The 138,854-nt window shown below is 37.1% G+C and overlaps 18 protein-coding genes, 2 long non-coding RNA genes and 1 pseudogene across 36 annotated transcripts; 9 read left to right on the forward strand and 12 right to left on the reverse strand.

Moving 5' to 3' along the window:
* Nucleotides 1-1,520: 1,520 nt before the first annotated feature.
* On the reverse strand, nt 1,521-2,779 carry LOC125586107. Its single transcript, XM_048755918.1, has 2 exons — nt 2,150-2,779; nt 1,521-2,060 (listed from the first exon to the last, which is right to left on the reverse strand). The coding sequence occupies exons 1-2, from the start codon at nt 2,777-2,779 to the stop codon at nt 1,521-1,523; spliced, it is 1,170 nt and encodes a 389-aa protein (XP_048611875.1).
* A 616-nt stretch (nt 2,780-3,395) lies between these two features.
* On the reverse strand, nt 3,396-5,261 carry LOC125585542 (ankyrin repeat domain-containing protein EMB506, chloroplastic-like). Its single transcript, XM_048754826.1, has 7 exons — nt 4,721-5,261; nt 4,572-4,651; nt 4,360-4,458; nt 4,176-4,274; nt 3,988-4,086; nt 3,807-3,905; nt 3,396-3,693 (listed from the first exon to the last, which is right to left on the reverse strand). The coding sequence occupies exons 1-7, from the start codon at nt 5,094-5,096 to the stop codon at nt 3,592-3,594; spliced, it is 954 nt and encodes a 317-aa protein (XP_048610783.1). The 5' UTR covers nt 5,097-5,261; the 3' UTR covers nt 3,396-3,591.
* A 3,520-nt stretch (nt 5,262-8,781) lies between these two features.
* Nucleotides 8,782-12,082, reverse strand: LOC106390950 (serine carboxypeptidase-like 13). 12 transcript variants are annotated; one of them, XM_013831510.3, is made up of 14 exons: nt 11,808-12,069; nt 11,585-11,730; nt 11,434-11,510; nt 11,241-11,336; nt 10,672-10,774; nt 10,537-10,574; nt 10,360-10,461; nt 10,172-10,258; nt 10,012-10,080; nt 9,715-9,786; nt 9,500-9,621; nt 9,210-9,323; nt 9,058-9,103; nt 8,782-8,977 (listed from the first exon to the last, which is right to left on the reverse strand). In XM_013831510.3, exons 1-14 carry the CDS (start codon nt 11,936-11,938, stop codon nt 8,897-8,899), a joined length of 1,284 nt encoding a protein of 427 aa, XP_013686964.2. In that variant the 5' UTR covers nt 11,939-12,069; the 3' UTR covers nt 8,782-8,896. The 12 variants fall into 12 exon arrangements, with proteins under 12 accessions (XP_013686964.2, XP_048610776.1, XP_013686963.2 ...); XM_048754819.1 differs by having other exon boundaries at nt 9,715-9,822; nt 11,241-11,363; XM_013831509.3 differs by having other exon boundaries at nt 11,241-11,363; nt 11,434-11,501; nt 11,808-12,068.
* Nucleotides 12,083-17,346: 5,264 nt separating this feature from the next.
* On the forward strand, nt 17,347-20,257 carry LOC106390949 (protease Do-like 9). The gene is made up of 8 exons (XM_013831507.3): nt 17,347-18,034; nt 18,336-18,716; nt 18,798-18,989; nt 19,102-19,334; nt 19,434-19,535; nt 19,625-19,675; nt 19,752-19,856; nt 19,932-20,257. The coding sequence occupies exons 1-8, from the start codon at nt 17,452-17,454 to the stop codon at nt 20,028-20,030; spliced, it is 1,746 nt and encodes a 581-aa protein (XP_013686961.2). The 5' UTR covers nt 17,347-17,451; the 3' UTR covers nt 20,031-20,257.
* Nucleotides 20,258-22,425: 2,168 nt separating this feature from the next.
* Nucleotides 22,426-23,344, forward strand: LOC125585543. The gene is made up of 2 exons (XM_048754827.1): nt 22,426-22,634; nt 22,739-23,344. The coding sequence occupies exon 2, from the start codon at nt 22,764-22,766 to the stop codon at nt 23,121-23,123; it is 360 nt and encodes a 119-aa protein (XP_048610784.1). The 5' UTR covers nt 22,426-22,634; nt 22,739-22,763; the 3' UTR covers nt 23,124-23,344.
* Nucleotides 23,345-30,367: 7,023 nt separating this feature from the next.
* Nucleotides 30,368-32,889, reverse strand: LOC106390951 (WAT1-related protein At5g40210). The gene is made up of 7 exons (XM_013831512.3): nt 32,625-32,889; nt 32,482-32,547; nt 32,061-32,174; nt 31,273-31,465; nt 31,038-31,199; nt 30,770-30,918; nt 30,368-30,665 (listed from the first exon to the last, which is right to left on the reverse strand). The coding sequence occupies exons 1-7, from the start codon at nt 32,816-32,818 to the stop codon at nt 30,533-30,535; spliced, it is 1,011 nt and encodes a 336-aa protein (XP_013686966.1). The 5' UTR covers nt 32,819-32,889; the 3' UTR covers nt 30,368-30,532.
* Nucleotides 32,890-43,668: 10,779 nt separating this feature from the next.
* On the forward strand, nt 43,669-45,076 carry LOC106390953 (transcription factor ICE1; the record flags this gene model as incomplete). The annotated part of the gene is made up of 3 exons (XM_013831513.3): nt 43,669-44,199; nt 44,309-44,539; nt 44,622-45,076. Coding segments are annotated over 2 exons (753 nt in total), but the record flags the coding sequence as incomplete, so codon positions are not given.
* Nucleotides 45,077-55,397: 10,321 nt separating this feature from the next.
* Nucleotides 55,398-57,325, reverse strand: LOC111205380 (WAT1-related protein At5g40230-like). Its single transcript, XM_022701102.2, has 6 exons — nt 56,954-57,325; nt 56,700-56,879; nt 56,362-56,611; nt 56,116-56,274; nt 55,888-56,039; nt 55,398-55,742 (listed from the first exon to the last, which is right to left on the reverse strand). Exons 1-6 carry the CDS (start codon nt 57,154-57,156, stop codon nt 55,586-55,588), a joined length of 1,101 nt encoding a protein of 366 aa, XP_022556823.2. The 5' UTR covers nt 57,157-57,325; the 3' UTR covers nt 55,398-55,585.
* Nucleotides 57,326-59,821: 2,496 nt separating this feature from the next.
* LOC111212431 (transcriptional elongation regulator MINIYO) lies at nt 59,822-64,857 on the reverse strand. The gene is made up of 10 exons (XM_022713971.2): nt 64,606-64,857; nt 64,058-64,523; nt 63,879-63,982; nt 63,612-63,781; nt 63,424-63,529; nt 63,093-63,353; nt 62,828-63,016; nt 60,614-62,713; nt 60,326-60,547; nt 59,822-60,244 (listed from the first exon to the last, which is right to left on the reverse strand). Exons 1-10 carry the CDS (start codon nt 64,765-64,767, stop codon nt 60,050-60,052), a joined length of 3,975 nt encoding a protein of 1,324 aa, XP_022569692.1. The 5' UTR covers nt 64,768-64,857; the 3' UTR covers nt 59,822-60,049.
* A 474-nt stretch (nt 64,858-65,331) lies between these two features.
* LOC111197855 (WAT1-related protein At5g40240) lies at nt 65,332-68,096 on the reverse strand. The gene is made up of 9 exons (XM_022713972.2): nt 67,946-68,096; nt 67,521-67,764; nt 67,382-67,447; nt 67,187-67,300; nt 66,841-67,093; nt 66,605-66,763; nt 66,374-66,525; nt 65,694-66,202; nt 65,332-65,624 (listed from the first exon to the last, which is right to left on the reverse strand). Exons 1-8 carry the CDS (start codon nt 68,010-68,012, stop codon nt 66,049-66,051), a joined length of 1,209 nt encoding a protein of 402 aa, XP_022569693.1. The 5' UTR covers nt 68,013-68,096; the 3' UTR covers nt 65,332-65,624; nt 65,694-66,048.
* A 554-nt stretch (nt 68,097-68,650) lies between these two features.
* Nucleotides 68,651-71,857, reverse strand: LOC106390958 (annotated as a pseudogene).
* Nucleotides 71,858-72,220: 363 nt separating this feature from the next.
* On the forward strand, nt 72,221-73,854 carry LOC106390957 (RING-H2 finger protein ATL46-like). Its single transcript, XM_048754828.1, has 2 exons — nt 72,221-72,449; nt 72,556-73,854. Exon 2 carries the CDS (start codon nt 72,596-72,598, stop codon nt 73,685-73,687), a length of 1,092 nt encoding a protein of 363 aa, XP_048610785.1. The 5' UTR covers nt 72,221-72,449; nt 72,556-72,595; the 3' UTR covers nt 73,688-73,854.
* Nucleotides 73,855-79,551: 5,697 nt separating this feature from the next.
* Nucleotides 79,552-83,100, reverse strand: LOC125585544. The gene is made up of 6 exons (XM_048754829.1): nt 82,261-83,100; nt 81,684-82,007; nt 81,237-81,542; nt 80,688-81,025; nt 80,525-80,618; nt 79,552-80,357 (listed from the first exon to the last, which is right to left on the reverse strand). The coding sequence occupies exons 1-6, from the start codon at nt 83,098-83,100 to the stop codon at nt 79,650-79,652; spliced, it is 2,610 nt and encodes an 869-aa protein (XP_048610786.1). The 3' UTR covers nt 79,552-79,649.
* A 1,738-nt stretch (nt 83,101-84,838) lies between these two features.
* On the reverse strand, nt 84,839-86,202 carry LOC106402761. Of its 2 annotated transcripts, none has more exons than XR_002659050.2 (3): nt 86,041-86,202; nt 85,466-85,920; nt 84,839-85,303 (listed from the first exon to the last, which is right to left on the reverse strand). It is a non-coding gene; the product is annotated as an uncharacterized LOC106402761 (long non-coding RNA). The 2 variants fall into 2 exon arrangements; XR_002659051.2 differs by having other exon boundaries at nt 85,466-85,917; nt 86,041-86,193.
* Nucleotides 86,203-91,252: 5,050 nt separating this feature from the next.
* Nucleotides 91,253-92,095, forward strand: LOC106404374. The gene has a single exon (XM_013845096.1). The coding sequence runs from the start codon at nt 91,253-91,255 to the stop codon at nt 92,093-92,095; it is 843 nt and encodes a 280-aa protein (XP_013700550.1).
* Nucleotides 92,096-95,989: 3,894 nt separating this feature from the next.
* Nucleotides 95,990-97,530, forward strand: LOC106405275 (bidirectional sugar transporter SWEET8). The gene is made up of 6 exons (XM_013845847.3): nt 95,990-96,151; nt 96,451-96,487; nt 96,576-96,798; nt 96,868-97,029; nt 97,108-97,230; nt 97,329-97,530. The coding sequence occupies exons 1-6, from the start codon at nt 96,109-96,111 to the stop codon at nt 97,455-97,457; spliced, it is 717 nt and encodes a 238-aa protein (XP_013701301.1). The 5' UTR covers nt 95,990-96,108; the 3' UTR covers nt 97,458-97,530.
* Nucleotides 97,531-97,995: 465 nt separating this feature from the next.
* Nucleotides 97,996-101,954, reverse strand: LOC106406698 (deoxynucleoside triphosphate triphosphohydrolase SAMHD1 homolog). The gene is made up of 19 exons (XM_013847408.3): nt 101,664-101,954; nt 101,114-101,151; nt 100,995-101,017; nt 100,767-100,873; nt 100,618-100,669; nt 100,464-100,548; nt 100,224-100,314; nt 100,028-100,066; nt 99,870-99,937; nt 99,691-99,753; nt 99,567-99,622; nt 99,415-99,488; nt 99,237-99,329; nt 99,043-99,144; nt 98,891-98,971; nt 98,723-98,814; nt 98,600-98,615; nt 98,415-98,525; nt 97,996-98,311 (listed from the first exon to the last, which is right to left on the reverse strand). Exons 1-19 carry the CDS (start codon nt 101,784-101,786, stop codon nt 98,207-98,209), a joined length of 1,419 nt encoding a protein of 472 aa, XP_013702862.1. The 5' UTR covers nt 101,787-101,954; the 3' UTR covers nt 97,996-98,206.
* A 433-nt stretch (nt 101,955-102,387) lies between these two features.
* LOC106402436 (protein farnesyltransferase subunit beta) lies at nt 102,388-106,028 on the forward strand. The gene is made up of 13 exons (XM_013843170.3): nt 102,388-102,767; nt 102,874-102,960; nt 103,225-103,330; nt 103,438-103,473; nt 103,684-103,766; nt 103,854-103,907; nt 104,098-104,149; nt 104,399-104,463; nt 104,579-104,635; nt 104,797-104,869; nt 104,956-105,042; nt 105,165-105,443; nt 105,570-106,028. Exons 1-13 carry the CDS (start codon nt 102,652-102,654, stop codon nt 105,807-105,809), a joined length of 1,335 nt encoding a protein of 444 aa, XP_013698624.1. The 5' UTR covers nt 102,388-102,651; the 3' UTR covers nt 105,810-106,028.
* A 462-nt stretch (nt 106,029-106,490) lies between these two features.
* Nucleotides 106,491-108,360, forward strand: LOC106404595 (CASP-like protein 4A1). Its single transcript, XM_013845303.3, has 3 exons — nt 106,491-107,097; nt 107,479-107,614; nt 107,958-108,360. The coding sequence occupies exons 1-3, from the start codon at nt 106,598-106,600 to the stop codon at nt 108,156-108,158; spliced, it is 837 nt and encodes a 278-aa protein (XP_013700757.1). The 5' UTR covers nt 106,491-106,597; the 3' UTR covers nt 108,159-108,360.
* Nucleotides 108,361-110,518: 2,158 nt separating this feature from the next.
* Nucleotides 110,519-113,178, reverse strand: LOC106404866. 5 transcript variants are annotated; one of them, XR_001281165.3, is made up of 4 exons: nt 112,265-113,178; nt 111,557-112,150; nt 111,131-111,442; nt 110,519-110,938 (listed from the first exon to the last, which is right to left on the reverse strand). It is a non-coding gene; the product is annotated as an uncharacterized LOC106404866 (long non-coding RNA). The 5 variants fall into 5 exon arrangements; XR_002659265.2 differs by having other exon boundaries at nt 110,519-111,235; nt 111,373-111,442; nt 112,265-113,177; XR_002659262.2 differs by having other exon boundaries at nt 110,519-111,442; nt 111,557-111,675; nt 111,815-112,150; nt 112,265-113,172.
* A 13,274-nt stretch (nt 113,179-126,452) lies between these two features.
* On the forward strand, nt 126,453-128,870 carry LOC106404375 (receptor-like protein 54). Its single transcript, XM_022704206.2, has one exon. It carries the CDS (start codon nt 126,453-126,455, stop codon nt 128,694-128,696), a length of 2,244 nt encoding a protein of 747 aa, XP_022559927.2. The 3' UTR covers nt 128,697-128,870.
* Nucleotides 128,871-138,854: the final 9,984 nt, after the last annotated feature.

A 138,854-nucleotide genomic window follows, 5' to 3' on the forward strand; every position in this document is an offset into this window, starting at 1 on the left:
TCGTTGTTGTTGGTGAGGAAATCCCATAAAAAGACTGCAATGTTATCGTCTTTAGTTGAGGTTCCCATACAATGTCATCTTCATCAATCTCCATACTCTCATTACCAATCAGCTCCATTTCCAACCCATTTATCACAGTCAACACTCTCAGCGACGCATTAGGACAAACATGCTGCCTATTCCACTTCGCGTCACAAGTGTAACAAAGCCCCAACCTTCTCTTTTCCGCAATTTGTGTCTCCGTCAAACGAAGGGCTGGTCTTATATTCCCCGGCTGCTTTGCTGGCTGATTTTTATCTTGTTGAGTCTTCTCTTGCTGGACTTGTTTCTGTTTCCACCCTGAATGAGGATTGAAACTAGAGTAAGACTTTGACACCGATGATGAGCCTCCTGCTTTATCCTTGTTTCGCGTTTGCATCTCCTTCTGCACCACGCTGAAAAGAGAACTCGATTCCATCTGATATGCAGTTGATATCATATCAGGCAAATCCACTGGCTTACACATAGTCATTACTTATCGCATCTCTGGAGACAAACCATTCATGAATATACCCTCCTTCTGAGTATCAGATAAGCTAGAAACTTGAGTAGAAAGATCCTCGAACGTATGTATATACTCCGCCACGTTCCCCGTTTGTTGAACATTGAAGAAATGTTGGCTTGGATCTCTTAACTTCACCCTACTGAACCTCGCAAGCAATCGATTCTTGAAATCCATCCAATTTTCAAACGGTTGTCACAAAATCTCACTGTTGAACCAGCTCAACACGTCGCCACTCAAACTTACGGATACCAAGTCGAGCTTCGTCGCTTCACCGTAACCGCCATTCCTGAAGTATCTTTCTGCCAAAGCAATCCAACCATATGCATCCTCTCCGTTGAACAACGGTAGCTCAATCCGACGAATCAAGCTATCACGATCATCAACCAATCTCGGTCTATCCCTATTCGCATCAGATCTGAGACTACAGCCAGGTTCCAATTCGGAATCGCGTACCTGATTCTGACCGTTCGCCGGACTCCGATGCAAATCCTCCATCAGCGGAGGAGCTTTCGTCAGGAGATTGTAAAGATCGGTAAACTTCTCCTCCAAATTCGTCATCGACGCTCGTAGCTGCACCGTCGATTCCTGTTGTTCCGCGTAGTTCGTCGCCACCGTCTGCGATAACGACTCCAACGTCGTCGCTCACGTCATTGTCACGATCGATCGATCCAGAACGCTCTCACGCACCAATTTGATAAGAACTGAAGTATTTATTGATCACGTACCACCCAACGTCCCACTCTTAGTCTCTACGAACCAGGGAGCTAAGCCTATTCTTGAATCTCACAATCTGAGATCAAGCCTCTTGATTCCTAACAGAATGAATCTATGTAACTAACTAACCGGTCTTTTATATCAAGACTCGTATACAATTTCTATTTATTATTAATTCCCACTGGCCAACTCATCACTTCCTTCACTCTTTTTATTCACGTTATGCTTCTTCCTCTTCGATACGTAAACCCTTAATGGCATATCAAAACCTTGCGTCTCTCTTCACGAATCCGCTACCTTTTTTTGACTGGTCACGTCCATGAGATTTTGGATCAATTAGATCCAGAAGTTCGTCGTCGCTGGCTCTAAATAAGAGCTGAGGCCGCTCAGTGATGATATCGAGCAACTGCTTCTGACATTTATAGTAATGTGGGAGCACAGCTTTGGATCTTGAAACTTCTGTAGCACTCAACTCCTTGAAGCCTTTGAACAGGTTTCCAAGGCACACAAGAGTGGAGCTCTCACCAGAGATATCCACTACAGATTCCAGCGGAACAGCAAGAAAAGTGAAAAGAAGATCAACAAAGTCTTCTTTGCATTCAACATATAAAATCTTCATATCGTGTTTCCTCACGATGGCACTGAAAGTTGTTATTTCTTCTGGTCTAGCTTCTATTTCTTTTTCCATATACGGACTTGGCGTAGTGCATGGCTTCATCACACCTTTTGGGCTTTGCTTGTTGAGGAAAGTGTCCGTCAAGGAAGCATTTGAGGAGAAGATACATTCCAGTAGTGTCATGACCTATTTTAAGATTAAGATATATTGAGAGCAGAGCTTGTTTCTAATAACATAGTACATCTACAAATAACATGGAGTAAAGACTAACATACCTCATCTAAACCAATCTCAACAATCCTTTCCGAAACCTTACGAAGATCACCACAGCCTACAGATTTGAGCTTTCTCAAGACAAGGTCAGTGGACCGAACTGCCACTTTCAAGTCGTCAGTTATGATGAATGAAGACCTGCCTCTAACAAATACTCCATCTTGTATGTTGTAGTCTACAACTTTTGCTCCTGACATCGGGGTCTCTTTGTTCATCAACTTTCCACAACGACATCGAGAAGTGCTAAAACCACTGCACATGTCACAGTTGTAAGAACCGCAAGAGAACCACTTGTATCCCTCAGCAGGGTGTAAGTTGAGCTTAAGCCTTTTGCACTGGACATCTCTCAAACTCCTCGGATAAAGGAGTATCTGCTTACAAGCTTCAGTCTCAAAATCATCAGTGCCCATATCCACAACACTTTTATAGAGATTGCTAAAGCAACCAACAGGCACAGGCTCAGATTTACGATGATTCTCAAGCAATCTGACAATGGTGCCCATAGGCAGTGTCAGAAGACTGAAGAGCACATCAACAAAGTCCCTACAAGCCTCAGCGAAAACAACCTTTTTTCTCTCTTCATCAACGACAAGTTTCAAAGTGAACTTAGTCTCTCCAGAACTTTTGGCCATTCCTCCTCAAATTTAGATGGAGGATAGAAGATAACTTTTCAAGGATAACAGGAAATCACAGAGCCATCCTCAACACTTATAAAGACAAAAAAAAAAAAAAACCGAAACAGCCCTTTCAGTTTCCAAAAACTTTGCCGAAAAACCAAGCGTCATCACAAATACTCTGAACCCATCTCTCATGCTTTCATTTCTATCATTAAATGAACAGTACTGCCAAAACCAAGTTCCAAGATTTTAGACAAGTTTCGATATCATGAACAACAGAGACCAGTTCATACTATCAATTTCCCAAAAGTCAACTCTAGTTTAATTAATTCAAAACCTTGATAAATCACGAATACAAATGAAGATACAACAATAATACTATGATCTTCGTGTGTATGTTCTTCAAAAAACGAGAAGTAGCTAAAAAGTCAAAAGATTAGCAATGTCGATGTCCAAGAAACAAATACAGTTACTTGAACAATAAGATGCTAATCAAAAGATTCTCTAGCAATCAAGTATAGCAAGAACTTGACGTTCTGGAACGTTTACATGTGATAATGATAGCCAAGACTCGAGTGGATACATAATTAATATTCACAGGTAGCAATGCTACAGAACAGTGAATGGAGAGTTTCCAGGGAAAATGTATTTGAGTATACATATTTCTTCAATTGGTTTTTGATTATACAACAAAAAATCTAGTTTAATACAAACAAAACCGGGTTTCTTCTACCACTTTAAGCGGATTAGATTACAAACAAACCAGGTAATTTCAACCCCGGTTTACTAATCTCAACCTCATCATTCAAAAACTCACCAATTGTTTTCTATATATCGTCAGTAGGCATGATCTTCAACAGCTTGACCAGATCATATGACTTGAAATCTCTTCCAAAGCACAGAGCCATGTCCAATGCTACTTTCCCGTCCTGTAAAAAATGGCAAGAAGCATTAAACCACATCGATCGGTGGTTATCGCACAAAAACACAGTATCATATATAGCCTCTCAGCTTTTTCTTGATATAACAAAGCCATTTAAACCTTTGTTCTTCTTGTCTTATCAGCACCATTGGTCAACAAGATTTTTGTGATGTCTCGATTCCTGCTTTGCACAGCGATATGTAAAGGAGTCCATCCTTCCTGTAAACCAAAGAAAGTTTCATCAGATCGTCAAAAAGAGTTGATTTGAAATCTTAAAAAGGCTTGGATCATTGCTACTGACATTATCTGTAACATTGACGTCTACATTGTACTTGATAAGTAGTTTTACAGTCTGCAAGGCTCCAACTTGAACTGCATAGTGAAGCGCAGATGCACCGTCCTACATGTTTGAACAGTCCGGTTATGAAAAGTTTGAACCTTTTTCTCAAATGGGTTTTACGTATATGGAACCAAATAAGTTCTTCTCACCCGATCTTGAACGTGTGGGTTTGCTCCTTTCCTCAAAAGATGAGTAATCACTGCTTCTTTTTTACCAATGACTGCCTTATGAAGAGCGGTTTCGCCGTCCTGTTGATCAAGAGATTCAATCAATGACACTGTAAAGACTAGAAACCATATTTGACGACCAAAATTTTATATTTAAAAGCAAAACCTTGTCAACATCATCAATGTTTAGTCCATTGTCCATGAGATTGTCCATTAACTGAATCTGCATTGACAGAGCAAGAGTCTGAAGTGGCTTCCACTTCTTCTGCAAAGTTTCATATGTTATACAATAAAGTATATAAGATTGATATGAGAATGACTTGTAAATGCAATATTGCATAAAAGAGGTAGTGAGGACAAAATCAATTGAAAACATACAGTTGATATCATTTGAAGATTTGGTTTTTCGTTTTGCTGAAGAATCGCTCTTTCTTCAGGTGCAAGAAGTTGCTCAACCTCTGCAAATACACACACAAAAATTACAGATTTGAAAGCTCTTGCAAGAGTAAATGAAGAGAAAGAAGAACCTCTTGCAAGCTGTTCCTCGTAGTTGTTGTCTGTAGTAACCTTCTGGGCTCTTGAGTCTCCATCTTCCCAATCACTCTCGAAATCTAAATCATTTCCGATACCCTCTTCGTCTTCTCCTTCTTCTTCATCTTCACTGTCGCTACCATCGTCTGGGTCTTCCCAAAATTGACGTTTGGATTGTACGGAAGGTGTTCGACGCTTTGTCTCAGAGAAACAGCGGGTCTTCACAGTCAATTGTCTCTTGATGGGAACTGATAAGCGTAATGGGACGCTCCTTGGAAGACAGTCTATGAGTAGCTTCGATTTAGAGATGGAAACGGGAAATTCTGGAAGGAGACAACTTTGTGGACGAATGGATAAGACCCAAGAGACCATTGTCGGGAAGTTCTCCTTCAATTGTAAGTAGAACACTTTCACTCGTATTCAGAAACTAGAAGATAAGAACTGTAAATAAACTGAGACTCCGATGGTGTAAACGCCGGTGAGAGGCTCCGATTCCCGCTTCGATGGTTTCAGGTGGTTTATTAAAAAAACACAAGATACAAAACAACGAATAAAGACGACATTTCCCTGTCCACTAATGCTTTTTGGGCTTTTATTGTTTACCCTCGGCCCATATGTTTAGTTATTAAAGCCCAATATGTATAGACTTCATTGAGTTGATGATATAACAGCTTTTTTTTGCTAACTTAGCTGCTCTCATTGGTTATAAAACAATTGTCTAAAGGAGAATTTAACTGAAAAAAAACATAGTTGTCAGTTATGAATAGTTAAAGTATAGTATTGTAGCTTCAAGTTGCTGTTCTCGGATACTATTAAATATCATACTGTAATTTTGAAACTCCATCGTATGGTTTTCCAGAGACCAACATAATTGCATTGTCCTAATTAGTGTAAAATATTATATTTTCGTGGTGAGTGTTGTTCTTGAAACTTCCTCATTCCACAATCCATTCAAATCCATGTTGGTGGTATATTGCAATACTTGTAATTCCTTTTTTTTTTCATATCTTCCAATGCTCTTTGAAAAAACACTTCTTCACTGAATTTTTTTTTGGAAAGATGAATTCATTCCAGTTTTTCCCATAAAAAAAAATTATTATGTTTAGGGAAATTTCAGTTCATGTCTATAACAGATAGTCAAATTAAGCATATAACCATAAGATAACTTAGGCTATGATATTTGTATAATAATTGCCATATTTCCCTTGACATACACTTTTTTTATTCTTACAAATATGTTTTCCCGTTCTACTTTTAATTGCTTTTAATTTCTGTTAGAACAATTATTAAACTTTGAATTTAACATAATAAAAACATAGATTTTTTTCTACACATAATATGTTTTTTCCATAAACACAACTTTAAATCTATACTATCATACAAATATATATAGTATAGTCAGATTTTGTTTTCAAATAAGACACAATTTTATTGTGTTCCAAACTATTTAGAAACATAGAATAGATAAATAATATACAATATCATCTCTTGCTCTCTTTTCTTTCTCTCTCTCTCTTCGTCCTTCCTCTCTATATTCAAAGCAACAATTCTTTGTTTCCTCATTTATGTATTGCTTTTATTTTTCTTCGTATTCTCCCTCTTATTTTTAATTTTCTTCGATGTGATATGTTATTGTTGTGATTTTATTGTTCTGTACTATCTATTTACCAAATATAGTATAGCACAATATCATACAATTCATTCAAATAATCACGCGACGAGAAGGAGAGATTGGTCCACTTTGGTACCAAATTCACACTTGTCGATGCATGACTATATTCTTCTTTTTTCTTCCACTATGGTTATCATACAAATTCTCCCTTATGTTTAATCATCTAGCATGTAATTTTGTTGGATACAAGAATATGGCTTAAAAATATATCATCTAGCATGTAGTTTTGTTCAATACAAGAATATGGCTTAATTATATATCTTACTAAATCTATAAGATATATTTTTGCATCTTATATATTAAAACAGAAGTCACAACCTTGATTCATGTGTGAATTTTTAAAAAATGGACCCAATGAACCTATTCATAGAAAATCATGTTACATTTAATCTCTAATCTTATCATTTAAAGTTTTGGGCCTACTAGAAATTTTTATTGAGCTATCAATAATTGAATTTAAACAATAGATGATCTATTGGATTTATAAATAGTATAAATTATATATATAATTTAATGTTGTAATACTATACCTCCATATGTTAAATATTTAAATATTTGTCGATGTTAACTTTTAAAATTATAAATATTTTTTTTAAAATAACAAAAATCATATTATCTAACATTGATTAATCTTTACTACCTTAAACCAACGAAAACAAATTTTAAACTATATAGTTTATTTTAAAAACTAAACAAAACCAAATGTTTAATTAAATGTTTAATTATTTACTCAATAATATAAATCTATGAATCGAAAGTTTAATTTTTTAAATTTTTTTCTAAATTTGTGAAATGTTACAATATCTTTGAATATGAAAATAAAAAAATATTTTACTAATCTTTATATATATAGTTACGATTTTAATAATGAAATAATAATCCAAAAATATATATATAGAAGAAAATACAAATACATGTAAAAGTTTGAAACAATCTATTCAAAAAAAAAATACCGTAAACTTATTATGCTTTAAAAATTGATAGACACATATATATTATAATATATACTAATTTATAATTGAAAACAAAATATTTATATAAAAATAAATGAAAACAAAAATCCGCGCGGTTGCGCGAGAGTCGAGATCTAATCTTATCTATTAAAATAAAAGTCACAACTTCTTTTCATGTGTGATATTTTAAATAAGGACTTCACTAAAAAATAATAAATTAAATAACATTTCATTTATTATACATTATTAACGTCTAAGCATTATCACCCGAGTTTACATAGAAATATCCTTTCTCTTAAACAAACAGACTGTAATTAAATAAATCATTCACCACCTATTAAAATCAAACCAAACGGGTGCACTATATCATAGGAATATATGCCAATGTGGCTCATTTTTCGTACCAACAATAACTAATACTAAATGTTCTAATAATCAAACGCAAATCTACCGAAATAAACATATAAGATAAAAAGCTACAAATATAAGTGTCGGTTTGAGAAAATTATTAGATAACAAACAAGTAAACTAACATTATTGTGAACCTGTGAATACACATTTGAAAACGTTTATATTATAATATATACTAGAGCTTGATCGGTTTATTTTTACTTTTTTTCTTTATTAATTATTTGATGACAGTTTTAAACATCGGGTTATTTGGATATTTTAGGTTCATACAAACCTATTCGAATCCGGAAGGATCGGACTCAAACCCCGTCTAAAAAATATAAATATCTGAATGGAGTTTAAATTTTAAAACCTAAAAACCTCAATATAAAAAAAATCGATTCGTATTCGAGTGAGTACTTGGATGCATATGTCTAACTGATTCTTTAAACAAATAAAAAATTATTTATTAACCGGTTTGAATTTTTTTCACAAATGAAGAAATTTCTTTAAAACAGATAGAATTATTATGGTTAACATTTAAAATAAATGGTTTTGAATTACTATAGTAAATACAATTGATGAAGTTGTTAAGAAGAGTGAAATAAGAAAGATGATAAAACATTTAAAATAGGTAAGTTCTATTTTATACTTTGTAATTAATGTTGTTTAATTAATTAAAATGATAATAATAAAATGGTTAGAATTAGTTTAAAAAAGAGTGAAAATTTGTAAGAAACCACTTAAAATAGAAAAATATTATTTTGTATTTCAATTTTAATAGAATAGATAATTAATGATGTAAAACTAAATATTTTGTACATATAAATAAAAACAAATATCTGCGCGGCTGCGGAGGTCAAGATATAGTTTCTGTTTATTATTCATGACGATCCTTTTTTTGTCAATATTTTATTGGCTTACTAATTTTTTTTTATCTTAGATGAAGTAATTTAAAATATTCAAACATTTTTTTTAATTGATTTATTTATTTATATTATTTTATGGTTGTTTTTAGAACTGCAAGATTTGCACAAAGCGATCACAATACTGGTTCTTTTTTTTTTATCGATCACCAAATGGCTCTTGAAAAAATATGTCCCAAAACATGAAACTGCTTATGTTATACAAATCATTTCAATACCTAAAGGACTCTATTACAAAGGCTGGCTACTGATCCACTTTTTGAACATGATAAATGTCTCATCGGGTTTATAATCTGCCGTGTGTCCACCTCCCTATAATTAAAACAATCAAATATATTAATAAACATTTTGATTGTAAAGTAAACATATTAAGTTGAAGCAAGAAGACTTGCTTTGACAGTAGCAAATGTCATCTTATTGGCATAAGTTCTCGTGTATCTGTCAAGAGAAACGCAATGATGGTTTTACGTGAGTTTTGACAAGCTTGTGATACGATCACCGATGAAAAATAAATGACCAAGAAAAACAACACAATAATGTATACCCAGCGATTTGATCGTTCATCATCCAAGGCCTCCAGTCATCAATGATGGAGTAATTGAGAGATCTTATCCAGGCTTGAGTTGCAAGGAAAGGCACCGTCATATCATGATCACCACTAGTCACCATAAGTTACATACAATTTTATAATCTCATTCTCATTGAGTCCTGAATCTTGTAGGTAGAGTGAGTGGCCAATCCAGTGTACGGTTTAAAATCACTTGTTATCTAGTTAGCTTTTATAGAAACTGACAATAAAAACATTTTCAGTTTGGTTCCGGTATTATTTCTCACCTGAAGATAAGAGATCGGAAACCATTAATGCTGTTATTCTTGTGGTATGGTACACTGCTCTGAATGTCGTATTTATACGAAATACCATCATAATTACATTGCCTCCATTCCCCTATACCCCCCTGTAAAGATAAATCATCCCTTAAAATTTAAAAGTTCTCTTTATATCGTCACTTAGTAATCTATCAATGATCTTAAAATAAACTTGCACACACCTTATTAACATGAAGAGCTTTGTGAACTCTCTCGTTATTGGCCCACTTTTCAAGGAGAAAATATTTATATAGCTGCAAAAGCAACCTTGTAATTATCTTTTTTTTTACCTGAAATATCATGTCTGACTGTATAGTTTAACTGTCAACAGGCAAAGATGGATGTGTATACACAGATCACTGTTACTCTGTTCTGTTCTAAGGTTAACCAAAATTTTGGTTCTTGGAAAGGCAGATAAAGCCTATAAGATCAAATACTTCCTCCAGGGATACTAGATGGACGAAATATGTATTACTTACATGGCAATCAGGAGATGTCTTATCGCAATCCGGTAGTAATATATGGTATTTATTCAATCTGTCGGTACACTGTGTAAATCAACCAAAATATATGAATAACTGATGACCATTACTCCATAGATAGAAATGCTGAATACCAGTTACATTCTAGAGTGTGTACCTTTTGGTAAATTTCAGTGAGTTTCAAGCATTCCGTGTTAAGTGAGTCCAAATTTCCATAACTTCCTTTGCAGATTCTTTTCATTGACTGTAAAATTTATATCATTTGAGGCTTAAGTAATATAAAGTTTGGATTTGGTTCATTAAGGATGAAAATATCAAACTTTCTTGTGAGAGTTAAAAAAAAACCTCATAGAGTTCTTCCGAGATTAATGCCATTCCATAAGCAAATGGAATAAGATAGTTGTGTTCCAATTTAGTATCTGTTACTGGGTTTCCAAGAATATAGCCCTGTTTTTTTAAAGAAAAATATGCATAATAAATACATTCCGTTGATGGAAAATACGAAAAGTATATATCAATGACCTGTAGGTTTATTAGAGGCTTGCAACATATATAATTTCCTGCATCATGGCTTATGTATTGTTAGACAGTTAAAGAAAACTGATTAAACATAAAACCGAATAACCGTATCCAAAGAAAACTGTATGTGGACCGGACCTTCTGAGATTTCTTGAACGACGGGCGGAACAACCATACCAGAGTAAGAATCTCCGGCAACGTAAAATGGGTTGGCATAAAATTTTGGATGCTTGCTTAGCCACTGCACACAGAAAAAATACTCCAGATGTTGGTTCATGCTTGGTTTAGTTATCAGAACGTGTATTAATAACTTGAAAATAAATTAAGACAAGAACGAATTCAGCTAATTAAACCTACATTTTACGAAACTGATCATCGGTCAATAAGTCACACAAAGAGAAATACAGAACACACAAGAGCTTTAGTCCAAGACAAATGCTTATGAAGATAATTACGTTTGTCTAAGTTAACCCAAACATTTTGAGGCTTAAAGCGTGTCAAAGTAATGTGACCCTTGTAGTTATATTTAAAATTACCAATGGTCAAAAGAGTACACAAGAAATGGTTGTGGACTGGCTCAAACCAGAGATAAATAAATCTCTAACATATGGTGCTTAACCATATAAGTTAATTTTATTTTTGAGAAATATGACAAATATTTTATATTTATATTATGTGGCCTAAAACCTATGTCTATTAATCAATACCTTTTGAAGAAACTCATGAATCCTCTTAACTTCACCTGTGTCACTAATTTTATCAACAAGCGGAGTTCTTGAATAGGAGAAGCCAGATCCAACAGGCTGATCCAAAAATATTATGTTCGCCATCTGAGGTAAAGATCTAATTTACAAAATGGACATGAGATCGCCATATATGAGCATACTTTCTGCTACATACCTTTGTCCATGAATATGTAGTGGAGACCAAAGAAGGGATACTTCCATTGTAAACCTCGAACTTCAAAGCTAAAGGCCCTATATTTTTCTTTTCCACTTCAAATATATCACTGAAAATAATACTCTGCTAAATAAATGTATAATAGATTTACCGTTCTCAAAAAGAAGGCCAAAAATAGAAGAACATCCAGGTCCTCCAGTTAACCAAATAAGAAGAGGGTCTTCTCGTGGATTATTCTCAGACTTAATGAAATAGTAGAACATTTGTATTTCCTCTTCCTCACCAAGTCCAATGTACCTTCATTTAGATGAATTACTAATTACTAGCTTTAAACTCACTATGCCAATGTAAATAAGAAGGCACAACTTACAAACCCCGTTTCAAGTTCGAAAGGAAGAGGACCTTCAAAACCAGGAAGGAGCTTTACAACGGAGGCAGAGTCAGCAAAATAACGCAATACAAGTAGAACCGGAATCAGCAACTTTAGTGTCAATCTCATTCTCATTTTCGCTTCCAACAATTGATGTCTTTCAAGGGAGGAAAAAAAAGGGAGAGTGTCTATAATTACCAAAAATGAAAAATGGGTTCTATAATGCTTTACTAATGCACTAGTGCATCCAGTCGAGAAACCATTTCGAGAGTCATGTGGTTGGTTTTGACGCTACCAATTTAGGGCGTCACACTCCTTATCCACAAAATTTCGGTTCACGTCGACACAACACGTTTTTAGTATTGCAAATGTCTCTCTCAATATTATTATTCCACAGAAATCAAGATACCAACACCATGAATGATGTAGGGACGTTGCTTTTGTAGTTTTTTTGGCTTTTTTTTCTAGCTTATCAGTTATCACCATATGTTATGCAGATATCTCTATAACCAAAATGACAAAAATGTGCCCTCAAGATATAACATTCCTAAAAAAAAGAAGAAGATATAACATCCCTTCACTACTGCTACTTACAAAAACGACCAACAAATATGCACAACCAACATCATCATGCAATCATAATCCATTAGACCCAAGAATTCTGAAATGAGATTCCATTTTCTTTGGTAGCCTTAGACCATCTCTAATGGTTCAATTTATTTTTTTCTTTTAAAATAGAATATAATTATACTTCAATAATACTATTTTACAATGAAAAATAAAGTGACGAAACAAAAAATAAATGAACTACTCTATTTATAGAATAAATTCATTTTTCACGCTAGAGTGGAAATAGAGTAATATTAGAATAGTTTTAGGGAAATTGCACCGTATGACGTCCAAATAAAGTATAATTAACTCAGTGACCAATTGCCCTATTATACAAATACATCTTCTGTCTTTTATATAATAATGCATTTTTACCCTTGTATCCAACCGGCGCAACCTGCAAAAAGCAAATAAATATAAATTATTATTTTTATTTACAATAAAAAAGTGAATGTGTCTTTTCTTTTGACACAAATTGTAAATGACAATAATTACGGAAGATGTATTGTGTCTGCCACGAAAATCACCGAATACATTCCCAGCAATGTTTGTGAAGTAGCAGCCCGGTTGTGACGCCTCTGTCGAAGATGGGAGACAAAGGATTCACGGCTTCGGAACTCGAAAGTCGCGGCGATCGTAACGCCTCTATGAATAATTTCCCGTTTCAAGATTCAATAGTGAGTGAAGCCACAATGATTCTTTCATTTCTTTTCCTCCTTCTCGTAAACATTGATTTTCACAATCATGTTTTTGACGCCGTGAATAAACCAAAATTGAAGAAGATGAACATTTTTTGTTAAATTATCTTCTATTCTATGCATATAGAATAGAAATGTAAAGCGATATGTATTATTTTGTTCTATTCATGTTATGCAATGCGATATATTTGTTACATTCCATTTGATGATCAATAAATAGTGTTCTATTTTGTTAAGAAACATAATCTATCATTTTCTTAAGTTCTATATATCATTGTAAAAATCGTACAATATTCTATATTGTATTGTTTAATATTATATAATATAATATAACATAATAATTTGTACTTTTTTAGATTTTGATATTTAGGTTTTGGGTTTATATTTGAGTTTAGGGTTTAGTGATTATGGTTTAGGGTTTAGTATTTAATAAGTGAGGAGGTATGTATATTAACTTATTACATGTAATCCTAAATATTTCACAATTTGTGTCAATATGTACTATACTATGTATTTTGTTACATTTTATTTGGATCTAGAGTTTAATTATATTTGGGTTTATAGTTTATATTTTTGGATTAGAGTTTACTGACAAGGTTTAGGGTTTAGTATTTAGAATTTAGTAACCGTATCAGTTGAACGTTAAATGTTATTCACTCAATTATGTCAAAATCAATATTATTCACTGAATTATAGTTGAAATTTTATTCATTTCGCAAATTATATATAATTAGGGGTTTGGGTATAGCATTTAGCGGTTGTGGGAGAGTTTAATATGTAGGGGTTTGATTTCAGGTTGAAATCCTATACTACTTCGACATATGGAATAGAACAAACAAAAACTTTCTCTAAAATATATAGTAAAAACATTTATAGATTATATTTGGGTTTATGGTTTACTGATTAGGATTTAGAATTACTAATTAGGAGTTTGGGTATAGTATTTAGCGGTTGGGGGAGGGTTTAATATGTAGGGATTAAATGTTGGTTGAAACCCTATAGTACTTCAACGATATGGAATATAACACACACATACTTTATTTCAAAAATATAGTAAAAATATTTATTAATTATATTTGGGTTTATAGTTTACTGATTAGGGTTTATAGTTTACTGATTAGGGTTTTGGGTAGAGTTTTAGCGGCTGTGGAAAAGTTTAATATGTAGGGGTGAAAAATCAGGTTGGGATCCTATCATACTTCTAAATATAGGGTTTAGTGATTGAGATTTAGGGTTTAGTATTTAGAATGTGAAATATATAGTTGGGGCCATCATTAACTTTTTCCATGAAACAATAGACATTTTTATTATTTCACAAATATATACTATGTTATTTATTTTGTTCTAATCTATTTGAGTTTAAGATTTATATTTGGGTTTATGGTTTATATTTGAGTTTATAATTTATTGATTATAGTTTAGAGTTTAGTATTTAGGGGTTGGGGTATGGTTGATATAAGGATGAATATATATGGGTTAAGGTTGGGGTAATGTTTAGTATTAGGGTATGTGGGTGAGATTATAATTTTATAATATTTCGGTGACGTGGAATAGCACACACAATACATATGTGTATGGTCAATAAACGGCTGACGTGAAGGGTTTGTTCTTCTTTCTTCTGAAATAATTTTTAGACACACCTACCATATATTATAGAGATACATAGGTATATATGACACATTTTTACAGGACAATGGCAAAAAATAAGGGTGTAACCGGATGAATTAGGATATAAATGTTAGTTTTTTCATTATGTCAAAATCATAACGATTTACTTAATTATCATTCCAAAATCGGCTGTTTTATTCTAAAATCTATTTCAGAATGAATAATAAAGTATTATTAAAGATGCTCTAAAGACAACCAAATAACCCGATTAGTTTTACATTGACCTATTTGACCCAGAGAAAGTTTTTGACATACGATATGTTGTTTGATTAAACATTACGTTAAAATGATTTTTTGGGGATAAATACTAGAAGAGGGGATAGCATTTAAATTTGAAATGAAAATATTTTTTTTGGCAAATCTGAAAGTTAAATACTTGCTTTTTTGGCAAAACTGAAAGTTCCATTCTTGTTTTTTTTGGCAAATCTGGAACTTAAGACGGGAAGAGGCTTTTGTATACAAAATTAGAAGCACTAAGATGGCCTATGAAAAACATGCTTCAACATTCGACATGTCAGAACTTCGGGACAAATTGCAAGAATTTATTTGCATGCAATGATAAAGAAATCCTAAACTTGACCAAGTTTTACAACATAATTGGAGGCGATATGGATTTTTCAGATATGTTTTCCGGAATTCAAGATATCTCACATCCCAAGAACGCAAAATGAAATTGCTGATTCTTTAGCTAGGTGTACACGGTCTTTCCATAAAGAGCTTTGTTTCAATGCTTGTTCTATTCCGGTCTAGTTATCCATACCATCCCAAGTTTGAGTAATAAAATAGTTGTTTGTCGTAAAGATTTTTTTTAATAACAGATTAGTACTATACTTTAAGGAAATTTTCCCAATAACCAATAATTCTAAACATCTAATTGATTTTTAAGGTAATTCTAGCTTTACTTAAAATTTAATATCACTTTTCAAATTTACCTTAAATGAGAACAATTTTCATAAATACCTTATGTTTATTATGAAAAAGGAAAAAATAACCTTCCTAAATCATTTATAATTGTTTAAGAATGATTTGTAAAAAATTAAAAGGTTTTTGATAAAATGACCTACAATTTGAGGTCAAATGCGAACATAAAACTTTTTTTTGTCAACAATATTTTGCCAAAAAAATTCAGCATAATCCTTAACTATTCCAAATATTTACAAAATCTTATTATTGTTTAATTTATTTTATTTTGAAAAATGTTTAAAACCGATAAACGCCCTAAGTATTTTTTTTACTTATTTACAATAATACCATTATCATAAATTTCTTCGACCACCATGAACAATGAATTTGAAGCTTTAAAATCTCAGATATTGAATTTATGTTTCTTTTTTTTTCCTAGTCTACACCAACAAACCTTCATTTCCTCTCTATTTTCTTCTAAAAAAATTATCAGTATTCATTCTCAAGAAAACAACTTTCATAACCTTCATTTTCAAGAAGACAACATAATCCTTAATTGTTCCAAATAATTACTGTACCATTTTCCAAATGTTCCGACTCAATTTTATAAGGCTATCAGTTTATGGAATATAATGATACTAGATAATAATCCGTACACTACATTTTATTAAATATTTGTTAAAAGTATATTTTTAAATAATAACAAAAGAATAAATTATAATTAATGATAAATATTTAAATTTTATCAGTTCTGATATATATTTCAAAATTTTGAAATTAAAGTATTTTTGAATTTTTTTATACGATGTAGAGTTTAAATTAAGTGATATTAAAATAGATATATAGATATATAGATATATATATATATATATATATTATTAATTTGAATATATTAGATGATACTTTCTACTCATATCGGTTTATGATCATTTGTATCTTTTCATCAAAAAAATTCAACCATTGATCATTGTATATTTAAAGTGAGATTTTAACACTTTTTAGAAATATGTAGTCATTTTTAAAAATTCAAAGTTAGAAAAATCTATTTTTATTATATGATTTACTGATATTATTTAATTTATTTTAATAATATGAAATTAAAAAAAAAATGATAGGTGATACACAAATTGTTATCAAATATTTATTAATAAATATAATTAATTTTCCTATATCTTTTAAATCATATTAGGTAATTGCATAGTTTTATTTAAACAATGCATGAAGAAGATTTTTCGCAGATTACTAACTATGGTTTATTTTATGAGAAATGTAATATATGTTTAGAATCCCAAATACTTAATGACATATATTGTTATTATTCTAGTGAATTAAACATATTTCTCTAAGAAATCTAAGAGTCATTTTTTTAAAATACTTATTAATTAATATATAAGAGATGTAATATTTTATTCCATTAATTTTATAAAATTACTATTTACTTTGAATAAAATTAATGATAATTGCATAAATTCTAAAAAAATATATATTTTTTACCTTAATGTTGATGAGGAATAAATGAAATGATTTAATTCCATTTTTCATATCTTAGTCATCTTATTCCATTCTTCTTAATTTTATAAAAAATCTGAAGAATATTTCACTAATGGGCCGAGGTTCAGGCCCAGATACTTATATTCATAACACGATGGCACAATCCATTGCCGTTTCTTACATCGTAGCCATTACCTAACTCTCCGATTATAAAACCCTAGCTGCCTCGGAACAGAGTTCCTCTTCGAGAACTCAGTTTTCAATCCCCATTTCGAAAAAATGAAACCTTCTCAAAAGAGAGGTCGCAAACACAAACGACAAGATGCTTCATCCGCGGAAAACGGCGGCGGCGAGGTTAAAGACGCTTCCTTGAACGAATCTCCGTTGCCTCTATCCCCTGAGCCTGTTTCAGCCTCCGAGACAAACCCATCTCCGTCGCGACGCAACCGCGGGAGAGGCAAAAAACGCCGGTTGAACAACCAATCCGAACCCACCGGCGGAATTAGCCAGCGATTGTCTCTTCCTCAAAACGGCGATTGCAGCAATGGCCGTATTGTTTCGGGAGCGATGACATCGGAGTCGATTCCCGCTGCTCCGAGCTGGGAGACTGTGGTGAAAGTCGTGCCTTCGATGGACGCTGTGGTGAAAGTCTTTTGCGTCCACACCGAGCCTAACTTCTCGCTGCCGTGGCAAAGGAAGCGGCAGTATAGCTCCGGTAGCAGTGGCTTCATCATCGGAGGGAGAAGGGTTTTGACTAATGCTCATTCTGTTGAGCATCATACGCAAGTGAAACTCAAGAAGCGTGGCTCTGACACTAAGTATTTAGCCACTGTGTTAGCCATTGGAACTGAATGCGACATTGGTATGAATCTTGTTTCTTGTTTATGCATTGCTTCTTGTAATTTTTGAGTTGCAAATTGCAATGGAACAGATTCTCCTTTGTTATTAGTTTATTGCAGATTGTGAAGTAATGGGGTTGATTAAACTTGGATTATTGCAGCTTTGTTGACACTTTCTTGTCGTTTGAGCTGTTTCTTTGTTGGATTATTGCAGCTTTCTTGACAGTTTCTTGTAGCTAGCATTGTTTCTTATAGTTTGAGTTGCAAGGGAACAGTTTCTCCTTTGTTAGTAGTTGAATTGATTTTACTTTTGTATTGTTGCAGCTTTGTTGACAGTTAATGATGATGAGTTTTGGGAAGGAGTGTCCCCTGTGGAGTTTGGAGACTTACCAGCTCTCCAAGATGCTGTGACTGTTGTTGGTTACCCAATTGGTGGAGACACAATCTCTGTCACAAGCGGTGTTGTTTCTCGGATGGAGATACTGTCTTATGTGCACGGCTCAACAGAGCTTTTGGGGTTGCAGATTGATGCGGCTATAAACTCTGGGAACTCTGGTGGTCCTGCGTTTAACGACAAGGGAAGATGTGTTGGCATTGCGTTTCAGTCGTTGAAACACGAAGATGCTGAGAACATTGGTTATGTCATACCTACGCCGGTGATTGGACATTTCATTCAAGATTACGAGAAGCATAATAAGTACACAGGTGCTTAAAGTCTCACCGATGATGACTCTGCTGTTTGGTATAGTACATGTGCTATGTTATCTCATACTTGTACTCTTTTAGGTTTTCCTGTTATTGGGATTGAGTGGCAGAAGATGGAGAATCCAGACTTGCGTAAGAAAATGGGAATGGAATCTCATCAAAAGGGAGTGCGGATAAGGAGAATCGAGCCTACAGCCCCAGAATCACAGGTTCTGAAGCCGTCTGATATCATACTTAGCTTTGACGGAGTTAATATTGCTAATGATGGAACTGGTAATGATTCTTACTTATTATCATTCATGGAACCAATGAGTGAGCTTCTATTTTGTTAAGTCTAGACATCCTTGGCTGTAACATTTTTGTATTCGTGTTTGGATATTTGTAGTTCCATTTAGGCATGGAGAACGAATTGGCTTTAGCTATCTGATATCTCAAAAGTACACTGGAGATTCTGCTCTTGTGAAGATTCTGCGTAACAAAGAGATTCTCGAGTTCAACATAAAACTTGCAATCCACAAGAAGTTAATCCCTGGTCACATAGGTGGCAAACCTCCTTCTTACTTCATCGTTGCTGGCTTTGTGTTTACAACTGTCTCTGTTCCTTATCTTCGCTCTGAGGTTCTCTCTCTCTTTCTCTCTCTCTCTTTCTCTCTCTCTTACACACACTTATCCATTTACAGATCTATATAAACCTTTTCCATTACTTTTGGTTTGCAGTATGGAAAAGAATATGAATTTGATGCACCTGTCAAGCTTTTGGATAAACATCTTCATGCAATGGCTCAGTCCGTGGACGAGCAGCTTGTTGTAGTTTCACAGGTTTGATTTCTTTTGGTAACTCCATATGCGTTTATTATTATTCCTCCTGTTTAATGTCCACAACCTCAACGTCCGTGTATTACTTGCAGGTTCTTGTTTCTGACATCAACATTGGTTATGAGGAGATTGTCAATACCCAGGTTTGTATAAATTGCATAATCATTTGTTACTTTGTTGATGCATTCATCAAGTCTAAATGTTTTAATCTCTGTGTAGGTTCTTGCTTTCAATGGCAAACCTGTGAAAAACTTGAAATGTTTGGCTGAGATGGTGGAGAACTGTGATGATGAATACATGGAGTTCAGTCTTGATTATGATCAGGTACTATTCTCTCTGATGGTTTCACTAACATTATACTTAGCCTTTTAGCTAAAACTATTTGGGGGACTTTCACAGATTGTTGTACTGCAAACCAAGACTGCAAAAGAGGCAACTTTAGATATTCTGACCACACATTGCATACCTTCTGCTATGTCTGATGATCTCAAGAATTGAACAAGAAACTGAAACAGTAGCAGCCATAAACAGACATGGAAGGAGAGAGAGATTTTGCTCCATGGAAGCCACACAAAAGCAAATACAGAGTCATGGAAGACAAAGAGCTTTGAAAGCTCAAACCATATCATTTATCTTCTTTGCTTCTTACTCTGTTACACTTTTGTACTAGGCAAAATATGCACTAGCTGGTTAAAAGACGAAGCATTGAAAAAGGTTTTTACGAAGCGTTGTGTGTTGTGTTTGCTACAATCTCGACATTGGTTCGGTTCCACCACTTGAACTGATTTTGAGAACCTAGAATCAGTAGTGGTTGACCCCCATCACACTGCCCTCAACACATGCATTTATAGTCAGAAAAATTGTGGATCCGTTAGTTGTTAGGTTATGTCATTATAACATTCGTTGAAACCAATGAATCAGTTTACCAACCAAGAACTAAGTTTCTTCCCCTTCTTTAAACTGAAATTCATTGGCTTTTAGTTAGGCGTGGGCATAATATCCAAAATCCAAACCGAACCAAAAAACCTCCAAAATTATATACAATATAATTATATGAAACATGAATATATACTTCAAATATTCAATTTCATATTTATTTTGATATGTTATCAATAATAAGTATTTAAAATTTAAATAACTACCTCAAATATTTAATTATATATAAATAAATAAATATTTCTTATGTTTTACTTTTTAATTTTAGATTTTATTTCGGATATATCCGAACTGATCTGATATAACCCGAAACCGAATGATATATATATGATTACTTTATAGGTTCTATGATGTGATACAAAACCGACCCGAACCCGACCCGACCCGATCCGTACTTGCAAATTTACTAGAATAGACTTAGGAGGTGTTATAAAAAAGAACCGAAATCCGAAAAACCTGACCCGCCAACGGACATCCGAACGCCCAAGCCTACTTTTAGTAGTGTCGATGAACACACTATTTTCAATTCAATAAAGCACTTTAAAGTGCTTGTGAATTGTGAATCCTTTAAATTCAGTTCTTTCTTAAATCCTTTCAATTCAGTTATGCATGTTTCCCGAGAAAACCCCAAATTTAAACCAAAAGAAAAATTGCTTGTAATTGTAGAAGTAGGGGTGGGCACGGGCCAAGTATCCGCTAAATTTTGGATACTTGATACTCGGCTTTACTTTACTTTTTCAAGACTTCAAATAATTAAATTTGCTATTTGTACTTGACTTGTTTAAATTGAGTTCTTGCCATATCAAATATTTTTCGAAATTTTGAATGTTTTCAACTTACGTGACTTGTTCCGTTACTTGATCAAATCTTTTAATTAAATATAAATGATTTGATTACTTAAACTATACGTGAATTTAAAATATTTGAAACTCAAACTACAACATAATTTGGATTGATAATTAGATTATTAGACGTCAATATATTAATAAGGATCTTCTATTTTAAATCACAAATCTCTATTTAGTTTTGCTCATAAAAATGTAAATGTCAACATTTATACTGAGTTTTGTTTATAAAGACATAAATGTTAACAACAAACATTTAATAGATATTAATTATTATATTAAACACGAGTAGCAAGTAACGAGTGAAGTAGTTACAAAAATAAATAATGAAGTACTCCATCCGTTTCACAATGTAAGTAGTTTGGACTAAAAACACTAATATTAAGAAAGTTGGTGCTTTAAAAAAAATAATATTTAATTAATTAGTTCAACCAATAAAAGAAAAGTTGATATTATTTGATTGGTTACACTATATCCAATAAATGTAAAAGTTATCAAGATATTTGAAAACTATTTACATTTTGAAACTAAATAACTTTTTTTAAACTAGTTACAATAAAAAAACAAGGGAGTATAATACTTGATTTGTCTTGCAAGTAGTAAGAATTCGATATTTGTTACTTAACTTGACGATAGAAAATATTTACATTTCATGTCGAATATGGGATTGCAAGCAGTAAAAATTCGATATTTGTTACTTAGCTTGACGATAGAAAATATTTACTTCTCAAGTCAAGTATGGGATAAGCAGTGGGTGTAAGCCGAGTACCGAGTAGTTATGCCAAGCCCAATATATTCTGGAGGACCACGTAGGTTCTTCTAACCAATGCATGCATACATACAACCAGATACACTATACACTAGATACCACTTACTTTCAGAAATGTTAGATATAATTTAAACTTTTCATTACTTTTTTCTTATTGTTTAAAATAATTATTTTTTGTGTTATTTAGTTTTGTCTATTTCGAGAATTGCTTGTTCGTATTTCAGATTTCACTATAAACATATACTTTATTAACAAAGTTATATTAAACATAAATAATTAGTATACTTAAAAAAAAACTACCATGATCTTTTATAAAAGTAGCTATTTTTTTTTAAATAATATCTTTCTAGTCTTAATTTGGAGTTTTTCTATTTTATTCATAATTTTAAAACGGTTAATGTGAGAAATAATTGTCATCTGATCAGAGCTTGGTTTAATTGTATGGAGAGTTGACAAAAAAAAAAGTTGTCGACCAGAGAAACCGTCTGAAGATCTATATCACAGTAGATTTTGACTCAGATTGGAGTAACTAGCTAGCTGAAGAAAGAAGAGGTACCGTAATTTAGATTTTGGTTTCCGAATAGGTTTATAGAAAGATTTAATGAACAATCTAAATGAATTATTGAAGTTACCCTCGTAATGGTTATTATGTTTAGGGAAAAATGAATTATTGAAGAGGAGATGGATATGGAAGCTATTAAGGCTCATGTTCTTGAACTGGGACTCGACTTAGATGCTACGGATGATTTGCTGGAGGCTTATGAGGAGACTGCTGAGGAAGATCTGATGGAACAGGAGGATGGAGGGAACGTTCAAGGAGGGGAGGCGATGAACTCTGGTGCAGAAGAGATGGAAACAGGCGCTGGAGAGTTAGCTAAGAAGACTGGATCTAGAAAGAGATTGTTCAAAGCCCCGACTGGAAATGCTGGAAGTGCCAAGATGCGTCTAGTTAGTGCTCTAGCATCTCCGCGTAAGCGTGGCGCAGCAAAGCCAGGAACTAAGGGTTCTTCAAACCCAAAAAATGGAATCCCTAAACCTTAGTTTATGAAGCTGAATTTAATTGTAGTTCGACCATGTAAGCAGGGTGTTGCTACTGGTCTTGATGGGGGTTTTTTCGTTTATTTAATAAGCTCTATGAGCAGATATAAGTTATTTGGGGCTATGGATTTTGTGGTCTTGGGTTTTCTTTTCAGGTCATGGTTGATGTTTAAGGTTTTGATGTTGGTTCTATGGAATAAAAATGGGAGTTTGGTTTTTGGGTCTTATGGTTTGATTGTGTTGATTACAAGTGTGCACTTGGATAGATGGGTGTTAGTTATATTTATGATTATTTCATGTACTGGCTCTAGCCGGGTGTTTGGTATTTGGTCTCATTGGTGTTTATTGGTTCGATGGGTTATGGTGTTTAAGCAAGGACAAGAGTGGTTTATACTAGTATCAGGAGAGCTACGTATACATTTGGTTTCTTCACACCAAATGTATTCCTTGCTCAAACAAAGAACGGAGGAAAATGCACAATGGAGGGGAAGACTCAATTCGTATATGCACATCTTTATGTTAAGAAGTTGCATTCAAGTGATAAAGGATGATGGATTTTTTTCTATGGATTATGGGTTATACTTTAGAGTTATTCAGAGATTATCAGTGGACAAAGACTCTCATAGCTTTATTATTGGGAAATGCACAGATAAGTATGAATTTAATTTTGGCTTTCGTTTGGTGCTTGGTTGGGATGTTTGGGCTACGGAGTTTTATCTGGACAATGAGTTATGATGGCGGCTGTTGTCTCTACATAAGGTTGATGGGTTGTTCGATACAGGTTTTATATGGGAGATATGGGAGACTGAAGTTACAAAGGTTATTGGGTATCATCAAACCTGTACTTAATGGCTCGACGGAGCATTTCAAATACCATTATATATGAAGATCTTAAGTTGGAATTGCAGAGGAATTGGAAGTCATTGGACAATAAGTTATCTACGGGAAATATGGCACCAACACAAACCAGAATTTCTGTTTTTATCGGAAACAAAACAGGATGTTGATTTTGTTCAACGATTCCAGACACATTTTGGTTATGATAATCTGGTCACGGTGGATCCAAACGGAAGAAGTGGGGGTCTTGCTCTACTTTATAATAATGAGTATCAAGTCAAAATTTTATATTCTAGCAACAGAATGATAGATGTGGAGGCGGTGGTCAAAGGAAAACAAGTCTTCCTTACGTTTGTCTATGGAGAGCCGGTACAAAAACTGAGAGAACAAGTCTGGGAGAGACTAACTCGGTATGGATTATCGAGGTCTGAACCTTGGTTTATTATTCGTGATCTAAATGAGATCACGGGGAACCATGTGAAGGATGGGGGAGCCTTAAGATGTGCAACGTCTTTCATCCCTTTTAACAACATGATCAGGAATAGTGGATTATTGGAATTCCCGGCTTGGGGTAATAAATTTTCATGGCAAGGAAAGAGGGGAAAAGGAAAAGGGGCAGTGACGGTTAGGTGTCGTTTGGACCGGGCCTTGGCTAATGAGGAATGACATACACTTTTCCCATGTTCCTATACAGAATACTTGAGGTTGGTGGGCTCTGATCATCGTCCGGTGGTAGCTTTTCTGGAGGATAGCTTATCAAGAAAGAAGAGGGGACAATTCAGGTTTGATAAGAGATGGATCGGACAGGAAGGCTTTATGGAATCAATTGTGATAGGCTAGACAGAAGACCAGGGAGGCAATACTGAGGATTTTGTTACTAAAATAAATAATTGTCGTCATGAAATTTCTTCATGGCGAAAAGACAATCAACCATATGGGAAGGACAAAACTAAGGATCTACAAAATGCATTTGAGGAAGTTCAATCGGATAACAATAGATCGCAAGAAAAGATTCTTGAGGTATCTAAGAAGTTACAAGAGGCTTATAAGGATGAAGAGGAATATTGGCATCAGAAAAGCCAAAACATGTGGCATTCATCTGGTGATCTTAATACCAAGTTCTATCATGCCCTTACAAAACAACGTCGGGTCCGGAACAAAATAGTAGGGCTTCATGATGAAATGGGTAATTGGATAACAGATGAGAATGGCATTGAAAAGCTGGCGGTTGATTACTTTGAAAGTCTTTTTAGAACTACTACTCTAACGGACTTTGATAATTTTCTGGAAGATATAGCACCGTCTATTTCTCCTCATATGAATCAAGTTTTACTGAGAGTAGCAACGGAGGATGAGGTCCAACGAGCTTTGTTTATGATGTACCCAGAAAAGGCACCAGGTCCGGATGGAATGACAGCGCTTTTCTTTCAACATGCCTGGCATGTTATTAAGAAGGATGTGATTGAGATGGTGAATAATTTTTTAGCTACGGGAGTTTTGGATCCAAAGTTAAATATTACTAATATTTGTATGATTCCGAAAGTAGAGAGGACTACAAGGATGACGGAACTGAGGCCGATAAGCCTATGTAATGTGGGTTATAAGATAATCTCGAAAGTGTTGTGTCAACGCCTAAAGAGTTGTCTACCACGATTGATATTGGAGACGCAGTCGTCTTTTGTGGAAAGCAGGTTAATATTGGATAATATTCTTATAGCGCATGAAATGTTTCATGGACTGAGAACCAATAAATCATGTCAAAATAAATTCATGACAATTAAAACGGATATGAGTAAGGCGTACGATAGGATAGAGTGGAGCTTTATTGAGGCCCTTCTCCAAAAAATGGGGTTTGATCCTCGCTGGATCAATTTAATGTTGGAATGTATTTCGTCGGTTCAATACATGGTTCTCCTTAATGGACAGCCACAAGGTCATTTAATTCCTCAGCGAGGCTTAAGGCAATGAGATCCTTTGTCTCCCTACTTATTTATTATGTGCACTGAGGCCTTAATTGTGAATATTAAGAAGGCAGAGAGAATGACACAATTAACTGCAATGAAGGTAGCAAGAGCTTGTCCAACAATCTCTCATCTACTATTTGCAGATGATAGTCTCTTCTTTTGCAAGGCAAATAAGGAGGAGTGTCAAACCATTCTTCGAATTTTAAAAGAGTACGAGGCTGTTTCAGGACAACAAATTAATTCCAGAAATCTTCAATTCAGTTTGGACATAAGATAGAAGAGACTAGTCGCCAGGAACTGAGAGATATTTTGGGTATTCAGAATTTAGGAGGGATGGGCTCCTATCTAGGGCTGCCCAAAAACATTGGGGGATCTAAGGTACAAGTGTTTGGCTTTGTACAAGATCGGCTGAATAATAGAGTTAATGGTTGGACCTTCATATTCTTTACTAAAGGAGGAAAAGAGGTGATTATCAAATCAGTGGTCACGGCACTGCCAAACCATGTGATGTCAGTCTATCGGTTACCAAAAGCCACAGTTAAAAAGCTAACGAGTGCAGTAGCTCATTTTTGGTGGAGTCCAGGTGGGAGCTCAAAAGGTATGCACTGGAAATCATGGGATAAATTGTGTGTGCCTAAAGACAATGGTGGTTTAGGTTTTAAGGACCTTATGGATTTTAACACAGTGATGCTTGGTAAGCAACTGTGGAGACTGATTGAGAAACCCAATTCTCTCTTTTCTAGAGTCTTTAAAGTACGGTACTATAGGAATACCTCACCCCTAGAACCGATCCGATCTTACTCTCCGTCATATGGCTGGAGGAGTATTATATCTGCTAGATCTTTGGTTTGTAAAGGACTAATTAAAATGGTGGGAACAGGGTCATCCATTTCCTTGTGGAATGATCCCTGGATCCCAGCCACTCGCCCAAGACCAGCAAACAAAAACCTTCACAACAGTTACCCTGACCTTACTGTGGATTCTCTCATTAATTCGGAATCCCGCACTTAGAATCTTCAGGCAATTAAGACATTGGTGGATCCTCAGGACGCAAAAATTATCGAAAGCATCCCCTTAAGTAGAAACCAAATGGAAGACAGGAATGGATGGCATTTCACTAACAATGGAAAATATTCGGTAAAATCAGGGTATCAAGTAGAACGGGTCTATCCTGATAAGGAAAAGCCACCAGAATTTTATGGGCCCACTATGGATACACTAAATGCTTTTTGTTAGGAAGTAAGGTGTCCACCGAAGATAAAACACTTCTTATGGCAAATTATTTCAGGTTGTATATCGGTAATGAAAAACCTCAACATGAGAGGAATTAAAGGGGATACATGTTGTGCCCGATGTGGAGATCCGGAGGAATCGATAAACCATGTGTTTTTCGAATGTCCTCCAGCACGTCAAGTGTGGACATTATCTAAGATACCATCGAATCGCAATATGTTTCCCATCAGTTCTCTCTTTGGTAATATGAATTATCTTTTTTGGAGAGTGAATCCTAAGATGGATGATCACCAATTTGCATGGATAACATCGTATATCTGGAAAGCTCGGAATAATAAAGTGTTTAGTAATCTGGATATTGATCCAACAGAAACACTTAAATTGGCAGAATTGGAATCAGCTCTTTGGGCCGAGGCACATGTACTCAATCATCAGAAGAGGAACCAACAGGTCCAGGTTAGACCCATGATACAAATTCCAGGACGTTGGTGCTTTATAGATGGTTCTTGGAAAGATAAGAAATTATTATCGGGACAAGGATGGTATAGCACCATACCGGGATTTGATGGTTTATTAGGAGCAAGGAATGTAAGGGCATGTCTTTCACCTCTTCATTCGGAGATGGAAGCTTTAATTTGGGCAATGAAGTGTATGAAGAATTTAAGACAGTTTCAGGTTACATTTGCAACGGATTGTTCTCAATTGGTGAAGATGGTTTCGGAACCAGAAGAATGGCCAGCATTTGGAAGTTATCTGGAAGATATCAAACTTCTACGAAGGAGTTTCCACAACTCAGATATTGTTCATATACCTCGTACGGAGAATCGAAGAGCAGATATTTTAGCATGCAGTGCTAGAAGACAGTCGTCTTTCGTCGTTCACATGGATGCGGAGTTGCCGATTTGGTTCACATAGTCTATATGAGACTGTGAATTTCTTGTTGTCAAAAAAAAAAAAAGAATTATGTTTATTATAGTGTTTTAGTCATTTTATGGAAATATAATGTTCAACTAGATTTTCAGCTGGAAACACACATGCTTATTTTTTTGCTAAGTTTTTAATTTAATAAAATAAAATATTTATCTATAATTTCTCTCGATATATGTAGATTTTTTAAAAAAGTTTTTGAAAATATTTATTATATTTATAAATGTCACTATAATTTGGAATATATACTTAAAAGATCAAAGAATTTTCATTTTCTGTTTTATTAATCAAAGCAAAATTAATATTATATCTAATAATTTTAATAACAAATAGGAAATTTCGTAAACTAGTTTCTAAAATGAACTGATTTTTTAGCTTGTTATAATAGAAAGAATATAAATTCATTTAAAATATTATGAGTAAATTGATATTCTTACTTTTATTGAAAATCTAAAAAAATTGTAGATTTTCAGTGGCATAAATGGTAAATCACAAGTTAAATAAATATTAGTTTTATAGTATTTTTATGGAAAAAATAGGAGATAAATTTAAATAAAGAAATTGGTTTGACAACAAAAATATCAAAAATATGTGCTGAATTCAAACTTTTGGTGAATGGATATATATATATATATATATATATAAACTTTTGGATTATATCCCATTACAAAATTCACATAGTTACTATAAACTAAGCACCATGACCTATATAAGTATTTGCCAAGTAACTGAGAAACATATTGAAAGCAAACAGCAAAATCCGAACAAACCTGAATCTGCATGAATCATATGAGGTGGTAACGCCTTATAGGATACTCGTTTTTGTGAATTGGTTTCACCAAATTAAAGGGTCAGTATTTTTGTTCAACACCAACATGGATGCTTCGATAAGAGTCAAGTTTTTGGTTGTGCATAATTAAAAGGGAAATTGTATTGTATATAAAAAAAAAACACTAACTAACTAAAGTTACACCATCTCTCCTCTTTTCTCTTCCTCTTTCTCTTTACCTTCTCTCTACAAAACTAATTTCCCTTATTTTTAGTTATTTCAGAAATAAACCCTAATTTAAACCAACCGAAATCAAATTTTGGAATTTTGGAATGACAAAGGTTTAAAATGATGGTATTCATATTACATAGATAATAGAATGTAATTACTAAGGAAAGAACAAAGTAGAGCAAAAGTATAAAAAAGATAGATATTAGGGGATACTTTGTTGTTAATTATAATAAAAATAATCTCTTTTTACAAAGTTTGGTGTAATAAAGAATACAAAGTTATTAGCTTTTAACTAGCCAAGAGAGGAGCATTTTGTGAATGAGACGATTATATGGTTCATAATACCATGTAAAATCCTATTTATATCATTAAGCCTCCTATCAAACTGTATAGTCGTCAAACATAAACAAGAAAATTGAGAGATGATATTACCTAGTATAGTGAGATATATGTATATATATATATATATATATATATATATATATATATAATCCGGCGAATTAGTGCTAGGCGTTTGTGTGTGATTAATAAAAAACATTTGTCTTCCACGCGTTTTAGTGATATATAAAAATATTTGTACACATCTTTCATGCTTTTTTTTTGTTGCTCAAGATACATCTTTCATGCTTGTATATAAAATCCATTTTAAAAGCTAAAATAATTTCCGTGGACCCGTAAGTTATTTTTCTTTTCGTCAACATAAGTTTCCTTTTTGCCTTTTCTCCTTTTCTCCTTTTCTCCTTTTCTCAACTAACAAGTAGCAACATTATTGAAATCTTGAAAATAAGCAATCTTATAAAGTGAAAGTAACGGTAGTTCTAAAAAAGGTAAATGATTTCATATGTAAAAAATTATAAAATTTAGAATAGAATATGAAAGAATGAAAGAATGAAGAGAATAGACGAACTATTTGTATATTTTTTGCTAGGAAAAATAAATAAGTACTTGTGTATTGTTTATCATTCTGTTTACAGTTATATATTTATATGAATACAATCAAGATACAGACCACATAAATAACATATGTGCATGTACGAGCGAGAGTAGGCCATCCATGCTGAGTCTCAAGTGGTTAAAGTGAATTCTGTGCGACAGAATAAATGTTGTGTAAAAATATTCTTTACAGCACCATTGTGAGTCACAAAATGTACGTTTTATAAAGAATCGTGCTGTTGGAGGTTAGAAATTGACTTATTTGATAGGTCTAGAACAAAATCACCAAAACCAAAAGACATCCTTTTGGTTATAGACAAACAAACCGAAACAGAATTTACGAGAGACAGAAATTGAAGCTATGGTCTTCTTAACTATTACATAAATAATCGAAAACAATATACAATAGTAAGAAATAAAAACAAAAACATATAAAAGAGAGATAGTCGAAGAAGGCTTTGTTGTTAAAATTTAAAAAAATTCTAGTTGTATAATGTAAACATGATATTTAGTAGCTTTTAATTTCCCAAAAGAGGAGCTTTTTGTGAAGGAGGCGACTCGATGCTTCCTAGTATGTTCACTTTAGCTTCCTTGGCCTTTCCCCACAATACCATGTAAAATCCTATTGCTATCAATATTCCTCCTATCAAACTGTTATTCAAACATAGCAAGAAAATTGAGAGATGATATTAGCTAGCATAATGAGATTAAAAACATTACTATAGACAAATAGAAGCAAAAGTTATGTGTTATACATTCCAAGGTAGATCGTCTCGCCGAGAAAAAGGGTAGTTGATGCGGCTGCAATCAATATAGATAACGGTTTGAACATCGACAAGTACACCGGTCCTTTGTGACTCACTGCCCATGTATGTATAATATAGTATGCCGAATTCAAAGCACCCTATGGTAAAAATGTATATCCCGTATATCATCATCAAGATTCAAGACCAAGAACAACGAGTAATTAATTAACAAACATCTAAGGCCAAAAATTATTTCACATATTTATGTAAGAATTACCACTGCAACAAGGCTGACCAAGGTGACGTCAAATCTTATGATCCATGCCTTCGAGTCATCTTTCTCGACTAAAAGACTAACGAATGCACACACAATGAGAATGCAAACATTGTGTACTAGCGTTACAACGACCGTAGATGGATATCGACTCATTGTGTGCGCCTATAAATACCCGAGTTATCATATATAATATATCTTGTTGACTGTATTAATATATAAGATGTAATGTACGTACCATAACAAGATAAGAGAAGGAGAGAAGGATATATTGAAGAGCAAGAAGGCCACCTCCAATAACCCAATCAGAGTGTGAAGACATAAGCACTGGACCGTGGTACAGAGTAACCACAAGTGCACCTATTATAGACAATAATGTTCCCAACACTTTGGCTACACTAGTCTCTTTTCTTATAGATATTTTCTCCATGCTATACCAAATAGTCCAAGTTAGTACAAACACTACTTATCTATCCTTTATTTTTTGTTCTATTATAAAGAAAAATGACTGTGTGAAGGTTATTAAACGAGAAGTGGTTAGTCGATAGCTTACCAATTAGTTCTGCCTCATACCCAACATACATACATAATATATATATATATATATATACTATTTTCATTTTCTTTGTTTCGTTGATATAATTTAATGGACATGTAACTAAATAAATAAAAATTTGTTGTCGTTTTTAGAAATCCTCTAAACACGTTTTCAATGATTTTTAAAAATTGTACACAAGTTTCATTATTAGATTATAAAATCCATTTAAAAGCTAATTCAATCGCGTGGACCCGTAATTATTGACTTCTGCGAAGACTTAAACAATAAGGAGATCTGTTTTTTCGTCAACATATATTTTTTTCCCCCTTTTCCCTTTTTTCAACTAACAACATTACGGAAACTTTCAAGCTTTCTATTGGACGACTTGAGATATAAGCATCTTGTAAAGTAAACGCAACAAACGTTCTATTAAAATAAATGATTTCATTCAATTAGAAAGTATTTGAGATATGTGGGAAATAAATTACCGGAAAATTATGGCGAGGATGAAGGTAAATGCAGGATTAACATTACTCATGGCCGAAGATAAAGTTGGTGAGCTGTATTTAATCCCATTGTACCCTGCGATTTGTGCTGCACTTCTGTTTTATTCTCAAAACAAATTAAAAAAGACACAAAAATAAAAGTAAGAATACTTCTTTACACTAAAAAGTAAGGGAACAAAAAATCTTGCAAAATAATGATCGAAGAAAAATAATTTGCTTGAATTTATCGTCATAGAAATGCTTCAAATAAAGTTTGTCTAGTTCTTTTAATAAGAACTTAACAACTTATAAAATCCATGTGAAGATAAAATCTTGAATTAATTAGGTAGCTCATATACATTATGCATACAATTACCATCTCTTGCTAAATGATACTGTACGGTTTCCAAATAGAAGAACTTACACAATAAGACCAAGAAGTCCCATTTTGTAAAGAACTGAGGAAGTCAACGGAGGAAGAGATCGTGATCTGTAAAGATGATAAAGCTATATAAGAGCAAGTTCTTATCAAATTTTTGGGAACAGAGTCAAACGAAAGAAGAAAACCTGAAGGAGAAGAAGGCAAGAGGAAGAAGAAGAAGAGATCCAAAAGCGTAGGAGTAAACAAGAACCACAAATGGGCTTAGTCCTTTGGAGGTCACCGATTTAACCAAAGTGTTTACTCCGACGTTAGAGAACTCCGTTAACACCATTGCCGTCAAGATCAAGCCATCTATGTTACATAATCTTCCCTCAGCCATCTTCAGTTCTTTCGCCTTTTTTTTTCTTGCTCTCTTTCTCTATCTGAAGAAGACCCTCTCTCTCTCTCTGGATTTTATATTTAGAAAAAGTATTATTTATTTGACCAAAAGAGTATATATTACACTCAAAAAGACAATTTTAAGTTTTTATTAACATAATATGGCAGTTCTCACTAGTAAAATAGTTTTTTAATCAAAATTTACTTTCTGTTAAAATCTAACTAAATAAGTGTATAATACACTAACTAAATCTAAGAAATATAATATACATTTTCTTAGTTAAGGAACAAAACAAAATGAGTCTCATGTATCTTTTTCTTTTTTTATTTCTCTTGAGTTTTTTATTTTTTCTTTTGTAACATGAATGTTAGTTTTTCAGAACATTTTTCCAAAAAATATGTTCATAAACAATATTTTTATTATCCAATCTATCTTTTGAGATGTGTCAAGCTATATTTATGATGGTGGTATAATCATGATGTATAAAAGCTCTCTCTCTCTCTCAATCGATACACTTCTGCCTCGAGCTCTAAGACTGGATTCAAAGTTGTGGCACCGGTTCCGAAGCTCAGGAGTTGTCATCGCGGTGTCCCTCTTTGTCACATCCACCACTTATGAGAAGCTTGATAGCAACAATGGCCAACTTGACATTTGATGTTTGTCATATCTTTTGAGTTTATACCTTGAATCAAGTTTTAATAAAGTTTGTTTGACTGCTTTGTATATTTACATACTTTCCCAAAAATAATTACTACATGAGCAGATTCCCAGATATAGTGCACACGTAAATATCGTTACAACAGTGTACATGTGGACATCCACTACAAGAAAACATAAGTTTAACGACGGCGGTTTTCCTCGTGAGTTCGTCGTAAAATAGGGTTTACGAGGAATTAGCGAGGAAACGGGTTTCGTTGTTATACGTTCGTCGTAACGCATATTTTCTCGCTAATTCGTCGTAAAATAGCGAGGAAAGCATTTCGTCGTAAAAACGAAGAAAACAAATCGTCGTAAAGACCACGTAGACAGTCCACGTTAAAATTTCGCTACTATTCCTTGTAAATACCACGAAAGCGTTTGCTTGTAAAATTCACGTAATTACCTTGAAATGTTTTCCTCGTAATTTTCACGTCAATACCTTGAAAGTATTTCCTCGTAAAATACTCGTTTGGCATTTCTCGTGATTTCCTCGTAAATGTTCAACGTAAATAAGTCGTAGATTAGCTACGAATCTACCTCGTTTAATTATTTAACAAATTAAAAAATATAATTAAAAAAATTAAAATTAATTAATTTATTAATAAAATTAAAATTTTAAAAATAATAAATACGAATATATTTTATATATAAATAAGTTTTGAATTTATAATACAACCACAGAAAAAAAGAACTAAGAGTCGTGCATCGCCCGGAGGTATTCATCACTTCTCCTGTCTACATCCTCCTCGGCATGTGTGTCGTCGGATGGTCCCTCGCCTGGAATGGGATTTTGTCGACGCATGTTCCTCAACGTGGTCTGCCATTCCGGATTTGCGGCCGCTATAAAGTCCAATAAGCCCTCGAGTCCACCCACACGAGCTGTGAATGCAGATTGCGACGAGGCCAACTCGTTACGCAGCTGAGTGACTTCATCATCCCGTCGCTGACCATAAGAAGTTGTCGCTCTCGGAACATCGTTGACGAAACCAATCCCCAACGTCCGTCCTTTGTTTTTAGGGACAACCTTAAAAACAAAAAATAAATATTGTTAGTAAAAATTTAAAGTTAAATTAAATGAATAATAAAAAATTAAAAACTTAGAAAATTTACCTCCTCGTCAATCTTATCCACTTCAAGTGTGGATAAGGTGACGGGTAATCCGTCGGTAGACTGCTGGTTCAGCTGGGTTTGGCGGTCTTCAACCCGAGCAACCACGTCGTTGTAGATTTGCTCGGACTTGCCATCTACAAATACGCCCGCCTTGTTCTTGTGGGTCCTCTTGTAAAGTTCCATAAGAGACGGGAGATGTCCCGTCTCTTTGGCCTAAAAACATTTAAGAAAGGTAGAATAAAAATATATATATTAAAAAAATTATTTAATAAAATATTTAATTACCATTTCCATACGTACACCGGCGTGGGGTTTTTGGCCCTTAGTGTGAAGCATCGGTCCGTTCCCGTGCTCATCGACCGTGTTACTGGAGTTAGAGCAAGACTGAGCAATTCTAATGGAATCAGGAAGATGCCAATAACAGATGAGGCCATCCCACACATCCGTGGTGAACTCAGCGGGTTTGCCACGCTCATACCCCTTCACTATCCAGTCACCCTTCCAGTTGGAGACCGTGTCCAACAAGCGAACTTTCACCTTCGCGTAAAACGCTTTCCTCACCCTCTCAGTGACCCCCAAGGACCAATGATATTTTTGCTGTGGAAAAAATTAAATAAATAATTAGTTTTTTTAAAAAAATATATATAAATCAAGAAAAAATTAAAATATTTATAATTAATTAATAGAAACTTACAGCGTAAATTCTGAACCACGTCTTTCTGACGTAGTGAGGCGTCTTACTCCAGTTCGGATGTGGCATGGAGAAATAACCTTTGATCGTGTCGGTTACGTCCGATGCAAGACATCCGTCAACCCCAAACCTGGAAAAAAAACAAATTTAAAATATAAATTACTTTTTAATGTTATAAAAGAATTTTAAACGAATTAAAAAAAAATTAATGTAACATACCACAAAGTTCCGTCCGGTCGGTCGTGGTCGATGACTGGTAAACCTTCTCTGCCTGGCGGATGGAGAGTGTCCTCGACAGTGTACTGCAAGTAAGGAGCACTCGGAGGCACCATCAAATCAGGATGAACATCGGCGGGCATCGGAGGAACCATCGGAGGAGGCACAGGAGGAGGCATCATCGGAGGAGCCATCGGAGGAGGCACATGAGGAACCGATTGTGCACTAGAAGAAGGCGACCGAGAGACTCTCTGAGAAGGCTGAGTCTCGGGGACAGTCTCCGGACCCGAAGAATAGGGAGCTGAAGAAGAACCGGGAGCTGAAGAAGACAACGGGTCTAAACGACTACCAGGCTCACCGAACATCTGTCTGTAATGGGGAGTAAGTCTGTTCTTTCGAATCGTCTGGAAAAAAAAATTTAATTTTTAAAATTAACATCAACAGTATAATTCCCTACATTATCCACCTAATCAACACTAATTAACATAAAACCCGTAAACCTATCTAAATTCCTATACTAACCACCTAATATATCCTAAACTAATCAAATTAGAGAGGAATTAGAGAGACTTACCATTGCTACGAAATAGAAAGAAAGTGGAGAGGAAGTGGAGAGGAAAGAAAGAGTGAGCGCTCGGGAGTATATATAAGATTACTTATCCTCGTTATTTCCTCGTAAAGTTATGAGGAATTACAAAGGCCCGTGTTTTATTGTTCGAGGAAGTAGCGAGAAATTACAAAGGTCCGCGTTTAGCTTTACGAGGAAATACAAAGGCCCGTGTTTTATTGTACGAGGAAGTAGCGAGGAATTGCAAAGGCCCGTGTTTAGGTTTACAAGTTTTTTACGACGATTAAGCTTACGTGGAATTTACGAGTCAACCTTTTACGAGGAATTAGCGAGCCCAGCTTTTCTATAAATACCCGCAACTTTCCTTCTCAAACTACACACAAACTCACAAATCACACACAAACTCATAAATCACACACAAACTGACAAATCACACCCTATCTCAAATCACACAACTCAGGAAAATGCTTTTCAAATTAGAAATATTTGAAAAAAAAAGAGGAGAAGAAGATATTGGAACACATGTGGGCTAGACTTACGTAAGTCTCGCCACATGTGATTCCAGTATCTTTCTTCTCCTCTTTTTTTTTCTAGTTTTTATTCTACGAGGAATTAGCAAGGCCAGCTTTCTTTCTTTTTTGGTTACGAGGTATTTATGACGATTTGCGGTTACATGGAATTAACGAGCCCCGCTTTTTTTCGTCGTTATTTCCTCGTTGGCTTACGAGTGCTTTACGACGATTTCTGCTTACGTGGAATTAACGAGCCCCGCGTTCTTTAATTTTATATTTCGTCGTAATTTCCATGTTTCTTTACGAGGAATTAACGAGTATTATGTTTAAATCCCTAAAATCCGAAACCCCAAACCCCATCTTCCTTATCTTCTACTGCATATATTCCAAACCCATATACCCTTTAAATTCAATATACTTTCACCTCAATCTATTCGTTCCATTCCAAACCCCATTCCTTAACTTATTATCTCAATATCTTATTTATAAAACAAACTCCCACATTACCTTACACAAAATCAAATACATTAATCTGATACATCGACATTCTCGTCATCACTAGAAACATCATCATTTTCATGGCATCGCCGGTAAGATCTTCGTACTCGTGATTATGCGGATTAATGAGAAGGATGTCATCAATTTCTTGTTCAGGTTCCTCGACTTCATTTATCTGTTCTTCTTGCAAAGGTGGTTCTTCTCCACTGATGATTTGTCCTCGAGGTGTAACTTTGATCACGGCTAACCAATTTATACCCGAATCTCTCATCCGAGGGTATGGAAAGAAGCTAACTTATTTTGCTTGTGAAGCTAAGATGAAAGGCTCGAATTTGTTGTACCTTCGTCCACCGTTGACAGCAACTACACCGAATTTGTTAAACCGAGCACCTCTATTGATGACGGGGTCGAACCATTCACATTTGAAGAGGACGCATTTCAGCTTCAATATACCTGAGAATTCGACTTCAATAATCTCCGTCAAGATCCCGTAGAAATTTGTTTCCCCTTTCACACATATTCCATAGTTACTGGTCGCCCACTGTCTACCATACTCATATGTGTGAAAAGTATAGCCTCGTGTGAAATACATCTGTGATGTGGTATGGTGACCTTTACAAGTGGAGATTGAATTACTTCGTGTAACCACTTAGGATAATCTGCATCGTCGTCATAATCAACCTGCAAAAATAAAGAGAACTTTGAAATACATATCATGTATGAAAAAAGAGTTTGAGTTAATTAATACATGATTCCTCAACCACTTAATAAAGTGTTGATCTTTCCTTTTGTCTACGTCACTTGTGGATATACCAGGAAATGTTTCTTCGACTTGAGAAACAAATAGGCTGTAAAATCACATTTTATATGATTGAATCTCTCGCAATTATATAATTTATACTTATATGTGTTTAGAAGTGTCCATATATGTTACCTTTCAAAATAACGCATCAGTAGATCCTCGTAATTGAGTAGAATATAGGTGTGTGCACTATGAGCGTCTTGTTCACTCGACCACCAAACCTCTTTTGACTTCCCTCCGAGTCACCCAATCTGGCTAAAGAGATCTGGAACACCAGCAACTGCATATGTTGGCGCAACACCACCATCATCATATCTTCTTGGAGCTCTTCTCCGGGTACGTACTTTTGACGCAAAGTAGTACGATGTGAAGTGAGAAACTTCTTCCGTCAAACTTCCAGCAATTATAGAACCTTCAACTTTGGCGAGGTTCTTTGCTTTTCCCTTCAAATATTTCATGGCTCGCTCATACTGATACATCCATCCGTAATGTACAGGTCCACGAAGCAACACCTCATATGGGAAGTGGACAGCTAGATGCTCCATGACATCAAAAAATCCGGGAGGAAATATCTTCTCCAAGTTGCACAATAAGATGGGAATGTTCTCCTGAAGTTGTTCCACAACTTCTTCTTTAAGAGTGCGTGTGCTCAGATCCCTGAAATATGCTCCAATGCCTTTTATATTCCAAAACCAATTAAACAAATTGTTAGTCATATATTATTTTGCAAACTAAACCGTTATAAAATTATTGCGCTATAAAACACTACCTGCAAGTGCTTCATGTACGTTTGTTGGAAGTAGCTCCGCAAATGCAAAGGGCAGTAGTCGTTGCATAAAGACATGACAATCATGACTCTTCATCCCAGAGAACTTTTGACCCTTTTCAACACATGTAGAGAGATTTGAAACATACCCATCGGGGAACTTCACTTCTGATGCCACCCAGTTGAACAACACCGACTTTTTTTCCGAAGACAATCTGAATATCAGAACTGGAACTTGTCCATTGCTTTTTATATGTAACTCGCTTCTTGAGCAAATATCCGGCAAGTCCAACCTTGATTTTATGTTGTCTTTTGTCTTCCCTGGGACATTAAATATTGTATTCATGATGTTCTCAAATAAATTCTTCTCTATATGCATCACATCGAGGTTGTGGCGCAGAAGAAGATCCTTCCAATATGGCAACTCCCAAAATATACTCTTATTGTGCCAGTTGTGATGAACACCGTAATAATCAGGCATATTACGAGGGACATGCCAATTACCACCCCAACGAACTGTTTCGTTAGCTCCGTAGTAGTCGATTTACACTTCAATATGTTCTCCAGTTAGATATGGAGGAGGAGTGTCTCTCACAACCCTTTTGTGCCTAAACAAATTCTTGTTTCCTCGGTACGGATGGCCAATGGGAAGAAATCGACGGTGACAATCAAACCAACTTGTCTTCCTACCATTCTTCAATTGAAACGCATCTGTCGTTCCATTACAATATGGACAAGCTAATCTCCCATGTGTAGTCCATCCAGACAACATCCCATAGGCAGGAAAGTCACTTATGGTCCACAAAAGCATCGCTTGCATCGTAAAATTTGTCTTCGTTGAACAGTCATACGTCCTCACCCCTGTTGACCACAATTCCTTCAACTCTTTTATCAGTGGTTGTAGGAAAACTTCCAGGGACCTTTTTGGATGGTTCGGACCAGGTATTAATATGATCAAAATAGCAACTCCCGTTGCATGCACATCTCCGATGGCAGGTTGTATGGCATAAGAGAGACTTGCCACAATGAATATTGTCTCCCTGACATTCTGAATGAACTAAATACATCTGTGCATAATTCGAGATACACATTTCGGCTATTGCTAGCGAAATCCGGATGTACTTTGTTAAAATGTTTCCAGGCTCTTGCATCTGATGGATGAGTCATCTCACCATCCGTCTGAGTATGCTCGGCATGTCATCTCATCTTTCCACTTGTCTGCTCTGATTGGTACAATCTTTTCAATATGTCTGTAATTGGTAGGTACCACTTCCTTTGGTATGGTACCCTATTACGTCCCCGTCCTTGCGGCTTGAATCGTGGTTTCTTGCAGAATCGACATTCTTCTAACTTCTCATCATCTCCCCAGTATATCATGCAGTTGTTGATGCAAACATTTATCATCTCCGAAGGCAACCCAAGACTATAAACCAGTTTTTGAATCTCATAATAAGAATCAGCAGACACATTGTCTTCCGGCAAATACTCTTTAAACAAGTCTGCCCATTCGTTCATGCAACTTTCAGATAGATTGTGATCAGTTTTAATATTCATTATTCTAGCAGCCAACGACAAATTAGAGAGACCTTCCCTACAACCACTATAAAGTGGTTGATTTGTCGCGTTTAACATTTCGTAAAACTTTTTCGCATCTATTCTAGGTTCTTCGTCTTCATCATGAGCTACGAATGCATCAAGTACCATATCATGAACCCTATCATAATCTACCATCTCCTCCTGATGGTAACTAAGTTCATTATGCAAATGATGATCAACCGGTTCTTCCTGAAAATTGCTATTACTACTACTAGCTTCATTCTGATCATAATTATAACCTTCTTCATGTTGAAACCAGATATAGTAATTTGGCGTGAAATATCTATTTATTAAATGCTTCCAAACATTTTCACGGTTTGCCAATTTCGAATTGTTGCATTTCCGACAAGGACAGAACATCTTACCACTTTCTTGGGCGAGCGGTGTTGAATCTGCTTGATGCATAAATGTCTCCAGCCCCGCAAGGTATTCTTTCGTCACTCTCCTGTTAGCATCTCTATGCATATACATCCACTTCCGCAACTCGAAAATATTCCCGGAGCCAGCCATTTTTTTCTTTCACGTTTTTTTTGTTGGTGTGTTTAAAATGATTTTCAAACGTCCCTATCTATAGAAAATTTTCGAATCTGGTAGTTGTAATTTTCCTACGAATTTACGACGAAAATTAGTTAGGTGGCCGAAAAAAAACGTGTGACAAACAAAGTTGGTGGATTCAAAATTTCGTCGCTAAGCAGACGTAAATTATTTCCTCGTAAAGTCCACGCTAAGTTTACGTGGAATGTACGAAGAAATACGATTTCCTCGTAAAAGCCACGTCACTTTACATCGACTTTACGACGAAACTGTTTCGTCGTTACTTTACGAGGAAATAACGCTGATTTTATTTTTCCGCGTAATTTCCTCGTAAAGTCGACGTAAATTAACAAGGAAAAATATTCCTCGTTAATTTTCCTCGTTAAGCTTGTGTTTTTTTGTAGTGATCGTTAAAATTTAAACATATGAACACGTGGAGACGTCGAGCCAAGATCTTATCCATGTGGTTACTCAATATACTCGTGTACATGAACATGATGTACATAACCAAAAAAATGCAACATGTTGTTTGTTTACTTTATCCGAATGAATCAAAATTTAACACGAACATGATATACATCTCCAACTCTATCCGAAAGAATAAAAATTTACATAATTAAACCAATTTAGACTTTGCTTTGAATTCTCTTGTGGTATAAATTTTGTGTATATATATTCACCATTTGAACATACAATGTTGAAACTTGTAAATCTATTTTACAAATTCATAAATGTCTAATTGAATATTGCACCATGGTAAAATGTACATGTTGATATTGGTAAACAAGTGTACATGTAGATATGTTTATTGTTGAGATACTTATAATATTTCAAAATGTACATGTCGATATTGGTAAATAAGTGTACATGTGGATATTAAATCTTGGTGTACACGCGGATAATGTACACATCACCTAACCTCATGAACTTTATTTAGTATCAGTGTATCCATCATACTCCATCAATTAAATATATGTTTCAGTGTATAATTACGTTTTAACTGGTTTTTTTACATATAAAAAATATTCGAATAAATAATACTATATCATAAAGAACCACATAATAATGAAAAGAATCTAACAAATAGGATATGAGAAATAGTTTCCATGGGAAGACGGGTTAAGTATCATTACTTCAATGTACACATAGATATCATTTACAACTATGTACACGGATATAGTTACAACAGTGTACAAAATGATATCTTTACAACAATGCATGTACACATCGCTAAAGCCTACAACCACTATGCAACCTATCTTTTATGAGTAAGAATTTTGTAAATAACTTGTCTTCTTCCTTTTGGGTTACAGAAAACTCTGCAACTTTCTATTCGAGCTGCCATCAATTTCTTTTGACTTAATCATTATTCTCTTTGCAATTGCAACACAAAAACTTACAAATCTTATTTAGATTAACCAATAAACAATTAAAGAAACAAGATTTATATAAAAAAGAGCTTTTAACTGATTATAACCAACACTTTTTGTCCATGCCCACAAAGTGTTTATTCCTTGATTTTCAGCCACCACTGCTGCATTTTCAAACACATGTAAGAGAGTTACGACACAGTGACAATGTAGATGACTAGATCTTGTTTCCGGCAAAAGCTTGTCGACTTTCTCTTATGACTCTTCACAAGAGAGGAGGACGAGCTTTTTTCTTTTGTCATTAAAAGCCTCTTCATTCTCTTTTGCCATTAAAATCATTGTTTTCGAGATTTCTATGGAGATTTTTCTACCATTAAAAGTTATTTCTCTACAAAATAAAAAATTGTGGAATCTATTTAGTTTCAAGAAAGAACGTAGTTAGCTTGTAGTTGTGAAAAACTACTCTAGTAACATAAACTATATTTTAATGTCATAAAAACTCTTAAACTGTCCCGTAGTGAAAATAAATCTATTAATTATTATTATTATTTTTTCAATTGACAAATATTTAGTAAATATCATATTTTTATATATTTTTGTTTTATTTTATAAAAGACTTGCGGGTTTATTATTATTTTTTTTTTCAATTGACAAATATTTAGTAAATGTCATATTTTCATATATTTGTGTTTTATTTTATAAAAGACTTAAACTTTTTATCTTTATTTATCGTATTTCATTTTAAATGACTATTTATATATAAAAAATTTCTTTAATGAATTAAGTTGGTATAACTCTGATAAATTAATTTTATTATGTGATTAATATTTTAATAAAAAAAATATATAATTCAATTTTTTTTATGAATGCTTAAATTATATTAAGAAAATAAAAAAATAATAATTAATAATGGTTGAAAAAAAAATTATTTGAACTTGGACTCAATGGCCCAAAGGAAAAAAATATGTGAGAATTGGATCTGATTTCTTAATCGGCCCAAATGGCTCAAGAGATATCTGATGTGGGCTGGATCCGAAAAAAATGACTCAATATAAATGTGTTATTAATATTATTTGATTGTCATTAATGAAACATACAATGTTAGTAAAGAAAATGTTAGTAAGAAAAAAGAGAACGCTAAAGTAAAAAATACAATAAAATTCTGCTTTAATAATATAGACTCGTGGTCGTGACGCCGAAAGACAGGTGAAACTCATCTCCGTCACATAATTAAAACTCAGGGAGTTGGGGGAATAAAAGACGATCTGGCCCATCTTCAAATGCGTACAAAAACAGTAAATCCAAGAAACTGTATATAATATGTATTCTTATTTACTCTTTTCAAACATAAATATGTAATACTAAGACCATGATTATCCCCGTTTCTAAACTGGGTTTTTAAAGAAAATAACTCATTTAATTAAATGGAAACTAAATATAATGCATATTACCGATCTTTAAGTTACGACTTTGGTGACCGATTTTTAAGTGGGTTTTAGAGTTACGTGTCACCAAACCATTGATTCTATTTTTTTTTCTTTTCTATTTTCTCTCTTTTTTTTCTTTTCTCTCGTCTTCTCCGTCTCATCTTTTAGCATCGACACATCTCAGCCTTCGTTCTTGACATCGAACAACAATTCTTGTCTCCTCAACGTTCCTAATTCCGACACAAACCCTTTCGACAATGCCTTTGACTTCGGTTCTGATTCTTGTTTCCTCAGCCAAGGTTTTGGTTTGTTGACACAGTTGAGGAACAGGGATCTGAGCTCTGTCCCTGACTTCTTATCTTCTCCGGAAAACAACAACTCAACGACGTTATACGGAGGAGGAGGTGGATTCACTCCTTCGGACTCACAAGGCTTCACCAGTCTTGCGAAAGTTTTGAAGCCTTTAGAGGTGTTAGCATCCTCTGGTGCACAGCCTACTCTGTTCCAAATTACTTCCAGATGCCTGCAAAGAAGGAAGAAGCTTAATGATAGGCTTTATATGCTTAGATCAATTTTCCCCAAGATCAGCAAAGTAAACAATCACGTTTCTCTTTATCTCCTTAAGGTCTTTATTCTTTTGCTTTGTTGTGTTGTTTCTGATAAGCTTTGGTTTGGTTTGGTTTGGTTTGATGGATTTGCAGATGGATAGAGCATCAATACTTGGAGATGCAATTGATTATCTAAAGGAGCTTTTACAAAGGATCAATGATCTTCACAACGAACTTGAGTCAACTCCAACTCCACCTGGATCTTTGCCTCCAACTCCATCAAGCTTCCATCCGTTAACACCTACAACACATACTCTTTCTTTCCTTGTCAAGGAAGAGTTGTGTCCTTCATCTTTGCCAAGCCCCAAAGGCTAACAAGCAAGAGTAAGGCTTAGACCTTTTTTTCTTTTCTTTTTTCATGGTTGAGACATTTACCCTTTTGTTTATATCCACATGTTGAGGTTAGATTAAGGGAAGGAAGAGCAGTAAACATACATATGTTCTGTGGTCGTAGACCTGGTCTTTTACTCGCTACCATGAAAGCCTTGGATAATCTTGGATTGGATGTTCAACAAGCTGTGATCAGTTGTTTCAACGGGTTTGCCTTGGATGTGTTCCGTGCTGAAGTGAGAATACTAGCATCATCATATACTTTCAGTTTAAACAGTTTGAGGTTTTTTACAAGAGTTTAGTTGTAACATGTTTTCCTTTTCTATAGCATGTTCTGTTTTATTTGCTTTACCAATGTGACAAGAATTTATTTGTTACTTTCGGTTCCTGGTAGTTCTGGATAAGCATCTTATTGTATCTCTTTCCGTTCTGGAAGAGTTATGTTTGTTTGTATGTGTTGTCCATATGTGTGCATGAGTTGTTATGTTTGTCACGAGTGTTATATTTATTACTTTGTATGTGTTGTCCGTATGTGTGCAAGTCAAGAGAAGTCACGAGTGTAATGTTTGTTTGTATGTGCTGTCACTATGTGGGCAAGTCAAGATTTTTATTCAAGTCACAAGCATATGGTTTTGGTTCTTCTCTCTTGCTCTGTATATGAGGATTTTATTCACAAAGCATTTTATTCACAAAGTCTTCTTCTCTCCTTCTCACCAAACAAATTTCATTCTCTCATTCCATTCTTCTCAGGGCTTTTTGCAAAAGTGACTCAAAACTTGGAGTCAAACAGAAAACTAACTTTTTCTTTTGACTCCTTTTTTTTTTGAGATTTTAACCCCACACCTGCATTTTATCTACGAAAATGCCATTAACCTTTTTTTTTTTTTTTCGAAAATGGCTTCTTTACTGTCTCAACCTCATCTTCTTCAAGTATTTACAATATTGCCACTGCAATGAATAGTGGCAACAACCTTGTACGAACTGTTTGGAGCTTTTAATGCCCTTTAATGCACGTAAATCTCTTTACACTCTCTCTGTTTCAATTGTTATGAACTAAAAACAACATTTCTTTCACTTTCTCTCTATATTCATCCAAAAAACTCAAGCTTTTGATTCAAAATATGGGCTATGGTTGACAGAGCCATATTTCTTTCGTTTTGACTTACGGTTGCTTTCGTTTGAGGTTCTGGGTGGTTGGAGAAGACCCTGTGTGCAAACGAAGTCATCTCACCTAGTTTAAGGTACGAATTTGAATTTTTTTTCAAGATCTGTTCGCGTAGAAGACTTACTAGTAAGTCATCTGTATGTAGAAGACTTACTGATGAGTCTTCTGGTCAAACGGACGACTTAAATTAAGTCGTCCAGCTTTGTTTGTTAAAAAAAACACTCCAGACGACTTATATATACGTCGTCTACGAGAAACGGGCTAGTTTTGCATTTGACCGAATCGTGTCAGATCTTTGACTATTTCTGGACGACTTATAATTCAGTCGTCTCTGGGAAAGTTAAAATTTCAATATTTTATGAAAACTTGACGACTTACGTGTAAGTCGTCCTAGGTTAGTTTTGTAATTGAAAAATAAAACTTGAAATTTAACTTTCTCCAGACGACTTAGATGAAAGTCGTCCAGCTAAACGACTTAATTTAAGGTCGTCCGGGATAAGCAAGGTTTGACCAGAAAATTGGGAAAAATTCTGGACGACTTTGCTTTCCCCGGACGACTTTAAATTAAGTCTTCTGGAGGGACGACTTTATATTAAGTCGTCTGGTTAAAGTTAAATTATGAAGTTTTATTTTTCAATTACAAAACTAACCTAGGACGACTTACACGTAAGTCGTCAAGTTTTCATAAAATATTGAAATTTTAACTTTCCCAGAGACGACTGAATTATAAGTCGTCCAGAAATAGTCAAAGATCTGACACGATTCGGTCAAATGCAAAACTAGCCCGTTTCTCGTAGACGACTTATATATAAGTCGTCTGAAGTTTTTTTTTTAACAAACAAAGCCGGACGACTTAGAATTAAGTCGTCCCTTTTAATTTTCAATTGCAAAAGTGACCTCTTTAGACGACTTACCTTTAAGTCTTCTGGACGACTTAATGCTAAGTCGTCTGCGGCAATGTTTATTGAACTTCTTCATTTTCTCTATGTTTACTAATGTGTTTTATTTTGAATATTTGCAGATGATTTTTCAGTTACATGCAGTGTATGGAGAATGGTTGTTGAGAGATTTCCGTTGGGATTTTGTGGTTGATGATCTCAAAGGAGCAAGATTGTTTTTATTGAATGAAGATTCAACACATGCTGAACTTGTTGCAATGGCTCAAGAAGATTATAACCTGGACATGAGAACAGTGAGTGTGGAGATTAGCTACTCATTACCAGCAGAAATGATGATGGCTCCAGGCAGTCTTCCCATTCATGTTACAAGTGATAGACAAGTTCGAAACTTGCTGGAGATACTCAAAACCCATAGAGTATGTCTTTGTGTATCAAGCCGCAGCAAGGTCGAAACGGTTTCAGAGAAAAGGGATATTGATGAAGCTGGTGAATGGGAAAAAGATGTTGGTGATAATGATGAAGCTGGTGAATGGGAAGAAGATGTTGGTGATGATGATGAAGCTGGTGAATGGGAAGAAGATGTTGGTGATGATGATGAAGCTGGTGAATGGGAAGAAGATGTTGGTGATGATGATGAAGCTGATGAATGTTTTGAAGATGTTGGTGATAATGAGTTTGTTGAAGATGAAAATCAAGATGGGGAGGAGGAAAATGGAGAAATCCAAAAGACATATGCTAAGACAAATGCTATTGAAGGAGGAAAATCGAATGGTACCAGTATCTATGTCAACCAGAGTTTTGTTAGCAAGGGTGCACTGCTTTCAGAGCTGCGGTTGGCAGCAGTGAGGGGTAAGTTTTCTTTCAGATTATACAAATCAACGAAAACTCTCGTTGTGGCAACATGTCCGGTTAGCTATTGTGGATGGAAGGTCAGAGCGAGTGTCAAACATGGGACAAACACGTTTTGGGTAACAAAGTATGTGGAAAAACATTTATGCTCAGCGGGAGACCGAATCGCTCAGCGGAGACACTGTACTCCGAAGTATGTAGGTAGTCTTTTCATTGATCGTGTTGGAATCATTGATGGGATAACTCCGCAGCATATCACTGATGCAATGAGGAACATGTTTGGCATGGCGCTTGATTACACCACTTCATACAGAGCACTGTTATATGCACAAAGATTGGTGAGAGGATCAGCAGAAGAAGGGTATTCGCGTCTGGCATCATATCTCGAGCAAATCTCCATTGCAAATCCTGATTCTATCACGGCGATAGAACTTGATTCTATGAAAAGATTTAAGTATCTATTTCTCTCTTTTGGAGCTTCTATCAAAGGTTTTAAGTATCAGAGAAGGGTCATTGTGGTGGATGGAACTCACCTAAGTGGAAAGTATGGAGGAACTATGTTAGTTGCAGCCGCACAAGATGGCAATTTTCAGATATTCCCATTGGCTTTTGGGATCGTGGATGAGGAAGATATACCTTCTTGGGAATGGTTTTTCACAAAATTGGCTAGTTGTATATCTCATGACAAGCCTCTGGTGATAGTCTCCGACCGGCACAAGGCCATTAAAAGTGCGTGTGATAAGGTGTTTCCTTGGGCAACCCGAGGAATATGTTATTATCACCTTCAAGATAACATTGTCAAAAAGTTTAAAGGGAAACATCTCATGTACTTGGTGAAAGGGGCTGCTTATGCTCACACGGTTTACGATTTTGACCGGTACATGGCTGAGATACGGAGTGCAAACCCGGAACTTGCAACGTATTTGGAGAAAGCCGACGTCAGGCTATGGTCAAGGGTTTATTGTAAGGGGAACAGGTTCAACATAAAAACAAGCAACATTGCTGAATCTATTAATTCCGCACTGAAGCGAGCAAGAGGATTTCCGATTACGTTCCTGCTGGAGTTCATAAGGCAGAAGTTAGGAAAATGGTATTGGAAAAGGAGACAAGATGCTTTGAGTCTCACAACTGAACATAGCGGGGGTGTTGAATACTTGCTTGCTGTTCGAGAAGAGATAGCGGGTACGATGACGGTCGAACCAATTGATGGATGGCATTTCTTTGTCAAAGGTGGCAAAATGGACTGTGTGGTTGATTTGGAACATGCAAAGTGTGATTGTGGTGTCTATGGAGTGGAGAAAATACCTTGCTCTCATGCTATAGCTGCTGGAATACATGCTGGTTTGCATATCTCCACACTTGTATGTCCACTGTACTCAAAGAATTATCTGTATGCAGGATACTCAGAGAATATATATCCTATCGTGTCACAACATATTGAGGAACGAGAATGCTTTCCTCCAGAACTAAAGCGTGGTCGGGGGAGACCGAAGAAATCAAGATGGCAATCTTGGTTGGAGCTATCTAGGATGAGAGGACACAAACCCAGGAAGAAACACAGGGCACGGAGATGCTCAAACTGCAAGGAAACTGGCCATACGAAACCACAATGTACACAACCAGTTGACTAGTTGTCCAGACGACCTAAATTTAAGTCGTCCAGTCTTGATTACCCGTCCAGACGACTAAATTTTTAGTCGTCCAGTGTATTTTATTTTTAGACGACCTTCTACTAAGTCGTCCAGTGTATTTTATTTTTAGACGACCTTCTACTATCCCTTCAAGTGTATTTTATTTTTAGACTACCTTCTACTATCCCTTCAAGTCGTCTAAACCTTCTAGACGACTTATTTGTAAGTCGTCCAGTTGGAAAACCTTCCAGGCGACTTATAATAAGTCGTCCAAACCTTCTAGACGACTTATTTGTAAGTCGTCCAGTTGGAAAACCTTCCAGACGACTTTTTTCTTCCAGACAACTTATATATTTACAAATCTATACAAAGACAAGCTGAAATACAAATACTTCGCTTGTTAAAAAATCATGTTCAAATACAAAGACAAGTTCAAATACAAACACAAATCTAATCATACATGCCCACGAACTTATCACCATCCACATTTTCTTTCAGATGCTGATCAACAAGCTCCTTCCATATATCCACCCCATATTATCCCTCATTTTCTTCGCGTTGCACCTAGCAAAGTCTTTAGGGTCAAAGGAGACCCCAAGAGCATGACATTCAATGTACTTTACAGCGTACACGCCACAATCACCATTGTTGGCCGTGGGTACACCTTTCAGCGGTCTCTCATATGTGTATGGCTCCAACCCGTATTTGACCCGTATTTCGTCGGTGGCTGCGCACTCAACAAGCAGATAAGGGACCATCTGGAGAAAAGGCTCCATTATCGCATCCCATGCGTCTGGTACACTAGATGAAGGTATGCTGTCCCAGACGACTATGTGCCTCTTAGGGATCGATATCCAAATAGCAACCCAATGCTTGTCGTCCAAGTTCACTGGCGCATAGATATCATCAATGTCCTCCCCCCACTTCTTGTTTGATTGGCAAAATGAAGGTATTGATCCGTCATAAAAATTCGACGCCCCAACAGGTAGAACTCTTCCTAAACCTTTGTGATCAGGTTCCGATGTTTTGAAGAGCTGATACTGCTCTCTCCAAGACTGGGAAAAGTTGTGATCCAGGAAGCACATTCGCTCGCTCCTGAAAGCTTGTGGGTTCTCCTGATACCTCTGCCTTAGCACATTAATCCAAGCATCTATATGCTGCATATTAAATATAACAAGTTAGAAGTTACCAAACGACTTATCTTTAAGTAGACGACTTTCCAGACGATTTATCTTTAAGTCGTCTGGAAAGTAGTCTACTTGGACGACTTTGTAGACGACTTAAATCGTGTGCAGAAGACTGACGCAGTCTTCCAGCCATCCTCTGGCTGTCCGGAGGAAGTGGTACCACCTTGTTGGTGATGTACGTGGTTTGTCCTTGGTGTTAGTTAAATAATGACTGCAAACAAAAAAGCAATCAGTTTTGGACGACTAAATCAAGCTATTATGGGTAAAGCAATCACTTACGGATCAGTTTTCAACCAATCAACGAGTTCCTTCAACATATCTTTGTTTACTGGCGGAAATGGATTATAGGCTGCCACTTTATCTTTTTTTTTCTCTGCCGTATAAGGAGATCTCACAGTGGGAGCAGGTTTCTTCGCTCGTTTACTCTTTGCACGCTTGTCCAATACAACCAGGCTCGGTTCTGAAACTGGATCGCTTGGCTCGGTGGAAGCGAGGCTCGGTTGTTGATTGGTGGAAGCGAGGCTCGGTTGGTGATCGGTGGAAGCGAGGCTCGGTTGGTGATCGGTGGAAGTGACAGCAACAATCTCTTTGGAGGTGACACCATCTGCTTTATCCTCCGGCAAGATCTTATTTACCGAGTTCGCCTCGGTTGCTGTATCCTCCGGCAACCATCTCTGCAATAAAAGAGCTTTCTTTTGAGGAGGAGGAGGCTGCTGCTGTTTCTTTTGAGGAGGAGGAGGCTGCTGTTTGGTTTGATGAGGAGGAGGCTGGTTACTAACCACGGTTTCATTGGCATGAGGGGTAGCCTGTTTGTTTCTACCCCCGGTTTCTTTGGCAAGAGGGGTAGGCTGTTTATCTTGAGGGGTAGCCTGATTGGTTAGAGGTGGAGGGGTAGCCTGATTGGTGACACCAACCTTCTTCTCCACAGCTTCCAATCTATCGGACAACTTCCTAAACTCCCTCATGCACTTATTAAACCCTTTTTTCATGCAGTCAGCTACGCCCTTGAACATAATTTCCAACTCCTCTCTGGTCACCCCTCTAGCCTCTTCTCTAGCCTCTTCACTAGCCACTTTAGGAGCCTCTTTACGAGCTTTCTTCCGAGGTCTTGGATTGTCTTCCTCCTCCTCCTCCTCCTCCTCCTCCAACACAACCATCTCTTTGGCCTTCTTCGATGGAGTCACAACCTTAGGTTTTGTATTGACCTTAGTACCAGTGACTTCCCAGCAATCCATGGTCCACTTCCACGGTCTCCGCTCATACATGACTTTAATGATGTTCTCCGCGGGCAGGTCCTCAACCTCAGAGTCCCATTTTGGCCACATTTCACTAATGTCCTTCTCAACAAAGTTGATCACGCGGGTCTGCAGTAAATAGAAGAATCGAGTTAGATATTTGAAAAAAAATACTAAATAGACGACTTAATTATAAGTCGTCTACTAAGTCGTCCAGCTGGAAGACCTTCCAGACGACTTATAATAAGTCGTCTAATAAGTCGTCCAGATGGAAGACTTTCCAGACGACTTAATTAAGTCGTCCGATAAGTCGTCCAGCTGGGAAGACTTTCCAGACGACTTATTATAAGTCGTCCGATAAGTCGTCCAGCTGGACGACCTTCCAGACGACTTATAATAAGTCGTCTGCGCAGTCTTTTGGATTGAAGTAAATACCTGACTCAAGATAGCAGCTTTCATTGATCTGCGGCCTCTGCTGCCCTCGTAAGCCAGTATCGGTGGAGACGGACTGTCTGCTCTGGGACCACCAATACTAGCACCCAATTCCGGCATAGCTGTGTACGTCCAGACCTGAAGAACTTGTATAAACCCATCCACGGTGTAACAGCCAGCAATTTCTTTGTTCCACAAAGAGTCCATCAGCACCTTAAACGCGACTCTCCCCCATGGATAATTCTCAAACCGTTCTAAATCCATCACTAGCCTTGCCAGAGTAGATCGTGTAGCGGTTGAAAACTTTCTCCCTTCAATGAATCCAGTGAAGATGGAGAGGTACGCGAGCCGCTTGCGATCTTCCCTGGACCAATCCCCGCATCTCTTCAGTGCTGCTATTATCTGATCAGTAGTTGGCCCAGCTTCCAGATGAACTCCCAGCATCCCCCAGAAAGAAACCATCTCTGGGGTAACGTCACATTTTGGTGTCTCAAGGTCCTCGATGTACTCGCAGTTTAGACCAGTGAGGTTTTCAAACTCTAACAGTGAAAACCTCAAAGGTTCTGGACCAACGAGAGACCACATCTCATACTTCTTCTTAATGTCCAGCTTGAAACTGAGCATGTAGTGAACCAGCCTTGAAGCCCAACCAAATCCCTGCTCCTTGAACTTGATGAAAACTCCCAAACTCGACTCCTTGAGCTCTTCAAATTCGTCATCAGTAAGAGCTTTCCTAAGAGCAGTATGCAACTTGCTGTTATCCGTATGATACGAAATGCTATTGTGGGCTTCTGGCTCTTCCCCTGATGTGTATAACCTACGGGGGAGTTCTGGAATATCCATCCTTTTTGTCTGCAAAATAATCAAAGACAACAATATAAGTCCAGACGACTTAGTAGACGACTTATAATTAAGTCGTCTGGAAAGTCTTCCAAATGGACGACTTATATTTAAGTCATCTACTAAGTCGTCCAGTTGGAAGACTTTCCAGACGACTTAAATTACTTACAAGTCTTCCAGTCGCAGAAGGAGTTGGAGTACTCGTCATTGCGGTTATAGATCTGAAAAAATAAACGTGAAACGGTGAGAATGAGTAAATTGATAGAGACAACGTTTTATGTTCATCTTTTCCTCGAGATTGATGACTTAGCGGCGTTAGGGTTTACAGAGAAACGGCGCTAAGGTTTACAGAGAAGAAGCGGCGGCGCTAGGGTTTAGAAGAAGCGGCGGCGCTAGTGTTTAGAGGAAGCGGCGGTGAGAACGTTGGTGACCACGGTGGCGAGGGCGACGGTTTGTTCGGAAATAGTGGAAGCGGCGGCGCTAGGGTTTAGAGGAATCGGCGGCGCTAGGGTTTAGAGGAATCGGCGGCGCTAGGGTTAGAAGAAGCTGCGGCGACAACGGTGAGAATGAAGTGAGATAGATAGCCGACGTTGAGAACGATGGTTTGTTCGGAAATCGTGGGAATTCGAAATCGCCTTTGAGAGAGAACTGTTAGGGTTTCTGAATTTCGCGAAAAATGAAACAAAAAAAATAAAAATCACCTTATATATTGGGTAAATAATCCGGTTAGCTTTAAAAGTACATTGGTAAACTTTAAGGTTTGGTCCGGTTTAGACGACTTATTCTGGCTGATAATGTACAACAGACGACTTAATATTTAGTCGTCTGTTTTCAGACGACAAAATATTAAGTCGTCCTAGACCCTAAAATGAACCCCTAAACTAAAATGACTAGATTAACTAACTAACCACGTTATAAAATCAAATTATACTTAAATAGTGTTTACTATACACAGAAATGAACACGCATAAGTAATTTTAAAAATTTTCAAAAACGGTTTTAATGCTTTCCAAAATCTAACCCTAAGAACACATACAATACTACAACATATGTTGATGAAACATAAACTTAAGAATATCATGACTCACTACTTTCACTCATCTATGCTGAAAACAATTGAAATTTGTTATATCTTAATTTATACCTCCTAAGACATATGTTAATTACATAATTCCCATTTTTCACTTATCAAAATATTTTTTACAAAAATTTTAAATTATGTTTAAGACTAACTGTCCAGACGACTTTCAGTTAAGTCGTCTGGACGACTTATTTTCAAGTCGTCTAAACAGACGACTTGCGAGGGGTAGAAACGTAAAAAAAATTCCGTTTTCTTGTTTGGTCACAAGGGGATAGTTGTAATTTCAATAGCCTTTTAGGTTACTTTTGCCTTTGACCCAAGTTGGGGTATTGTTTTGGGTTTGACTCCAAGTTTTGAGTCACACTTGGCAATTCTCCCTTCTTCTCATCAAAAAAGACATTCTACAAAGTAATCGACAAACAGTCTCCTTCATCACAGCTGAAAACTGATTTGGTTGAACATATATGGCGTAAATTTGGACGTGATGGAGACAACAACTGAGCTCAGATGTTTCTTTCAAATTATCCTCGTTTAATTTATTAATCTTTGTTTTTATTTTAAAATCTATGTTTAAAATGCTATCTTTTAATATGTTTTATTTAATAAATAAATTTTATCTTTAAAAAAATTAAATAATTTTTTAAGAACCCTTAATTAAGAAACTCCCATTGGAGCACAAAATCTAATAGTTTCTTAATTAAAGTTCTTATGTACAATTAATTACTTAAATAATCATTAAAAAACCCAAATGAGTTTATAGGGTTAATCATGCTCTAAGAGTGTTTTCTTGTTTTTTCTTTATCAAAAGTGTATTCTTGTTTAAGCATAAATAATACAAGAAAAAAAAATACAGGAATTCTTAGAGGTATATCGGTCTTTTAATTTGCAGTTCAAAAAACAAAACAATCTTTTAATTTGCCTACAGTTATGAAAAGTAATTAAAGGATTTTCACTTGAATCCAAGATATCTTCATGATAATGCTTCATCTTCTTTGTTCTGTGTAACAGAAGTGACTGCTCAGAATCAGTATAAAACCCAAAGCTCAATATCATTGAACCAATCACACGCACTGCCCACAACTAAAGGCTTAAACAATGATACAGACCGGACCCTTCAAATTCAGATCAAATGATGTATGAAAGAAACATAGTGTTATTTACTGAGCTTAAGCTAAGGCAAGAGTCAGTAATCAAACTGAGTTATAAGGCTTCAGGCCTCACCAAGTATCTGACTGAAGCGAGTGAAATTCTCGGTTTAAGCTTCCATGAATTCAGGTCTTTTTCTGCAAATAGACATACTAACGGCTGCTGAGCTTAGCATTGCACATAAGTTGTAGAAGAACACTATGTTTATTTCTTCAGGGTATATCTCCTTTGATCTGAGTCTGAAATCATGTCCAGCTGCCGAATTTAGCTCAAACTTTTTGCACTACTAACAAACGTAAAACTTGTCTTTCTTGAACTATATGAAGCATATACTGTATTGTGAAGCCAACAAAAGGCTTCCAGTGATCCAACTTGACTCGAATGAAGTGAAAGAAGAAGCATAATATATAAAGAACAATAATTAGAGCACCAGATATATACACTATAATGCTAATGATCTTAGCTTATGTTGCAGAGATTCTTTACAAGGTAATTAAATGTACAAAATAAAATTATATTGGGGACCATATTGTCTCTTAATGGCTCCATATCCATGGAAAAGTACTTCACTTGCATCAGTCACATCTCAATGATGAGGCTTCATCTTCTACGGTGTGTGTAACCAACAAAGGTGACTTCTCGGAATCAGCTACATTTCTGGTTGAATCCTCTCTTGCTTTTCCCCAAATCACAGTGTAGAACCCACAGCTCAAAACCACTGATCCTATGACACTGCACACAACACACATATTGTAAAATTTATATTACCATTTATACAGAGGCATATAAGGGAACTATGGAGACCACCACATAACTCTCTTAGATGTCATTCCATGGATCCCAAGCTATAGAGGAAGAAGGTGAAAAATAATGGTACCTCCCAAGGTGAAGTGCATCGCCGAGGAAAATAGCAGCCACTACAACCGCAATAACAATAGACAACGGCTTGAACAAGGAGATGTAGACTGGACCCTTCATATGCAGACCCCATGTGTGTATAACCGTGCCCAATGATGAAACTAACCCTCCCTAAAAACAGAGCCGTTAATCCGTTATACTTGCTGAACTTAAAATATAAAAGATCATACAAGGTCTGGATTCTCACCGTGTACATGACTGAAGCGAGTGGGACACCCGGTTTAAGCAGAAAGGAAGTCAAATCTTTTTCCGCAAGCATACAAACAGGTGCTGAGATTATTGTTGCGGATAAGATGTATAACAAAACTACGGTTGTTTTTTCAGGGTACACCTCCATGACCTGAGTCTGATATCATATAGAGCTACCAAACTTAGCAATGAGTTTTATGTGTGAAAAGCTGAAACTCATTTAGACCAAAGTCTTTTCGCATACCTGAAGAATATACCATACTGAAACAAGCAAGTACTGTGTAACGAGCAGAACGCCTCCTATAATCCAACTTGAATCAAAAGAAGTCAAATCCTGGTAAAGCGAAACGGTAGCTTCCGAAGATGTAAGAGATGCAGAAGAGAGAAGTTTTGGGCCTTTATATAGCACAATAACCAAAGCACCAGATATAGATACTATAGTGCCAATGACTTTGGCCTGACTCGCAGAGCTCTTTAACACTATCCGTTCCATCCTTTGTGAGTCACCAAAGGAAGCAGAAAGTTAACTTAGCAGCCTAGATTACTTTCCCTAAAGAGAAACGAAAAAGAAGGAGGTGGAACCTGAAGATAACAGCGAGGGTGAAGGTAAAAGCTGGCGTGAGGGTGCTGATAGCAGAGGCAAGAGTAGGATTACTATATTCTACTCCTTTACAGCCAGATAGCATCGACACGAACCCGACAAGCGCAAGCAAGAAAATCTTGAAGAAGAAAAGTGCTTTGGCTGAAGGTAACCTTCTTGACCTGCACATATCTAAATTGTGTTCACATTCTTGAGAATGGAAGAAAGAAAGAGTGGGTGAGGAGATCAAGTATACCTCCCAAAGATGAGGGACAGTGGAAGGACAAGTGCAGCAACAACATAAGTGTAGAAGACAAAGACATAGAAGCTCAATCCTCTCAAGGACGCAGCCTTGAACAGTGTGGTCGATCCAACAGTTACACACTCCACTGCTACCATTACAACAAATGGCACAACATCTCTGTTAATGTACCTCCACGCCACTCTCCCTTCTCTCATGATATTGAAATTTTGATATCAAGATTTAAAGAAAGTCTCTGAAGTTAAAGTGAGCAATAACCATGTGGGTCTTTAGTGACGACAAAAATGGAAATATTCGAAACGTTACCGACGCCTCACGCCACAGAGATCATATCCCAATTAATCTAGGGACCCACCACAAGGAAGAAACTTTCCCATTATAGGCTTTATAGCTACACTTTAATCAATTTATTAGAACATTCTTCTCCAATGCAGTGTGTGATTGGATAAATGTTTTTTTTTTTTGGAACACTGCATTCATAAATCACGGCAAAATGTTTACTCTCAACTTTTTGTTACTCCAAATCCGACTGAAAAAATATCAATCAAGTGGAATACTATTTTCACCTATTTACTCTTGTTACTATACAAAAAGGAAAAAACACACACACAAGTTTACTCTGAGCTTAGTTAAAGTAAAATAATTTACTCTATTTTCCTTTTTATTTCTTACTTTTCTTCCGGCTGTTTCCCACCTTTTTTTACTCCATATTACTCCCACTAATACCAATCAAACTCGTAAACTAGTAACGGATGAATTCAGTTCAAAAAAAAAAAAAACTAGTAACGGCTGAATAACTAAAATAAAAAAACAAAATTCCAGGAACTAGTATTTTCTCCAATATTTATTTATCACGTGAAAGTTTAAAATTTTGCAATTTATAAAAGTTACAATCTCTTTATTTTGAAAATTTGAAATAACAGAAGAAGTTTTGTGAAATAAATTTATTTTATCCGTAGTTTCATTTAAATTATCATACTATTGTACAAAAATCGTAATATTAACAAATTCATTTTTGTCAAAGAAAAGTTATCAACAATTGTAAGAAGCTAGTCGATATTTATTAGCTAATCTCTCATCTGGAATAAATTAACTAAATTTACTCTAAGTGTGACTTGAAATATAGAAGTAGAAACCGGGTAACTCTATTTTGATTGTGCTATTTAGGAAAACTGTAAGAGATTTAGTACCTCCCAAAGTGAATTTCCGATGTGTGTATAGACATGACAATAGACGATGGTTTGACCAAGTAAACGTAGACTAAACACTTCACATTCAGATCCCATGTGTGTATAATTGTGCCCAATGATGAAACAAACCTCCCTAAAAGAGAGTATTAATTTCTGAGCTTACAATATTGTCACTACCAGTTGGAGCAACATCCATGGTTTACTTCTCGCCTGAAGAGAGGGAAAGACCTGGTTTAAGCAGACAAGTGTTGCACATAAGAAGAATACAACAATTATTTCTTCAGGGTATACCCTGCATGATCCGAGTCTAAAATCATATTTGAGCCACTGAATTGAGGAAAGTGTCACCACAAATTCAAAGCGTCATTTTCGGGAACTGTTATGTACCTGAAGAATCAAACAGATTGAAACAAAGCAAAAACTGTGCAGCGATGAAAAGGATTCCAGTTATCCAACTTGACTTATATAAACTCAAATGCTGGTAATGTGAAATGGTAGTTGATGAAGCTAGAACTTTTGGGACCTAATAAAGAACAACAACCATATAGATACTATCCTGTCAGTGAGCTTAACCTGAGTGGCAGATCTCCTTAACACGATTTTTTCCCTCCTTTACGAGTCATCCAAGGAAGCAGGACCAGTTAAGAGTTAAATGATCGGCTGATGGTAAGCAAAAGTTATCTTGGGCATTACCCCGAATTCAGAAGGCTTGAGATTTGATATGGTTAACAAGTGTGGAATCACTTCATTGTTAATCTACAGATTACTTTCCCGAAACCAAAAAGAAAGAGAAGGAGGCGTAACCTGAAGATAACAGCGAGGGTAGCGAGGCAAGCATTGGGGAACTATATTTTATTCTTTTTACAGCCATCTATCACTGACATGAACCTGTTCCCTCCAAGTAAAAGAAAAACGAAAAACAGGAAAGGAGAATCCTGAAATGGCCATAACTCTAGGAATATATAATTAGCCGACAAGAGCAAGTAAGAAAATTTTGAAGAAGACATGAGATTTGGCTGAAGGTAGTCTTCTTGACCTGCACATTGTGAAATATGTTCACATTCTTAAGAAGTTTATAAGGATTTGGCTGAAGTTGATAAAAGAGACCAAATACCTTCTGAAGATGAGTGAAAGTGGAAGGACAAATGTAGCAACGACATAGTTTTAGAAGACTGAGACATAGAAGCTCAATCCTCTTAGGTCGCAGCCTTGAACAGTGTGTTAGATCCAATCCAACCCTGACACACTCCACAACGACCACTGCAGTGAGAGGCACAACATCTCAGCAAAAGCATCTACACGCCACTGTCTCTTCTTTTGCTCCTCTTTGCCATAAGATATGATGTTCATACTTCCAAAAAATCTAAGAAGTCTCAGTGACTTCATATGCAACCCATAGGAATTAATCCCACCACGTTTCCTAAATGCATACCCCCAAACTTGACCAATAACTCAAATATTTATGCTACAGGGTCCCAAAGAAGACATAAACTTAATCCTGCAGCTGAAGAATATCCCAACTTCCATTTAAAAATTCGTTTAGGTAACTTTGTATTGTTAAACAGAAGATTGTTCCTCCCATGACAGATATGATGTCTAAATTCCAACAAACTCTCCAATGAGATTAAAGTGGGCACATAAGCAATCATTGGGTTGGTGGTCAGTAGCATCATGCTTGCTAAATGGTTCATTATTTTAATAATAAGCGACGACTTGACCAAATACTTCACAAAAACAACTTGACCAATTACTTCACATCACACTGTCACCTATATGATTGATTGATTGATTTCTAGGACAGGCGACGTTGCATTCATGTCTCAGACAAACACTCGTTAGGATTTTGATCATATTAGTGTTACTTATATTGCCAAATTCGGATACACACCTCTCTCCCTACTCATTTACTCTTGACTCTAACACACTCCTTCAGCTTCTCCAGTTCCAAGAGGAGCGACGAGTTGCCTTGGCAAGCCTCCTTCAACACCTCCATTCTTCTCTCCGCCTCCCTCTTCTGTGATTCTTCTTCTTCTTCCACTTCCATCGCATCTGCACACCCTTTACTATAATACCCCAGGAGATCCACCATCATCCCCTGAAACCACATTGCATTTCACGTTTCAGCAAACCATCTTTTTCACTCCTCAAACATTGATTTAAGGGGGTTTCATTTTACCTGTCGATGCTGCTTTCTTGACAAATCTCTCACCAGAGTCCTTACAACCTTATTCCGCATGGATCCTTCTTCTTCTTTATCCTTGTTGTCCCCGTTGCAGAACAATAGAGATGAAAACTGATGTAGAACTAGCGTAAAGGCTACTGATCCTCGCGCCGCAGCTCTATCCAGTGCTCCACAAGTCCATGACTTCAAGTAAGCCTCAAGGACTCCCTCGTTCTCCTGTCAATCAACAATCAATCTACGATGCCATTTGTTCAAACACTATATATATTGATGCAAGTTTACCTCAGCCGGTTCGAGGTATCCTTGTGCTTCTCCCAAGCATTTGTCTAGACTCGGCAACAGCTCAAGAACACGGGCGTTGGAGAGTGCAGTCCATGCCGAAAGCCGAACAGAAGGTTCCACACATTGATGCAAGTAAATCGACATCTGTCGCCCATACAGCACGTCCCCATACGACACCGCAGCGTATTGCTCCACCAGCATCTCCAGAAATGTAGAGTAACTCTCGAATACGTCAGACTTGAACCTCAGGAGGAGCTCAGTTTCACGGCCGCTACTTTGCCTCTTTTCATCCAGAACTTGTCCATAGAGCTCCTGGAGATACCTGTACAAGTCCCTAGTGTTCTTGTCTTCGATGATATCCATTCCAGCAAGCAGCACGGTGGACAAAGCGTGGAACTTCCAAACCAACGGTACACTCGAAACAGGAGACGGAACCGTTCCCAACCCAGACGCTGACTCAAGTCCTGCAATAAAGAAAACTCCTGCTTTTGCAACTTCAAGCAACTCTGTTGGTTCTGGATCCTCTGCTGAGGTTTTACCAACGTGGACTGCTGAGATGGAGCTGAGGAACCACTGTGGAGGTAGGGGCAATCTCTGGTGAGCCCACTTTACGATAGGGGAGTCTGATTTTTGGTCCTCGGTTGGCATTTCACCTTCCTCATGTATAGTCTCCAGACCAACCGCAACTTTCTTGGAGTCATTCTCGGGTTCAGATTTTCTCTTTGGATGTAACCATCTACGCTTGAAGTGAGAAGTCAGAACATTGCTAATACGATCATAATCCCCTTCACTGCATTTCCACTCAGACGTTACGGCTCTCTTGTTTGAGTTGATACAGCAGGCCAAGTGCTCTAACGCATGCGGTCCAAGGACATAGTCCAAGGCCTTCTCCACAAGTAAATGATCCCTTGGACCTGCTATCAAGCACATAGCTAGAGCGGAGTTCATCTTATCCATCAAGAGAACAGATCCCTGCGAGTCCAGTTGAGAGATGTGAAGAAAGAGACTCAAAAGACCCGCGTCAGCTTGTGTCAACAGAACTCTCGTTGACCAAAACCCACCGCCGCTAGCTCCCCAACCAAGTCCCACCCCAGGAGCTAGTCCACCTCGTTTATGTATCTCAATGGATTGCATGATGGGCCATTCTGATGCAACGTAATCTCTAAAAGAGCTCCACACCGATGCTAGGTCACCGAGAGACTCTGTGAGTATTCCTTTAGCAAGCACGGAACCATCTCTAATGGACTCGCTTCCCTGAGGAGTTTCCATCTTGGATCTTGCTGATTCTATCAGAGTTTGGATGGACACAATGTTCCGCGTCAACCCATGAAGGCAACTTACAGAAGCTAAAGCTAGTTCCTCATCTTGAAGATTTTCTCTTAGCAAACACAAAAATTCCATAAACGAGGAACACTTGGAAGGGTCTTTTGCAACGGCAAAACTAAGAAGCTTGTGCTTGATGATGGTGAGACCAATCTTTGGAACAAACTCCGGCAGCCATGGGAGAGGCTCTTCCTCCCCGTGGGAAGATATTTTATCAAGAACTTTGGAAATTGTACGAATGACACCCGAATACAACCACAACAGGGAAGTAGTGGACACAGAGACACTTTCAATTCCTCTCTCCCACTCGAGTAACTCAGGGGCCAACATTATCCAGCTCAGTGCTGTATCAATCATAGGACTAACATATCTCCAGTCCCAAGCCCCAGATTCATTCCCTCGAATGTTTTGTGAGTACAAGCTAGGAAGTGTTCCAGCAAAAGCCTCAAGGACCAGGTAAGCCTCCTTTGACACAGAAGCAAACTCGCGGATTAGATTATTCTCCTTGAGCTTTTCAAATGATGGGCAGCTCAACCACAAGCATAGGGCTGGGAACAGCTCTGGGTACTGAGATATGCAGCATCCACTTTGGATACAGACCTTCAAAAACCGGAGTTGTTCAACCATCAAATCAGATGAAAGCTTGCACTTGTGCTTCCCTAACTTCACCCATGAATCAAGAGAGGAGGTGAACTGAAACAAATGCCAAGTGACTTCATTGAATGTCCCATTCTTCACAAACTCCATGCATGTCCTTTTGTCATACCGGGCCAAGACCTTAGTGAAATCAAAAGGAGGGAAAAAACAAACAAAGGTTACAATAGTTGTAAGGATTAATAGCTTAACGAGGAACGAACATAGCAAGTTTTGTCAAAGGAGGACCAGTATTACCTTTAAGAGGCGCACGGAATAGATCTGAGAAGGAAGAACGTCCATTCTCTTGTTCAACTTGAATCTTTTCACAATTGTTTGCACAAATTTCGGATACTTCAAGATTGCAGTTGTGCATTTTGGAGAATGTCTTGCTATCGCAATAGTAACAGAAATTAGGCATTCTTCGAGCGCTGCTATTGCTTCTGTCTGAAATCATGAATTATATAAGCCACCAGTTAAGCAACACAACGAGGTAACAAATATATATAGAAAGTGATCTGACCTCGAGAAGGTGATAAATTCTTGGAAGGATATCCATTCTGACAAGACCAGCTGCAACATCTTGTCCGGCCACAAAAACATCTTTCTGGATAGTGTCTGTATCTTCAGTCCCGTCATCCATGATTTCTTCACGGAAAGGAACAATATTGGAGGGCTTGGCGCTGTACTTCCAGAAGCAACCAGGGAGGAGGCCAAGATCAATCTCCGGCTTACCCCTGAACACAGGAGCCGTGAACATGTCCTTTCCGCATGGTCCCATGTTCTGGAAACAGAATTTATTAGTTTGATCATATTGTCTAACTTCTTTGAACATAGAAAGAGTAAACTAATACCTCCATGAGATCAAAGAAGTTCTCATTAAGAGAACAGCTGAGTAGACACTGAATCACCTTTGCACATGCTAGAACAACAGAGGCATGGTTGTCATCAAGAGCCATCCTTCAAAAAAGAAAAGAAACATTTCTTAATAAGAAAGGAACAATATGCGAGTTAACTTCACACATAAGTATGAAACTGTTACCTCAAGGCTAAGACAAGGCCAGGTTCTGGTCCGAGGGCATAAGCCCAGATGGCTTCCCAATCAGTGGATTGAACCTTTTGCTGGCCGATTCCGCTTTGACAAAGTTTGTACAAAGCTTTGTCGAGTAGAGACGCAAGCAGATTCAAAGCAAGGCATCTTTGCCCCGGAATCTGACATATCAAATCCATACAAAATAAATGGAAGCTAAAAATGAATATCGACCGTTCTTTATAATGGGGAAGGAAGGAAGGAAGGAAGGAATCATACCACACTTCGGGTAAGTGCAATAGCTTCTTTGATGGTGTAGCCTGCAGCTCCAGGGTCCCCCTCAGTTCTCAAGAAGTCACGTTCACCGGCAGACATATTTACACCTGTAAACTCTCAAAAAACGTGTAAGAAGAAGAAAGCTTAAGATTATTTTGTCAATCTTGGATTGATCTACTCACCAGTTTCAGGTGGTGGGACAAGAACATTTTCTAAGACATTGCCGTCAAAACAAAATCTCAAGTCCCTAACAGCCTCAACCCTCTCGGTCCATGTATCCCAGAAGAAGCCTTGGGAAGCTGAAGCTACACTTGCTTCTTTTGGTATTGCTGTCACTTGAGAGGAGGGGGATGGAGTAACAGCCTGCTGACCACCTTGTGGTGAGTGAATATCAGAAGGACCCTCCTCGGAAACCTCAGGAACAGAATGCTTTGGCTTCTTGAGTTTCTCCTGGCCTCGTTTCTTGAGAAATGTTACTAAAGCAGGCTTCATCTTCTCATATAACTCAGCCTGTGCCTCTACAATCTCTTCGTGTGACATTGTCTGCAACCGTGCGTAGTTCTCTGCATTCATTAAACCTTCTTCTTCGTCGTCTTCTTCTTCTTCCTGGACAATAGGGACTTTAGGTTGGGGTCTGCTCCCCACATGCTAAAAAAATAAAAGAGTAGAAGAAGCCATCAACACCCAACAAGATGAAACCTAAAAGGGGAAAGTGGGGATTTGGGCTTACGGGTCCGTGAGAACGATGACGAGCCACCGGAAAGGGAAGACGGGAGGGTTTGGGAGGCAGCGGCTTGTTCTCCGGAAAACCTTTCTCAACGATGCTCCCGACGAGGCTCGAAAGTGGCGCCATGGGGTTAACTCGTCCGCTACTTTGCTCCTTCTCCGTCATCTCTAAACCCTACTTCTCCTCTTCTCTTCTCTTCTGTTCTGTTCTGACTTCACCTAAAATGTTTTTTTTTTAATTAATACTAGGTTCTATTTCTATAGTGACAAGGAGAAAGTTAAATTTTGCAGGAAAGCCCCCTATATAATCCATTAATTATTATTAAACCTATACATGACTACTACATATGTGTAATAGGATCCGGAAAACGGTGAGACTAGACAAGATTAGCATGTGTTGGGACCAGATTGATAACTGAGTTATCATGACTTTGCAGGTTTTACTTTGATTACAGTCCTACTTTTATTGGATGTGGTCTGATATGTCCCATTTAGTCAGCTGCTCTGTTGTATGTATTGAATGGGGTTTCTGTGCATTGTGGAAAAACTTTTTATAGTTTACTAACATAACATGATGTTCAGTAGTAGTATACAAAGAACTACCAATACACATTGATCTTAATGTATGTTTGTAAACTTAATCTTGAAGAGATGTTTATAAATTGGATCATTCCTTTTAACTTCTTTCCCAATTATCTGCGCTTTAAGCTTATTTGCAGTTGCTTCGAAGTTTTCACAAAACTGCCTAACAGTAGATTATGGCAAAAAGCCTAAATGCAAAATCTACATACAGTAGTTTGTTTATTTTAGCCCACTATCACAACGTAGAACAAAAAATAAACTCTTTCTAGACTTTATTAATCTTCAGGATCAAAAAGTCTGTGGTCAGAATCTTGCCTGTCTTCAGCTATGTCAGGGCAATACATTTGAGACATAATCTCAACTGTTCTGTAAAAGTTTTGGTTCCCCGTAAACCGATATGACGCACAAGCAGCATCCAGATTCGTAAGCTCGTCCAAGAGCCTATAATCATCCAGTTATAGAGTTACATACAAGAATGATAGTAACAAGCGTAGAAAGAGGAGGTGTAACCTGAGGATGAAGTTAAAAGCTGGTGTATGAGGTTGCTGATAGAGGAGGCAAGCTTTGGGGAACTATATTATATACTTCTTTACAGCCATCTATCTGCGACATGAACCAGATTCTCCCGAATTATGAAACTACAAACCAGAAACGCCCATATATGCCTTCTGAAGAATTTCCCAACTTCCATTTGAAAATTCTCCATAAAACGAAACTGAAGAATACTCATTTGTTTGGATAACTTTGCATTGTGAACAAATGTTTCTGAGACCAGCATAACGCAATAATTCCAAAGTTATCACCCTCCACCCGCATTTACAAATTAATAGTATACGCATATTATCATCATTCACTTGTTTCAATCTTATCTTAATGACGAGCCTTCATCTTCTACGGTGTGTGTAAGCAGCAAGGGTGCACAATGCTCAGAACCAGCTAAATTTTTGGTTGAATCCTCTCTTTTTTTGCCCCAAATCACGGTGTAGAATCCAAAACACAATATCACTGATCCAATGACACTGCCCACAACACACACATGCAAAACCTATATTCGTTATTACCGTGGCAGTTTATACAGTTATCTAACATGGAACTGTGTAGACTTAAAATAGATACTAAGCATTTCAACAACCTAGAGCTGAGTTATATCTTTATCTGTATAGAAACTAAGACGAGGATAGTGATAATACCTCCCGAGGTGAAGTGCATCACTGAGGAATATAGCACCCATGGCAACTGCGATTGCAATAGACAGTGGCCTAAACAAGGATACATAGACAGGACCCTTCAGATGCAGACCCCATGTGTGTGTAAGCACACTGAATACTGAGGCAAAGACTCCCTGAAACAAAGTGTTTAATGCCTGAGCTTAAAACATAGTCAGTCAGCAATGGAAGCAGATTATAAGGTTTGATTCTCACCGAGTATACGATTGCAGCAAGGGTAATATCCGGTTTAAGCATCCAAGAAGTCCAGTTCCTTTCCGCCAAAAAACATATAGGTGCTGAGACTAGCGTTGCAAATAAGTTGTAGAAGAAGACCACTGTTATTTCTTCAGGGTATAACTCCATGACCAGAGTCTGAAACCATATACAGCTTCGAATTTAGCAAGAGTTTCATGTGCCACCAACAACCCAGAGTATCTAAGTGTTTATACCTGAACAATATACCAGACTGAAACAAAAAAGAACTGTGAAGCAAGCAAAAGGCCACCAACTATCCAGCTTGACTCTGATGAAGTCAAGTGCTGGTGAAGCGAACTGGTAGGAGATGATGAAAGTGTAAAAGATGCAGCAGATAGAACTTTTGGGCCTTTATACAACACAACAACCAGAGCACCAGATATAGATAGAACTCCACCGATGATTTTAGCTTGAGTCGCAGAGCTCCTTAACACTACTTGTTCCATCCTTTACGAGCCACACAAGGAAGCAGAACCAGTTAAGAGTTACATACCCAATAATGATAGTTATAGTAACAAACCACTAAGGTGGAAGTGAAACCTGAAGATAACTGCGAGGGTGAATGTGAAAGCTGGCGTGAGATTGCTCATAGCAGAGGAAAGAGTAGGAGAACTTTGTTCTACACCTTTAAAACCAACCATCTGCGCCATGCACCTGTTCCTCTTAAGTCAACAAACTAGAACACAAAATACCAGAGACATCCATTAATATAGACGCAGGAGCTATATTATTTACCCGAAAAGCCCAAGTAATAACATCTCGAAGAAGAGAGGAGACTTGGCTGAAGGTAATTTTTTAGATCTGCATATAAAAAAAATGTAAGTTCATCATGTTCTTGAGGAATTTTATACTGAGCAAAGGTGAGATCAAGTACCTTCCAAAGATAAGGGCAAGTGGAAGAAGCACAAGTGTTGAAGCAGCATAAGAGTAAAAGATAAAGACATAGAAGTTCAATCCTCTTAGCGATGCAGCCTTGTACAGTGTGTTCGACCCAACAGTGGAACACTCAACAGCAAACATTGCAGCAAAAGGCACAACATCTCTGTGAAAGTACCTCCATGCCACTGTCTCTTCTCCTGTTCTTCTCATGACAGATTTGGTGTCTAAATTCCCAGAAACTGTTTGATGAGATTAAAGTGGGCATAGAATCAATCATTGGGTTGGTGGTCATATCCATCATGCTTGCTAAATGGTCATTATTTTATTTATAAGTTGACCAATTGACCAAATAATTCACACCACACATTAACAATATCGCTCTTCCCTCTCAATAATTAAAAAAAAAAAAAACAAGTTGACCTAATACTTCACACCACACAAGGTTCCAAAAGATCATCCCAATCCACATCGTCGACACAAGCAGCATCCAGATTAGTAAGCTCGTCCAAGAGATAGTGATCCAGTTAGAGAGTTACATACAAAAATGATATTAACAAGCGTAGCAGAGGAAAGAGAAGGAGGTGTAACCTGAAGATAACTGTGAGGGTGAAGGTAAAAGCTGGTGTGAGAGGTTGTTGATAAAAGAGGAAAGAGTAAGATAACTATATTATATTCCTTTACAGCCAGCTATCTATCTGTGACATGAACCAGATTCTCCCCAATTACGAAACTACACAACAGAAACAAGGAAATGCCCATAAATCTAGAAATACTTTCTGACGTTAATGAAAGAGCTCAAATACCTTCTAAAGATTAGAGACACATGAAGAAAGACAAGTGTAGAAACGACATAGCTGTAGAAGACAAAGACATAGAAGCTCAATCCTCTCAAGGTGGCAGCCTTGAAAAGTCAGTGTGTTAGTTCCAGTCGCGACCATTGCAGTGAACGGCATAACATATGTTACATATCTGCAAAAAATATCCAATACACTGTCTCTTCTTCTGCACCTTTTGCCATAAGATCTGATGTTCATTACTATACAAAAATCTCAGAAGTCAAAGTGATTTCAGAAGCAACCATCCTGCAGCTGAAGAATTTCCCAACTTCCATTTGAACATTCTCCATAAAACGAAAACGAAGAAATTTGTTTACTCATTCGTTTGGGTAACTTTGTATTGTGAAAAAATGTTTTTGGGACTAGCACAACGCAATAATTTGAAAGTTATCACCATCCACCCGCATTTACAAATAAATAATATAAGCATATTGTCATTCACTTGCATCAATCTTATCTTAATCACAAGCCTTCATCTTCTACGATATGTGTGTAACCAGCAAGGGTGCACATTGCTCAGAACCAGCTACAGTTTTGGTTGAATCCTCTCTTGTTTTGCCCCAAATCACAGTGTAGAATCCAAGACACAATACCACTGATCCAATGACACTGCCCACGACACATACATGCAAAACCTATATTCGTTACTACCATGGCAGTTTATACAGTTATGTAACATGGAACTGTGTAGACTTAAAATAGATACTAAGCATTTCAAAAACCTAGAGCTGAGCTCTATCTTTCTCTGTAAGAGGAATGAGATAATACCTCCCGAGGTGAAGTGCATCACTGAGGAATATAGCACCCATGGCAACTGCGATTGCAATAGACAGTGGCCTAAACAAGGATACATAGACAGGACCCTTCAGATGCAGACCCCATGTGTGTGTGTAAGCACACTGAATACTGAGGCAAAGACTCCCTGAAACAAAGTGTTTAATGCCTGAGCTTAAAACATAGTCAGTCAGCAATGGAAGCAGAATATATAGAAAAGGTTTGAGTCTCACCGAATATATGATTGCAGCGAGGGTAATATCCGGTTTAAGCACCCAAGAAGTCAAGTTCCTTTCCGCCAATAAACATATAGGTGCTGAGACTAGCGTCGCAAATAAGTTGTAGAAGAAGACTACTGTTATTTCTTCAGGGTATACCTCCATGACCAGAGTCTGAAACCATATACAGCTTCCGAATTTAGCAAGAGTTTTATGTGTCACCAACAACCCAGAGTATCTACGTGTTTATACCTGAACAATATACCAGACTGAAACAAAAAAGTACTGTGAAGCAAGCAAAATGCCACCGACTATCCAACTTGACTCTGATGAAGTCAACTGCTGGTGAGCGAACTGGTAGGAGATGATGAAGGTGTAAAAAATGCAGCAGCTAGAACTTTTGGGCCTTTATACAGCACAACAACCAGAGCACCAGATATAGATAGAACTCCACCAATGATTTTAGCCTGAGTCGCAGAGCTCCTTAACACTACTTGTTCATCCTTTACAAGCCACACAAGGAAGCAGAACCAGTTCAGAGTTACATACCCAATAATGATAGTTATAGTAAGAAACCACGAGGTGGAGTGGAACCTGAAGATAACTGCGAGGGTGAATGTGAAAGCTGGCGTGAGATTGCTCATAGCGGAGGAAAGAGTAGGAAAACTTTGTTCAACCCCTTTAAAACCAACCATTCGCGCCGTGCACCTGTTCCTCTAAGTCAAACAAACTAGAACACAAAAACCGGAGACATCCATTAATCTAGAAGCAGAAGTTATATTATTTACCCGAAAAGCCCGAGTAAGAACATCTTGAAGAAGAGAGGAGACTTGGCTGATGGTAATTTTTTAGATCTGCATATAAAAAAAAAGTAAGTTCATCATGTTCTTGAGAAATTTCATACTGAACAAAGGTGAGATCAAGTACCTTCCAAAGATGAGGACAAGTGGAAGAAGCACAATGGTTGAAGCAGCATAAGAGTAAAAGATAAAGACATAGGAGTTCAATCCTCTTAACGATGCAGCCTTGTACAGTGTGTTTGTCCCAACAGTGGAACACTCAACCGCAAACATTGCAGCAAACGGCACAACATCTCTGTAAAAGTATCTCCACGCTACTGTATCTTCTCCTGTTCCTCGCATGACAGATTTGATGTCTAAATTCCCAGAAACTGTCTGATGAGATTAAAGCTGGGCATAGAAGCAATCATTGGGTTGGTGGTATAGCACTCATGCTGGCTAAATGGTCATTATTTTATTTATAAGTGACACCTTGACAAAATAATTCACACCACATTGAAAATATCTCTCTCTCTCTCTCCATAATTTAAAAAAAAAAAACTTGACCAAATACTTCACACCACACAAGGTTCCAATCGAATATTCTAATACGTACACCTTAATCAGCTAACCGAAGAGTTTCTCAACTTCCATCTCAATGAAGAAAACTTCCAATCGCATCAGCCTCATCATACAAAGAAAACTTTTCAGATATATTTCTTGGACATCTAATTCTATAAAACTCCATAAGCAGAACCAGTTAGAGTTACATTCGCGGTAGTAACAAGCGTACATGATATCCACACAAGTTTATCGCAAAAAGAAAGAGAATGAGGTGTAGCCTGAAGATAACGGCTAGGGTGAAGGTAAAAGCTGGTGTGAGGTATCTGCGACATGAACATGATTCTCCCAAGTTAAGAAACTACACTAGATAAACCAGAAAAAGCCCATAAACCAAGAAACATCACCACATTTTTATTACCCGAGAAGCGCAAGTAAGAAAATCTTGAAGAAGAGAGGAGATTTGACTCAAGTCAATCATCTTGACATAGATACATGTAAAAAACAAGTTCATATTCCTGACAACGCTTATACGGAGCATCAAAGAGAATATAAGAAAAGATCAAATACCTTCCAAAGATGATGGAAAGCGGAGGAAGGATTAGTGTTGAAACAACCTAAGTGTACAAGATAAAGGCATAGAAGTTCAATCCCTTAAGTAGCAGCCTTGTACAGCGTGTGCTTGAACCAACCATTGCACACTCCACACCAAAACGGCACAGCATCTCTGCTAAAGTACCTCCAAGCCACTGCTCTTCTCCTATTCCTCTCATTTTAGATGATTGATAAAGACAAAGACTTTGCTTTTGGTGATTTCAAGTGTTCTGCAACAATTGCATCAGCTTTAATCTAATCGTAGTACAAGCAATTTATTAACGCATCAAATCCAAGCGCAATGTCATCTACCGAGTTCTACATTATTACTGACCTTTCGATTGATCCAGCAACACAAGATAACTTATCCAAAGGAGGATCCCCAGAATCGCACCAATGTTCACTCGTAAGTGACGGTGAAACAGAGTCAGGAGCTCACGGAAGGCGACTTTGCCGTCGCCTGTCCGGCGATTTCACCATTTGGTGCTGCCGGCGACACGATGACGGTCAAAAATCAAAATAATTGATCCTACGGTTAGATTTCGTATTTTTTTGACACTATGGTTGAGTAAATAGCTCGGAACCGAACCTAGCCAAACCAAATTATTTAAAATCAAAATCGAACCGGAATTTGTTCGTAAGTTGATTGGTTTAATAAATATAAACTTAACCGTAACCAGATCGCCTATCCATTTGGATGATATTGTTGGGCTGGGTAGTTCCGCTCATTACTGATCTTATATAAGACCAAAAACATAGGAAACCGTCATTTTTTGTCTTTAGAATTGACCATCAGACACCAACTCGCTCATCCATGCACGTGGGCCCAAGTCTAAAAGCGTTAGTTTAATTTATCTTTTGTTTTTATTTTAACTTTTTTTTAATTTTCAAAGCTTTTACTTTATTACATGTTGTTGTTTTCCAACTTTGCCTCGCACTTCGGAAAATTACAACACCACTTTGTCATTTTCTTCTAGTCTTCCACCATTAAAGCTCAAGAAAACGAAAGGTTAAGATAGAAATAGATAGATAGATAGATAGATAGAGAGAGACAGGAGAGTTCCTTTCACTCTCTTCTTCCTCTGCAAATCTGACAGAGAAAAAGAGTTCATTTAATTCACGGGAAGCTTAACTTTTTCTGAGAACCTGGATGGGCTTTTAGGTGAGTGTTTGCGTAATCTCTGTTTCTCTCGATGTTGACGATGTTATTGATGAACTCTTCTTCTTATTCCTCCACTTAACTTGGAGCTCTTGTTGTTTTGTCTCAGTTTCTGTTTCCTGGATCTTGAAGTTGAGATCTTTACAAACATGTCTTGGGTTCGATCCGCAATTGAGCAAAAAGACGGCACCTTTGCGTACCCACCACCGTTTTACAGAGACCCAATTCTCCCTCCGCCGTCTCCTCCACCACCGTCCGGTAACAGAATCAGCCCGGCGGTTCTCTTCGTTATCGTCATCCTAGCCGTCTTGTTCTTCATCTCCGGCCTTCTTCATTTGCTCGTTAGGTTTCTCATCAAGCATCCTTCTCCTGCTTCTGCTTCCGCTTCGGCTTCGAGGTCTAACAGATACCCAGAGATCTCTACCAGCGACGCTCTTCAAAGACAGCTTCAACAGCTGTTCCATCTCAACGACTCTGGTCTCGACCAAGCCTTCATCGACGCTTTGCCTGTTTTTCACTACAAAGAAATGGTCGGTGCCTCCAAGGAGCCTTTCGATTGCGCGGTTTGTCTCTGTGAGTTTACTGAGAAAGATAAGCTGAGGTTGTTGCCAACGTGTAGCCATGCCTTTCACCTGAACTGTATTGATACTTGGCTTCAGTCTAACTCGACTTGCCCTCTTTGTCGTGGCACTCTCTTCTCCCCTGGCTTCTCCATGGAGAATCCCATGTTTGACTTCGATGATATAAGAGAAGAGGAGGAAGAGCGTGTAGCTGAGAAAGCTATGGAGATTCAAGAAATCGTTGTGGAGAAAGGGGTTTTACCGGTGAGGTTAGGGAAGTTCAAGAGGCTTGACAATGTTAGTCAAGGACATGAAGGTCATGATGGTGTAGGAGAGACTAGTAGTAGTAATCTAGACGCAAGGAGATGTTTCTCAATGGGTTCGTATCAGTATATACTCGGTAGCTCGGAGCTTAAAGTACCCTTTTGCAACGATAGGCAACTGCGTTTGAAACCTCAGGACAAAGAGTCTCAGGATTCATCATCTGAAGAGAAGAAGATGAGTAGTGTTGTGGCTAAAGGAGAGAGCTTTTCGGTTTCAAAGATTTGGTTGTGGCCAAAGAAAGACAAGTTCTCTTCAGATGCTCAAAGGAGGTTGCCTTCTTCATCGCTTAACGTCGATGATCTTCCAAAACTTCCATGGATGGAAGAACGTAAGAAGCTGGAGAACGGTGAAAGGTAGTAAGTATCTTTTGCTCATTTTTTCAGTCCGAACCATTGATAAGGTTTTAGAGGGTTTACTGATTATATCTTGGGGGTTTGACAATCATATGTTGTAACATAATGTTATAAGGTTTATAAGAAATTCATATTGCATCTTGGTTGTTAATGATATGAGATTAAAGTTAATTAGGCATGCTCAACAATAGTGGATTCCAAAAGACTGATGCTTTATCTTTAATTTTTCTTCACTTTAGAGTCACTGGTTCTCTTTTCTTTCTTCTTTTCAATAGACTTTCCTTTACTCTCAAAACAGATTCTCTGTTCTTGGTTACATAAGAATTTTATTTACTTTCAAGTTACAAGTATGGATACAAATTAAAACTTGACTTTGTGTTCACACAGAATCTAGTCTTTGGTGTAGGTTAAGAGTTTTTTTTTTTTGGCTCTTTGTGTTAAGCCAAAACAAAAATGAAATCTTGCATAAACCAAAGTACCAACTACCTTTAAGACTTCAAATTTCAAAAGTATGTGGCACTAATGGTTTATGTTTGTTGTTGTAGGGTTGGTATGTTCTTTGACTCTTAAAAGATATATACCATCCCCCACTGGATTTTGATTGATTTAACCCGATTGAATAAAGAAAATTTTAAAGAAAAAATGAACAATTAGAACTCATGATGGATCCATGTAATATCTTGTACTATGAAACAGTAATGCTAATAGTGTTTTTTTACCTATGTTCTAAAAATCGGTTTACATGGTAATTTGGTCATAACTGAGACAATTTTATTAAAATCTGATTTATACAATTTAAATCAGTCTAAATCATTTTAAATTGGTTCAAATCTTTTTAATCTGGTTAAAATTGATTTAAATTGATATAAACCAGTTAAATCAAATGATGGCTTTCATCGGTTTGTGTCTCTTATGTTATCTCCAATCATGGCACTAAATTTGGTGATGAAATTACACATAATTTGGTGTTGAAATTATACCAAATTTGGTGTTTTAGTGTCAAATTCTTTTTGTCATCTCTAACTATGACACCAAATATTACACCAAAGATAATAATAATCCTCTTATATATTAATTGAGAAGTCACTTAAATGATTTCTACTGATGTGTCGCTGATAGGAGAGATTTTCAATTAATTGTTATAATTTGATTGATTGTTTATAGAGTGTGTTACCAATTAAGACACATTTCTGTCTTTTTTTGACAATATAAGACATTTTTCACTTGAGGAGCACATTCCCGGTTCCTAAAGTAATTTTCGGACCAAAATGCCCTCTGCTTGACAAACAAGACAGTTTTTTTTTTGATTCGGTTGAGTTAGTGGAACCCGAGCCTTTTGCTATGACTTAGAGCATGTTTAACGCATGTTCTTAGCCATTATTTCTTATAATAAAAGAATTAAAAATAAAGCAAAAATAGGAAAGAGAAAGAAGAACGTTTCTAAAACAACGATCTTAAGATATAGCTACTAACACAATTCATATACGTGGCATTCAGTAATTGGTTCTCTTTTTTACAGAAAAATGAAAAACAGATAAATTATTATAATATTAATATTTTTTTTCTTTTAGCAACTCTTAACGTTTCTACCCGTTGAACATGCTCTTAGTTTCTTTGTATGAGTTATGAAGGTATGTGAGAATTAATTATGGCCACAAGTTTAAAAATTTCAAAGAAGATCCAATAGGTTGCGCAAAAAAAAAAAATCCAATTGCTGGAAAAATAAGATTGTCATAAAAAAAAGGGCTTTTTGCAAAAGTGACTCAAAACTTGGAGTCAAACAGAAAACTAACCTTTTCTTTTGACTCCTTTTTTTTTTGAGATTTTAACCCCACACCTGCACTTTATCTACGAAAATGCCATTAACATTTTTTTTTTTTTTTTTCGAAAATTGCTTCTTTACTGTCTCAACCTCATCTTCTTCAAGTATTTACAATACTGCCACTGCAATGAATAGTGGCAACAACCTTGTACGAACTGTTTGAAGCTTTTAATGCCCTTTAATGCACGTAAATCTCTTTACACTCTCTCTGTTTCAATTGTTATGAACTAAAAACAACATTTCTTTCACTTTCTCTCTATATTCATCCAAAAAACTCAAGCTTTTGATTCAAAATATGGGCTATGGTTGCAGAGCCATATTTCTTTCGTTTTGACTTACGGTTGCTTTCGTTTGAGGTTCTGGGTGGTTGGAGAAGACCCTGTGTGCAAACGAAGTCATCTCACCTAGTTTAAGGTACGAATTTGAATTTTTTTTCAAGATCTGTTCGCGTAGAAGACTTACTAGTAAGTCATCTGTATGTAGAAGACTTACTGATGAGTCTTCTGGTCAAACGGACGACTTAAATTAAGTCGTCCAGCTTTGTTTGTTAAAAAAAAACACTTCAGACGACTTATATATACGTCGTCTACGAGAAACGGGCTAGTTTTGCATTTGACCGAATCGTGTCAGATCTTTGACTATTTCTGGACGACTTATAATTCAGTCGTCTCTGGGAAAGTTAAAATTTCAATATTTTATGAAAACTTGACGACTTACGTGTAAGTCGTCCTAGGTTAGTTTTGTAATTGAAAAATAAAACTTCATAATTTAACTTTAACCAGACGACTTAATATAAAGTCGTCCCTCCAGAAGACTTAATTTAAAGTCGTCCGGGGAAAGCAAAGTCGTCCAGAATTTTTCCCAATTTTCTGGTCAAACCTTGCTTATCCCGGACGACCTTAAATTAAGTCGTTTAGCTGGACGACTTTCATCTAAGTCGTCTGGAGAAAGTTAAATTTCAAGTTTTATTTTTCAATTACAAAACTAACCTAGGACGACTTACACGTAAGTCGTCAAGTTTTCATAAAATATTGAAATTTTAACTTTCCCAGAGACGACTGAATTATAAGTCGTCCAGAAATAGTCAAAGATCTGACACGATTCGGTCAAATGCAAAACTAGCCCGTTTCTCGTAGACGACTTATATATAAGTCGTCTGAAGTTTTTTTTTTAACAAACAAAGCCGGACGACTTAGAATTAAGTCGTCCCTTTTAATTTTCAATTGCAAAAGTGACCTCTTTAGACGACTTACCTTTAAGTCTTCTGGACGACTTAATGCTAAGTCGTCTGCGGCAATGTTTATTGAACTTCTTCATTTCCCTTTTCTCTATGTTTACTAATGTGTTTTATTTTGAATATTTGCAGATGATTTTTCAGTTACATGCAGTGTATGGAGAATGGTTGTTGAGAGATTTCCGTTGGGATTTTGTGGTTGATGATCTCAAAGGAGGAAGATTGTTTTTATTGAATGAAGATTCAACACATGCTGAACTTGTTGCAATGGCTCAAGAAGATTATAACCTGGACATGAGAACAGTGAGTGTGGAGATTAGCTACTCATTACCAGCAGAAATGATGATGGCTCCAGGCAGTCTTCCCATTCATGTTACAAGTGATAGACAAGTTCGAAACTTGCTGGAGATACTCAAAACCCATAGAGTATGTCTTTGTGTATCAAGCCGCAGCAAGGTCGAAACGGTTTCAGAGAAAAGGGATATTGATGAAGCTGGTGAATGGGAAAAAGATGTTGGTGATAATGATGAAGCTGGTGAATGGGAAGAAGATGTTGGTGATAATGATGAAGCTGGTGAATGGGAAGAAGATGGGGAGGAGGAAAATGGGGAGGAGGATGCTGATAATTCTATTGTTGGTGAAACGGATCAGAATGGTGGGGATTACAGTCTTTATGGAAAGGTTCCAGATGAGGACGAGGAAGATGATGATAATATTTGTTTTGAAGAAATCCAAAAGACATATGCTAAGACAAATGCTATTGAAGGAGGAAAATCGAATGGTACCAGTATCTATGTCAACCAGAGTTTTGTTAGCAAGGGTGCTCTGCTTTCAGAGCTGCGGTTGGCAGCAGTGAGGGGTAAGTTTTCTTTCAAATTATACAAATCAACGAAAACTCTCGTTGTGGCAACATGTCCGGTTAGCTATTGTGGATGGAAGGTCAGAGCGAGTGTCAAACATGGGACAAACACGTTTTGGGTAACAAAGTATGTGGAAAAACATTTATGCTCAGCGGGAGACCGAATCGCTCAGCGGAGACACTGTACTCCGAAGTATGTAGGTAGTCTTTTCATTGATCGTGTTGGAATCATTGATGGGATAACTCCGCAGCATATCACTGATGCAATGAGGAACATGTTTGGCATGGCGCTTGATTACACCACTTCATACAGAGCACTGTTATATGCACAAAGATTGGTGAGAGGATCAGCAGAAGAAGGGTATTCGCGTCTGGCATCATATCTCGAGCAAATCTCCATTGCAAATCCTGATTCTATCACGGCGATAGAACTTGATTCTATGAAAAGATTTAAGTATCTATTTCTCTCTTTTGGAGCTTCTATCAAAGGTTTTAAGTATCAGAGAAGGGTCATTGTGGTGGATGGAACTCACCTAAGTGGAAAGTATGGAGGAACTATGTTAGTTGCAGCCGCACAAGATGGCAATTTTCAGATATTCCCATTGGCTTTTGGGATCGTGGATGAGGAAGATATACCTTCTTGGGAATGGTTTTTCACAAAATTGGCTAGTTGTATATCTCATGACAAGCCTCTGGTGATAGTCTCCGACCGGCACAAGGCCATTAAAAGTGCGTGTGATAAGGTGTTTCCTTGGGCAACCCGAGGAATATGTTATTATCACCTTCAAGATAACATTGTCAAAAAGTTTAAAGGGAAACATCTCATGTACTTGGTGAAAGGGGCTGCTTATGCTCACACGGTTTACGATTTTGACCGGTACATGGCTGAGATACGGAGTGCAAACCCGGAACTTGCAACGTATTTGGAGAAAGCCGACGTCAGGCTATGGTCAAGGGTTTATTGTAAGGGGAACAGGTTCAACATAAAAACAAGCAACATTGCTGAATCTATTAATTCCGCACTGAAGCGAGCAAGAGGATTTCCGATTACGTTCCTGCTGGAGTTCATAAGGCAGAAGTTAGGAAAATGGTATTGGAAAAGGAGACAAGATGCTTTGAGTCTCACAACTGAACATAGCGGGGGTGTTGAATACTTGCTTGCTGTTCGAGAAGAGATAGCGGGTACGATGACGGTCGAACCAATTGATGGATGGCATTTCTTTGTCAAAGGTGGCAAAATGGACTGTGTGGTTGATTTGGAACATGCAAAGTGTGATTGTGGTGTCTATGGAGTGGAGAAAATACCTTGCTCTCATGCTATAGCTGCTGGAATACATGCTGGTTTGCATATCTCCACACTTGTATGTCCACTGTACTCAAAGAATTATCTGTATGCAGGATACTCAGAGAATATATATCCTATCGTGTCACAACATATTGAGGAACGAGAATGCTTTCCTCCAGAACTAAAGCGTGGTCGGGGGAGACCGAAGAAATCAAGATGGCAATCTTGGTTGGAGCTATCTAGGATGAGAGGACACAAACCCAGGAAGAAACACAGGGCACGGAGATGCTCAAACTGCAAGGAAACTGGCCATACGAAACCACAATGTACACAAAATTTTTAAGTCGTCCAGTCTTGATTACCCGTCCAGACGACTAAATTTTTAGTCGTCCAGTGTATTTTATTTTTAGACGACCTTCTACTAAGTCGTCCAGTGTATTTTATTTTTAGACGACCTTCTACTAAGTCGTCCAGTGTATTTTATTTTTAGACGACCTTCTACTATCCCTTCAAGTGTATTTTATTTTTAGACTACCTTCTACTATCCCTTCAAGTCGTCCAAACCTTCTAGACGACTTATTTGTAAGTCGTCCAGTTGGAAAACCTTCCAGACGACTTATTTCTTCCAGACAACTTATATATTTACAAGTTCAAATACAAACACAAACACTAATCTTCCAGACAACTTATATATTTACAACTTATATATTTACAAGTTCAACTTATATATTCAAATACAAAGACAAGTTCAAATACAAACACTAATCTAATCATACAAGCCCACGAACCTATCACCATCCACATTTTCTTTTAGATGCTGATCAACAAGCTCCTTCCATATATCCACCGCCATATTATCCCTCATTTTCTTTGCGTTGCACCTAGCAAAGTCTTTAGGGTCAAAGGAGACACCGAGAGCATGACATTCAATGTACTTTACAGTGTACACGCCACAATCACCATTGTTGGCCGTGGGTACACCTTTCAGCGGTCTCTCATATGTGTATGGCTCCAACCCGTATTTGACCCGTATTTCGTCGGTGGCTGCGCACTCAACAAGCAGATAAGGGACCATCTGGAGAAAAGGCTCCATTATCGCATCCCATGCGTCTGGTACACTAGATGAAGGTATGCTGTCCCAGACGACTATGTGCCTCTTAGGGATCGATATCCAAATAGCAACCCAATGCTTGTCGTCCAAGTTCACTGGCGCATAGATATCATCAATGTCCTCCCCCCACTTCTTGTTTGATTGGCAAAATGAAGGTATTGATCCGTCATAAAAATACGACGCCCCACCAGGTAGAACTCTTCCTAAACCTTTGTGATCAGGTTCCGATGTTTTGAAGAGGTGATACTGCTCTCTCCAAGACTGGGAAAAGTTGTGATCCAGGAAGCACATTCGCTCGCTCCTGAAAGCTTGTGGGTTCTCCTGATACCTCTGCCTTAGCACATTAATCCAAGCATCTATATGCTGCATATTAAATATAACAAGTTAGAAGTTACCAGACGACTTAAATATAAGTCGTCTACGTGGTCGTCCAAGTAGACGACTTTCCAGACGACTTATAATAAGTCGTCTGGAAAGTAGTCTACTTGGACGACTTTGTAGACGACTTAAATCGTGTGCAGAAGACTTACGCAGTCTTCCAGCCATCCTCTGGCTGTCCGGAGGAAGTGGTACCACCTTGTTGGTGATGTACGTGGTTTGTCCTCGGTCTTAGTTAAATAATGACTGCAAACAAAAAAAGCAATCAGTTTTGGACGACTAAATCAAGCTATTATGGGTAAAGCAATCACTTACGGATCAGTTTTCAACCAATCAGCGAGTTCCTTCAACCGATCTTTGTTTACTGGCGGAAATGGATTATAGGCTCCCACTTTATCTTTTTTTTTCTCTGCCGTATAAGGAGATCTCACAGTGGGAGCAGGTTTCTTCGCTCTTTTACTCTTTGCACGCTTGTCCAATACAACCAGGCTCGGTTCTGAAACTGGATCGCTTGGCTCGGTGGAAGCGAGGCTCGGTTGTTGATCGGTGGAAGCGAGGCTCGGTTGGTGATCGGTGGAAGTGACAGCAACAATCTCTTTGGAGGTCTTATTTACCGAGTTCGCCTCGGTTGCTGTATCCTCCGGCAACCATCTCTGCAATAAAAGTTGCACACAAGTTAACTCTGGACGACTTAAACAAAAGTTGTCTGGACGACTAGTTGGACCTGGACGACTTAAAATTAAGTCTTCCGTGGTCAACTAGTCGTCCAGACAACTTACGTTTAAGTCGTCCAGGGTCAACTAGTCGTCCAGACAACTTTTACAGTCGTCTGGACAACTAGTTAACCCTGGATTTGATACTAACCTCTTTGATTTGAGGAGGCTGTTTCTTTTGAGGAGGAGGCTGTTTCTTTTGAGGAGGAGGCTGTTTCTTTTGAGGAGGAGGAGGCTGCTGCTGTTTCTTTTGAGGAGGAGGAGGCTGCTGTTTGGTTTGATGAGGAGGAGGCTGGTTACTAACCACGGTTTCATGAATATGAGGGGTAGCCTGTTTGTTTCTACCCCCGGTTTCTTTGGCAAGAGGGGTAGGTTGTTTATCTTGAGGGGTAGCCTGTTTGTTTCTACCCCCGGTTTCTTTGGCAAGAGGGGTAGGCTGTTTATCTTGAGGGGTAGCCTGATTGGTGACACCAACCTTCTTCTCCACAGCTTCCAATCTATCGGACAACTTCCTAAACTCCCTCATGCACTTATTAAACCCTTTTTTCATGCAGTCAGCTACGCCCTTGAACATAATTTCCAACTCCTCTCTGGTCACCCCTCTAGCCTCTTCTCTAGCCTCTTCACTAGCCACTTTAGGAGCCTCTTTACGAGCTTTCTTCCGAGGTCTTGGATTGTCTTCCTCCTCCTCCTCCTCCTCCTCCAACACAACCATCTCTTTGGCCTTCTTTGATGGAGTCACAACCTTAGGTTTTGTATTGACCTTAGTACCAGTGACTTCCCAGCAATCCATGGTCCACTTCCACGGTCTCCGCTCATACATGACTTTAATGATGTTCTCCGCGGGCAGGTCCTCAACCTCAGAGTCCCATTTTGGCCACATTTCACTAATGTCCTTCTCAACAAAGTTGATCACGCGGGTCTGCAGTAAATAGAAGAATCGAGTTAGATATTTGAAAAAAATACTAAATAGACGACTTAATTATAAGTCGTCTACTATGTCGTCCAGCTGGAAGACCTTCCAGACGACTTATAATAAGTCGTCTAATAAGTCGTCCAGATGGAAGACTTTCCAGACGACTTAATTAAGTCGTCCGATAAGTCGTCCAGCTGGACGACCTTCCAGACGACTTATAATAAGTCGTCTGCGCAGTCTTTTGGATTGAAGTAAATACCTGACTCAAGATAGCAGCTTTCATTGATCTGCGGCCTCTGCTGCCCTCGTAAGCCAGTATCGGTGGAGACGGACTGTCTGCTCTGGGACCACCAATACTAGCACCCAATTCCGGCATAGCTGTGTACGTCCAGACCTGAAGAACTTGTATAAACCCATCCACGGTGTAACAGCCAGCAATTTCTTTGTTCCACAAAGAGTCCATCAGCACCTTAAATGCGACTCTCCCCCATGGATAATTCTCAAACCGTTCTAAATCCATCACTAGCCTTGCCAGAGTAGATCGTGTAGCGGTTGAAAACTTTCTCCCTTCAATGAATCCAGTGAAGATGGAGAGGTACGCGAGCCGCTTGCGATCTTCCCTGGACCAATCCCCGCATCTCTGCAGTGCTGCTATTATCTGATCAGTAGTTGGCCCAGCTTCCAGATGAACTCCCAGCATCCCCCAGAAAGAAACCATCTCTGGGGTAACATCACATTTTGGTGTCTCAAGGTCCTCGATGTACTCGCAGTTTAGACCAGTGAGGTTTTCAAACTCTAACAGTGAAAACCTCAAAGGTTCTGGACCAACGAGAGACCACATCTCATACTTCTTCTTAATGTCCAGCTTGAAACTGAGCATGTAGTGAACCAGCCTTGAAGCCCAACCAAATCCCTGCTCCTTGAACTTGATGAAAACTCCCAAACTCGACTCCTTGAGCTCTTCAAATTCGTCATCAGTAAGAGCTTTCCTAAGAGCAGTATGCAACTTGCTGTTATCCGTATGATACGAAATGCTATTGTGGGCTTCTGGTTCTTCCCCTGATGTGTATAACCTACGGGGGAGTTCTGGAATATCCATCCTTTTTGTCTGCAAAATAATCAAAGACAACAATATAAGTCCAGACGACTTAGTAGACGACTTATAATTAAGTCGTCTGGAAAGTCTTCCAAATGGACGACTTATATTTAAGTCATCTACTAAGTCGTCCAGTTGGAATACTTTCCAGACGACTTAAATTACTTACAAGTCTTCCAGTCGCAGAAGGAGTTGGAGTACTCGTCATTGCGGTTATAGATCTGAAAAAATAAACGTGAAACGGTGAGAATGAGTAAATTGATAGAGACAACGTTTTATGTTCATCTTTTCCTCGAGATTGATGACTTAGCGGCGTTAGGGTTTACAGAGAAACGGCGCTAAGGTTTACAGAGAAGAAGCGGCGGCGCTAGGGTTTAGAAGAAGCGGCGGCGCTAGTGTTTAGAACGTTGGTGACCACGGTGGCGAGGGCGACGGTTTGTTCGGAAATCGTGGGAATTCGAAATCGCCTTTGAGAGAGAACTGTTAGGGTTTCTGAATATCGCGAAAAATGAAAAAAAAAAAAAAATCACCTTATATATTGGGTAAATAATCCGGTTAGCTTTAAAATTACATTGGTAAACTTTAAGGTTTGGTCCGGTTTAGACGACTTATTCTGGCTGATAATGTACAACAGACGACTTAATATTTAGTCGTCTGTTTTCAGACGACAAAATATTAAGTCGTCCTAGACCCTAAAATGAACCCCTAAACTAAAATGACTAGATTAACTAACTAACCACGTTATAAAATCAAATTATACTTAAATAGTGTTTACTATACACAGAAATGAACACGCATAAGTAATTTTAAAAATTTTCAAAAACGGTTTTAATGCTTTCCAAAATCTAACCCTAAGAACACATACAATACTACAACATATGTTGATGAAACATAAACTTAAGAATATCATGACTCACTACTTTCACTCATCTATGCTGAAAACAATTGAAATTTGTTATATCTTAATTTATACCTCCTAAGACATATGTTAATTACATAATTCCCATTTTTCACTTATCAAAATATTTTTTACAAAATTTTTAAATTATGTTTAAGACTAACTGTCCAGACGACTTTAAGTTAAGTCGTCTGGACGACTTATTTTCAAGTCGTCTAAACAGACGACTTGCGAGGGGTAGAAACGTAAAAAGAATTCCGTTTTTTTGTTTGGTCACAAGGGGATAGTTGTAATTTCAATAGCCTTTTAGGTTACTTTTGCCTTTGACCCAAGTTGGGGTATTGTTTTGGGTTTGACTCCAAGTTTTGAGTCACACTTGGCAATTCTCCCTAAAAAAAATGAAAGCACGTACAAAAATAAAAGAGAGTGTGTATACTTTTGACTCTTTTTATATCTAGCAAAAGAGTATTTTATACTAAAAGTAACCTTTAAAATTTTCCAACATATTATACATGTCATTATTTTATATCCTACTATATAAATAAATATATAAACACATAAATCAAATTATTAATTTTTTTCTTTATATTTTGATATCCATATGTATATATGTATTTTAATATTTATAAAAATCAAATTTAAATTTCATATTGTGTATTTTGATATTTGTGGACACAATTTTGTGGATACATTTTTTGACACATTTGAAATAGTCGTGGGCTTGTGCTTTGTGGATAGCATTTTGGTATTTTGTAGACTTGTGTTTTGTGGATAGCGTTTTGGTATTTTGTAGATACATTTTTGAAGGACAAATTCAAAATATCCAATGATATGGCAGAGACATTTAGTGTAAAAAATTTTATGGACAAGATTTTATGGACAAAAATCTCAATCTTACAAATTTTATGTACAAAATTTTGTGGACAAGATTTTTGTGGACAAAGTTTGTAGACAAATCATACAGAGGTTCAAAGTAACAGTCCCTGATTCGACGCCTTTAAAAGAAACCTTAACAAATTGATAGAAACTTGTAAGACTTAACGACTGATTCAAGCTGAACCTAAGGATGTTCCAGCATCTAAAGTCTAAACATATTTCACCCTTAACTTGAAAGTTTTGTTCTTCAGAAAAAAAAACAGTGACTGGATCCATTCACATCTCTCTTTTATTGCAGGTTGACATCATTCACCCTCGTTGTCACCAGCCGTGATATAGTAACAGCTTGACATCATTCACCCTCGTTGTCACTTGCCACTCTCTTTTTCTCCTTCATGTGGTTTGACATAAAGGAAAGCCAACTCCACCTTACTGCAAAGACACATTCCCTTAAATCATTAAAAATGAATTTTTTTGAACTAAATTATGCTACTCTTTCCAAATGTTCTTCAAAGTTACAAACTTTCAACAAAGTGTGAGAGACATTATCAAGTATAAGCAAAGAAATGACGAGGGGAGTGATTAAAAACTCACTTTTTGTCGCTTAATTACATTACTCTGGAAAGTAGAAGCTCAAGATTCTTCCATGGACCCACTTTGGAAACAATGCCCGTAGTTGTTTCCTTCTTCTTTTTTTGCTTAAAAGTTGTTTCCTTTTAATCACAAAGTTTGGTATTCACGACACCAATCAGAGCATGGACACGCTGGGTAAGTGGGTTTGACGATAAATCTTGTGGTGGAGGATTGCGATGGCTTGGACACAGCGAGCTTTCGTGTATACACTACTATTATAGATCTATAGACTAGATCTACAACTCTTGACGAAGGTGTATTGTATGAAAACCAGAAAATAGATTTGCATATATGCTACTATTATAGATCTATATATCTACAACTATTGAAAGGAGCAAAAAGATAAAGTAGACAAAATACAAACCTCCGATGACAAGCTTCTGTGAAGTTGGTTGACTAAAAAGCTTTCCCTTCTTCTTTCGATTTGGCCATGGTTTGCAATTTACAGAGAAAAAAAGAAAATCATAGAGGTTGGAGTATTAGCAGAAGAAGAGCAAAGTGAAAAATTGAAATCAAACAAGCTTCTGCAAAATCACCTTCTTCACGTTCTTCTTCAACTTGAGGGAGATGATGAAAGAGAATCATGGCAATAAGGGTTCAAGAAACCAGAAAAGTGATTTTGAATTTTAATATATAGGAGAAGAGATAAGAGTAAATAGTTGTGTATTTTGTTATCTTTTTATTTATGTGTTTAATTGGACGAATTGGTTTAGTTAGAAAAAAGAAGAATGATGTTAGTGGTAGCTGAGGGTATAAGGGACAATGAACTCAAAGAAAGTGTGTCACCAGCAAGAAGTGTTTGTATGTGTTAATAGAAAGTGTGAATGTGTCTTATAGTGTAGATTTTTCTTGTTTATATATGATGAATTAATATAATTTATTTATAGAAAAAATTAAATATCATAGATTATATTATATAAATTGATAATATACATTTAAATACATATGAAACTACAGAAAAAATTATAAAAACGGTTTTTAATATATACATATATTAGTCGTGAATACAATAAATCATAGATTCCAGAAAACTAATTAATGTAAACCTAATAATACTTCATCCGTTTCAAAATGTTACATATTTTAGATTTTTTAATAAAAGTCTAAAACACATTAAATTTGCATAATTTTTTGTGATTATCTTTTTCCATAATTTTAAACCAATAAAAATCCAATAAGTGCAATTAAATTTTTTGAACTTTGCAATTAGTTAATAAAACATGCATTGAAAATGCAAAAAATAGATCTTTCGAAACAATTTTTTCTCTAAAATATGTAACTTTATGAAACGGATGGAGTATTAATTAAACTCACTCATTCACTATATATATGTTCTAAAATGTTTCAAATGAATGCAAAACAATCAAATATATAATTTTAAAAAAATTCTCATCATTTTTCAATGACAATATGATATCATAGATATGTTACCACTTTTAGAAATAATTAAAATATTTTTATATTTAAAAACATAAAAATTATATGGCAAGTCATTTAAAATTATATTAATGAAGAAATATTATTTAATTCATCTATTAATATAAACAGATGAATTGAAATTATGATATGGTAAGTCACTTAAAATTATATTATATGGTAATTCATTTAAAATTATTATATAGTAAGTCATTTAAAATTAAATTAATCAAAGTATTTTTCACATGTTTTTCCTAGAGCTAATACTCTATTAATATAAATCATATTGCTTTGATTATAATAAAATTAGCATGCTTGTTTGAATAGTAAAAAATAAAGGAGACATAAATAACAAAACATGAGGGAAGAATAATAAAATATATATGTTTGTTGTGTTCTTGGTTCTTTTATTTTCTTATGTATTTAATTTTATTTATTTGTCGAGATGCATGTATTTTTTGTGTTACTATAAACTGTGAATTAATTAGATTTATGTGTTTTTAAAACATTGTGATAAGTTGAGTAAGAAAAATCAATAAAAATGACATGTTCTACAATTGTTAAAGTCTTTTTTTTTAAAGTCAAAGATAGAAAATATAATGTAAATTGCAAGTAGGATAAATTATTTAAAAATAATGAGATGTATATTTTTCGGTATAATAAACTTATAAAATGTACAATAATAAAATTTTAACAAATTTTATACAAATAAAAATATTTTATTTTGATATAATATTGGATCTCGCATTAATATTAAGTATATATGCCTAAAAAAACAACATTTCGTTATTTTAAAATTATTATTTCTTATTTATTAATCAGATTTCATTAAAATATGTATGTTTTAAAGGAAGAAATGGTTTGTTAAACCCATTTAAGTTTTATGTTAAACACTAAATAAAAAATGAGAGAGAAAGTATGATTTTTGATTTGACAAAATTATGAGAGAAATTACTTAGACTAACATTTTTGTAATACATGTTTTCATGTTTACATTACCAAATTTATCTTTGGCTTTAAAGAGATAAATCATACTATATATTAATTGAGAAGTCACTTAAGTGATTTTTTCTTATGTATTTTTAATAGGTAAAGTTTTAAAAAATAGTTATAATTTGATTGGTTGTTGATGTTTAGTAACTATTTATTTTAATCAGATCTAAAAATAAAGTGTAAATATAGAACTAATTGTACAATTAGAGAAATAATATATATGTTTTATCAATTTATTTTTCTTTATCAATTATTTATATATAATTAAATAAATTACTTTAACTTTTTTTTGTTGAAAGAAATTTAATGGTTATATATTCTTATATAAAAGAAGTAGATTTGTAGGTAAAGAATTATTAGAACTTTTTATGTTTTCTAAAGTCCACACAAAAACGTTTACAAAATATCTTCATGATAAAAACATCTGATCATTGTATTGGTCCTACACAAAAATCTCTTTATTATTTCTTGAAAGCTAGAGTTTCCCGGTTTTTTTACGTGTTAAAATAAAATATAAAGTAATTCTACAACTAATTATCTGAATTAATTATAATATTGCTTTTTGGTAAGAGATATATTTGTAATGACTAAGGTTTATGTTGTTGAACTATTTTAAATCTCACATATCTTATAAAAATAAATACTGAAAATTTAATTATCCAACTATTTGAAATTAAAAATTAATATTTTAAAATTTTAATTATTATTCAGAAATTATAACAATGTAAACATATTATATATTTCTTCATATAATATAACTACCCGCAAAATTTCGGGCAAACATCTAGTATATATTATTTGATGTTTTCAGTTTTAATATTTCTTATACTTCTATTATTAGAAATTGATAAATAATTTTTTTTTGTCATCAATATAAACACAAACTAATATAGATCCTGTGCACCAAATCGGTAGCTCTGCATCCATGTGAACGACATAAGACGGTTGAATCCTTGCACTGCGTGCTAGACTGTTCGCCTTTGAATTTTGCATCTGTGGTACATGAATAATCTCTGAGCTCAAGAAGATGTCTTTCAGGGTCTTGATATCATCCAAATAACTTGCAAAAGCTAGCAATTCTTGTAGTTTTGAAGCCATCTTCACCAATTGAGAACAATCTGTTGCAAATATAACCTGAAACTGACGTAAATTCCTCATACACTCCATTGCCCAAAGTAACGCTTCTACCTCTGCGTGAAGCGGGGAAAGACTATTTATTTAGTATATGTGCATCAGCCCAAAGTGTTGATTCTGTTTCTGCCAACCTAAGCGTTTCCAGAGGATCAATATCTAGATTACTGAAAACCTTGTTACTAAATTCAGTTTAGCTTAACACGCCGAGAACATGGGTCGAGGATAACTAAATAGAAAATAGTTGAATTGTGTAATTTTGTTTAAGTCGGTTTGTAATCGGATCCTTATCTTTGTTTTCAAGTATATTTAATTTATTTGTTTTTTTTTAAAAGAAGTTTGGTTGAGAAAGAAAAATACTTATTTTTAATACTAGTTAATTATGATATTACAAACTATGAGAAATGTTACATAGACGATATTACAGCCGGTAATTCTATCTATCTTCTACCAAAGATCCAAAGTTCAATGGTTTGGCTTAGGGGACAGGAACTCACGGTTCTTTCACAAGGTGACGCAGAGTCGAAATGTGAGTAACACCATCAGGAGGATAGTCACTGCAGATGGACGGATCTTTACATCTCTCCCAGAGATTAAAAGTGAAGCAGTCTCTCATTTCGAAGCTTTCTTAAATGACTCTCACGAGTCTGGGACGGATGTTACTCAAGAAGAGATTCGGGATTTAGTGGACTACAGATGCTCTTCTGCAGATACAGCTCTGCTTATGAAACCGGTCTTAGAAGCTGAGATTAAGGATATATTATTCTCTATGCCATCTAACAAAGCACCAGGACCGGATGGATACCCCATGAAATTTTACAAAGCTGCTTGGCCAGTGGTTGGGAAGGATGTAGTGTCAGCTATACAATCCTTCTTCATTTTTGGTTTCATGCCTCATAGTGTGAACGCCACTCTGTTGTCTCTTGTCCCGAAGTCTGCAGATGCGGAAAAAATAAGTGATTACAGACTCATTGCCTGCTGCAACGTGATCTACAAAGTAATATCAAAGCTTCTGGCTAGGAGACTGAAAGCTACACTACCGGAGGCAATTGAATTGAATCAATGCGCTTTCGTTGAAGGTAGACTGCTTTCGGAAAATGTGTTATTGGCTACTGAGCTTGTAAAGGACTATCACAAGTCATCGGTTTCCTCTAGATCAGCTATTAAGCTCGACATCTCCAAGGCATTTGATACAGTGAAGTGGACCTTCATAGAAGACACCCTGGAGCTATGAACTATCCTGATCTCTTTGTCACTTGGATCATAAAGTGTATTACGACTGCGACATTCTCTGTGTCTGTGAATGGAGAATTGGAGGGGTTCTTCTCGAGCTCACGGGGAGTTTGGCAAGGCTGTTCCCTCTCCCCTTACATCTATGTTATTGTTAGCAATGTCCTATCCAAACTCCTCAACAAGGCAGTTGTAGAGGGGAAGATAGGGTCTCATCCTCAGTGTAAGGAAGTTAACCTGTCCCATCTAAGCTTCGCTGATGATATCATCGTCTTCACTAATGGCACCCCTGATTCTCTAAAGGGTACATTGGGGGTGTTTGAAGAGTTTGCTCGAATTTCCGGTCTCCGGATAAATGTTTCTAAATCGACAGTCTTCACGGCAGGCAGGGGAAGGGTGGCTCTTGAAAGCGAAGCAGCGCTTGCTGGCCTCTCCGTTTCAGCTTTGCCAATAAGGTACCTTGGCTTGCCTCTCACAACTAAGATCATGACCCGGAGTGACTATGAACCTTTGATAGTGAAGATACGAGCCAGATTCATGTCCTGGACAAGTAAAGCCCTCTCATATGCTGGGAGACTCCTGCTTATCAAGTCAGTCATCGCTAGCATCACGAATTTTTGGTGTTCTGCGTTCTGTCTACCGTAAGCATGTATAGATGAGATTGAGAGTATGTGTTCAGCGTTTCTGTGGAGCGGTTCTCCAAATGTCACTTCAAGGGAAAAAATTGCATGGGAAGAGGTATGCTTGTCGTATGAAGAAGGTGGGTTGGGAATCAGACGTGTGAAGGAGGTAACCACTGTATTTGGTCTCAAGCTCATCTGGAAACTATTCTCTTCCTCGCACTCTCTCTGGGTTAAGTGGGTGAAACATCACCTGCTTCGCCATGAGACGCTATGGGATGCTAAAGATACTGCAATCGGTTCTGGGGCCTAGAGAAAACTCCTAAAACATTGTCCGTTAGCAAAGCAATTTATCAGAATGAGTATCCAGAATGGGCGTTCTGTTCGGTTCTGGACCGACATATGGCTTCTGCAAGGTAGACTGATTGACGTAATGGGTGAGATCGGAACTCAGAAATTAGGAGTTGTGAGGAACGCAAGGATTTGTGATGTATTTGTTGATGGAGATTGGTGGTTTCGCAGGTGTCGTGATCGTATCTTTCAGGAGTTAGTTCATGATATCAAAGACTTCCCCTTGCAACTGGTGGAGAATGTCTCGGATGAGGCTCTTTGGTGGAGTGGTGAAGGCTCATTTGACGTTAAATTCATCTCCAGCACTACGTGGGATCTGATTCGGAAACGGGGAGACAGTGTTGATTGGAGCAGGCTGGTCTGGTTCCCTCAGGGTGTCCCACGGTTTGCTTTTATCCCCTGGTTAGCTATCAGAGATAGGCTTCCTACTGGCCATCATACAAGCCAATGGGGCCAACCTCAAGGCTGTCTATTTTGTGGAGAACCAGATGAGACAAGGGATCACTTGTATTTTTCTTGTCCATACACATTTACATTATGGATTCGCGTGGTCGGGAACCTATTTGGAAGAGATCTTGATCGTGATTGGGAAACTACCATGTTGTGGCTCTTGACAGGATCCTACGACAGCCTCACATATATTCTTCTGAGGTTGGTGCTACAGGTATCTATCTATTACATCTGGCGCGAGCGAAATGAGAGGAAGTACAACGGTCTGGCAAAGCCTGTTGATCATCTGGCCCGGTTGATCGACAAGACAGTTAGAAACCGGATCACATCTACTGGGTACTCGAGGAAACCGAAGCTACAAGGTCTTATGAGGCGTTGGTTCGAAGTACATACCACTTAATCAGTTTACTGCTTTCATTCTTTTATTAAACTCATAAAAGTCTAGGCATTTGTATATACATTTTACAGAGGTGATCAATAAATTTGAAACTTCATAAAAAAAAAATTCTATCTATCTTACGAGGATTTGCGTCTGACTGCATCACCTTGTTCCTCCCTATGAGATATATTCTTCACGGTACTCCTTGCGTCATGCCAAATATATGGTAAGTCATTTCTCCAATATTCTGCATAATTTGTTTTTTGTGGGAATTGTAATCTAGACTTTATTGTGTAGAAAAATTAATGAACTCTTGATCAAACCACTGGACCAATGGGCTTCCACGAAGAAAAATAGTTTAAACAAATGTTGCATTACATTCTTTAAGTTTAAATTTTGGATTTTTCCCAGGGGTGTTCAATCCGGTAAAACCGAACCGAACCGAAATAGAAAAAATGGTTTGGATTTGGTAGTACTGAATATACCGAATGGATGTCATTTTTAAGAAACCGCGGTATATGGATATGGTTTGGTATATAAACAGATCAAACCGAATAAACCGAATAAACCGATCGATTAAAATATAATAGTATAAGTATATGTAAATTATATAATATAATTATTAATATATACCTAATTTATTTTATTGGTATGATCTTCCTACTTAAATGTTTATTTTCGTTATTTAATATTTAATTTTAAGTTCAAATTTTTTTTTTAATCAAATTTAAAAAAACATATTTTTTACTTTTTTTTGTTTAATCGTATTATGGATTACTGATATTTCTTACTTTTATTCCATAAAACTATTACTGTTATTAACTAAATATGTTTACTGATTATTTAAATAGTAAAATAAAAAATAGATTATTTAAAAACCAAAATATCGCCATGTTATAATTAAATTTAAAGCCGATATCTAATCTTATAACGTAAAATTCCCAAAATATTTTAAAAGATAAATATATTTACGGTTTTTGGTATAAAACCGAATAAACAAAAAACCGACGGTATATAAACCGAACCAAACCATATTAAATATGGTTTTAATATGGTAGCTATTTTTTATAAACCGAGACACCGAAAAACCAAAAAACCGAACCGAACCGAAACCGAACCGATATCCGGATTGAACACCCCTAGGTGAGTGACAGGGGTGTTCAATCCGGTAAAACCGAACCAATTAAAACCAAACCGAACCGAAATAGAAAAAGTGGTTTGGATTTGGTAGTACCGAATATACCGAATGAATGTCATTTTTAAGAAACCGCGGTATATGGATATGGTTTGGTATATAAACCGATCAAACCGAATAAACCGAATAAACCGATCAATTAAAATATAATAGTATAAGTATATGTAAATTATATAATATAATTATTAATATATACCTAATTTATTTTATTGGTATGATCTTCCTACTTAAATGTTTATTTTAGTTATTTAATATTTTATTTTAAGTTCAAATTTTTTTAATCAAATTAAAAAAACATATTTTTTACTTTTTTGTTTAATAGTATTATGGATTACTGATATTTCTTACTTTTATTCCATAAAAATATTACTGTTATTAACTAAATACGTTTACTGATTATTTAAATAGCAGAATAAAAAATAGATTATTTAAAAACTAAAATATCGCCATGTTATAATTAAATTTAAAGCCAATATCTAATCTTATAACGTAAAATTCACAAAATATTTTAAAAGATAAATATATTTACGGTTTTTTTGTATAAAACCGAATAAACCGAAAACCGACGGTATATAAACCGAACCAAACCATATTAAATATGGTTTTAATATGGTAGCTATTTTTTATAAACCGAAACACCGAAAAACCGAAAAAACCGAAACGAACCGAAACCGAACCGATATCCGGATTGAACATCCCTAGGTGAGTGTCACTTTGGGCTTTTTAAAAGAAAAATAATCATTCGTTAGTTTCATTAATTAACGCTTGTATTTAGACTGATTACGCGTAGTTCTACAAAATTGATTTCTCTACATCTTGTAAATATTCTTTTCCTTATTTCAAAACTTTGATCTTTAGATAGGGGATTGATATTGGTTTTTCACGTTTTGTATGTTTATGGTATATTGAAAAGCAATGGTCTAGTCTATGATCTTTACTACCTACACCAAAGGACAATAATAGATTCGTAGTAGATATCATTAATTAGATGATTATTACGACGAAAATATTATGTATCTTTTTTTCTTTTTTTTTGTAACTTAAATATTATGTATCTTTTTTCTTCTTTTGCATCTTTCTGTTTAAATTTATAGAAAGAAATGTTATGCCATGGTGAACATAGTCGAAGATATTATTCAACGTAATGTGTATCTCATATCATATGTTTGACCACAATAAATGCTTTGCTATAGAAATGTATGAACTTTTATATCAAAGTTTGCGTAAGTTACTTAATACTTTTTTCTTTTGGAAATACTAGACATTGATCTTTTTTTTGCTAAATAATACTAGCTAGACGTTGATTTTACGTACCCCCAAAAAAATCTAGACGTATAATTTTTGACATTAGCGCAGACTATGAATAAAATTGTCTCCATGATGTTTAAACGGTTGTATTTACGACTAAACCGGAATTAATTTGCAAAACCAATATAAGTGATGATGAAAATAAACATCCGGTTTATTTGCCTTGGGCAACAAGTCCCAACGATATCGCCTGTAGATTTTGCATGAGTTTCTTGTGAACTGTACAGTCGATGGCAAATCTCGTAATATCTTGAGATAGTTCAAACCTATATGTAATTTTAAGAAGAATTCTGACGTGGCTTATAACAACTAACTAGTACGGACCGCCGAAAATTCATTTTTCTGTAAATAGCAAATTATGAGAGAAAAAACGATTGAGAAAATAAAATAAAATAAAAACGATAATTTAATGTTAATTAATTTTGACCTGATAAAACGGCATATTTATAGTTTAATCCGATTTCAAATTTATCCATACTGTTTTTTTTTCTCTTTTGTAAAGATAGGTTTATCCATACTGTTTATGCATTGCTATTGTTTGTGTTTCTACTTATTAATTATTTTATGATAATATATCATCAAAATTGAAATTATACACAATTTTTAAAAAATTATCGTTAACGAAAATTTTAATTTATTAATCTGTGATAAAAAACTCGCACTATTATAAGTCATAGATTTACTTAAAAATCTTTTACTTATCCAAAACATAGAAGACACTAAATGACTTTTACCCTGATAAAACGGCACATTTATAGTTTAACATGATTTCAAATTTATCCATACTGTTTTTGTTTTGTAAAAAATCAATTTATCTATACTGTTTGAAAATTATATATATGAACATGCCATATCGTTCGTTTTATATTGTCGGTGTTTCTAATTTTCACTATCAAGGATAATTTATCTTCAAAAGTAAATATATAGAAAATTACTAGTTTTTTCTATAGTGAACAATATGCTTAAATTATTTATTTTGAGAAAAAAAGACTAAGATGATTCTAAATTGCAGATGTGCTTAAAAACCTATTGTATTCAAAACGTATGGGACATTTAAATTTTTTCTTTATTGTTAAGAAACATCATAGATGATTTCTTTCCTTGCTGAAGAAGATGTAAATTACATTAAATACGAGTTTAAATTGGTGGTTATCAAGACAAATAAATATGGTCAAAATGATGTGGATAATTCCCAAAACGTTCAGGAAATCGAATTAAATTAAGCGTTGAATAAGCAGTAAATCAATGAATTACAAAAAAAAAAAAGGAAAAAGAGATTCGACGAAGATTTATGTAATTAGAGGAGAGAATATCGTAACAAACTAAATATTGACTCCTTGACTCAAACGTCTCTCTTATCAAATAAATCCATTCTCCTCTCTCTCTCTCTCTATATATATAAATACATGTGTGTGTATGTATCGAACCCATACATTACACCCGAAACGCTCTCTTCTCTCTCGATTAGGTTTCCTTCTACACTTGCTCTTCTTCTTCATCAATCTCGCTCTCTCTTCGTTCCGATTCCACAATGGTCGACGCTAAACAAGTCCGCTTCATCGTCGGAGTTATCGGTACGATATCATCTATTTCGCTTTATCGATCAGCTAATCTCTGTTTTATTCGAATCCGAACAATCCATGTACTCTTGTATGTTTAGAGCTTTTTACCTACTCTAATGGTTTCTCTATTCTTCGAAACCGTTATTATGCTCATGAGATTTGAAGGCGAACAAGTAGTTATATCATCGATTGGTAACGCATATAGAGATTCACGTTTTATTTGTGTGTAGAGCTTGATTCTTATGGTGGATCTCTTTATTTGATTTGTGATTCTGTTTTTGAGCTCGATGGATCTCTTTTTGTTGATGCAGGGAACGTGATCTCCTTCTGTCTCTTCTTCTCGCCAGCGTAACTTCCCTTATCCTCTCGTCTCGTCTGTGAACGTTTTGATTCGACGTTATTTGATTAATTAATACTCAATATATGTTACATGCAGGCCGACGTTTTGGAGGATCATTAAGAACAAGTCTGTAGAGGAGTTTCAACCGTGGCCTTACGTGGCAACGATGATGAACTGTATGCTTTGGGTTTTCTACGGACTCCCTGTTGTTCACAAGGATAGTATCCTTGTTACCACCATTAATGGGGTCGGCATGGTATTCGAAGCTTTCTACATATCCATCTTCTTAGTCTACTGTGGCGGCAAGAAGAACTTCAGGGTATTGCTTCAATCGTCTTGATTTTGATATTTATTGAATGTTTCTTAAAAAGTGTTTTATGTGGTGCAGAGGAACATTGGGTTATACCTTGTGGCTGAGGTTATTGCCGTGGCTGCGATTGTTTTGATTACTCTTTTCGCTATCCAAAACGAGTTTGCAAAACAGACGTTCGTTGGTGTCATCTGCGACGTCTTCAACATTGCTATGTATGGAGCTCCTTCACTTGTCATCGTAAGTTACTCTCGCTCATCTTGCACTCATGGGTTGGGGTTTTGAGTAATGATATTTATGTTAATGATTACAACACAGAAAAAAGTGATAAGGACAAGGAGTGTAGAGTACATGCCGTTTCTCTTGTCTTTCGTCAGTTTCGTTAACGCTGGGATTTGGACTGCCTACTCTTTGATCTACAAACTCGATCTCTACGTCCTCGTAAGTGTTTTTTTTTTTAATTGAAAACTCTTATTCTATAATCTCTAAAGATTGATATTATTTTCTAAACCTTTGTGTATTTGTAATATCTTGTACAGATAAGCAACGGTCTAGGAACAGCCTTGTGTGCATCTCAGCTAATTGTCTATGGTTTGTACCGCAACGCTACTCCAAGGGATGAGGATAAATCGAAGCCATCTGAGATTGAAATTCCAGGGACGGCCTGATGTTCAAGTTACTGATGTGGTTCTTCTCTGCTGCTATGCGTACATGTACATACACATTTGTGTGTATGTATAAGGATTTTTTTTTTTTTTATCTTTTCAGCTTTGTTTGGGATTTGGTAGAATCTTAATAACATTACTTCTTTTTTAATTGTCTAGTTTCTGGATGATTTTTTTCGTATTGATTTGTCAAATTTATCCTCCTCCCATTGTTTTCACTGAATACGAAGCTTTTGTTTTTCTATTTTTGTAAAGTTTATATCCTTCTTCAAGGCTAAGCATTGAAACTTGACGAAACAATTTATAAGAAAAGCAAACTAGGGCTCTACATAGATTCTGTTGAGCATTTAATTATTCAACTCTGTCATCTTCTATTGACAATTTTTCTTATAGTGGACCAAACTATAGAGTTATAATAAAATATTGACACTTCCATTAAAGTGCAGCTAAAATACATTTTTTTAATCAAAATTGACCAGACGACACCATAATAAATCTGAAGTAGTTTTCAAAATGGCTCCACCATAAAATCTGTAACATATGATTCGTAAAGAATGTTTTCTTCTTACGTATAAAGAAACAAAATGGCAAGATCCAAGACTTTAGGTAATTGTAAATCCTATACGTGTGCTTAGTATATACGCACACATCCGTAGTTAAAAGTTTCAACACCGTAAGAAAAGTAGAAGAATGAAATGAGTTACGGTTTTTAAACAAAAAAAAAAAGAAATGAGTTACGGCCACGTAACTAATTACATGACACGGCGTTTCTTTTTCTCAGGTGTTTCGTGAACTTGAGCTTTGATTCCATACGTTCTCACTTGGAAGTTTTCAAATGCTTCAGAAACTGCTTCCACCTGTTCACATCACAAACCAATAAATAAAATAAGTAAACGTTCCTTTGTGGTTAAGAACAAAGAAAGTACTATTGAGTCAATAAACGTATATCTGATCACAAACCAGTTCTGGTTTCTTGGCATATACTCTCACTATCATGTCTTGAAATGTTGTTGGTAACAAGTGACTAACTCTTTCCTCAGGTATCACAAACTTCTCTTCACTCTCGTAATCCTGTATAAGAAACCCGTCAATCAAATAGAGTCTTTGAGATTATGGTGTGCAAGAACAGAGAGACGATAGTGTACCTTGAAGAACTTGATGCTGAATGTGAAAAACCCCACAAAATAAATAAATAAGCTGGTTAGAATTTTACTCGAGCGCTAACTGAAACAAACAAAGAAGCTAAAACAGTGTTTATTTTCCTTTACCATTCAAGAGGGTTTTCTCTCCCACGAGCTAAATCAATCTTGACATTGGTAACAGCGATATCCTCCTCTTTGAGTGTTAAGCTTGTATGCTTCTGTTATATTAAGAACTGAGATGAGTACTGTAAATAGTTTTCCTCTTATTTAACCAAGTGGTTAAAGATCACAAACCTGAGAACAGACGATATCTTGAGCAGTGACGGCTTTGAAATGTTCGATTTTTTCCTTTGGAACCGCATACTCGTTACAGAACTGCAAGTAAACACGAAGGAAATGTTAAAACTAGTTAAGCAGAAAGTGAGGAAAAGACTCTGTATAATTACTTGGTACAGCTGCCTTCTGCGAACGCGGAGTATCAGGTCTTTAGCTTCTGCAAGTTCTTGATCTGGAGCTATTTCAATGGTTTTCAGGATTGTATCGTCCAACTGCAATTGCCGAGAACAAGACTTATTCAGAAAAGACCAAAAGAACTTGTTGTACAAAGGGACGGACTTTGTCTCCTGAGGAAGGAGTGTACCTTCCAGTATTCAGCTGGGTCGTCAATGTTAGTAGAAATCCCCAAGTAATCGTTGGCTTTGACCATAGCATCTACTATCATAAGCTCTATTGCCTGCAAATGAACGGGAAAGAAACAAAGTGAGAAAGAGAGAAGACATAGAGAAGGAACAAAAAGAATGACAATGGTACAACAATACCTTTACTTTCGGATGTGTGTAGACAGTTCGATAGAGATCAGCACGTGTTGCAAATAACTTGTGAACGTTACGGTCTGCAAAATTCACTCGGTTTTACGAGGGTGTGGAGGCAAATGCAAATTCAGAATATATCAGGTGAAAAAAAAACTCACATTCCTTAGCGCGATAGCAGATTTCATTGTCCATGACTCTCATCGTCTCTGTCAGTCTAGGAAGTTCTGAGAATTAGCAAAGTTTCGCAGAAAATCTGAAATGACTGTAAAGTAGAATGAAAACCTTTGGAACTGAAAGTTGCATCCCAGTCCACAAGCTCGAGAATCACGGACAAGGTAGTCAAACCTATATAGTATTGTAGACAAACAAAATTAACTTTGGAAAAGGATTCAAATCTATGGTTCACCATGAGTGAAAAGGGAAAAGCAGTTTCTGTATAACTAAAAAATAGATAGAATTACTTGTCCACATCAATCCCATTTCGACCATTAGCAACAATGTCATACAAGAAACGTTTCTCTGCGTTGCTCTGCATAATATGAGAAAGTGAAAATAAACAAAGCGTGAGTAGTTGTTCATGTTTGAGTAGAACAGAAAACATGACTGTTGTAAAACTTACTTTCAGCTGTGAAAATTCAGTACTTGCTAGGATCATATCCTGTTAAGTAAAGATTTGAGATAATCATCAGGAACGAAGAAAGGAAGCAACAAATATTAGACTGGATTTGTAAAGACTGAATTTAATGTCATCTTTTCCACTTTTTATACTAGAGGCCATTTGAGAGAAGCAAAATAGTGTTGAGAAAGGAAACTACCTTCACTCTTTTCAACATTTGAGCATCAATATCAATGTTATGCGTGTCCACAATATGGTCAATCATCTTTACAGACATTGACTCATGAGACCTGCATAAAAGAACTGGCATATAAAAAGCTGGACTGCTGGAGACAAGAATACTCTAGATAGCCATAGAAGAAAAAAAATTAAGGCTTCATTCTAATATTACATCAGGTAACACCATGGCATTGATTTTTTGAAGGAATGTGAAACATACCACTCAGAGCCACTCATGACCTTTGGCAGGAACTCACGCTCAAACATATGGCTGAAAGGCCCATGGCCAATATCATGGAGAAGTCCTATATATACAAACATATCAGAAGGTTGGATCAAGGAATAATGTAGTCATTGAGCTAAACAATAGTTACCCGCAAGTCTCACAGTCTGAAGATCATGTTTGTCAATATCGAGCTCCATTCCCTATTAAAAAAAGTATAGCATGTACATTACAATCTAAAACCATAAATTAAACAAAATGTGACTATACAACAGGAAATCTGTAAAGAGTATTCAATACCTGGAAATTTTTTAGCTTCTGTGCAGTTTCGCCTGCAAGCCAATACACACCAAGAGAATGCTCAAACCTAGAATGCACAGCTCCCGGGTAAACCATGTTTGTCACTCCTGAACAACTCAAGACTCATTACAGTTAGAACTAGGTTTCGCAGAGAAACATTAAACGAAAGCAGGCTTGCTTATAAAACAAGAGGAGGCAAGTTGAGTTGAAAACGCAAAGACAACTCACCAAGCTGCTTTAGTTCACGAAGCCTGCCACAAGGAATCATATCAAACATTCAGAACATTGTGGATTCTAACCAATCATGGAAAATTTACAAAGAAAATGAGCAAAATCCAAGAACTCACCTCTGAAACTGCTCCGTGTCAATGAATTTTAAGCAAAGCTGCAAATCAAACTTGGCTATCAGTACAGATGCAACACTGATTCAACATTTGGTATGTGATTACAAAGAGTTATAAACCCTAGCCTAGGGGCTTAGAGAATCTCAAAACGCAAGCTTATTTGGAAATAATTCACACAAGAACCTAAATACAAAGAATAATCGCATCACAGACTATACAATACACTACTGGAAGAATCCACCAGCAGATTCGTTCATCAAATGTGTCCGCGACCTAAAAACTCAGGCATACATATCCTAAACAAGTTAAACCTTCCGCTAAACATCAATCTCTACCAAACGAGCTTCACAAATCACAGCGAAAAATCAACGGCCAAGAATCTATCATCAAGATTCCAACTCAGGAACCGCAAATTTCACATAAAACCTCCATAGAAAAGTCAACAGAGCGAGAGAGGATAACCAATAGAGTTCCGGAGCCTCCTTATCTACGAAACGAACAATTTGGAACGACGGAAAACGAGAAACGGAGAAAGGAGAAGAGACGGATTTACAGGATCGAGGTAGATGTTGCCATGAACGTTGTCGTAGACATGCTTGCTGAATCGGAGCTCGTTCGTCGGAGCGCCGGCGGAGTAAACCGGCATGTTTAGGTCGTCGTTGCAATACGCTCCCATCAGTTTTGATTTCGCGTCGCTCGCTCCCTATATCTCCGGAGGTTGTAGAGAAAGTGAAAAATGGTAACCGAAAATTGAGAAAGCGATTTGAACTTTTATGCTGCTGCAGGAGTTAATAGAGAGAGAGAGAGAGAGGGATAGAATCTTTTAGACCTGTTGACGCTTATACGCGATTGATATTCTTTTATTCCTTTTAATTTGTTAATTAATAGAACTGCAAATAGAGCCCTGAGTTTTTATTTTATTTTATGAAAACGGAACTACTTTAAATATTATCTAATTTAACCCTCAACTTCTATTTTTTTGACAAATAAACCAGGATATTAACCTGGATTATCAGTGTTACAAAAAAGCAAAAAAAAAATTAACCTGGATTATCATGGTTTGGACGTGGCATTAAAGCACACATATCTTTTAATTTATTCCTATTATAGAGCCTGTGGTTTGTTATGCGTCTTGTTTAGGTAAACATGACTTCCTTTGCGTCAAATATAAATGTAGGGCTACGTTATGCAAATTCCCTATTCTAAGATACCGAATTAATAAATAAAATTAAAATTATAAATTTCAGATAGAGGTGGGTTTGAACTTTTGGTGGTGGTGGAGAAGTGGGTTCATGTGACGGTTCGGAATATCCGGAAGATGATTGTATCTTAACCAAATAGCAATCGGTAAATTAATATCGAACCGAACCGGCTGAAAACCGGAACCAAAGTGGGAAGCGCAAATTATAAGGCGGTTTCGCAACTATTCTCCGGCACAGTAGCAATTAGGGTTCCGATTTGACTTGAGTCAACTCAATCGGAGACGGAGAGAAAGAAGATTCGAGCATCCATCCAATCACAGAGGGAAAGGCGGCGGAGTAATGGAAGAGCTTCCGAGCATAACTGTGAGTCAGCGCGAGCAGTTTCTGGTGGAGAACGATGTGTTTGGGATGTACAGTTACTTCGACACCAGTGACATCGCTACTCAGAAATTCATGTAAGATCGATCGTTTCTTTGTGCTAGATTTGATTTTCTGCACAACCTACTGATCTTTAGTAGCGATTTACAAGATGAATCGTACTCATGAAAGTTGTTGTTCTAGTGTGGAGATTCACCGAGACAAGCAGCTAGATTATCTGATGAATGGCTTAAGGCAGCTAGGCCCGTCGTTCTCGTCCTTAGATGCTAAGTACGTATCTTCTCCTTGTGAAAAAACGATGCTTTGTGGTTGTAGATATCAAACGTGATTGATCTGTTGTGTTCGTAGCTGGAATTTGAAGTTGAAAAGTTGATTTTGTTCTGTCAGTTCACTGTGTAGTCATTGAGAGACTTTAGGTGTTCCTTTGAAGTTTGCACAGATTCTTGTCAGATATTCACATGTTCAAGAGTTTGTATGTGTTTTCGGATGCCAATGGATGAATAAGTTGAAATTTTGGTTTTGGATCTCGAACAGTCGACCGTGGGTTTGCTACTGGATCATTCATTCAATTGCTTTGCTTGGGGAGTCTGTGGATGATGACTTAGAAAACAATGCAATCGACTTTCTTGGACGTTGCCAGGTTAGGCTTCTTAAGTTCTTTCTAACCAAATCGTGGAAACGCTTCTGTTTTTTTTTTTTCTTTTTTTCATTTGGTACTTAGTTGGTGTTCACGCATTGCTTGTTCAGGGTTCTGATGGTGGATATGGTGGTGGTCCTGGCCAAGTAAGTATATGTCTGTTCCTTGAAAATGTGTGGATCACTGTAATTTCATGGAAATTTGTTTAAAAAGGAGACTGGATTGTTTTATTGTGCTAGATCTCTTTGGTGTAGTTTAGTTTTTGATGCATTCTCTTATTGTTTGGTTGTAAACCTCCCAAACATGGAAGAGATAGTTAGGATGTATAATTTTTTAGCTTGCCTTTTTCTTCGCAGCTTCCACATCTTGCAACAAGTTATGCTGCAGTGAATACACTTGTTACATTAGGAGGTGAGAAAGCCTTTTCTTCAATTAACAGGTATTCGTTTTTTCTTGATCGTCGGTTTCTTTTTTCAATAAGAGACAACTGATATAGAAGATTGACGTGTGTCTCATAATATTCCAGAGAACAAATGGCTTGTTTCTTGAGACGAATGAAGGATACAAATGGAGGTTTCAGGTTTGATTTTCTTTCTGCTTAAACTTTTTAAAAGGCATCACTTTTACTGATAGCACAATCTTTATGCATTTGTATCGCTGTTTATGTCATAGTAGCTTAAGTCATGTTGGTTTGTCAATTGTTGCTTGTCTCTTTTTCTATTGCATGCAATTTTGTGAGATCAAATTCTGACTTAACACTTGATCGTCAGGATGCACAATATGGGAGAAATAGATGTACGAGCCTGCTACACTGCCATTTCGGTGAGTTTTATCACCTTCCAGTTTCCCGTTTTCTCTTCTTGGGGGCACCAAAACCTGTTAGGCTCAGTTAGACCAACAACTCAGGGCCTATTTTGCTATGTTTCTTCCATTAGGATGTGGTAAATGGTCTAATTATTTCCACACTCGCGCTCATCGGATAATTTGCAGAAAGATCGTATTGAGCACTAAAAGTCTCGCATCGTATGGTTAGCTTTTTCCTTGATATGTTTGACCTCTCTTCTGAAACAGATTGCAAGCATCCTGAACATTGTGGATGATGAACTCACCCGAGGCTTAGGAGATTACATTTTGAGGTAGCTTTTCGTGTTACTTTTATCTCGCATGGTTCAAAGCTGAATTGCTGTTAAGTAGTTGTAAGTTCATGAATTTCCCTTTTAAAGTTTTCTTAACTCACTTTATTTTGAGCAGTTGCCAAACTTATGAAGGTGGCATTGGAGGGGAACCTGGCTCCGAAGCTCATGGTGGGTATGGCCTCTTACTTACTTTCTTAAAGTTGAAGCTTTGATCAAAACTGAGTTTTGCTTCTTTTCCTCGATTACGCGGTTCTTCTTGGTTTTACCTACAAGTTATTTCGTGAAAATGTTGAATTGTTACCTTTGCTTATTACCATATAATTTGTTGTTTAGGTACACCTACTGTGGGTTGGCTACTATGATTTTAATCAATGAAGTCGACCGCTTGAATTTGGATTCGTTAATGGTAACAAACAATGCTTGTTATAAGATGGTTAATGAAATACCTTTTCTAGATCATTTTCTTACAAAATAATTCTCTGATGATATTAGAATTGGATTGTACATCGACAAGGAGTAGAAATGGGATTCCAAGGTAGGACGAACAAATTGGTCGACGGTTGCTACACGTTTTGGCAGGTCAGTCTTCTAACTCTCCTTGTATCATTCGTAACCTTGTTTATGTTTTTGCATGAGTAGATGTCCTACTCTAAAATTCTTTTATACTCATCTTCTTCTTTTTCTGGTACGTGTTAAAACAGGCAGCCCCTTGTGTTCTACTACAGCGATTTTTTTCATCCCAGGATCTGGCACCTCATGGATCATCACATATGTCACAAGGGACAGATGAAGATCACGAGGAACATGCTCATGATGAAGATGATCTTGAAGACAGTGATGAAGATGATTCTGATGAGGATAGCGATGAAGATTCAGGGAATGGTCACCAAATTCATCATACGTCTACCTACATTGACAGGAGAATTCAACCTATTTTTGATAGCCTCGGCTTGCAAAGATATGTGCTCTTGTGCTCTCAGGTACAGTTCTTAGTTGCTTTAACACCAGAAAAGAAATCATCCAGCCAAGTTTACCGATGCACACATTTACTTATATGCTCATTTACTTGCTTTTCTGTTTTATACATCTTCCGTTTGGGTTCTTAGGTCGCTGATGGTGGATTCAGAGACAAGCTGAGGAAACCCAGGGACTTCTACCACACATGTTACTGTCTAAGCGGTCTTTCCGTGGCTCAACACGCTTGGTCAAAAGACGAGGACACTCCTCCTTTGACTCGTGACATTTTGGGTGGCTACGCAAACCACCTTGAACCTGTTCACCTCCTCCACAACGTTGTCATGGATCGGTACAACGAAGCTATCGAGTTCTTCCATAGAGCAGCATGACCCCTTCTCGTCACTTACGGGAAACTCCTCCGACAGATGGTACGAAAGAGTTTCTCGTTCTGTTGTATGTGCGTGTACTTTTCAACAGAAGTTTTACTAATTTGAACCTTTACATATTGAGTTTTTATTTAAAAGTCATATTATGATACAAAGATTTCGTTGATTGTTGAAAAACTTGCATCCTTCGTTATTGTTTTTAAAGAATTCTCTACCTCACTATCCGAGACATGTATCTCGCATTCTTGTGTGAAATTTTAAGTCATTGGAGATGGTTTACTCTATTTTTTTCTCTAAAATAGACTAACTCTATAATAGAGTTAGATGTTGCTTCAATGATACTCAATTCTATAATGAAAAATAAAGTGATGAACAAAAAATAAAAAAAATTATTCTATATATAGAGTAAAAAATAGGTTTAAACTATTATAGAGTAGAAAATAGAGTATCATTCGAGTATTTTTACTCTAAACTTTATCGTAGAGGGGAAAATAGAATGGGGTTGGAGATGTCTTTAAAAGTGCAGAGAGGTTAATGGGACTTGTTTGTGAAAACAAAAGTATAGGTTAAAAAGTGCAACAAGATTAATAGGACTTTTATGTGTAAACAATAGTTTAGTTTAGAAATGTGAGAAATGATAAAGCTGAGTCCCTTTTCACTATATTTATTTAAAAAGTTCGTCTGTCTCGTCTTCTTCCCCGTAGTCATTTTGACCAGAGAGAGTACTTCATCACTTCCGCTGGCCAAAATAATTGCAATTAGTATTTAAATATCCAAAAATATCAACGAAAATGGTAGAAGAAGAAGAAGAAGAAAAGACGCAGAAATCTCGGAAGCAGCAGCGACAAGAGGAAGAAGACGACGACAAAAAACAAAGACGAGACCCGGAGATGTCTTCTAGATCATCGCTTCACTCACTACCACCAACGACCGTTGATTCACCTCCTGACTCACCCAACACCGTCTCTTCAATCCCCGATAGCCACGGATCTTCTCCTCACACAGTCGTCCCAACTCCTTCCGTCGCTTCCGTTGCCACGAAGAACGAGACTCCTTTTAGGGTTACTAACGCAGACTTGGCGGAGCAGAAACTCGGCGAGAGTAGGAGGCGATTGAGGCCGAGCTTCTCTACGACTCCGCGTGAATCGAAATGGACAAGTTTCGTGAGGAAGGCTTTGCTTGGGTTTAGGGTTTCTGCGTTTGTGTCGTGTCTCGTCTCCTTCTCTGTTATGGTTGCTGATAGAGATAAAGGATGGGCTCGTGATTCTTTCTACAAATACAAAGAGTTCAGGTTCAAAGTTTCTTCCTTTATTGTAAACGTTGAGGAGCTTCTAATAGTAACCCCAGGGTTCTTAGTTGAGTATGATTCGGTCTATCACTGTGATTCATTTATGTTTAGGTGAAAGTTTCTTACTTTATAGCTTTCACTATATATATATATGAATTTTAAGTTTATGAAGATGCTTACAAGGAAAGATAGATGACTCTGACTTGGTATAAACATTGCGCGGGAAATGAATATTTTCATGAAATTAACTGTTACGTTAAAAGCCAATGAAGTAATCTAGACCTGTTCTAAGCTAAGTTATAATAATTTGGTCTTTAGTTTGCATTCTTAACTGTTTAATGTTTCTGTGAGTTGATTTATTCATGTGTGTGTTTTTGGTTGCAGGTTCTGTTTGGCTGCGAATGTGATTGGTTTTGTCTACTCAGCTTTTATGATATGTGACCTCGTGTATCTGTTATCTACTAGTATCCGCAGATCACGGCATAACCTCCGACATTTTTTGGAATTTGCTCTTGATCAAGTATTCCTTCTGCCTCTCTGTGATTTAAACTATGCTCTATTATAATGGGTAACAACCTCAATAGTCAGTATGAAACAACTTAAAACTTGAAAGTTGACGTCGTCAAGTCTAATACGCTTCTCTTTCAAATGCACATGACCGAAGTCAAAGTTACCATGATCTCTGAAAGCATGAAACATCTCGTCTTATGGAATTTATAACCAAAGATTTGATTTTCTTGTGAACCAGTCAATCTGAGCTAAATGTTTCTGATTTTTTTATACATCGTTAAGTGTTCGTCTCTGTTTGATGGTATATCATTTATCGGACCACTCAAGTGCTAAAGATGGTTTTAATGTTGCAGATGATAGCGTATCTTCTTGCATCGGCTTCAACTTCAGCTTCGATCCGTGTAGACGATTGGCTATCGAATTGGGGAGCAGACAAGTTCCCAGACTTAGCTAGAGCATCTGTCTCCTTATCTTTCGTCTCCTTTGTCTCATTCGCCTTCTGCTCCTTGGCTTCCGGTTATGCCCTTTGTTCACTCCGGTCTAATCTAATATAAACCAAAACAAGCACAAGCTCCAAACAGACGATTTCTTTTCTTTTTTTTTTTGAATGGAAGACAGACGATCTCATTTTGTTTTAAGTTGTAACATATAAGTTGCATCCTTATGTAGGCTCTGATTAGAGTTGTGGTTGTCAAGGTTTTACTGGATTAAACAGTTTCTAAAGTTTACTTTTTATCAATCAAGTTTTTTCTAACCCTAGTGATTCTAAAGTTCTCAAAATCCTTTTTTATTTCTCTCTCTTTTTTTTACACTGGTTTTCTTACAGCCACTTCTACGTGATTTTCAACACAACAAAAAACATTTTATTATAAAAAAAACTTTTTTTACCACATAATAGCTAAAACACGTTAATTTAAGTTATATTGATTTTATTTTAAAATTATTTTGATAAATAAATTATTATTATGCTTTTCTTGTTATTTTAAGATCCATACTGATTTACTTTTGTTTTCATATATAGTTTTTCTTTATTATTTATACAATTTTATATGAAAAACTAGGGTCGGTCCGCGCTACGCGCGGAATGTGTATATATGTGTTATGGAAATTTGTATTTTGTGTTGTTGTTACTGGGGTCTTAAGTATAGGGTTGTTTATGAATATGATAGTAGTGTTTTTTTTTCATTTTTTCTCATCAACATCTTAAAAACCATCAAGCATAGCTATACATTTTATACACCTTGCAACATCTTATTAAAGTGCAAGAACTATATGGAGGCCGTGTGATTTCTGAGAACATGTTTTGACACCATGGAGAAGAAGTTGCTTCAGAAGATCAGTCCATAACCTTCCCAATGCAGTCACTCCTTCTCAACCGGATTGTTATGAGGAATTAGCAATAAATGCTCTAGGAACCCGTGAGAAGTCATTTGGTAGATAGAGCTTTCCTCTCTCCATACCATCATCATCATCATCAATTTTATGTTTTTTTGTCATCGAAAAATGATTTAATAAATTCTGTGTTCGGTTATAACCAAAAGCAGTTGTAGAGCAGTTGATATTAATGGATATATCTCTTTGATTTGTATTAAACCTCTTTATATTGATGGTTAGATCCCTTTGTGAAGGTGAAGGATAGCTTGTAAAGTAGTTATATTTTCATGGTGATTTGAATGGAAGGAATATATTTTTTGTGTTGTATTTTGATGTATTAGTGTACTTAGATAGCTGAGTTTTGGGTTAAATATCGTCACCTTCTTGATAGATATTAATGTATAATGTTTTTTTTTGTTTTTTTATTGAAATGGGTTTGTTATATATTATAGAGTTACCATGTTAATATTTTTATGAAAGTAATATTTTTGTTGTCTTTATGAAAACAAACTGTATATTTTAACGATATTAGTTTCTTATATAAGTACACCAATATATTAAAATTGATATTTGTTTAATGGCAACTTTTGTAACGACCATCTTATACTACCTCCGTTCCTGAAAGTAAGATGTTTTAGATTTTTTTCTTGTTCCACAAAGATAGATTTTCTATATTGTTAAGGTACTTTTTTATACTTTTGAGGAACATTAATTGAGAATATTTGAATTGATTAAATTTCATTACTGGAAAGTTATTGGAAAGGGTATAATAAAGTAAAAAGTAAATTAAATTATAAACAATTATTAAATTCTTAATAAGCGTGCATACTCTAGAAAATCTTACTTTCAGGAACAGAGGGAGTATAATAAAAACTGGACTCTCTTTTTTGAGTCTATTCGACTCTCAAGCTGTATCTTTTCAAAAAAAAACTTGAAGACATGCATGGTGAGTCTATGTAACGTTGTTTGTTTTCTTTAATTTTAAAACCATAATTGGTGGGTTATTTTTATTTTGTTATAGTTTTGACTCTGAAGGATAAGTTTGTGAGTACTCACAATAAGGTTTAAGTAGTGTGGAACACTTACCACCTATTCTCAGGAAGATAAGAGCTCAAGGACCTATTTTTCACCTTTGGAAACTGTATAATAATGTACTCCACAACCAGCACTACATCACCCATGAAGCTTTGCTTAAAAAAATAGATCGAGACGTCCACAACATCATCTTGTCACTATCCATCATCTTGTATGTTGCTTCTATTCTGTTTTTACTTTATCTAGGCCAGAGGCTTATAGTTTTCAGGAAATAGTTTGTAAATCAAACCTTCTTTCTTAAATGATTACAACAGTTTTAGAAAAAGAAAAAGAACAAACATTTACCAACGTCTTGTGTTGTATTAATATTGTCATTTTAACTTTTGAAGGTATTATTTTTATTTAGTTATTTACTTAGACAACGTAATTTTTTTTCATAACAATCCGAATGATGTAATTCCATTACGGCGAACTACTTTTAACTGCCACAAAAAAGAAGAAAAAGTATGAGAAATGATTAGTACATTTTTTAAAATGCATAGTTTACAAATCTGTCAAGCAGCATGAAAGAATTACATAAAATATAATGTACATAGAACACTTTAAAGAAAAATCGTTTAACATTGAAAATGAAACTTGTGATTGGGCGGTTCGGATTCTTTAGCCCAGCACATGCACGTCGAATCTCCCGGTTAATGGCTTTGACAGCTTCGTGTTGGCCAATAACCGGCGTGGAGGCTCTGCTCAATATTGGAAAAGACAGCTAGATTTATCGGACAACACTTATCTTGGGTTTATAGACAGTAAGAAAACTCAAAGACAACACCTTCCCAAAGTCTTGGCCTCGCACAGCTTCATTCTTCTCCTAAGTGGTCTGTCTGAGTTGCTTTTCAAGCTCTCTAGCTTCCTCAGTGATCTAAACAAACTAACCTTCCATTCTAAATTAGCTAAAACAGAAAGAAAAATACATTTTCTGATAAGAACAGAGGAAAACATAAAACATCTAGTCTTTCCTGTTGTATGGTTCTTATCCAAGAGTTGCATTAGTAAGAACGTATAAAACATAGAATATTTAGAGATATGTGGAAAGAACAATAAAAGAAAAGAAGAAACTCACATTATAGTTTATGTTGGCGTCTTACATGTGAGAGCTCTATATTCGTGACAGCAAAAGTTTACCAACTACCACTCTCACAATAATATTGGATACTTCTCTTTTAATCTGAACAATAAAAATAGACATGCCCATTATATATCTTCACCATCTATTTCGTAACACTACATTTTTCTGAGAATAATTTAAATTGAAGGAAGCTACTCTAGTTTAAAACCATAGACAGCCATCAATGTCGTGATCACCATGATAGATTCCAAAGATCGTCAAACCCGTATAAGCAGAACATTCTCATTCGAATCTGTATTTATTTTTCTGCAGTGTTTTATTTATTGCAGAAACCTAAGTTAATCTGCCAGCCTTGACTACGAAACACATATAAGTTAAATCTTTAGATCGGCAACATTTTAGCTAAGACAATAGAATTACCCTTAAAAGTGAGAGACAAATCGTGAGCTACCAGCATGCTTCCAACACAACTCCATATGTCAGAAAACTTCTGTAACATCTACTTGAACAACTTTCATTTGAAAGTCTACAATCTGGGCCTGCAAGGATAGATAAAACAACAGGAATCTCATTTTTATAATTGTAATTTGTCTCCAACATGAGGTTTTAAATTTTCAATTATATGATGATATAATTATAAGCAAAATCAGTTGTCTTGCCATAGGTATTGACTCTCACTCAAAGATCTCATGTGATTAGCTTGGCTCATGTTGATCAGGTTCAATTTATAATGCTATGACCCGTATAAAGTTTGCAATCCGGGACTGGAAGGATAGATTAAACACTAAAAACCCATAATTCGGGTTTCCATTTGCCAGCGAGAAGAAAGCCAGAACAAACGGCAGCTCACTCCAGAGATTCACCGTAAATAGTCGTCTCCCATCACCTTCCCAAAACTCCATGTTCTAGTTATGAAACCAGAAACTCCAGAACACCATGAACTCTATTCCTAACGTTATATGTAGATCTTTAAGGAAAAGGGAGGCGTTTGTTTCTCAACATCACCAGAGGTATCTGAGCGTCAAGAAGAAGGAAAGATAAGTTAGCCACTCTGCTAAAAAAAAAAGTTTTTACTGTCGTGAGGAATGAAAAGAATCAAAGGATGATGTCTACGGGATTAAGGCGTACCTTTTTATACATGTAGATTCACCGACTGAAAGGGAGGGCAGATACATTAGCCCTGTTCGTTTCTTCGCGCTGATTCAGGTGGTTGCGTCAAAAAATTAAGTCTTTAATGACAGAAACACACAGCACCTGTGAAGCACAATTCACTGATTTTCAGTCACTGCGGCAGCTACTAGCCAATATAACGGACGCGAAATAAAGCAGCGTCATCAGCGTCTAAATTTTTGCCTTTCCTGCAATATTTTAGCTACTACTTTGGGTTTTCTGCGTCTCTAGCTTTTTTATTTTTGTCTCCGTCACGTCACGGATCATTTTGTTGACGCAGCCGCCGGATGCGGCGTCTATGAAACGAACATGGCTATTGGATGAGGAATCGTGGTAAAAGTGGAATTAAGCAGTTAAGATGATCACTAATGACGACGATTGATTGCATCCCGTAACGGTTCGAATTTCTCTTATCTAGCGTAAAGAAATTCATTCTAAGGACACGAACAGATTAACACCACTTAGATCAGCTTTAGAATCTCGTCTCCCATCACCTTCAACAAATTCCATGGTCAGTTTACGAAAGATGAAGTTGTGTCGGCACGTTGAAGAAGAGGAGAGAAGAATCCGCGTCATTAGAATTAGGGTTAGGAACGAACTTTGTTTGTTTGGGCCGCAGTGGGCAAACGATTAAAGCCCATTAGATTTAGAATAAATAAAGCTGTGCGTTTCGGGAAGGTTGGACACGCGTCGCCTCTATACTGAGATAGTTTCCACGTCGCCTCGCAGTAGGGTCAACAACATCTTTTTATAATAATAGATAGATATCTTCAAATATCCCTAAAAAAGTATTGTCACAAATATAGATTTTAAGGATTAAAATGACCAAAATGTTTCACGATACCTCTAGGATTAACTAATCAAAACCTTAGGGTTTAGAGTTAAAGATTGTAGATTTGAGATTAAAGTTTAAAATTTTATAAAATAAAAAAAAAAATAATAAATATTCAAAATTTGAAAATAAAAATTTGAAAAATAGTTTCAAAAAGTATTTCGAATTACAAAAAAAAATTAAAAAAATAAAAACGTTTTCAAAAAAAAATAATATCAAAAAGAAAATTTATAAAAAAAATTAATTTGAAACAAATAATCTAAAACTATAAAAAAATTATTTTTTCATTTTTTATTTATATTTATATATAAAAAGTATTAGGGTCTTTTTACCTATTAAATAAAATATATTGGTCATTTTCTTTGTTAGAGTCTATTTTGTGACAAAAACTCGAAAATGGTATATTTAGGAGAATTGTCCATTTTATATTTGTAATGAAATATTAAAAATAAAATTAACAGTTTCTAAAACTTTTATCATGTTGAAGATCCATCGTAAGCCTTTCTTCTGTAGTCTGCATAATTGTTTAATAAATCGCGCTCTCTCCGGGATTTGAAACCTTGATTTCCTGTAACACTTTCTTTCATGGTGCAAGTAAATCTTGCCAGGCGTGTATCTTCATAGGACGGCTCAGGTGATGCAGTTAGGCGTAGGTCTTCATAAGGTAGTATTGTCGGTTGTCGAATCGTCTATGTAATCTTTCTCATATCATAATTGTAAGATTATAATAAATCAGCTTTAAAAAAAAATTTATCATTGGTTTTATTTTAAAAAAAATTAAAATAATACTTACAACTTTTTTTTTTGATCAAAAATAATATTTACAACTTTAACATCCAAAATCTCTACGGCTAATAAGCAATAACCTAAAGCGAAATTCTGTACCAATCGGACCTGTACTTGGTTTATAGAAGGCACTTCACCCTAAAACTCTTTGTCAAGAGGGTCCAGTTTCCAGTTTCTTAATATTTCACGAAAAGTTTTTTTTTTTATAAAGTAGAGTTTTATTGTGCTTGTTTTCATGTTGCAGAATATTAATACCGTGAATACAATTTCAATTAACACAAAGTAACCACAAATCCAATCTTTATGAAACACCGACTTGACTCAGACTGATAAACTTCAATTACAATGATGAGATTTTCTGGGAAGTACAGAAAGAGAAGAGAAACGTACCTTTTCTAATTTTTTTTTTATAAGTAGCAAAGCAAAAAGAAGAAACAATAACGAGAATCAAAGAAGCTAAAACATATGCAAAGGCTTGTACCACTTTTAACTAGAATTACAATGATTAGAACAAGTACTAGTCATTATTCTTTTCGATGAGCATAGTTCTCTGCAATTAAACCATCAACAAATTTCATCATATATCTAGTGAAACGATGTCACACACCTGTTTGAATCTAGCAAGAACACCCTGAGGGCGTGCTTTTTTCTTTGGCGGCTTCCTAGTATTTATTACCACGGCTAAGCTCTAATTCTAGAATCTTCAAGCAATCTTTCATTTTTCTTCTGCTAAGAATAAGGAAGTTGTTCCTCATATTTAAGATGATTACCAAATCTAACAACCACGTCTTGACTTGTATAACTCAAAGCCCGTGTTATCCACTCATGTATTTCAGTAGTCACCTCAGCTTCTTGTATGACTTCATGTACAACTTCATGTATTACTTTAAGATTAGCACACAAAATACTACATGTGTTTTCTCAAACCAGTCATCATTGTATTTTCAAAGGTCTCTTATCAATTGCAAGCCTCAAGTTTCTAAATGTGGAGAACAATATAATGGCTGACACCTTCCCTTCTTGTTGAATGATTTGCCGGATAATTGTTCTGAGATCAAACAGATTTCATGGTCCTATTTCTTCTCCTTAAAGTCATTTTCCATTTCTGGCACTGTGGTCTGTGGATATTTGACATATCCCATAACAACTTCTACGGGAGTTTGCCACAAGATTACTTTGCGAATTGGAGTTCACCTTTGCTTAATAAACAAGTGTTGCTCTATAAGTTGTTTCGCCTTTGAGATGGATAACTTTTTTTTTTCTGTCCAAAGCTTTTATGTAAAAAAAAGTAGTTTCCTCTCTTGCCCTTTAATAAACGAACAACAGAATTTCGTTTTTTCTCGCTATATTTTTGTAGAAGAAGTTTGAAGTGGGAGAAAGTTACACAAAAGGTTACTTTGTGTTGGTATTTAACATGTTTAGGTACTTTTTGTTAGAGATATACTTTTTGACTTTCTTTTGTATTTCTTCTTCCCTAAATGTCTTTCTCTAACACACTTGCAATCTGGTCAGAAATGAATATCAACTAGTTACCATTTTCTTAGTTACAATTAATTGGTAGGTTTCTTTAACAGTGTGATTTGTTTGGCATCGTTAGATTAAAAGATGAGAAAATTAATCTGATGGCTGGTTGGGTAAAGAGAGCGAAGGCGGGCGTGAAATGGGGAGATTTGGTCAAGCGAGGCGTGGTTAGGTGAAGAGTGGTCACAAGAATTGGGAGAGGGTTGACTGAGTGAAACATGGTTTGGTGAGGAGTGGTCACAGGAATTGGGAGAGGGTTGAGGAATTTTGGTCGAAGAAAATGTGATTGAAAGTGCCATGCGTTGTATTGACTGTTTATTGGAGAGTTGGAGTCAGTTTCAATCGGTGTGGCACAGTTGTGGCCGGGCTGATGTGGTGGAGGAGTAGAAGACGGTTGAAAAACAGACAGCAACCACACTTCTCCAACCACACTTCTCCCAACCAAAAGACGTGGATTGTGTCTTCGTCGGATCGGAGGAGAAAGATGGTGGCCGTCGCTATTCATCTGAAAAGGAATCAAATGGATCTAAGCAAATCTATAACACAAGGTTTGAAATAAGATTAAAAGGGTAAAATAATTGAAGAAAGGTGGAAACTTGGAGTCACCGTAAAGTTTGGGCTGCAACAGTGAGAAATTGACAGTTTGCCGGTGAGACAGAACAAATTGCTGGTCATAATGAAAAAAATCACTGGTGAGAATAAACGAATCGTGGTTGAAATTTGAAGAAAGATTATAATTTGGAGTCACCTATGCTTTGGGATGCTGCGGTGGAAAGATTTACGGTGTCTAGTGTTTAGACAAATATAGTGGTAATGAAGAGTTAGATACGGAGAAAGTAAAAAGGTAACTATCATAATTTTAGTTTGAAGAGTAATTTAGACATTGCTATATGAGAAAGTATTTGACATGGAGAAAATATGCTAAGGTAATACGAGGTAAGAGTAAAGTATGTCTAAGTGTAATTTTTTCTTGAAGTGGCTTGTCAAGGGTAGATTTAACTAGTTACATGCCTTTGTAAACTTCAGATATCTTCTTGCCACAATTTGCTCTTACGACTTTCAGCTGTCTTCTTTGCCACGTCAAAACAACCTCAAAAATTATGTTCTATTTTAAACGACTGAAGGTAAAGAAAGTACTCTGCTTGCTGCATGTGTGATAGGTATCATCCTTGTAAGTAAGCTGACTTGGAGACTCATTGGAAAGAATGTTAGTGCGGATGAGTCAGAGATATATAGCAGTAAGTAAATGACACACAGAGTTTGTTAACGAGGTTCGTTTCCTACTCCCCGGGATCTTGTCTAGTATTCAAATTCACTAGAATGAGAAAGCAAATTACAACCAATTCGCAAACGCGTAATACAAGCACAACCCTCTTGAATCACCGCTCTCTTCTATAACATGAACTCTTCACGGTTAACCAACCTTGAGCTAAACTCCCCCTGAGTCTAGGCTTCAACCTCCAAGTCTCTGAAGGTAAGTCACCAAGTATTTCATCCAAGTACGTCACCGAGTACATCAGAACCTAACGCACACCAAGGATACCAACGAGCACGCCAACACCAACGTACAGATTGATCACCACACCACAACGGACAACTATGCTACACGTAACGCCAGCACCAACGTCACAACACCAAGTACAACGGAACACTCTGTCAGATACTACGTCAGACACTCCGTCAGACACTACGTCAGACACTCCGTCAGACACAATGAAACTTAACAATGAAACTTTCTCTCACTTTAATCTCTTGGTCCTTTTTTCTCATAAGGGCATATTCCTCCTTATATATAAACCGTAGACTTGTTCTCCAAGTTCATTAAATGCACCTTAATGAATTTTCATTCCCATATAAGGAAACTTCCTATTCCTCTCCAAGTAACACTTCTCCAACCAAAGTCTCTTTGCTTAATGGAAAACGTCATTTGTCTTCAACAAGATATTCTCTTTCATTTTCCAATCTCTACTTACACACGCAATCACCTTAGACAATCTCCTTGTAAGCAACTTCTCCACTCGACGTCCTGCCGTACGTCTTGACATACCTCTTGACACACCTTCTGATGTACATCACGAACTACATCAGAACCTCTCTGGAAATATCATCTACAATCTCCCCCTTTTTGACTATGCATGTGAACTCAACAACTCAGGCATGAAGCATCATCTTCAATCTCCCCCTTTGAGCCACATCATAGTCAAAAACTAATATGAAGATGATCGTCATCCTCTATACTGAGAATAGAAACCCATTCCACCATCTCCTTAATTACCAGATCTTCCAGACCACGTATCCATGAGCCTTATCCCTCCATGATTAGCTCCATGACCAGATTTAAGCCCACCACGCTGAACATGACCTTCAGCTTCACAATAACATACTAGATTATGAAACCTCATACCATAGGTTTGCTTCATCTGATGTTTCTCCCTCAACAGCTTGAAACACCTTGGCCTAATATGACCACGAACTCCACAATGATGACAAAAAGGAACAAAAGCTCGTCGAGGTGCACTCTGCACTTCTAGAGTTTTCCTTGTAGCAGTCGCACCCCTTGCAGCAGTTGTTGTCGCAGCCCTTGCAGCAGTCGCTTCACCAGTCCTTGGGACAGTCACATTAGCAGCCTTTGCTGCAGTTGCAATAGCAGTCGCAACCTTCACATCATCAGTTGCAGCTTTACCGTCTGTTACAGATCCTCTTGAACTCTTAACAGCTGGTTTTGTAGCATATGTCGCTACGTTCTCTGTCACACCAGCAGACACAAAAACACATCCACCTTTAGAAGATTCACCCTTGAACCCGAGACCACACCGATCACTATGCCCAATGCTGAGAAGATGATCCAACTGATCCGTACCGGTATTAAGCATCCTCAGACCTTTCTGAGTTTCTTCAAGTTGAACTCTAGCTTGTCTTGCTTCTTCTTCTTTCTCTGAAGCATGTTTCAATGCTTCGCCAATCTGAGCCTCTAGCTTGACTTTCTCATTAGCCAAAACAGAATTCTCCTGAACCATCGTGAGCCATTGTGCATACAATGTCTCATATTTCTTAGCCAGATCGAAACCTTCAGCATCATCCTCACTTCCAGCAACATAATCATCTCCACGTGTAGACCCTGACACAGACGATCACACATATTCCGCCACAGACTTTTTCACAGAACCCAAGGTTGTAAACGCCACAAAGTTCTTCAGATTCTCGCCATGATCTGAATCAGTATCAGAGTCACTCTTATTGTTCCTCTTCTTATCGTGCCTCTGTAAATTTGGACATTCCAACCGAACATGTCCCATCCCATTGCACTCATAGCATCGTAGCTTTGATGGTGATCTTCCGAACCACCTCTTTTTCCATTGTCTCTTCTGTCTCGCTGTTGCTTCAGATACTCAGCAAGATTTCTTGACAGCATCACCATAGGATCTACAGAAGGTGAGACTTTCAAAGCAACACCATAAGAACCTTCCGTCTCCTTATCCTTATCCTTCTTCTTATCTTTATCTCCATACGCCTTGCTTAACTCAAAGGCTTGGAGAATCCCAACAAACTCATCAAAAGCCATCTCATCCAGATTATGAGCTTCTTCTACAACAGAATTCTTTGACTCAAACTTCACTGGCAGCGACCTCTTCAACTTCTTCACCAGCTTCTTGTCCTTGAACTGCTTCCCAAGCGCAAAGCACTCATTAGATATGTCACACAACTTGGCACTAAACTGAGCCACGGTTTCTTCTTCATCCATCCTTAGATTTTCAAATCTGGATGCTAACATATCCTGCTTGGTTCGCTTGACACTTGAAGTACCTTCAAACATGTTCTCCAATGTCTTCCACGCCTTCTGAGCTGACACACATTGAGAAATCAGCTTGAAGTAGCTCGCATCAATAGCATTGTAGATCGCCGTCTTCGCCTTAGAATTGCAGCTTGAAGCCTTCTTCTCTGCAGCAGTCCACTTCTCTCTCGGCTTAAGAACTTCAATCTTTTCATCATCAAGTATCACAGGAGGACTCCAACCAGTCTCAACTATACTCCAACAATCTTCATCAAGACCACTGATGAAGGCTTGCATACAGACCTTCCAATATCCATAATTAGATGAATCAAGCCTCGGTGGCTTTGTCATGGACGTACCTTCTTGATATACCTCCATCGAGACGGGTTTCCAAACTCTGTCGTACTTCCTGACGCAGTCTCTGTCACTCGCCCTGATGTACTCGAAACTAGTCGTTAACTCTATCGAGCCCTGCTCTGATACCACTTGTTAGTGCGGATGAGTCAGAGATATATAGCAGTAAGTAAATGACACATAGAGTTTGTTAACGAGGTTCGTTTCCTACTCCTCATGACCTTGTCCAATATTCGAATTCACTAGAATGAGAAAGCAAATTACAACCAATTCGCAAACGCGTAATACAAGCACAACCCTTTTGAATCACCGCTCTCTTCTATAACATGAACTCTTCAAGGTTAACCAACCTTGAGCTAAACTCCTTCTGAGTCTAGGCTTCAACCTCCAAGTCTCTGAAGGTACGTCAACAAGTACTTCATCCAAGTACGTCACCGAGTACGTCAGAACTTAACGCACACCAAGGATACCAACGAGCACGCCAACACCAACGTACAGATTGATCACCACACCACAACGGACAACTCTGCTACACGTAACGCCAACACCAACGTCACAACACCAAGTACAACGGAACACTCCGTCAGACACTCAACAAGAACACAATGAAACTTAAAAATGAAACTTTCTCTCACTTTAATCTCTGGGTCCTTTTTCTCATAAGGGCACGTCCCTCCTTATATATAAACCGTAGACTTGCTCTCTAAGTTCATTAAATGCACCTTAATAAACTTTCATTCCCATATAAGGAAACTTCTTATTCCTCTCCAAGTAACACTTCTTCTCCAAGCAAAACCTCTTTGCTTAATGGAAAACGTCATTTGTCTTCAACAAGATATTCTCTTTCCTTTTCCAATCTCCACTTACACACGCAATCACCTTAGACAATATCCTTGTAAGCAACTTCTCCACTCGACGTCTTGCCGTACGTCTTGACATACGTCTTGACACACCTTCTGATGTACTTCACGAACTACATCAGAACCTCTCTGGAAATATCATCTACAAGGAAGGTCAAGGAGAGCTTTGGAATGACACAGAAGGTTTGCAGTTACAAGCTTGAAGAATAAAGGAAGAAGAAGTCTTTGTACTTCAAGAGTATAAATAACTGTTGTGCATTGCTTAGAGGGGTATCGATGATTAAAATAGTGAATCCGTAGCGATGTGCTAGGTACTACTCAGTTGATAGAGTGGTTGAGGTACTCAGGTGTTCCTCCTTTGTTGTAATCCTCGTATTGATCATCAATATACAGTGTTATTCAGTAGATCTGATCCTTGATCTTATCAATGTGATATGCACAGGTTTTTTAATTATTACAGATTGATAGAGCATTTGATTTCTATACATGGCACTCCAGAATATTGATCTCTGTTCAGGCGATTCTGTAATGATTCTTGTTTTCACTCTGGTGGGGTTTCTATTTGACAGGAAGAAGCTGTACCACTCTGTTTATTTACTTGTGTTTTCTTTTTGGTTAAGCTGGTATATCTGGTATATTTCATTAACCAGTTTGTTGGTATAATTAAACTATAATGACTGGTTAGGAATGGGCATAAAATCTATAACCCGAAATCCGAACCGAACCCGAACCAAAAAACCTGATTCGTACCCGGTCCGAAATGTAAAACTACCCGAATGGGTGTGGTACAAAACATATCTGAACCCAAGTATTATTAACCGAACCCGAACGGGTAACCCGAAAAAACAAAAAAAAGTCAAAAAAATCCAAAAAGATATCCAAAGAAACCGATCCGAATGTCCAAACTAATTTACAATATAATTATATGAAACATGAATATATACTTCAAATATTCAATTTCATATTTTTTTTTTTAATATGGTATCTGCAAGTATTTAAAATTTAAATAACTACCTTAAATACTTAATTATATATAAGTAAGTATATAATTCTTATTTTTTGCTTTAAAATTTTAGATTTTATTTCGGGTATAGCCGAACCGATATGATATAAGCCGAATCGGAATGATATATGATTACTTTATACGTTCTATGATGTGATACAAAATCGACCCAAATCCGATGTGTTATATCCGAACCCGACCCGTACTTGCAAATTTACTAGAATGAGATCTAGGAGGTGTTACAAAAGAGAACCGAAATCTAAAAAACCCGACCGAACGCCTACCCGAACGTCCTATGACTGGTCATGCGACCACTTTAGATAATTAATGAAAAACATAAAATTTATCTTATTCCTTTGTTGAAGAGATCAGAGAAGCAGAGGCTTTGCCTTCGTTGAACGGTCTAAAAAATGCGGTGTGGGATGTGAAGGCGCCGCCAAAGATTAAAACATTCATGTGGAGAGTGATTAGCAATGCCATCCCTGCAGGAGAGCTTCTAGTGAAGAGAGGGATTAGAATGGATCCCTGTTGACAAGCTTGTGGGGATCAAAATGAGTCCATAAATCACATCTTTTTCACATTTTCAATCGCTAGACAGGTATGGGCTCATGCTTATGTTCACTATCCGGAGAATGGGTTTGATCCTAATTCCCATTATGCAAATGTTCATTACCTGTTAATGTGTATGGCTGATAAGAAGATCCTGAAAGCAGTCATCAATGCCATTCCGCGGTTGATGTGGTTCTTATGGAAGAACAGGAACAATGGGCTCTTTGAAGGAAGGAAGGTTATCCTAACGGAGTTGGTTGAGAAGACGTTTGTGGAGGCTGAGTTGTGGTCTGGCTCATATGCATGAACGGAGTTTGGAAGAAGAAGATAGGGTGAATGAGTTGACAAAGTCCAAAGTCTGGACACCACCACCGAGAGGATGGGTTAAGTGCAATATTGAAGTTGATTGAGACAGAAATGGCCAAATTGGAGGTGGATCATGGGTTCTTAGGGATGACAGGGGAAGGGTTGTTCTGCATAGTAGAAGGGCCTTCAGTCATATTCAAAATCTCCATGAAGCGAAATTAGAGACGTTACTTTGGTCAATTCAGAGCATCAAGGCACATCGTTATTACAGAGTCATATTTGCGGTGGATGATTGCACGTTGACGAAGATGATATTGAGACCTAAAGCTTGGCCGAATTTTAAAGGGCAATCTTCATCTATTTTGGAGGAGTTAGCAAAGATAGAATGGTGGAGGCTAGTAAAAGAAGATCGATCAACGAACAGAGGAGCCTTCCTCATAGCTCAAAGTGTGACTAAAGGAGGCCATTGTCACTCTTATGTGGCCACTGGCCGCCTAATTGGTTGCTCACCTATTTAAGAACCGGTTCTTAGCTTTTTTGTTAAAAGTTAAGAGCGAGTTCTTATATTCCACTAAGAACCTCACCCTGAGAACCTCCATTAAACATGCTCTTAGTGACTGTGGTAGGTTGTCAGTCGTGCTAATGTCTGGTGGCTCAAAGTGTATCTGTTAAAGGGCCGTAGTTTAGCTATCTAGTTGGTTGATTAGTAGTACAGTAGAACATCTATAAATTAATACTCAATAAATTAATAATCTCCATAAATTAATAAATTTCGCCGGTCCCAACTTGGGCCGGTTCAAAATTTGACACAAATCGATAAAAGAATAAGATAATAATCATTTAGAAAATTCTATGTAAATATGGTCCCATTAAAATTATAAATTAATAATTTATATGTATACATATTTTATATAAGTAAGAATTTATTATTATATTATTTATTTTATATTCACAATGGAATTATCTTTATATTTTCTTAACACTTAATATGTTTTTGATGAGATTTAGTAATATCTAAAATCACATTTAATTTCTATGCAATATATATTGTGTGCACCAAATAATATAATAAAACTAGGATAAGACATGCGCCTTGCGCAGGGTGAGTTTATTTGTATATATTATCGATAATTTCTTTTATATATTTGATTATTTTATTTATACATATACAATTTTTTGTTGTTATTATATTGTTTCTTTCCGATTGATCGGATCAATTTTTATTAAAAATTATGGAACAAAACTATAATTAATATATTATGGGTTGATCGGATTGGATATTAAACAAATTATGACATAAAACCTTATTTTTTCCATTGAACACATTCTTGAAAAAAGTGAACAGTATTGTTTCCACAGTTGAATTATTTTGACTTTTACCTTCCATATGGTTTTGAAGGCTTTCAAATCAACCATCGAATTGATACATGTCATTTTAATGTTTTTAGTCGTATATTTAAGGAAAACTTACATTTTTGTAATTTAAAGTCGTTTAAAAAATTCAAAATATAACTTATAAGAAAAAATATAACATATAAGAAAAATATAACATATAAGGTGTCTTCATTTCTGTATTTTAAAGTCGTTTAAAAAAAATATAACATATAAGGTTTTCTCATTTTTGTAATTTAAAGTCATTTAAAAAAATTCAAAATATAACATATAAGAAAAAATCTAATTTTTTTTATCATATGGTTAATGTGATTGTTTATTTTTTTTTTAATAATATAAAATTAAACAAAAATGAAAAAAGATGCAAAAATTGTTATCAAATCTTTATTATTCATAATCATTAATTGTCATATATATGTAAATCATATTAGGTAATTCCGTAGCTTTTATTTAAGGAAATAATACACACTTCTTATATTTTAGGTTAATATAATGTTCTCTAGTGTTATATAATTTTGGAAAAACGCGACAACGTTAGATTAAACTATAGTTTATATTAGGTGCTCTAGAATTCTTAGAAAAAAAATTTAGAAGGCATTTAGATGTGCCACATAAGCAAAGAGACTTTTTTAATTAATAAAAAATTGAGGTTACATCTTTTCAAATGCTTCTCAATTAATATATAGGGGATTAATATAAATGCCAAATTTCAAAAAATAACAATTAATGTCTATACACTAAAGTCAAATATTTTTCTTATCTTAGAATAAATATATCTTAAAATAAGAAATCCAAATAAGGAAATTTTTTGTAAATTAGTATCTCTATAAATTAATAAAATTTCAAAGTTCCAACATTATTAATTTAGAAGTTCTAGTGTATATGTATTGTGATCTTGAACTCTCTCGGGAGTAATATATTTTAACAGATGACAAAAAAAAATCTTATTCCTTTAACTCTCTCTCTCTCCATCGTCATCATCATTAATCGTTACCATCATCAAATCTTTGTTTTTAAGGATGATTCTTCTTTGTTATTCATTTGTAATCATCAAATCTGGTTTTTGAGCAAGGGTGCCATAGTTTTTGTATAGAGCTGGGCAAAAATATCTGAATCCAAAAAAACTAATCAAATTCCAAAAATAATACCGAACAAGAATCCAAATTGGTTAAATATCTGACCAAATCAAACTTTGATATCTACAGAACCGGAAGTTAATCTGATCTAAACTGAAATATTTTGGATATGCAAATATATCCAAACAGAATTATATACTTTAATAAAATATTTTTTCTGCGGCGTCCGTACCTTCTTCTCCGGTAATGGACCGTCGGCTTTTGACTCCGCGTCACACTTTCCTTCGTGTTGACGGCGGCTTATCATCGGGATCTTCCCGATTATATTCGATCTATGGTTTGTGTGTCTCATCCGTCCGATTGACTCTCTTTCCTCCATCCTTCTGTTGTTCTCTTTCCATTCCTCTGAAGAGGTTGTTTCATCTTCGAGCTCTTCTTTATCATTAAAGATGTCAGATGTTCTTTTAGGAAAGACAAAGGTTGGGAGATTGATTGATGTCGATTGTGCTCTTCTCGGAACCGTAGATCCGGTCGTCGTTTAGGGTTTTCTCTCCGTCGACGGTGGAGCTCCCTCTCGCCTCCTCTCTGCTACCGGTGGACGAAGTGGCCATCTCTTGACGCGTGTACATGCATCGCCGGGCGAACGTACGCGTTGTGGATGACGCGTCACTCTCTTCCTCGACGGTTTTGTTCTATGGGCCTGACGGACCTTTAGTTATTGTGTAAAGTTTGCCTTTTCTTTGGACCGTGTGCTTGTAGTGTGTTGGGCTCTGTCCATCTGGACATTGGCCCATTAATAAGCTTTCAGAGGAAAAAAAAAAAAAAAAAAAAAAAACTTACTGAACATGCATTATAGAGTAAAACCGTGGGATAAAAAATTGTAATTAATCTAAGTTCATCTATTTTTTATCAGTCAGGTGAAAGAAGAAGGAAATTTTTTTATTCCATTACTAGCTGGAAATAATCATTACGATTTTTGTCTCTTCCTAAATTGTGGTAATATTTTCCCTCTTCTTTTAGCAAGAGAAAACTGGAATGACTCATAAATTGAATACTTTTGTTTACTCCATTACCACGAGCTTTTTATTTCTCTTTCCTCCAATTACTCTGTATTTCTCTAATTTTGTTACTCCAATATTTTATTAGTCGCACCAAACATGAGTTAAAAGATAATTATAGGATTCATAAACTTTTGTCAGTCTTGAAACTTTAAAACCAAGAGATCAAAGCTGATTTAACTTAGTGACGCAGAAGACTCCCCTTTTGAATAGTAGACGGTTGCCAAGAAAAGTCGGTTGCCAAATTTCTCCAGATAGAATTGTGGTATCCACTTTTCTATTTATGTATTGACCATTGACTTCTACACGCAATTAATTATAGATTGTGAGCCACACAGCGGAAACTTCCACAATTTAAGAGGCGAGTCAAGCAACGTAACTTTAACTCTTATCATCGTTATACATTATACTCTATATATTATCAAGTTGTTTTGGCTGAAAAACCAGATCATACATACCAAAGTTCCTTCTTCAATATCTTGTTTTATTTCGAAGTCTTTATTTTGCAAAATGGAGAACCCGTGTTTCCCATGTTTCTTCCATCTCCTTTTTCTTGTCTTGTCTCTTTGTCTCCAGCTTCTTTGTCAACATTCTTGTTTCTCTTCCATTTTCTCGTCCGGACCAAATTGAGATCCTTATGGCTTTTAAGAACGAATTTCCAATCCTCAAATGCCACTTCAAAAAGTTTCCTTCCTCAAGACAAAAGACAAAATCTTGGACCAGCAAAGACATTAGATTCTTTGATGGGGTTGTATTTGATAACGAGACTGGTGTAGTGACAAAACTAGACCTACATGGTGCATGTCTCAGTGGCAGTCTCAGTGCTAATAGTAGCCTTTTCAGATTCCACCACCTCAGGTACCTCGATCTCTCTCACAACTACTTTGACTCGTTTTCATTCCTCCCCGAACTTGGCAAACTCACAAACTTAGATGTCTTGGATCTTTCTAATATGGGCTTAGCCGGTGAAATTCCATCCTCAGTCAGTACCCTAAACGGTTTAAAGGATTTGTTCCTTTCAGATAACGAGCTTATCGGTAGTTTTTCCCCGGTATACAATCTAACAAGACTCTCTTCCTTTAATCTTTCCAGTAATCTCTTTTCTGGAAACGTTCCTTGTTCTCTACTCACCATGCCTTTCCTGTCAACTCTTGATTTGAGCCAAAACCATCTCATCGACTCTCTTGATAGTATGAATTGCTCTTCATCATCTAATCTTGAAACTTTATACCTTAGCCATAACCGTCTCAGTGGTCGAGCCCTAGAGCCTCTCTCAAAATTATCTAACCTCAAGCAACTCTACCTATCTTTTCAGAACACAACCGACCCATTTAATGTCGTCTCGTTGGGCTTCAAGTCTTTAGAGATTTTGTATCTTTCCGGAACTGCTATATCAAGGCTTGATACCGGATCACCAAATTTGAAGGAACTATACTTGGACAACTGCAGCATCAACGAGTTCCCCACATTTATTAAAAGCCTACGGAAGCTGCGTTATTTGGAAATTTTAAACAACAGACTCAAAGGAGAAGTGCCTAAATGGTTATGGGATATGCCTTCTTTGAATGCATTATTAATGTCTCACAACTCTCTTGATAGCTTTGAAGGCTCGCCAAAAATGCTTCTCAATTCGTCGCTTAGAGCGTTAGATCTGAGGTCAAATGCTTTTCGAGGATCTCTTCCTATAATTTCACCGAGATTGAGTTACATGCTTGCATCAAATAATAGTTTTACAGGAGATATACCTCTTTCATTGTGTAATCAAAGCTACCTAAGTGTCCTTGATCTATCACACAACAACTTCACTGGTTCAATTCCCCGATGCTTGAGTAAATCAGTATTTGATTTGGACCTCCGAAACAACAATTTTATTGGGAGACTTCCAGACATATTCGACAAAGGTTGCTCACTAAAATCACTTGACGTTAGCCACAATCAAATAACTGGGAAGCTTCCAAGGTCTCTTATAAATTGTACCCACCTAGAGTATCTAAACGTGGAGGGTAATAGAATCGCTGACACCTATCCGTTTTGGCTGAAAGAACTACCAAAGTTACAAGTCATTGTACTACGATCAAATATGTTCCATGGTCCTATATATTCCCCTCATCATCCTCTATCATTTTCACAACTGCGGATAGTTGACATATCGTGTAACAAATTCACCGGAAGACTACCACAAGATTATTTTGTCAATTGGAGTAAACTTTTGCTCGGTATTCATCAAGAGGAAAGAGAGTCGATGTACATGGGAAATAATTACCATTATGGTTATAACTTATATGTTTATTACCCTTCCATGTATTTGAGAAACAAAGGAATAAACATGGAGCTGAAAAAGATTTTTGTGGCCTACACAGCCATTGATTTCTCAGAAAACAAACTTGGAGGACAGATTCCAGAATCCATAGGCCTTTTGAAGTCTCTTATTGTACTCAACCTGTCCAACAATGATTTTACTGGTCATATTCCATCCTCTTGGGCTAATCTCACAAGGCTCGAGTCGCTAGACCTATCTCGGAACCAACTCTCTGGAAAAATCCCGCAGGAGCTAGCAACCCTCTCGTTCTTGGAGTACATTAACATATCACATAATAAACTCACGGGCCCAATACCACAAGGCACACAGATCGGAGGACAGCCCAGATCATCTTTTGAAGGGAATCTCAATCTTTGTGGTCTTCCTCTGAAGAGTTGCTTCGGGGACAAGATACCATCAACACCAGAGGCAGAAGAGCCAAGACCTCAAAAGCAAGAACAAGTGTTGAACTGGAAAGCAGCGGCAATGGGATACGGACCTGGAATCTTGTTTGGACTGGCGATTGGACAAATCCTTTATTCGTACAAACCGGTGTTGTTCTACAAGTTGTTTCGCATTTGAAATGAAGTTTTTTTTTTTTTAATTTAGTTTTGTAGAATTAAGTGGTAAGCTTTTTGTAACACTTCCAACTTAGATATGTATTTGTGTGTTTATAAAAAAAGATATGTGTGAGTGATCATGAAATGAATACTATGAAAGTAAGCTGTAAGTAGGTTTTTCTTTTCTTTTTTCCTGTTTCATTGTTAGTTTACTCATGTGTTGATCATTCACAAACATGAAAACAAAGGGGGTATACTCTGTTCTTCTACAAAGAGTCAAAGACTGTCTACTCTCTGTTCTTCTACAAAGAGTCAAAGACTGTCTACTCTCTTATTAAGGGTTTTGGTAGCCGTTCCGACAAAGATGTATGTGTATGAGTGATATCGATAAGTTATCATGTAATAAAATAAATTTAAATCATTCATCCGTAATTAAAAAAAATTGATACTCTAATTTCCTTGCACAGACATGAAAACAGAGGAGGTCTACTCTGTTCTTCTTCAAAGAATATTTTATTCGCCTGAGCACGTGAGAGTCACATTGTTGGCAGCTGCGTTCTCACACAGCTTCACGGTGGAGGAATAGGGTCGATCAAGGGAAGAGATTGAACTGTCTTGTCTTTAAATTCCAAGGAGACAACCTGAGTTAAAAGCGGAATGAAACAGGAGTTCACCAAGAATCCTCAGAAGAGGCAAAATCAAGCCTAGAAGATGATTACAAATGAAGAAGAATCATCATGAAGAACACCGATTTGATTATGATGGATGATGGATGATGGAAGGTTGATGATGAATGATGATGCTCCACGACAGAGAAAAAAATATTAAAGAGGAATCAGGTTTAGTTTTTGATTGAATATTCCTAAATGGCTAATACCTTACGTATGTGGCGAGAAAGATAACTAAACCATTTGGAGTTGCTTGAAGATTCCACCATCCTCAACTTGATAATGGACATGTAATTCCGGATGAGTCAGTGTTGATATGCATTGAATCTGGATGTTACATCTAGGCGATAGATGTTACATCTAGGCGATAGATGTTACATCACGTACATCATACCGACTCGGTTGCATCAAGAGCGTTGCATCAAGTTATTATGGATGTTACATCTGATCGTGGGCTTAAGCCCATGAGTCCGTTTAGTCTAGGGTTTTAGATGCAAGATGTTACTATATATATCTTGTATTCGAAGTAACCCTGAACTTGCACTCCGTAAGCTCAATATCGTCTCTCTCTTTGCCCGTGGATGTAGCCCTAGGGGTGAACCACGTTAAATATCCGTGTCGTAGTTACATCGCTTTTATTCATCTGTTTCCGCATCTGTTCTTTCTCACAATTGTTACAACAAACTGGTATCAGAGCTTCGGGTTGTGATCTAGTGAGAAGATGTCTGGAATAAGAGCGAAGATCGACAAGTTTGATGGGAGAAATAGCTTCAGTCTTTGGCAGATTAAGATGCAGGCGTTGTTGAAGCAACAAAGCATCTGGGGACCATTGTCAGAGAAGAAATCTGAAGCAGCTGATTTGGAGACTCTAGAAGAGAAGGCGTTCTCAACAATTTTGTTGTGTCTAGCAGACGAGATCATCATTGAAGTGTCGGATGAGAAAACTGCTGCTAGTTTGTGGCAGAAGTTGGAGAGTTTGTACATGACAAAATCTCTAACGAACAAGCTACTTCTGAAGCAACGCCTCTTTGCCTTGCCTATGCAAGAAGGTATTGAGCTTCGCGACCATCTTGACAAGTTAAATTCGATATTACTGGAGCTGCGTAACATCGATGTTAAGGTGGAGGATGAAGACGCTGCTCTAATCCTGTTGGTATCTTTGCCGAACTCTTTCGAGAACTTCGTGCAATCGGTCATTGTTGGCAAAGATACAGTGAGACTGGAAGAAGTTAGGTCGGCGCTTCACAGTCAGGAATTACGCCATAAGGCATCCAGCTCAGGGACAAACAATCAAGCTTCGGGATTGTTTGTCAGTGGTGTGAAGGGACATGGGAACAAAAGGAAGTCGAAAGACAGAAAATCGTTTCCAAGAGGTCCTAAACCAACTGATATTTGCAACTATTGCAAAGAGAAGGGACATTGGAAGTCAGACTGTCCCAAGAAGAAGAAGGAGCAACAGTCTGGATCTGCTGTAGTAGCTGAGGATGAAGCCAAGTCTGATAGTGACATCGCTCTTGTTGTGCACGGACACACACACTCTTCTGATGTGTGGGTTCTGGATACAGGAGCATCCTACCATATGACACCGAGGAGAGAGTGGTTTTCGAAGTACACAGAGGTACTTGACGGCAAGATTAAGATGGCAAATGATTTTGTCTGCAAGATTGCTGGGATCGGCTCAATCAAGCTCAGAACACATGATGGTAGATTCTGCACATTGAACGAGGTTAGGCATGTTCCATCAATGACGAAGAATTTGATATCCATGAGTCTTTTGGAGAGTAGAGAATTCAAATATTCGAGTGGTGATGGAGTTCTGAATGTCTGCAAGGGTTCTGATGTGATTCTGAAGGGTCTCATGAACAGTACTCTATATTTGCTGAAGGGTACTACCGTTACAGGTTCAGCAAATATTGCATCACCAAAGATCTCAGAGGAAGATATGACTAAGCTGTGGCATATGAGGCTTGGACATATAGGTGAGCGTGGGATGCAACATCTGTCGAAGCAAGATATGCTTCATTCTGATATTGCTTTGGAACTCTGCTCGAAAGAGTTTAAACAATTTTGTAAGGATGCAACATCTGCCAAGCATCTTACAGACAGGGGAACACCACAGCAAGATGGTGTTGCAAAATGGATAAACCAGATAATGCTAGAGAGAGCGATGTGCATGCTCTCGAGTGCTGGTTTGGAGAAGCGGTTTTGGGCTGAAGCAGTTAACACGGCTTGCTACTTGATAAATCTTGTTCCCCACATAGGCATCGAGTGCAGGATACCTTCTGAGGTGTGGTCAGGTAGATCTGCTGAATATTCACTTTTAAGAGTGTTTATGGGCTACGGTGATGGAATCAAAGGATACATGGTTTGGTCTCCATCAGAAAACCGAATGGTTCTAAGCAGGAATGGTGTCTTCGATGAAGCATCTATGTTTAGAAGCTCAGGGTCCAGTTCAGAAGCAGAAAAGTGTAGCACTGATAAACAGGTGGAGCTGCAAGATGATCATGAAGTGATCGATGTGCAGACACACTCAGAAAATCAAGAGGAGCGTGTAGAAGATGTTCAATTGGAGTCTACGAAGATTCAACCGCTTGATGCTACAGAGCGTAGCATCTTGAAAGATCAACCAAGAAGGATTGATGTCAGGCCACCAGAGAGATATCGCTTCGAGGATATGGTGGGTTATGCACTTCAGGTTGCAGAGGAAGTGGATGCGTCATCTACTTACATGGAAGCTGTTTCTAGTCCCGAGTCTGGGAAATGGCATGTTGCAACGAGAGACGTGGAGTCTCATCAGAAGAATCATACATGGGACCTGGCCACATTACCATCGGAGAGAAGAGATGTTACATGCAAGTGGGTCTTCATGATTAAGGATGGAGCATCACTGGCAGAAGAAGCTAAGTATAAAGCTCGGATTGTTGCAAGAAGTTTCAGTCAGAGAGATGGAGTAGACTACAATGAGATATTCTCATCGATGGTCAGACATACGTCCATCAGAGTGTTGCTAAGCTGGTAGCACGTCAGGACTTGGAGCTTGAGCAATTTGATGTGAAGACAGTGTATCTTCATGGAGAGCTAGAGGAGATATACAAGACTCAGCCAGATGGTTGTCGAGTTCCTGAAAAGGATGACTATGTGTGTACGCTTCAGAAGTCACTTTGTAGATTTAAGCAGTCTCTCAGAGGATGGTACAAGAGATTCGACAGCTATATAATCAAGTTGGGCTACATCAGGAGTCCTTATGATTAGTGTGTCTGCATGAGTAAGTTGAAGGATGCGACGTTCATCTATTTGATACTCTACGTGGATGACATGTTGTTAGCTGAAGAGAAGTGTGACATCGAGAAGCTGGAGCTTCTGAGTTTTGAAGTTGAGATGAATGATTTGGGTGCAGCAATGAAGATTTTAGGGATGGAGATTGTCATGTCCCCGATCCTGGATAGGATCGTTCGGACGGACTGCGGTGCGAGGAAACATACCAGTCAGGTCATATGGCCCAAAGACAAGCGTGTCATAGCCTGGAAGTAAGGTTATGGGCATCAGGAAGCTAAGGCATATCTAATCCAAGAAGGAGACAAGCTCAAAGGAGCTGGACAAGCGAGCTGGTAGCTGGACAAAATCCAGGTGAAGCTCGATGAAGTGGATGATCAAAATGGATCATGAGAAGACTAAGTCTAGGTCTGGAAATAGACCAAGGGACTTAGTAAGATTGAATAATATGAAGAGAGCAAGCTGGACGAGTGATGAGACAGCTGGACGATGCGAGAATGAAGCTCGGTCAGCTGGACGAAGCTCGGAAAAGCTCAGTGTAGCTCACATCAAGTTTGGCCAGCTCAGGTAGCTGGACTACTAGCTCACTCAGCTGGGTCAGCTGGGAGTCACCTCAACTCAGCTGGATGGAGTGTTGGAAGCTCGGACCAGTGTGACAGTTCTGGGCAGTTACCGGGCCGGTTGGTTAGTCAATGGTGGTTATGGGCTGGTGGGATCTTGACATGAATCACCAAGGGTCCATGGGTCTTGGCCTCAGACAAGGGACTCAGGATGATGTTCTGGGCCTAGCTTTCGGACAGCCCAAAGGAGAGAAGAGCAGTTGGGCAGTTATTTCCGAAAAGGTGCAAAAAGGGAAGTTTTGTGCCCTTTCTCTCTAACTGCTTGTGGCGGTTTCTACAGGGCAGTTGTGGCTCAATTTCTCTATAAATAAAGAGTCCCTGACACAGATAATGGCACGAAATTCCTGGGGCAAAGTTCTGCCAAAATCTTACCAGAAAGATAAAGAGAGAGAGACCGACGGTTAAGAGAGGAGGACCGTGTGGAGTGGTGTGATCTTGCTGGCATGTTCTGATCGTGGGAAGACCAGGCCATAGAGATGCACACCAGGGCTTCCTTCTACACCCTGAAACACAAAGAAAACCAGAGAAAAAGAGAGAGAGAGTCGGATTACTCCATCCAAGATCAAGAGTGGTGTGAAGGCAGCAAAGAGGCAGTTTTGTGGGCAATCACAAGGGGAGTTGAGAACGACCCTTTGATGGTGATTGATCATGGATGATCATGTCCTAGGCTTCCTCTGTGCCCTGGGAACACACTCAAATGGTCAGGAGGGAAGGGAGAAGGCCGGACTCCACTCTCAATGGCATGAACAGCCTTAAGGGCAGATGTGTGTAGAAAGGCAGTTTCATGGGCACTGAAGGGGGAAGTGATGGTCGACCCTGTGATGATGTTTGATCATGGATGATCACATCCTGGGCTTCCTCTGTGTCTTGGGAACACACGCATTTAACCAGGAGAGAAGGGAGAAGGCCAAACTCCACTCTTACAGGCCAAGACAGCCTTGAAGGTAGATGCAGTGTAGAAAGTTGTTTCATGGAAGTTCCATGGAATGACTGATGGGTGCGACCCATGAATGGAACTTATCAATACTGGAAGTATATGATAAGGATTGATAGAGGCGTGCACTGGAGGAGCATGGCCGAACATAATAAGGAGTGACACATGATCTAATCAGATCATGTATAAGGTAACCGGTTTTATGATTACCTTTTGAATTCCAATTCTGTTGACTGAGGAATTGATCATGGCCAAGTATGGCACGTCCTTGAGGAATATATATATTATGAATGATTATGGTGTAGTCTGTTGGATCAGACTTGATGACATTAAACCATGGCCTTGGCCGGTTAGGAGAAATCCTCCATGGCCTTGGTTTGGAAGGTATGATCGGATCTCATAGTTCCTGAAGGACTTGAGGGGATCTGATGATTGATTCTTCTTAGTGGGTATTTATAATGAATTATCATGATTTTTATTGGGTTTTATCGAATTGATTTAGAGATGGCCAGTGTGGCCGGTTTGGCTGTTCGTGGCCGAGATCTCTAGGATCGAGGCCGGTTCTGAAAATTATGATTATGGCATTCTCTTAGTTGGGAGTTATCATGAATTTACATGAATTTTATTTAGTTTTTGGATCACATTTGAAATCGGCCAGATTTGGGTTTAATGAGAAAATGATCGATTAGTTATGGAACCAGCCATGCAATGATAGATCCTTGTGTTAGGTTATCGGATCATATGCTTGTGTATTGTGAAATGTTTGTCACTTATGATTATTGATCATAAGGAATGTTAGTTATCAACCTTGGGTTGGTAAGCTATGTGCAAAGCATTGGCTAGGTTTTTCGAGCAGGTTTGCTTGCGGTCGAAATTGCACCTGAGGGCATATTGGGGTCAGATCCTTGTGTTAGGATATCTGATCATATGTTTGTGTGCTGGAACATATTGTCACTTATGATATTGATCATAAGGAATTACTGGTTATCAACCTTGGTGTTGGTAAGGCAGGTCGTGTGTGATCTGATCATGGGTAAGGATGGACGACCTGATCCTTGGATGATGGATCGAGGTGTCTGATCTGATTGATCAAAGGATGCACCAGTGGTAAGAGAAACACTAATCAGGTTCAGTGGGACATGGTTCCATGACTGATTAGGAAGTATGAAGACTCATCAGTTCTGAGTCATGTGGGGTGGTTGGTTGATTGACTCAGGATCTGATGGGCATTGTTAGTCCATAAGCTGGACTTGGTATCATAAGTTGATAAGGCAAAAAGGATGTGGGACAGTGCATGAGCCGGTAAGGGCCAGATGCATGTCCTTAGCTGTTTGAAGACTTCTCAAGGGTTACTTATGTCTGTGGGGATGGTTGGCTGAATGACTAAGTACCCAAGGGAAGAGTTTATGCAGGTATAAGGGAGTTGGACGAGTGGACGGGGAGCTGGGCAAGGCTACCTCGCAGCTCGATCAGCTGGTTTATGAGTTCATTCAGCTAGTGTAGCTGGGCCGATGAGCTAACAAGCTCCGTGGATGTGGCAAAGGTATGATCTGTCAATGTTGCATAGATCTAGACAGAATGGCTTAGGGGAACGGAACCTCTGATTGTATGACTTGGTCTAGGTTCAGGATTGACCTTGGAGCTAGCTGGTAGTTGCGTTTACTGACCAGTAGTTGAGGTGATCTGACCAGACAAGTGTTAGATTGGTTTTAGACCAATGGTTAAGTAGATACTATTCCGCTGTGCATAAGTGTGAAATGATCTAAGCTAGGGAATGACTAAGGTAGTCTTGAGCTAAGATCTGAGTTAGCCCTCGCCTATGGGCGATGTTTTAATTAAAGGGCAAAAATTTTTAGAGGTTCGGTCCTGGTATGGACTGAGCGACGTGAGGCATCGACCGCGGCCTAGCAGGCGGGGATCGGGTCATACAAGTTGGTATCAGAGCATGCTTGATCCTGTTACGGACAGTGCTCAAAGATGTTGAGTTCCAAACCGAAATTATTTCTGAAAACTGAGATGACTTGGAACCTTAGTTGTGGTGAGCGAAGTTAGAGTTGAGGTAAGTTTGGGTTTCATGCTTGTGAACGGGGAAGTTCCAAGATGAGCCGGCTTAGCCAAGATACACTCTTCCACGGCAAGACCCTGAAAACATAAAGGTTAGTTTATCTAGTTATTTGGGAATAATGGACGGATTGGATGATGGACGCAATGCAAGATCTTTGTATGGACGACCTGGACAAAGGAAGTAACATGGACCAGAGAGTGGCTTAGGTTGAAAGAAACGTGCAGCACTCTCTTGGAGGTAAATGTTATCCCTTGGTGGCCGTTCAAAACAAGTGAGCATATGCAAAGTTCATGTTAGTCTAAGGGAGACGCTACATGGCTAGTACATGAGTGGGCTGTGATCAGAGGGATCAGCTTGGACTCAGTGTAAGTCAAGGTAGGATTCCTTAAGATTGAATGAATGGAATGGATCAATTCCAAGAGGAATTGGAAACACGATGTTAAGTATCTTAGTATGATGAGGATTGAGGTATACTATAAACACTTTTGTGAATGGTATGGGACGTTCACAAATGTGTGATGCTTTGGAGAATGGTATGGGACATTTTCCAAATGTGTGATCAAACCGAGATCCTACTCATCTAAGTACTTAATGATCGGTGGTGATCTTGGATAGGCCGATGCCTATAGATCTGATTGTGGTGATCTTGGATAGGCCGATGCCTATAGAACTGATTGTGGTGATCTTGGATAGGCCGATGCCTATAGATCTGATTGTGGTCGCCCTAAAGCATCATGAAGTGATCTTGGGCATGGACTGGTTGGAAAAGTATCGGGCAACTCTAGATTGTCACCTGGGAAGGGTGCAACTTGAGAACGAGTTTGGACCCCGATTAAGTACCAAGGAATCAAGCCAACCTCTTGTAGTTTGGTGGTTTCAGCAGTCCAATAGAAGGGATGCTTGGAAATGGTTGTGAGGCCTTTTGGCTACCATTTACACTGATGAGGTTGTAGGGGCCTGTGACCCAGAGGGTATACCGTTGGTTCGGGAATTTCAGGATGTGTTTGGGGCACTACAGGGCATTCCCCCTGATAGGGCTGGCCCATTCATCATTGAATTGGAACCTGGAACGGCCCCATTATCTAAAAGTCCATATAGAATGGCCCCAGCTCAGATGGCAGAGCTGAAGAAGCAACTTGAGGAGTTGCTTGAGAAGGGGTTCATATGCCCTAGTGTATTGCCTTGGGGAGCACCAGTTCTTTTTGTGAAACAGAAAGATGGTAGCTTCAGGCTGTGTATTGATTGAGACGGTTGAGTCCCTGAGTGGACCAGAACCGTAATATGATCAAGTCCGGTAAGGGACGAGGATCAGGACACGACCTACTCGGAGATGGACCTATGGTCGGAATGCACGGTCGAGTCCTTGAGTGGACCAGGACCGGAATATGATCACGTCCTAAATGGACCAGGATCGAAATATGACAAAGTCCAGTGATGAACAGATGTAAAGTTAAGGCGGTTTAGTCTAGTAGGGACTAAGATCGCAATATGGCCAAGCTGGAAAAGGCTGTGGTCGGTTAAGGGATGATCCAGTACGATTAGGCTGGGATCATGAACCCTTGGTGTCTGTAAGGACATAAGGAAACAAAACAATCTGTTGGGACTTGTGGTACAACAAGCGGCCTAAAGATTGGAACGAGTTCATTAAGACTTGACTAATACATTGAGTGGTTTGGAGATTGGGTAAATCTACTAAGACTCGGGTATGCAGTAAGCTCTTAGGGACTGAAGATGATCTAGTCATGGACTAGGGTCAGAGAGTAAGAGACTTGGTGTCTACTAGGACTGCAACCTGGAGAGTTGGGTCAGTGACACAAGTCATGTCTTTGTATGGGTGCTTGATAGACCACTTGATAAGATTTTGGATTAAATATCTATCAAGTGGGGGAGACTTGTTGTGTATATGATGACCAGGACGTGGTCAGTGAGAAGGAACAAGGTGGGAGATGCAACGAATCGGTTAGAAAGAACCAATCGAGCATGCTCCATGTTCCGGGTACAAAGGAGTTCATATGGAACCTTTGTCATGAGACAAGAGGTTAACACCACTGGATTCGAGGACGAATCCTTCGTAAGTGGGGGAGACTTGTCATGTCCCCGATCCTGGATAGGATCGTCCGGACGGACTGCGGTGCGAGGAAACGTACCAGTCAGGTTATATGGCCCAAAGACAAGCGTGTCATAACCTGGAGGTAAGTTTATGGGCATCAGGAAGCTAAGGCATAACTAATCCAAGAAGGAGACAAGCTCAAAGGAGCTGGACAAGCGAGCTGGTAGCTGGACAAAATCCAGGTGAAGCTCGATGAAGTGAATGATCAAAATGGATCATGAGAAGACTAATTCTAGGGCTGGAAATAGACCAAGGGACTTAGTAAGATTGAATAATATGAAGAGAGCAAGCTGGACGAGTGATGAGACAGCTGGACGATGCGAGAATGAAGCTCGGTCAGCTGGGCGAAGCTCGGACAAGCTCAGTGTAGCTCACATCAAGTTTGGCCAGCTCAGGTAGCTGGACTACTAGCTCACTCAGCTGGGTCAGCTGGGAGTCAGCTCAACTCAGTTGGATGGAGTGTTGGAAGCTCGGACCAGTGTGACAGTTCTGGGGAGTTACCGGGCCGGT

This window comes from Brassica napus, chromosome C4, assembly GCF_020379485.1.
Source record: "Brassica napus cultivar Da-Ae chromosome C4, Da-Ae, whole genome shotgun sequence".
Classification (NCBI taxonomy): Eukaryota; Viridiplantae; Streptophyta; class Magnoliopsida; order Brassicales; family Brassicaceae; genus Brassica; species Brassica napus.

Excerpts from the sequence above, each read along its gene's own strand:
- LOC125586107 (XM_048755918.1), bottom strand. The coding sequence starts at position 2,779 with ATGGCCAAAAGTTCTGGAGAGACTAAGTTCACTTTGAAACTTGTCGTT. Across the intron at positions 2,061-2,149 it reads TTGAGATTGGTTTAGATGAG|GTCATGACACTACTGGAATG; the intron begins GTATGTTAGTCT and ends ATCTTAAAATAG.
- LOC125585542 (XM_048754826.1), bottom strand. The coding sequence starts at position 5,096 with ATGGTCTCTTGGGTCTTATCCATTCGTCCACAAAGTTGTCTCCTTCCA. Across the intron at positions 4,652-4,720 it reads CGAGGAACAGCTTGCAAGAG|AGGTTGAGCAACTTCTTGCA; the intron begins GTTCTTCTTTCT and ends GTGTATTTGCAG. Across the intron at positions 4,087-4,175 it reads ACCCACACGTTCAAGATCGG|GACGGTGCATCTGCGCTTCA; the intron begins GTGAGAAGAACT and ends TCAAACATGTAG.
- LOC106390950 (XM_048754815.1), bottom strand. The coding sequence starts at position 11,938 with ATGAGAATGAGATTGACACTAAAGTTGCTGATTCCGGTTCTACTTGTA. Across the intron at positions 11,731-11,807 it reads CCTTTCGAACTTGAAACGGG|GTACATTGGACTTGGTGAGG; the intron begins GTTTGTAAGTTG and ends ATCTAAATGAAG. Across the intron at positions 10,775-11,240 it reads TTCATGAGTTTCTTCAAAAG|TGGCTAAGCAAGCATCCAAA; the intron begins GTATTGATTAAT and ends TTCTGTGTGCAG.
- LOC106390949 (XM_013831507.3), top strand. The coding sequence starts at position 17,452 with ATGAAACCTTCTCAAAAGAGAGGTCGCAAACACAAACGACAAGATGCT. Across the intron at positions 18,717-18,797 it reads GAAGCATAATAAGTACACAG|GTTTTCCTGTTATTGGGATT; the intron begins GTGCTTAAAGTC and ends GTACTCTTTTAG. Across the intron at positions 19,335-19,433 it reads TTCCTTATCTTCGCTCTGAG|TATGGAAAAGAATATGAATT; the intron begins GTTCTCTCTCTC and ends TTTGGTTTGCAG.
- LOC125585543 (XM_048754827.1), top strand. The coding sequence starts at position 22,764 with ATGGATATGGAAGCTATTAAGGCTCATGTTCTTGAACTGGGACTCGAC.
- LOC106390951 (XM_013831512.3), bottom strand. The coding sequence starts at position 32,818 with ATGGCTGAGGGAAGATTATGTAACATAGATGGCTTGATCTTGACGGCA. Across the intron at positions 32,175-32,481 it reads GGACTTCTTGGTCTTATTGT|AAGTGCAGCACAAATCGCAG; the intron begins GTAAGTTCTTCT and ends AGAATAAAACAG. Across the intron at positions 31,466-32,060 it reads ATCCTCGCCATAATTTTCCG|CATGGAGAAAATATCTATAA; the intron begins GTAATTTATTTC and ends TATTTGGTATAG.
- LOC111205380 (XM_022701102.2), bottom strand. The coding sequence starts at position 57,156 with ATGAGAGAAGGGAGAGTGGCGTGGAGGTACATTAACAGAGATGTTGTG. Across the intron at positions 56,275-56,361 it reads CAGTATGGTATATTCTTCAG|ACTCAGGTCATGGAGGTGTA; the intron begins GTATGCGAAAAG and ends ATATGATATCAG. Across the intron at positions 56,040-56,115 it reads TCGCTTCAGTCATGTACACG|GGAGGGTTAGTTTCATCATT; the intron begins GTGAGAATCCAG and ends CTCTGTTTTTAG.
- LOC111212431 (XM_022713971.2), bottom strand. The coding sequence starts at position 64,767 with ATGACGGAGAAGGAGCAAAGTAGCGGACGAGTTAACCCCATGGCGCCA. Across the intron at positions 63,530-63,611 it reads GGCCTTGTCTTAGCCTTGAG|GATGGCTCTTGATGACAACC; the intron begins GTAACAGTTTCA and ends TCTTTTTTGAAG. Across the intron at positions 60,548-60,613 it reads GATACCTCGAACCGGCTGAG|GAGAACGAGGGAGTCCTTGA; the intron begins GTAAACTTGCAT and ends GTTGATTGACAG.
- LOC111197855 (XM_022713972.2), bottom strand. The coding sequence starts at position 68,012 with ATGCTGCTTGTGTCGACGATGTGGATTGGGATGATCTTTTGGAACCTT. Across the intron at positions 67,301-67,381 it reads TTATTACTTGGGCTTTTCGG|GTGCATGGCGCAGATGGTTG; the intron begins GTAAATAATATA and ends TAAGAGGAACAG. Across the intron at positions 66,764-66,840 it reads CAGTCTGGTATATTGTTCAG|ACTCTGGTCATGGAGTTATA; the intron begins GTATAAACACTT and ends ATATGGTTTCAG.
- LOC106390957 (XM_048754828.1), top strand. The coding sequence starts at position 72,596 with ATGTCTTGGGTTCGATCCGCAATTGAGCAAAAAGACGGCACCTTTGCG.
- LOC125585544 (XM_048754829.1), bottom strand. The coding sequence starts at position 83,100 with ATGGATATTCCAGAACTCCCCCGTAGGTTATACACATCAGGGGAAGAA. Across the intron at positions 81,543-81,683 it reads CTAGAGAAGAGGCTAGAGGG|GCTACCCCTCAAGATAAACA; the intron begins GTGACCAGAGAG and ends GTCACCAATCAG. Across the intron at positions 80,358-80,524 it reads GAGGATGGCTGGAAGACTGC|CATATAGATGCTTGGATTAA; the intron begins GTAAGTCTTCTG and ends TTTAATATGCAG.
- LOC106404374 (XM_013845096.1), top strand. The coding sequence starts at position 91,253 with ATGAGTATCCAGAATGGGCGTTCTGTTCGGTTCTGGACCGACATATGG.
- LOC106405275 (XM_013845847.3), top strand. The coding sequence starts at position 96,109 with ATGGTCGACGCTAAACAAGTCCGCTTCATCGTCGGAGTTATCG. Across the intron at positions 96,799-96,867 it reads GCGGCAAGAAGAACTTCAGG|AGGAACATTGGGTTATACCT; the intron begins GTATTGCTTCAA and ends TATGTGGTGCAG. Across the intron at positions 97,030-97,107 it reads GAGCTCCTTCACTTGTCATC|AAAAAAGTGATAAGGACAAG; the intron begins GTAAGTTACTCT and ends ATTACAACACAG.
- LOC106406698 (XM_013847408.3), bottom strand. The coding sequence starts at position 101,786 with ATGGGAGCGTATTGCAACGACGACCTAAACATGCCGGTTTACTCCGCC. Across the intron at positions 101,152-101,663 it reads GCAACATCTACCTCGATCCT|CTTTGCTTAAAATTCATTGA; the intron begins GTAAATCCGTCT and ends TTTGATTTGCAG. Across the intron at positions 98,815-98,890 it reads AAGATATCGTCTGTTCTCAG|AAGCATACAAGCTTAACACT; the intron begins GTTTGTGATCTT and ends TTAATATAACAG.
- LOC106402436 (XM_013843170.3), top strand. The coding sequence starts at position 102,652 with ATGGAAGAGCTTCCGAGCATAACTGTGAGTCAGCGCGAGCAGTTTCTG. Across the intron at positions 103,331-103,437 it reads ACTTTCTTGGACGTTGCCAG|GGTTCTGATGGTGGATATGG; the intron begins GTTAGGCTTCTT and ends TTGCTTGTTCAG. Across the intron at positions 104,150-104,398 it reads CCTGCTACACTGCCATTTCG|ATTGCAAGCATCCTGAACAT; the intron begins GTGAGTTTTATC and ends CTTCTGAAACAG.
- LOC106404595 (XM_013845303.3), top strand. The coding sequence starts at position 106,598 with ATGGTAGAAGAAGAAGAAGAAGAAAAGACGCAGAAATCTCGGAAGCAG. Across the intron at positions 107,098-107,478 it reads TACAAATACAAAGAGTTCAG|GTTCTGTTTGGCTGCGAATG; the intron begins GTTCAAAGTTTC and ends TTTTGGTTGCAG. Across the intron at positions 107,615-107,957 it reads TGGAATTTGCTCTTGATCAA|ATGATAGCGTATCTTCTTGC; the intron begins GTATTCCTTCTG and ends TTAATGTTGCAG.
- LOC106404375 (XM_022704206.2), top strand. The coding sequence starts at position 126,453 with ATGGCTTTTAAGAACGAATTTCCAATCCTCAAATGCCACTTCAAAAAG.